The sequence below is a fragment of the Gymnogyps californianus genome, chromosome 2 (assembly GCF_018139145.2).
Source record: "Gymnogyps californianus isolate 813 chromosome 2, ASM1813914v2, whole genome shotgun sequence".
Lineage (NCBI taxonomy): Eukaryota > Metazoa > Chordata > Aves > Accipitriformes > Cathartidae > Gymnogyps > Gymnogyps californianus.
The window spans coordinates 7,258,639-7,402,817 of NC_059472.1; the positions used below are offsets into that span (position 1 = coordinate 7,258,639).

At 37.8% G+C, this 144,179-nt stretch overlaps 1 protein-coding gene across 3 annotated transcripts; it reads right to left on the minus strand.

Moving 5' to 3' along the window:
- Nucleotides 1-15,033: 15,033 nt before the first annotated feature.
- On the minus strand, nucleotides 15,034-112,002 carry KHDRBS3 (KH RNA binding domain containing, signal transduction associated 3). 3 transcript variants are annotated; one of them, XR_007766051.1, is made up of 12 exons: nucleotides 111,801-112,002; nucleotides 85,082-85,200; nucleotides 72,588-72,704; nucleotides 65,258-65,404; nucleotides 59,145-59,284; nucleotides 50,005-50,115; nucleotides 48,428-48,620; nucleotides 37,103-37,185; nucleotides 22,494-22,552; nucleotides 18,986-19,135; nucleotides 17,565-17,621; nucleotides 15,034-15,161 (listed from the first exon to the last, which is right to left on the minus strand). XR_007766051.1 is itself a non-coding variant. In XM_050891814.1 (10 exons), exons 1-10 carry the CDS (start codon nucleotides 111,886-111,888, stop codon nucleotides 19,044-19,046), a joined length of 1,149 nt encoding a protein of 382 aa, XP_050747771.1. In that variant the 5' UTR covers nucleotides 111,889-112,002; the 3' UTR covers nucleotides 18,581-19,043. The 3 variants fall into 3 exon arrangements, 2 of the variants coding, with proteins under 2 accessions (XP_050747771.1, XP_050747772.1); XM_050891814.1 differs by lacking the exons at nucleotides 15,034-15,161; nucleotides 17,565-17,621 and having other exon boundaries at nucleotides 18,581-19,135; XM_050891815.1 differs by lacking the exons at nucleotides 15,034-15,161; nucleotides 17,565-17,621; nucleotides 50,005-50,115 and having other exon boundaries at nucleotides 18,581-19,135.
- Between the last annotated feature and the right edge of the window lie 32,177 nt (nucleotides 112,003-144,179).

Below are 144,179 nucleotides of genomic sequence, written 5' to 3' on the forward strand. Positions count from 1 at the left end.
GGAGTGACACGCTACACAATTTTAGGAAAGATATCACTGTGCCACCTTCCAGATTTGTATCTACTAGTCAAACAGAACGCAATATTCTCATTACCTATGCTTTTCTAGTGCAAAATGAAAAAACTTGGTAACAGATCTGGGCTAATTCATTTCATAGGTTTGCATGCAAACACCCTAAACTTTATTTTGGCATTGTTAACACGGGCATAATAAGAGCTGAAAGTTGGAGACTGCAAAATTCAACCTCAAAATCAGTGACGATTTCCTAGAAATAGTACTGCTAAGAGCTAACACAATGCTTACACAAGGAAAGGGACGGGCAGGCACTGTCTCCTGTGGCCTTTTAAACAAGGTTTCAGATCCCTTTATCCAGCTTTGGAAAGAATTGTTGGATTTGTATTTTTTGAGGGGGAAAGGACATATGAACCTCCTCTGCTGAACAGCTATGGGCACTAGTAGCAGGAATGGGATTTCTTGTGCTGCGCTCAAGGCATTCATAACACAGTAGTTTAGCTAGGGCTTAATAATTTCTTGCACTAGAACTTAACATGTCAAATTAACACCTATAAAGGTCAGAAGGACTCTTTTTTCTCAACTACATACATAAAAAAAGGAAGGAAAAAAGCATCAGATGTAGATCTTCTACTGTGCTCCACTGGTTTGTGTCCACAGAACCACTCTGCTTGGTGTGACCCTTGCCTCCAGTGTTTGCTTTTACAGTTAGTAATGAGCAAACTGCAATTAGAGTTGGTTCAAATGAGAGTTAGAATGATCATTTAAACTTTTCAGAAAAAAGAAAATAAACTCAGGACATGCCTCTCTACACATAGGTGAATACACTGCAGAACTACACATTAAATAGCAAGTCCCATAGCAACATACTTAATATGGCAGGTGGGAAATAGAAGTGAGCTGAGGGTTAAAAGCAATTGGCTTTGGTTGTCACTGGAAAATCTGTTAAGTATTCCTAGCTAAAATACTCTCACACTCAGTTCAGCTCAGTGTCCAAACCAGGCACCATATGATGGTGAAAACTCACTGAGTTTTCGTAGCCAATTTCCAGATATGAAACTGAGGTTTGTGGAATCAACCATTGCAAACCAGAACCAAAAGAAACTTTGACAGACACCTGCATGTGAGAAACTCATGCCTCCTTTCACCACTTCTTGTGGCCTGTTCGACTCTGAATCAGAGGATCTCATATAAAATTGAATGACTTTTAGTTAACCTATTTAAATTTATGTCTTTTCTTCATTTGGATTCATTATTTGATGTCCACCATTTAGGGAAGCACTCCACCTCATCCTCCAAGGCAGTGATGACCATCTCTTGTCCTGTTTGTGAGACACAACCCTTCTCTCTTATCAGATACCTATTCCACATTGTGGAGATACTTCCAACGCCTGTTTGCAGCAGTCCTTACTTCAAAAAAGTAAGGCTGCTGAGATGAAAGAGGCTATGGAGATTACAGAGCAGGAAAGAGAATCTTGTATGCACAGAGAGCTTTTTTTTAGGTGAGCTGCAAGTACACAAAGACCAATCCTGAGGGTCTGGGAAATTAGCATCCTTGAAGGTTGGAGGAGAATTTTCTAAGTTGCCTTGGTTAATACTGAAAACCAGAAACAGCTCATGACTGGATTTTTCTCTGCGACAGGAAGGAGCAACCTTGCATACCACACATGGCTAATCTGGAATGAGCTATCTGCATCAAGGTCACTTCTTCATTGTCCTCATTCTGTGTTATGTGAAATTGCCAAGATGGCACATCTTCCTTCTTGAAAAAATAGATAGTTGGTGTATGGTTGTGTTTTGTGATGGTTTTTTTTAACATCTCATTTGCATCATAGTTTGCTTATTATCTAATTTTACCAAAACGCTTAGGTCAGATCTTCTTCTGGTACAAACTGTGGAAGTCAGCTGAAAAACTACAGTAGGAAGAAACACAAACTCAAATTAAATATAACTCATCCCAAGAACAGACAAAAGTAGCATATCTGATAGACTCTTAAGGCTATTTTTTTTCAATTTCAAATAGAAATGACCTCCAATACACTGAAATTTAATTGCAAACATTTAGTCTGACTTAGTAAGCCTGAAAGTCTGTCTCTTCTCGAAGAGATCACTAAATTATTTTTCTGGGTGGGGGGAGGTGAAAAGAACTAGTCCTTTGCAGGGATATAATAATTTAAGGACGCATCCCTACCAATATCCAAACCATGGCTCTTAAATCTGCAGATGTCTGGAAAAGATTTTAAAGTCAAATAAAGCAGAAGATCAGGAGCTCTTTACTCGCAGGGAATTTCACATGCTTGAAGAACAGCAATTGCTCTGTCTTCTGCTGAAATGCAGCTATCTCTGGGGTAAAGAGAAGCAGCTGTGTAACACCACATAGCTACGCCACACAGGAACTTGACAGGAAAGGAAAAATCGCACGTGAAAGCACAGCGGCATCAGGAACTTTGCTAGACAAACTGTGCAGTCATTACCCTTTCAGATTACTGGGACGGAGATGGGAATTAGGCTGCTTGTACCACAGGGCCTTTAAACACCCCTATGTGGCAAAGCTTTAAGTTTGATATCTTATTTGAAGCCTGGTAACCACCACCTCATAGGGCCCTTTGCTCTGATACCGCTGCTGCGAGTGCTGTTTGAGTCTCATAACGGCAGATACATTTTCATTCAGCAGCAACATTTGGTTACAGACTGAGTTTGCTGGTACTAATAACTTGGCCTCCTGCCAAAAAGGGTAAAAAAAAAAGGAAAAAAAAAGAAACTAAGAAAACAGAAAACAGGAAAGGCAGCAATCCAAATATGAATCAAAAGCTATGCAACCCACGGAGTCAACGGGGACCTGAGCTGAGATAATAAATACCTGGCTCTGGATGAACGTTAGAAGACTTAGCAATGTGGTTCACTTGCTTCTCAAAGGGGGAAGTGCACGGTGAAAAATTAATGCAGTTGCTGGAAATCTAAGAGACAAATAACCAGCTTCGCCAGAGACTTAGGAGGTGGTGATGGGTTTGCCCATAAAGGAATTTTGCTACACCTGATTAAAGCATTGGTAAATGTAAAAGGCATCCAAAGAAGGAATACCTAAGCAGTTCTTGTGAAGCTCACAAATTGCTGCTATAAACAGGAGGCTGGTGATCTGTTACTACCTTCCATAGGTTTTAAGTCATCAAAGAGATGCCTGTTTTGCACAGACTAGCCTTTGCATGACCTGCTTGGATGGTAGGAGTATGCCACCCTGCTACTAACCTATGGCCTCTTCAGGAGAGCAAGAGGTGGCCTTCATATGCAAAATTCAGGATTAAGTGAAGGATTTAGACACAGTTAAACAGAAGCTTTTAAGTCCCACTGGAGGCCTGATCTGTACCAACAACAAAACCACCATCTGTAACAACGCAGGAGTCAGACCTGCTCCTCTCATCCACTGTATATGGACCCAAGGTCTGGCAGCCCTAAGTACTGAGGCATTCAAACTACCCATCTCTAGCTTTGCGTGATAAGTAATGCTTAGATATCTTAATCAGACATCGGTACATGAGATGGGAGCAGGGGACTTATCCAAACAAACCTCATCTAGAGAGGTCAATACCCCTTACATTTTTTTTCAGTTTATTTAATCCCCAGGATATTATTGCAGCATAGCGTTATGCATGACCATAGCAGTACCGTAACAATACAGTATTGATCCTGGAGCACAGCATGCTGGTAAGTAAAAAGAACTCGTGATCAGAAATAATTTCAGAGAGTTATTGCAGAGGACTGAGAAATAATACATGGCCCCTCAGGCAGGGCATTCGTAGGGCCAGCAGGAGACAGTTACACCGAAGGCCGCGGGACTCCTGCTCCTGACTTTTTCTGCCATGTTGGAAATGGACAGATCTTATCTACTGTAGGTTACAAAATGAAAATCATTCAAAAACTGATAATGAAAGACTGAGACTACCATAAATATGTTTAAGGTGATCTACAGGGTGACCATGCCTATGTGCTGGCAGGGGAGCTGCAGGGCAGCCTCTGTGAGGAGAGGCCAGGGCTGCCCATGCCGGACACAGCCGGTTCCAGCCGGTCCCAGCCGGCTCCAACGACCCCACCGCAGGACACAGCCCAGCCCCTCAGCCAAGCTGGGGGCGCCTGGGGGAAACCAGGTTTCAGCAAGGGCCAAAGGCGGCACAGGCAGAGGAGGAGGAAGGCAAGGAGGGAGCAGCAGCAGAGGGAGCCCGAGGGCGGAGGAGGAGGAGGAGGAGGAGGGCAGGAGGTGCTGCAGGCCCGGAGCAGGGATCCCCTGCAGCCCTGGAGAGAGCCCGCTGGAGCAGAGACCCACCCTGCAGCCCGGGGAGGGCCCCACGCCGCAGCAGGGGGATCTTTCCTGCAGGAGCTGCGGCCGTGGAGAGCCCAGGCGGGAGCAGGTTGTCCCTGAAGGACTGCAGCCCGGGGCAGGGCCCGCGCTGGAGCAGGGAGACGTGTGAGGAGGGAGGAGCGGCCGAGAGGGGCTGGGATGGACGGAGCGCAACCCCCATCCCCACCCCCTGCGCCCCTCGGGGGAGAGGAGTCGGGAGTGAAGGGGTGAAGCTGGGACTGGGGGAAAGAGGGTGGAGAGAAGGTGTTGTTTTCATTTGTCTTTTTTCTCACCCCTGGATCTATTTTAATTGACTATAAATTAAATTCATTTTCCTCAAGTCAAGTTTGTTCTGCCTGTGATGATAATTGATGAATGCTCGTATTGTGTTTATGTGGCAAGGTTTGGGTAGTGGGGAGGCTACAGGAGTGGCTTCTGTGAGAAGCTGCTAGAAGCTTCCCCCATGTCCAATAGAGCCAATGCCAGCCAGATCCAAGACGGACCCGCTGCTGGCCAAAGCTGAGCCCATCAGCGACGGTGGTAGTGCCTCTGTGATAACATATTTAAGGGGAAAAAACTGTTGCGCAACAGCAGCCAGAAGAGAGGAGTGAGAAGACGTGAGAGAAACAACTCTGCAGACACCAAGGTCAGTGAAGAAGGAGGGGGAGGAGGTGCTCCAGGTGCCGGAGCAGAGATTCCCCTGCAGCCTGTGGGGAAGACCACGGTGAGGCAGGCTGTCCCCCTGCAGCCCGTGGAGGTTAACAGTGGAGCAGATATCCACCTGCAGCCCGTGGAGGACCCCACGCCGGAGCAGGTGGATGTTCACGGGGTCACTGCTTCCTTCACAGAAGGACTGTCTCCTGTGGGTGGCACCCCGTGCCGGAGCAGGGGAAGAGAGTGAGGAGGAAGGAGCAGCAAAGACAATGTGTGATGAACCAACCACAACCCCCATTCCCCATCCCCCTGCGCTGCTCGGGGGAGGAGGTAGAGAAGTTGGGAGTGAAGTTGAGCCCGGGAGGAAGGGAGGGATGGGGGGAAGGTGTTTTTAGATTTGTTCTTGTTTCTCATTATCCTACTCTGATTTTGATTGGCAAGACATTAAATTAATTTCCCCAAGTCGAGTCTGTTTTGCCTGTGATGGTAATTGCTGAGTGAATCTCCCTGTCCTCATCTCGACCCACGAGCGTTTTGTTGTACTTTCTCCCCCTGTCCAGTTGAAGAGGTGGAGTGATAGAGCGGCTTGGTGGGCACCTGGTGGCCAGCCAAGGTCAACCCATCACAGTGAACTCCCCATCTTTATCTCCACCCATGAGCTTAAGAGATTTCCTTTTTTTGGATAAATACAGAAGCCCTGATTTGCAAATATGACCCTAATGGCAAAATTCTGAACTCTATTTGCTTCAAGACTGGTGGCTTGTACTTGGGCGAGTAGCTGCCTAAATCAAAGCTGTAAATCTTTTAAGGCTTGCTCCATCCTAATCAAACTATAATATATTAAGGCCAGGTACTTAAAATTCTGACTATTGTTCTTTTGAAAGATACAGATGGATCAGGAGGCCTGTCCTAAAATAGAGCTGAGGCTTTTTAAATTTTAAAGCCTGTTACACAGAGCTAGTAGGAACAATACATTCACAGAACTAATGCAGTGTTGTGTTCTGCCCACTAAATGTGAAATGCTGCAGGTACTCAAAAGAAAGTAAATAATAAATTGTGGTTCGCTAGTTTTTTGTGGTGGTGGTTTTTTTAATACCGAGAAAGTCTTTGAAAAACAAATGCCTGCATATAATTGAAAATGTTGCCTGCTCTCTACATGTACCTGTAGTAGAACAAAAGATCTGCAGGGATGATTAATAAGGAGCACTGTTTCTCAAGCACTATCTATCTGATTAACAGCATTCCCATTTACACAATCCTCCACTTGAATTAGCAGAACAGGGTATCGTCAGTGAATGACAATAACGGGTCTGGTGGGGTAGCATAAGGAAGTCAACTCTTTCCTGCTAACATACGCTGATCGTCGGGAACTTATTCATAATCAGCTCACTTACAGTCTGTGTTTGCACAAGAGAGAAGACAGAGGAGGAAGAAAAGACTTCATCTTTAGTGTGTTTATTTATTACTAAATTAATTCTATTACTATATTAACAACTGCAATTATTTCAAAAGCAGTTCATGTGGGTCAGCAAGGAGGTGTCAGCTAACCTCAGGCAACCAAATGAGGCTTCTAGCATAGGAGAAGAGTGCTCTCATGTTCCTCAGGCTAGCCCAATCATACCTGGCACACCTGTCTCTCCCTTTCTTCCATGGCTTTCTATCACAGCTCTCTATAAAGGAACCTAGAACAACTACAGTCCAGGCTTAAGATCACATTATGTGGGTCCAAAATACCTGAAACACGTAAGCCTCAATATACAGTGGAGGGATTTACACTCCCTGACACTGCAAGTACCTTGGAAAAGCCCGCAGATGGTTACAGCATCCTTCAAGACTGCACTAAACAAAACTGTTGTAATGGTCCCAAGGCCTGTTGGCTGAGGGAGAAAAAAGGATGCACAAACACCTTTCTTTTACCATGACCGACATAAGAAGAAAAAGTAACAACAAGAAAGCGTGTAGCATACTTTTAACTTCCTTTTCATGCATTTTTACATAAGGGAAAGGAAGAAGGACCTCTGTAGTTTTAGGTTCCTCTCAACTACTTTCAGTTGGGTAAAAGCTGAGTCCAGCGTACTAGGTAATGAAGAACACAGGAAGATTTGGGGGAAGATTCATCCCACTTCCCCCTACCCCCCCGTGACATATATAAAAACAAATATAAAGCAAAAAAATCATGTTCTTGATGCCTGGATGTCATGTCCATCATCAAGAATGAGGATCTGGGGAACTACAGGCTGGTTGGCCTAATCTTGGTCTCTGAGAAGGTTATGGAGCAAATCCACTCAGAAGCACATTTCCATGCATGTGAAGGACAAGAAGGTAACTAGGAACAGCCAACATGAATTTACCAAGGGCAGGTCACGCCTGATCAACGTGGTTGCCTTCTGTGGTGACTGGCATGGTAGACCTGGAGAGAGCGGTCAATGTCACGTACTTTGACAAGCGTGGCAAACTTATAGTCAATCTGGATATACAAGGAGTGGCTGGATGGACTCCAGGGTGACTGGAAAACTAGGCTGTATTAAAAAAAAGAGCTGGACAACTGGACTCCAAGGGTAGTGGTCACTGGTTTGAAGATTTGGTGGCAGCCAGTTCCTCACAGCATGCCTCAGGGATCTATACAGGAGCCAATACTGGACAACAGGATGGAGTGCACCATATGTACACCTGCAGAGACCAGTGGGGGTGGGGGGGGAGGGGGGGAGAGGAAGGGGGATGGAAACACAGTTAACGTTGCAGGACAAGGCTTCTATTCAGGTAGACCTCTGTCACAGTGGCATTACTAAGTTACAGAATCACAGAATGGTTGAGGTTGGAAGGGACCTCTTGAGGTCACCTTATCCACCCCCCCTGCTCAAGCAGGGCCACCTAGAGCAGGTTGCCCAGGACTATATTAATACAGAGAACTACAGTTTGAAAGTTCTGTGTCAGTGTTCCGCTATTCTTGTTTCTACTTTTTTTTGGTGTTTTCCTTCCCAGCCGATTTTCTCATGTCTTTTGAGTGGCCTAACAACACTAGGCATGTCCCGAGAGAAAGTCATCCTTTAAAAATATACATCTTTTAAAAAAAGTTTTGAAAGAATTTATTTTAAAATGAAATAGTAACTCTGTTCCCAATACATGTTTTCCTGCAAACCAATGTGTTTTTTTTTTTTTCTGGGAAAATTTGAGTTTCTGAAGAATATTGCACCAATGATAAATTTCAGGCTTGTTTTGGCTCTTCTTCTGTATAGTGCAAAATGATCTACCTGTATCACCTCTTCCTTAACAGTGTTTGAAAGTTAGTGAATTCCTTAAATGTTAAGAACCACAGAAGTATGAAGTCTTAGATTTCCATTAGCAGAAGCATTGCATATTTTATGCTTCCCAGTTAAAAGATTTCCTGCAGATATTCCAAAGGAGAGATAATCTTATTTATACAGCTCCGGATAACTGGATAAGTACACTGGAGGTTTTTATTTTCCTTCTGTGTAGCATCTAATGGTTATTAGTGGGGGCTGGATACTAATATTTTAGACACTAGACTGAAATAGGAAATCTTTTACTTCCTATTGTTCTAAGTATTTATGCATAGAAATTCAACTGCTTTTTTTAGTCTCTAGACTTTCCTTCAGCCAATCCCATGTAAAACTTTCCTTTAAGCAGCAACTAACATTTATAGCATAACCGTAAAATCCCTCTTGTACAAGTCCTCTCAGCCAATATTCTAGCTAATCCTTAGATTTAAGATGCTTACGAACAAACAAAAACATGTAGCCATGTTTAATAGAAGGCTCTGGAAACAAACATTGAGTGTGAAAACATCCTGATAAACACATAAGCTAAGAAGGCTATGTCACAGAAACGTTTGGAGCAGAAGCCATCAAAAGAGTGTCTGCCTTTCTTTTCTGCTTACAAGCAGCAGAGCATAGAACTTTTGCAGAAGGAAGGACAGAGAGAAGGACAGACAGACAGCAGGTAACAAACATGGTTACATACACATCCTCTCACCTACTCCTACCTATTTGGAATAGTCCCCTCTATACTGTGTAGCAAACCACATCATCTACACACATTGCTATGAGAGTTGTCTTCAGTGATTTTCTCCAAGTATCTATTTATTTCCAGACCCCATCAATTGCTGCTGTTTTCAAGGTAACAAAGCTGGATTTGGAACAGAAATCTGAGCGGGATTCATCATGCTTCGCTTCAGACATCTAAGGTTTAAACATCCAAATAAGTTCAATCACCCACGTGAGTCAAGGGGGAAGAGCCTGGTGCTTTCAGAGGGTGAGTCACCTGATCTCAATGTACTGCTCTCTCAAAAAGATGAGTTATCCTTTAAGCTTGTTTCTCTTGGTTGCCTACAAGGGGACCCTGGGCAACCAGTGAAGAGTTTGTCATCTGAGTTGTAGACACATAAATCAGAACTGAAAAATCCAGCCTCTTTCTTTAACAAAATTTAGAGACTTCTGTTAACTTAATAAGTAGATGCTGTTTTTCAAAAAGCAGAATTTGCAAATTAACCACAGCAATATACAAGATTTCTAAATGTTGCTTGCATGAGGAACAAGAGTTGTGTTAGTATGTTAGCACCAGCAAATATCGACTTACCATTGCTTTCACTGTTTGTAAAGGCACTAAGACATGCATTATATATAATATAGACACAGAAATGGAGAACTCATCCTTGTTAATAAAAGGTATTTTGATCATCTTAATCCTCACAGATTACTGACCTGCAAATCAGGAAAAAAAGTGCTTTCTTGTGATGGTTAGAATTATTATACAACAATCATGGATCCATGACTTTCAAGTTCAGACACGGTTATTAGATCATTCAATCTAGTCTGGTATGTAGGAAAACCAGCAGAAGCCCATTCTTCTGTATGTAGCTTGCTACTGTGGTTAATCACTCATTTGAGCCTAATTTCTCATTTAAAACTGCAGGGCTTTTACACTCAGCATTAGTTCTTATTTTTTTTCACTACTAGATGAGAGTCATTTAGTACTTGTTATTTTCTCCCTGTGCAAGCAATTATAAACCATAATCAAGCTTTTTAAGTCTCTCACAGTAAGATATCATCTTCTGTCCTTTGAATTATTCTTCTGAAGAGCCCTTACCAAATATGCTAAATTATGTACACATGCATATAAATATTATTCAGGAGTACAGAAAGTGACCTTTGAAAGGGGTATTGATTGTGGCATTTACAAAAGTTATCTGCTTATACCTTTGAAGGATATCACCAAAAATTAATGAAGTTATTCCTACTATGTGAGGGATTCCAATACCAGACTAGCTAGATACAGATAGAAAAAAAAATAGTAGTTATCATAGACCATGCCTATGACCTATGTATCTCTTACCCCTCTGACCTAGGATGCATCACTTCAACTTCCTAACATCAAGTATGTCTAAATCAAGAGTGAACTCCAGGGAATAACTGTTGGAATAGTCTATGCCAAAAAATTGCATTTTAAAGATTAGTAGCTATTGCATGGCTTCCCAAGCTAGCTCAGGGAAGATATGCTCCAGAATATAGAGGCTTTCTGCTTCCATTCCAGAATGTGAAATCCAAAATGGCTTTTAGTATTTAGATTGCTTTTTAGCAACCTATCTTCCCCACCCCCCATCCAGTTTCCCATTGTGTAATATGCTTACATTATTTTTTCCATTTTCGTTTCCTCAAATCTGTAACAAGTGTAATAAAAGTAAATGCAACTCATGATCACCACTATAATACATACCACAAAACTGTACCACAATCCCTTACGTATTTATCCCGCAGTTCTTTCAAGAGGAGTAACTGCCTGAGGATCATCTCTATTTTCTTGACTTACACTTCCTTAATTCTGTCAGTCTTAGAGGGACTATTTCTGATGTAACAATAATACACTCTTCAAGTGAATAATGAAAAAAAAACACACACACTTTTCTTATTAATATGCTGTATGAGAAAATCATCACTGGAATATTCTAAATATCTAAGGGTATTTTCTATTCAAACCATTTCAAGTTAGAGCCTCAAGTGCTATAAAAAAGTGAAACTGAACAGAATAAGGTTCATTTTCACATGTGGATATTCTGATCATCATTAGTCAGATGATTTCCAATATGCATATAGGCAGCATTCACCATAGTTTATACTTGGTCTTCTCATTTGCTTTCAAGCCTGTAATTAACTATCTTGAAAGGTCTACTGAATTTTTAAAACAGTATGTATTTATATTGATATCAACATTGCAAAATGATTTAGTAAAAGCCCAAAGTCCGTGAATGTATGTTTAGCAGTGTAATACTGTAGCAGTCTTACTATCTGAAGCAAGAGCATCTTCATCCATGGATTTTTGAACTGGTAATTGCAGTATCAGAAGAATGATCTTAGAGACAAATGTATTTTCCTTGTTTTTTAATATACCCTTAAGAGTAGTGAATTCTGAGAGATGGAGTCTGCCTATTTTCTCTCAGTAAGAAACACACAAGAAACAGCTACCTCCACATTAAGAAAACCCAACTCTTGATAGAAGAATGAAGAAACAAGGCAATTTATCAAACGAATAAGGTGTTTCATCTTCATGAGATGTTTAGGGCATTAGGATCTTTCACAAACAGATCAACAGCAATAGCACAAGTTACCACTTACTCTTTTGCCATAGAAGACAATGAACTATTGAGTTCATAGGTTGCTGCTTGAGTAAGCATTTGGAGCAGTTCACCATGTTTTGCATAAGAGGGAGGAAAAAAAAAAGACATCAGTCTATGGAGGTCAGTAAAAAAAAAAAACCACACCACTTCCCTTTATTTTCACAAAGGGGCCAGCATTTCACTTCAGGTGAAAATATTCTTTCTTGATTCTAAATTTCAGTAAGAATATAAAGATCATTTAGGCTATGTTCTATCAAATGGTTCTAGGCATGACGAGCTGGATAAGTGTTTAGCTTTGCAAAAGCAGAAACTCAACTCTAAGGACTGACTTACATTTGATTTCTCTCAGGGTAATAAGAGCAGAACCTTGTTTAGTCAGGAATTCTAGCTCAGTAGCTTTCTATCTTGAAAGAGCACGAGTTATTTTGATTACTAGATATAAAGATTCCTGAGAAATTTTGTCATAAAACTTTATTAAATTTAAATTATTTTAATTTCATAATTTTCAAGTACATCTTGGACTGAAAAGTGGAAGTTTCCATTAAGCCTGTTCCCTAATTTGCTATTTTTAGGAATGTCGACACTTCATGCTTTCTTAATACTTTCCCACTGAGGAACCTAAAAAAGAACTACACAGCAAAGCAGCTTTATTTCTGCCCTCGGCTAGAGTTTCTAAGCATTAAAATCCAAGTTTGGCAGAGATGTTCTCTTGACTTGCAATCATAGAGAAAGCCTGCCTGAAGACAAGGGTCAATGCACTGCAAACTCATTGAAGTATCTGAGGCTGCACAAACATTTATCATCTTAGCAATATGTGCTTTAACACTAAATACCTTCAATAATTCCCATTACTAAAGGAGTTTTTCTCCCCATTAAACAAATGTAGCTGTCTTGGAGAAAATTGCTGAGCACGTGAAAATAATTCTCAGCCTCTTCATCCAATTAATCTTTTTCATAAACTTAGTCAAAGATATTCTGATTCTTGGTGTGCATTTACTCAGCTGCAACAGTACTGAGGTTCTTGGACATTGGTAGCCTGGAAGTTCTAGTAGAAGTTGGGCCTTTTAGCACACAATTGTGAACCTATTACAAAAATCCAATGATAATGCTAAAATAGCTGAAAAAGACTGCAAAGTTCTGTGTGGAGACATGGCAGCAGAACCACTCAAGAGCAGATTTGATCCTATTTATCACCAATCATTAAATATATTTAAGTTTAACTTTGCATTTTGATCTTTAAATTTTCAGTTCCTTTGCCCAGAAGGATGAAGTTCCAACTTGAAAAGTATGCTCTGCAACATCATTTAGAAAGACGTACGACCTCAAGGTTTGTTCTAATTCATACAGTCATAGAATATTATTTCATATGTTTATTATGTACGTAAATGTGGGGACATCCCCACCACAGGATAAACACTATTGGAAAGACTCTAATGCAGACTGGGCAATTCATTTGAAGCAGCAGGCTCATGTTCTTGCTCAAAACCTTTAGGTAACACAATGTCATGTAGAACCGGTATCACAGAACAGAGCATCAGGACTGTCCCACAGTGTAGGTTAAAGTCATCAGTGACAGCACAGGCAGGATGCACATGTATATGTGGTTTCTTGAAGTGAATGACAAAACTATTCCCATGAGACCCAGATTTCACTCAAACCACAATCACAAGAAATACATAAATCTCTACTTAGTGATAATAAAAACCAGCAGAAATGAAGTCCAGGCTTCAAAGCACAGAAACAGCCAGTCCTTAAGTTTTCAGTGAAATCAAGCAAAGTACTTCCAAGAGAAACAGCTGGATAGTCTGCAGTCAACACACTTTGACTGGACCCTAACAGTTCCTGTGTTAGGCCACTCAGGACAAGATCTCTGAAAAATTACTGGATTTGCTAGATAGCTTTGATAGTCACATATTAAAATAAGTCATACTAGCAAAATATTTTAGCATTGACATTAAGAAGCTCTGTTGTTCATGACTCTGGAGTGGAAGGTTTGATATTTCACTCCTCAAATAGTTCATAGCACTCCTCAAATGAGATTGTGTTGGCAATCCTGGTGTCCGGTCCAAATTACAGCAACTGAAATTGCATTCTGCTTATCTAAATTCCCCCCACAGTATCTATATACAATTTTTATACCTGGCTAGCATTCAAAATGTTAGGTGCTGTTCCACACCAGAGGTTCCTGCCAGTCAGTCTGAAGGAAATCATTATTATGCATGTCTTGCACTTATTCAAAGGTTTTTTGAGTTTGCTTTTACTTATTTAAATAATTACTATTGCTTGCTGTGGAAAGCGTTGCAGAAATGCAGTTGTAGTACAGTGAGAAATGATGGCAGGGAAAATCTTTCCAGATTGTGAGATTAACTGATAAAAATCACTTTAAATATTTGAAGATTAAAAATACAGACTTTTTTTTAACACTGTCAAAGTTTTTTTTCATCTATTAAAAACAATATCTTACTCAAGACACTTTGATCAGTGCCAGGTTTAATAAGAAATCTTAATTTTCTCCAGATCCCCATAAATTTCAAAGCCATTCTTCAATAGTCAGTATATGGTATTAGAAGTTATGAATACATGTTGAAGAGGAGGCATTTGGTGTGAAGCTATTAAGTGATATTGCTTATTTTCAAAATAAAATAAACAAGACAGACCCAAATTATGCTTTTCTTTGGATGAATTTGAGATTAATTGAAGAAAAATGCATCTGATGGAAACATAACTGAGGAATGGGACACTCATACTTTGCAAGCAGTATTTAGAAAAAAGAACACACAACTAAATTATCAGAATTTTATTTCTGTTACAAATTATCACAATCACAATTAATATAAAACAGAAAGCACTGAGGAAACATGACTGTTCGATACAAGATTTATCAAGGCGTAAAAGCCTCATCCAAGACTACTACTAGAAAACCTGTGACTGTGTATTAGAGAAAACATTTCTATGCATCAAACACCAAGTGAAAGAGAATAAGCAGCATAGTATAATTGACAGGGATTAAAACACCTTCATGTTATACAAGTTTCTGAAGGAAATGGAAGTTGGAGTATCATTTCTACCCAAGAGTCTTGTTTTGAGTAGACCTGTTTACAGTTAGCTATTAAGAAAAGCTTCAGCATAGAACACCAATCTTCATTTTAACTTATCCATGTTGTTCATACATTAGACAAGCTATTTCCAAAAGCATTTAAATTCTAGTCATGAGACTTCACACACTCTCTTACACTTGCTGCGTAAGGCTAAAAAGAGTCACTAAAGGAACATGAGGTTGCATTATTGCTTTGTAACAGGAACTTAGATGAAAATTCTTTATTGAGCTCCAGATAAAACATTGTTGCATCACTAAACAATTAAGAGTTTAAATATACAATTATTTTAAAAAGTGTATGCGGTTATACACTTTAAGGCTTTAATACAAGAAATACTGAACAGAATTTTCATACTCCATAGCCTGTCTCGTTGTCTAGGCACACGGATAAGTACAATGCTCTAAGCAGTCCGGAATTAACATGGCAGAAGTTCCTGAAAAAGAGTAAAATATAATTTATTTGTATACATCCTGAGACCAGCGACTATGAATTCTCTGAAGACTGTCCGATTATAAGCAGTGGGATCAGGCAGTTATGCATATAATAAATGTATGTAGATTTATGGAAACCATTGCAGAAACTGCTATCATTGAAATTCAGTGCAAAGGTGATAAAAAGGTTCAATGAAGGCAAATTAATTATATGATTAATTATAATCATTAACATTACTTGTTTGACCAGTCAGATACAGCAATCGCCCAGTATCAGAATACAAAACCCTACTAGAACAGATAAACACTTCCAGGTTAGTTTGTCACAACAAAAGAAAGGCTGCCTTCTACATGGATTTTTTTTTTTTAAATTTAGAGACCTTTTTAGATTATTTTTCCCTCTGTTCAAAATCTAATGGATTTCATTTCAGAGATTACTCCAAAGGAAAAAAAACCACAAAACAGAAATGCAGTAGCAGAACACAATGCTAGTGCATGTTATTTCAGGAACTGTCGAGAAGTTTTGTACTGCAAATACATAGTTTCTAAGAATATCTAATACCAGCTGTTTGAACTGATGTAGTTTATTGTACACATGTATAGGACATGAGAATTGATATAACCTTTTTTTTAAGACGCATGAAAACACATTTTCTTAGGAGAAATAAGATGTATCAATGTAGAGCAGTGGAAGAAGGAAGACTTAATGGATTTAAAATTCATACCACTATTATGCTCAATATATGCAGACTTTCTTAGATGTATCAAATTTAGATCTTGCAACTTATTAAAAAAACAAATAAAATTGGACTCAAATGGTTAACTTTTCCATCAAGGTGGGCCACAGCTACTCAACAGGAGCACCATATGGCCACAGAATACTCCATCTTGTCAGATGTACATCTGGTACATGACCAAAGCAATCACTTCTGACCATAGGATGGGTACGCTTAGTCAGGAGCGGAATTTTAATTTACTCATGTGACCTGCAACATCCAGTCATGTGACACCTTGTCACACAATGGTGCACCCAAACAGCCTCTGCGTCATTTGACAGGGACACACTTTCCCCCCCCGCCAAAGGGAACCTGAAACAATTTAAGGGTTTATAGGACTTCAAGGCAGAGTAGCAGAGAAGTGGCACAAATGCATGCTGATACCTTCATCCTCCATATAGGAGACACTAAGGAAAGATGGCATAAAAAAGAGAGTTGGATAAATATTACAGAAGGTTGAATTCAGTTATGATTCACTTATTTGTCTACTAGCCATCCTTGCTACTAGATATTTTAGTTTCAACCCATGAAGTTTCACCGTATACGGTTAATACAAAACTTCCTATTTGCAAATGAAAACTTGTTATGACTTATGTAACTCATATGATTTAAGATGTGAACAGAAATACAGATTTGGCCAATTCCATCATAAATATTTTTAAAAGATACTTATATACTCAGTTTTGCCATAGCAGTTCTAGCAGCTGGTATTGAATCTTCACCCTTTGAGCCCCAGAGGGCAGAAATCTTCTCCAAGCTCTCTTAACCTTAAAAAGGTTCTTTGCTTTAAATCTTTAAAATACTCAAAATTGTTCTAATGCCATTTTGTATGTACAAAAAGTTCCTTTAGCCTGTGACAGCAGTCTCTTAAATTTACTGTGGTACACAGAGGCAGTGCAACATATGCAATATTTCAAAGTATAGAGCTCTATTCATCTAAGTCATGTCAACTAAAGGCACTGAGATCATGAGGTTAGCAGGAAGAATTACCATTCCAAGTAGGAAATAAAGAAAAAAATCTGTTCTATTTAAAATATACACAATCTGAGCACAAATACAGTTAAATTATTTCTTACTTTATATATTGAATTCACCAGAAACAGTAGAGCTAGCTATTCTTCAGCTAATGTTTCTCAATGGACTTGTTCTTCATTTGTGCCAAAAATCAGTCCGCTCCTTGTGCAGAAACGCTTGACACAGAAAATTATTCTACAAAATGCTTTCTTCAGTCTTAGAAAGCCATATTAGACATGTTTGCTGACCAGATTAGAGTTTTAATTCCCATTTGAACACTACTAGCATAACATTACATTCATTTTCTTTTACCTTCCTCCATCCAATGAAATACTTAATTGGTTGAAATGTTGTCAAAGCTATTGTATAACTTTCAATAAACAAACAGCCAGAGGACAGTGTCCACACACTGGGACAGTTTAATATCCTGTTTAATGATAGTTTAAAACTATGACTTTTCCCACCAGGATTGAATATAGCCAGTGATTTTTGAGGCCTCCAGCTCAGTACCTGTAATCGTTACGTAAATTAAAACCTCGTGTATAAAGAATTAAGGACCTGATCAACAGCTCCATTATTTATGTAATAATTTCACAGATGAGTAAAGATACCTACCAAAGCATCAGAAGATTAAGGTTTTTGTTCTCTTGGCTGTCCAAGGAGGTGGGTTTCCTGACAAGAGAAAAAGGTATTTTTACTAAATTTCAAAGACTTTCAAATAAAAACTAAAGAAAACAATGTAAATCAAACTATAATTAATAGAAGCTTAATGATTAACAAAAAGCTTTAGATAACATTTGTAATGTTTAAGTTACTAGAATTTATGGAAAAATAATATATTACAAACTATTGGTTATGAGGTTTTACAGTTGTTTAATAGGGAATAGTTTGTCCAAATTTACTCTAGCTAAGCTAAGGCTTTTTAGATTACTAATACAAATTAAACGTTTTAAAATGAGAATTTAGGTGTCCTCAAAGTCTTTCCTACATTCTAAAATGAAACTTTCTAAGTTGTAGTCTCCCTGTTTTTATTGGTTATATTAAGATAAATTAAGTGAGATTAAAATCTTATTTGATTTATTTACCTTTGCAAATGAAGACCGTTTTAAGGGTTACACATCCTCTGCCTCTGACGAAAGCGACCTCAATTAGTCAAGTCAGAAAGTCTTTAAAAGCTTTGTGTTTATTGCTTCCAGCACGGAGCGAGGTGGTCATTAACGTACCAAAATTCTCATAAAAATTCCAAAGTTGCACTAGTGAAAAAATGCTCAACAAGATGAAAACTAGTCACATCTTTTTCAGAAAATTCATTAGCTATTTTAAACCATTTTTAACAAAAATATTTTGATTTAATGTGGCACTCAAGCAGATCCATACCATTTGGATACTTTAAACAGCATTTATATCTACTGTGAGTATATATATACATATTTAGGTTTATACCATTTTTTTAAAGAAGTTGCGCAATGTTTAATATGAGCCTTTTATGCTGATCACTGTTAAACATTTCTCCCTGTTTACTACTATTTATGAAGTTTTATTATAAGATAAAGCATAAAATTAATCTCACACACACTGATTTTCTTTCAAAAGTTTATTTAGTATCAAGCAAGGGTAAAACTTTGCTTAACACTACAGAACATTTCAAGACTTGAGTTACAAAATACCACATTATTTGCATTTGTAATTTGCTTCCCTTTTTACGCATGTTTGCAAAGAGAAAATCTAGCAAATGGCTGAAAATAAGAACTAAAAACTAAATTGTTGAAAACCTTTAAAATAAAAGGTTACGCTTATGTTAAAAGAATGGACTAACATATTTAGTAAACCTATTTTTTGTTTAACACTAGTTAATCAAAGGTTATTTTTTTGATCACCTATTTTTTCAAATACAGTTTGGAAATAACAAAGTTCTTGTTTTACATATCCTTCTGTCCAGGTTGTTCTTTCAACAAAATATTTTAAGTTCAGTCCATCCATTCAGATTTTTATGCGCTTTGATTTAATAAAAAGGGATTGTTCATAGAAAAAATTACTTTGAACAGTATACAGGACTGGTGGAGATTGGATATTTCACAACATCAGACAGTACAATCAGTATCTGGCATATGGCTGGTCTCTGTAGACTCCTTTTGTTGTCCTTGCAGAAGGTGCCTTGTGTCGTGAGTTGGTCCATTCTTCTTGCCCTACAAGAAGAGAAAATACAGTTAGACCCCTTCCAATGTTCTCGGATGCTGTCCTTATTTTTTCCTTATTTAATTGTGAATTAGTGACATTTTATTTACTGAAACCAAGGTGTACAAAGTGAAGTCTAACACTTGAACCAAAAAATCTGGGTACAACACATCTATACAAGCTATCCCACAATGCTTTTTCAGCACATAACAGCAGGGAGTGTGACAGGCTAATGGCAAAAATATTTAGGGCTCTGGCATTCAGCTGGACCTGCCTGTTGCAAATACATAGAAATGGCAGCTATAGTAGCAGACCTACAAATAATTATGCCAGGATGAAATGAACGGAGGATATGAATTATGTATAAGCAAATAAGCTACCCTCAGAAATAAGTTTCTTTGCATCAATATCAATCTAGGCTTAATTCAAATATGCAATCCAATAGCCAAAAGCCTCAAGTATCACTACAAACACCTGTGGCTTCTTACAATCTAGAGGCAATATTCGACTTGACTGTAAACATACACTTCCTCGAAAATGCAAGAAACAGGAAGGCAGATTACAAAAAAGTTAAAAGGCAAGGGAAATTGCTTGTTTGAATTTTGACAACAAAGTAAGTTTGTGAAAAACTTGTGCTATATTTAATACTTTATAATCCTACCACCTTTTAGTGGTAATAAATATTAACAAAAAGTAGCAAAGTATTGTCTTAAATGACAATCAGACCTCCTGTGCCAGGCATTTACAACAAGAGGGAAAACACAGGACCAAATGCAGAGTATAATGAAACAGTACTTAGGTACACTTTAATCAAGTAAACACAAATCAGAGTACTGTATCACCTGAGAGAAAACCACCCAAAAAGCAAACACACCTGAAAACAGTGTATGTGCTTCCATATCTACTTCTGGAGAACTGCCCTGCCCTAAGCAGACAGGTGTCCAAGTGAACCCAATGCAATCCAGAAACTAAGGCTGGAATCCAAATTATGGTAACCTCAAATGTAGGCATCACTTTGTCTTTCTAGTCCATTAAAAAAATAAATCAAAGTCAACAGTCAAAGAACTTCCGTACTTTGAAAAGGTAACTTGCTCAGAGAACAGATTTCTGAAATTAGGTGACCAGAATCCCATAAGTCAAGGGTCCAATTTCACAATCTCTTCATAGAAGTCTCATCCTAGCTACTTTATTTTTAAAAATATAGGTGGTTGCCTGCAGAGCCTAGGTTATACATCATATCTAGGTGGTCAGAACATTTGCCTAGGAGGTAAAAGGAACAAGTTCAAATTTGGTGTAAGGCTGACAGAATTAAACTTGTACCTCAGCAAGTTCCACAGGAATTTGATAACAGAATAACATACATGAGAAGCAACCTCTTGTGCTTCTTCATCACACAGAAAGCAAGGTTTATATTAAGCAAGGAAGAACCCTAGCCTAGCAGTAAAGGCTGCAGGGTAAGAATTAAAAATAAAAAAAGTAAAAGCTGAGGGGTAAGAATTAAAAATATCCTAGCTTTTAAGCACCACTGCAAGGAACTGTTTAAATGTAAAAAGCGGTCTTGGTTACAGTTTAAGGGGAATACTTGCTCCTTTTCAAGCAATTGGTCAAACCAGTAAAGAGTCATCTTACTTTTTATCAGTTTTCATTTTGGTGCTATTCAGGGCTCTGAATCCTAAAAATACTGATATTCTTCCTACATCCTCTGGACTGGCACCTGAGCTTCTCAGAGGAGGAAAACTTCAGGTACTACTTGACAATCTGTGTTTCCTCCTGGCCAGCACTAGGCAACTATCTGCTCACTATGCAGTCTTATAAATTTTAGTTTGAGGTACCTAATGTTCTTTACATACTGTAAGGGTGATTATTAGTATGTAACTCTGCATTTAAGGATGTACTTGAGGGTCAGCTAGTTAAGAAATAAAATGTATAACTATTTATTTGTATGTGCAAAAACTTCAGTGGCTGTAACCCATAATCATTCTTCAAGGTATTTATAGTCTTCCTCTTGAGTAAATACATTACTTAATATTCTGAGTGGCTGTGCTTTGATAAATAGAAAACCAATTTTAAATGCAAAAGCAATGAAAAATCCATATTTTCAACCTTAAATATTGCAATCCACATTTTTCCCCAGTCAACTCTATCTACATTAAGCAGTTTCATATATTTTTTTCCCCCCATCAATTTTGCATTCATGAAATAGTCTTAGACATATAAGGCTTATAATGGCAAACAGTTTATTTTAATGCTGAAATAAAGATTTAAGCTATATATCTATCAACACCAACTGAAAGTGCTGGGGGACAGAGGAATTTCAAGTGACCTCCTCTTTTGATGAGCTGACTTTCCCCTTAAGCAAAATAATTAGTTTAAGCAGACAACATTGACCAAACTTCTGTATTACGTGCATTTATCACAACAACTTAGTTGAGGTCACTTTAGTTTTCAGCAGGAAGCACTTCCAAGTGGAGTTCAAGAAATACACCATGGAAAATTTTAAGTAGAGCTCTAAAAACCACTGAAGCATCCATTACCCAGAGTCACAACTCTTTTTACACTAGTTACTAACAATCCTCAAATGTTTGAGATCTGAGTGATCTAGATTATATTTCTCTGATCTTTAGCCAGAGATTTAACATTTATCCCTTGAGCAAAGGTGCCTTTTAACATGCTTTATGCTTCTAATCCGTAACAGATTTCTTTAATTATACCTGTCACTACCACACTTCTAGCTTAAACAAAATGTGATCTTTACCACTGGCATATGTTTTTTGCTTCATTACGCATTGTTTTGTCTCCATATGAGTAACCCACTGCCCTCACGTCTATTAGCTACCTAAAGTACTTTCATAACCTTTACATAATGACTCCCTGCTTGATTTCACAAGACTGACGCATGAAAATGAACCCATACAAAAAGACCATACAAGTCTAAAATGCACTCAATTAGGCCCTGATTCAGCTGAGAACTTCAGCATATTCTTACCTTGTATCAAGTTTCAATGCCAGCTGTGCCACACTAGAAGCATTTGCTTTCAGCTGCAAACAGCTCCTGAAAACAGGTCCTACAGCCCCATTTTTTTCCTTAGATCTTATCGAACATGACATGACAAGGGTACTTGCAGCATGATTTAATTTTACTTTTTTATTTCTTTGATTTTAATTTCACATGACTATGTTAGCTAACAGACCACAGAAACCTCCTTCAGTATTTTTCTCAATAACCACATGAGGAGCCCTGTGACAGTGCAGAAATCCCTGAACAGCTGTTATCCACTGCAGAACTGAAGCTTGCCTTATGGAAATTCTTCTTTGATTATATTTTTTCAGGAGTCTACTACTATAGTCATTCAGCTCAAAGCTACTCACCATAAGAGTCGTACGTTTCTTCACTCAGTCCGTGGCCATAGTCATAGTAATCTGCTCCACTGTATGGGAGGAGAGAAGTAGGAAGGACAAGAACAAGAAATAAAGCAGTTACATTTTAAGAAGCAATGCTTATCATTACACATTCTACCTTTGAAAAGAAGAAAGCTTGAAGGATATAGACATGCCCTAAGGTAAGAAAGATAAGCATCCATGTGACAATGACAACTTAGGTCCTGTTTGTTCATTAATTAGAAGACAAAAGAAACCATATTTACTTCCATTTAGGATTTTTTTTCATCACTGAGCCCCTGGTCCACAGTGTAAACGTGGATGTGGTAATTTTATATTTAAAATTATACTTATAGTTGGGAAGGTTAAAGAACTTACAAGTGCCAGTGAAAGAACAGTAGTAGGTAAAGGTACTGAACCAATTCATTTGTCCTATAAACTTCTTCTCATTACGTACTGTTGCCTAGTATTTTGCCTTTGCATCTTTGAATTCACTGATAAAAATGCAATAAAGGACAAGCAACTTGCTGATCAGAGGGTTATATAGTTGCTATACATGTACAAGTTCCAGTGTCTTCAAAACAAGACAAATGTGCACATATGTAAATGCTATAATTTTAATAGGCAGACAAGAAATTACAATAGGAACAAAGTTAAAAGCAGAAATCTGCAGTCGTTAGAATTCAAAAGTATGTATGAATTCCATAACCATACCCTAAAACAGCCTTCCATTTCATAATGGCATTTCTATTTGTATTAAGACCACTGAATGGAAACTGAAGAACAAGCCTTATTACATACTACTTTTCCATTACGCTTTCATATTTCATATAAGTATAGCTACGTATAGTCTTTTACATAGTTGACAGAACAGAAGTCTATTAGACATGTTTGTAGGGCATCAAAAGCAAGTCTCTTAATTGTTTCTTTTCTTTCTAACCACAGCCAGACCCAGGGCTGACGATATTTGGAAAATACTCTACAAACTGATGTTACTAAGTCATTACCTTCTGAGCGAGAAGGAAATCACTAATATATGATCACTAGCAAGTAATTACTAATATTGACAAAATGTTTCTAACATTAGATTGATTGCTAACAAAATAAAAACCAGAGAGAAAAAGCAGTTTATAGACTTAACATGAATCAGCAGGTAAAGCATTTATACAAAACAAATAACACATCACAATCACTTCTAAACTAACAAGACAAAGATCATGTGTTGCGTTTGGGTTGTTTGTGTTTTAGTTTGTTGGTTTTTTAACTAAAAAGTTTTAAATCCCACAAAATAATCCAGGCCAGAAATAATACAGTTCTGGTGTGTGCAAATGTATATCTAAAAAGTGTGGATGAGTATTTGTTATAGCTAGTATAAGGTTTGCTAAACAAAAACTTAACCAGAATGCACTATGAAGACCCACAAAAAAGTATCTGTATACAGCCTAAATGTTATCTATGGTTTGTCAGGCCATGTGATGAGGACCCCAGAATAAGAAGGGCAAAGTTTGAAGCATAAGAAATAACATAATTTTGCCCTGCAGCAGCCAGTGATAAAACAGTCTTTATTCCGACAACCAACTTCAAACTGACATTCACTATCCTTCCACACAGTACTTGATTATTTTAAGGCTGTCATCAAGTTTAGAAGCCCATAGCAGCTGAGCCCTACCTCCATATCTGTCAATCTTGTCAGAATGACTTTTGCAGGGTTTCATTCCATAGATCTAATATATCTATTAAAAAATGACTCATTTTACAGTATGTAAACCACAAAATGAATAAACATCAGAAAGGAAAAAATCTTTTACTTATACTGAAAGTATATCATGACCCATCTTTATTAAGAGACAAACCCTTCAAAATTAATAAACTGTCCAAAAAGTACAAGTTATAATAGGAAGTAAAGTTGCCTGGTGCAATTCAATACTCTCTACTCTGACTGCTTTCATTTGTGCTCTATGAACAATGCCAACGCTCTCTCAATTGTACGTTAAACAAATGCAAAATTTCAGATAAGACAGCTTAAAGACTCTGACCCAAAAGGGTACATACAGATGGCTGTAAGGAATTCTGGGTAAAAAAGAAAACATTAAAAAGGTTATTTTTGTTTCGGCTATTACAAAGTCTAAATAGCCCATGGAGTTCACAACCAAGACCAAAGGTAACTGAGGTTTTTTTTTAGAGGAATTGCAGAAAAATCTAGTACTGTACATGAAGTTACAGCTTACAGAACTGTATTTTTTTCAAAGCAATCACCTGCTAAAAGGAAACCTAGTCAAAGAAACCTGCAATACCAAACTTTTCTAAATTGGATATTTGAACTCATTAACTGAGATAGTTGAGGTCTATTCTGTTGTGAGGAATTAAGTAGCTATATTAAATAATTCTTCCTCTGGACAGAAAGTATGATGTCAATTTTTGTTTTAAAAGCATCCTTGACATTTATACTTCTTTATATTGGTTTTCTGGCATCTTAGCATTCTGACTGAAGACTATTCAAACTCTGTATTTCCCTTTAATGGATTTTTTTCTGCAAGGGAAGCCCTTTTCTTCCCATTCCTTTCATTTTGTCTCATAGAAAGGAGAGCAAAGCCACAAAACAGGTTCATTTTCTTCTTTACCTCATGTGCCTCCCACTTTTCAGAACAAGGAAAAAACATGTCATGGATCCTTTCCTTTTTAACCCAGCAAGACTAAACCTGGAGTCTGCTTTGAGTTCCTATGTTTTCAGATGTGAAATGTCTTCTTGAGGCCACTTCTCAATTTTTTTTCTTAATTTTTCCTTACTTCTCCAGGTGTCTACTTTGTAGACAGATAATCACATTATATGGTATAGTCAGCTGAGTCTTCAAGCATCTTCCTAACCATCAAATAAACAGTACAAGTGCAAACAACACTGGAGTATCAGCTGTGATTCAGATCTTTTCTGTATATAGAGCCCTCCTTATATCTCCTCATATTTAACTTCTTTCGTATTCCCATTCCAGCACAATGTCTTTGGCTGACAGAGAGAAGACAGGTGGCAAAGAAAAAAATGCTTTGATTTTCCATGTCAACATAAAAACTTGGAACCACCTAACAGTATGAAAGGATTAGCAAATGACAAACCTAAGAAGTATGTTGCTTCTAATTGCTGAGGGCTGGGCATTAATCCTACAACACTTAGAGGAAGTGTGAAGTGAGGCTTAGTAGTTTAAATAAGGCCAAGGGGAAGTGCCTGTTCTCTGTCCAAGAAACAGCCTGAGATAGAGAAGAGCAACCTCAGATTTTAGCACTGCATCACTGATGAAGTAAAGCCTTAGAGGAGCTTTTTTTATCTAGTAAAACAGAGGACTGGGAAGCTTCCTGCCATTTTTCTAGAACCACTGTGCTGTGAGAAGTGTCTTAAAATACTTTAATTTAGAGGTATTCAACATAAGCCTTCAAAGGTCTTGTGGAATATGACCTAAATTTCTCAGGCTTTTCTGCTAAGCTGATTGTTTCTGAAAATATCTTGATGAACCATAACAGAAGAACAAATCTTTATGGAAAAACCAAATTGCAGTAACTGCTCTTGACATGATGGTTAAGTCTTAAGGAACTCTTAGCTTTTATATTATATTAACTAGTAGCTTATTGTGTCTAGAGATGTTGGAATATTCTCTTAGGACAGATAGCAACAGAGTGGTAGAGTTTCAACTAAACACTCATCAAGATATCAGAATAGGTCATTAGGCTATTTTTGGGACAATCCTAGAACAGGCATGTCAACCACAGTGCAAGTGTTCTGTAGTATTTCCAAAAAAATCATAAAGGTACTCAATATATATTGTGATTAATGAATACTATTGCCACAGCTCTTTAGATTTGATACAGGCATCTTTTAGAATCAGCATTATGCCATTTCTGTGTTTGAAAAAAAAGTAGTATGGCAGGGAGCCTCATTGCTAAGGGCAGAGTAAAAGGTGTCTGATGGAAAGCTTCCAGTTCACTGGAAAAGCCCAGACTTAAGCACTGACAAGGCTGGTTACCAGGTTTAAGCACTGAGTGACCTGAAACTTTCTTCATCTTCAGTGATGAAAAGCAGCCTTTGCAACCAGTTCAGCTTCTTGTAATGCTTATTAGGGAAAAATGGAAAAAAAAATCTGATTTTTCTTTTGCACATTGGTATCAAGTAACTTTGGGACTGATCCCTTTAGCCAGAAGCCAGGGCAGTTTCAGAAAGTGACAAAAACCCCCTTCCAAACACGAAGGTTTCCTTTTGTGCTAAGAGTAGTTCCACAAGCATCACCTTTGTCCTTCTACACAGAGGTCGCACAGAACAGCAGCGAAGTAGAAAGAACAAATGAGGATCTCTCTACAAGAGGTCTTATATGATAGACCCTGACTGATATGATCACATCTGAACAGAACTCTTCCACAAGGACAAGCCTCTTTCTTTCACTCCTATCAGATCTTCATGCTCAGCTGTTTCTGATATCAAAAAGAATCCATCAACAGTAAACAGGAAGAGTGTCCCAAATGTTATTGTCAAGACAATCACTGTTGTGAAGCTTCTCATAACTCCATAACCGTCTTGAACATTGAGTATCTGTTCTTAATGCTTCTGTAGATCACTAGAACACCGTATTCTGTAACCCAGCTTACAGCAGGATAGCATAAAACCAGGATATCAAGAGGAGATCCACATCTTTTCTTGCATCTTGCAGAGATATTTTTATTTAATGCTCAGTTCTGCCACTTCTTAGCAGAATTTTCTTTGGTACATACTCTCATCCTTGCATCTCAGTTTATGTCTGTAAAACAGATAATGATCTCAAAGCAACTGAGACCTATATCTGAAAGCTTTATAAAATACAGAAAAATGATGCAATCTTCCTTAAATTATATCCCATTGTACTCTCTTATGGATAATACAAATAGCAAATCTATGACCTATAATCCTAAAAGATGACCAGAGAGCCCCCTCAAGGATTCCTTTAGCTATCACTATTTAGAAATCACTTTTTATGGCAGAAATTGTAATAAATTTCACTTCTGAATAGTGAAATGCCCTCAGAGACATCTGCATTCTGGTGCTACCTGCCAGGCACAGCTATCTACATATTTCTAGCAGAACTCTACACAGTTCCCTAAAGCTAACAGTTTTACCACCTGAATGTCCAGTTATTGCTGTCTGTGAACTCATTCAGTCTTTTCCCCCTCCCCACTCCACTCATGTCCCATCTCAAAACAGGAAACGTAAGTGGCAAGTAGCAGTGGTGACGGAAGCACACAGTACAAACAAGGCTTCTTCTCAGGAAGAGCAGCAGCAGATAGCTATAGCTTTACCTTGAAACTATGAATAGAATACAGCAACAATCCATTCCTAAACACGAGAAATGCTAAATAAAATGTCAAAAATTCGCTACATCAAACAAGGAAGCACCAGCAGAAAAACTAAAAATTCAGGCCGCATAAACATCAGCATTTTGGTTTGGCCTGTGAATTAGAACCAAGCCCCAGCCACCCCACACCACATTTGTCTGGTTTGCAAAGCAGCTTGGGGGAAGTGAACTAGACTGCTATCAGAGGAAACTAAACTAGAAGTCTTAAACTATCCAGGTGTGTACCAAATGTGTTCCAACTGCTAAATGGAGAACAGAGAACCAACATGAACGTTAACATTGGCAAAGGATGCGTTTTCTTCCCTTTCCCTCCAAACAGACAAGACTACTTAGGATGGTGGAAGCAGCAGAGAATAATGAAGATCTCACAGGTATCTGTCAAATTCTTTATCCATTGCAATACTGGAAAGAGCTGTGGGTATCATTCTATCTAATTCTTGGTTATCCCTCTTGAGTCCTGCATAAGATGTTGTTAGAGATCCGAGATATTACTTGTCAGACTGGAGTACAAGACAGCACTGCCTCAAATGCATCATCATCCACAAAAAAATGCACAGACAGTATGTCACCATTCTGCCATTAGAAACACTACTCAGTAAGATATACATCATACCTTCTTGTCTTTCTAATTCACTGAAGGAACAGTACAACTTTCATCAGTTTCCTATAAATTTGATATCTTTACTCATCAGTTGACATTGAAGAGCATTTGAGAGAAAAGATATCATTCTGTCCCAGTTTTATAAGATTATAATTCAAAAATAAAAGTGCTATCAAGGAATGTATTTGGTTAAAGAGATTATATAACTGTTTTCAGGGCTGCATAATCATAAGCATTGCACAGATCTTAAAAGCAATGTATTACCATGTTTGAGATCTTTCCACTGCTTCTCTAATGCCCCGTACATGGGCAGGGTTTGAGCCTTGCCTCTCCAAGTACAATAAGGCAGACCTCTTCCTCTTGTGTTAAAGATAATTCAATCCACTTAACTGCTAAGACTTCTTTGCTGGGCTTATGTGGGCTCCACTACTTTTATCAACATATCTGTTCCAAGCACATTGCACCTGACAATTACACCATGATAAACCTCAAATTCAGATAGTTACTAAACTGTATTTTTCATCTTCTGTCAACTGAATGATGCCAAAATTGTGCTTAAAAGTACAATTTACAGCTCCCAGTATTTCTTCTGAAATAAAATACAAGCAGGAGAAACAAATAAGACCAATTTAAAGTTTTCCTGCAACCATCTCCCTTTTCTAAAGTTGCCCAATTAAATAGATATTTCCTTACCAATGGAAAGAAGCAAGATTTTTCCTCCCTTGAAAGCAAACCAAATACTACAGGATAGTGTAAGAGAAAACTGCAATTATCACTTACTGCTAGTAAGCAGACATAGTATGTTGACTGTCAACCAGCAAAATAGTGTCAAATCTTCATCTACAAAAATGTGTTCTGTGACAAAAATATGTTCTGAACCGATGAAGCCTGATTCCTCATGTCTCTCATTCAACTAATAGACATTGGCTTCCAAGTGTGAGTTTCCAGTGAAGTTCCATCTCTACCCTACACCGGCGAAAATAAATCTTCCCTATATATATTCTTCACTGTCTATTGCGAGTGTGAATTTATGATACTGTCCTTTCTCTAGTCATAGAGAGACTACGTAGTCTCTCTTCTTTATCTTGGTATCTCTTAATGAAACTGGTAGAAAATTATTATGTAAGACATATGAAAAATTATTTCTAAATGAATAACTTTAATCTGTAAGATTTGGAAGCCTGATTATCCAAGTTCTGTCTCCAAAGATCATACATCTAGCAGCATTGCTGCAGCATCCTGCCGAGGCCTAGCAACTGGATATTCTCCCTCCTCTGTTGCCTCCATCATCCAAGCTTAAAGTACATTTTTTTTAAAAACATACTGTAATTAAATTTAAGCCCTCACATAATTAAGATTTTTTAAACTATGACTAATTCCACAAGTTACCATTAATACCGACAATCTAGCATTTAATAGTTAAAAAATATTCACCATTAATGAGTTTTTGTTCCTATTAAGGACTGCTTAAAAGATCCTATTTGACCTATCCTTTTCTCATGTTTTCACCTGTGTAATCAGTCAAGGAAAAAATTCCTAACTCCTACCAAATACTAATCCTCTTTAATTATATTGCGGTAATTCAACCACTCAGTTTAAGATGCTGTACAATCACCTAAGTAAAATTAAACCAATCATGCAAAATGAATACTAATTTTATGAAATAATTCCTTTTTTGGATTCCTCAAATATTTAAAATGTCATGTTATTACTTTTTGTACTACTATAACACCTCTATATAAGTTCTCCAACAGGTCTCTAAATTTATTAAATGCATTTTTACTTGTTTTCTAAACAATGAGGCTAGTCATAGTTAAGTTTAATAGCAAAGCCATGAAGAAAACCAAAATAATTTTTTGTATCTAAAAAGCATTTTACTAAGTTACATTTCTAAGCATTTTACTAAGTTACATGTAACATAAGTTACATGTACAGTTTTCATTAGTACAAATGAAAAGTAATCCTAACATTTCTTAGTGAAGTAGTCTACTAATGTCAACATGATGAGGATTCTAAAAACTTTTTCCAATTTTATGAGTGCACCATGTGATATACTTGTGTTTTTTCCATCATTACACTTGAATTGCCTTAGTCTTATTCCTGTTTACTGAGGTTTCAGACCAGATTTCTGTAAATGAATTTAAAAGAAAATCAAACGTGTATGCTAGACTCACAAACTATTAAATTAAAACTATCTGTGCTATTGAGGCACTTCTGAATATTTTATCTTGTCATATCTTAACAAGTAACAAAAAAGAAACATCTGTCTAAACCTGAAGAACTAGATGTGAAAAACCACAGAAAATAATCTCTTCCAATAATACGAGCGTAAAAATTAAGCAGGAAACCACATAGCAGGGATTTTCAGTTAAAAGATACATTAGCTTGTTTATGCTAATGCTTTTTAGGCTTTATTTGTGCAGAACTATAACCTCCAATAAGCTCATACATACCAGGTGTTCATAAGCAACAACAATTGCAAAATACTAGACATTTGCACTATCCCCAGAAATCAAACTGCTGTGCATTAATTTGATTTATAAGTCAGAGCATGAAATACAAACAGCTACAAGCATTAAAATCGAGAGAATTACATCTTGAAAAACTACAGTAACAGACACTGTTTTGCATATAATGCATATTTATACATCCTGGAAATGCATGATTGCTGACAAACTTAACAATGTAAATTTAAAACACTGAGCATCACAAACAAAATGTTAGCAATTAACTTTCAAATACCAATAACAACATCTCCATAAGCCAATTTCAAATCCATACACTCAGCTCTTTATGAAAATCCTCCTCTTATAATAAACAGCAATGTTGTCATCTTTTGTATGACTACTAAGCACAGTTTCAGAACAAACCTGAAAATTTGAGTTCCTAGTGGAAAATGGGGAGGGTCTTGCCAAGAAGTACATACTGGAATCAGCTTCTCTCAAAACTAAGGTGCCTATGGAATGGCACAAAATCAGGGATTTAGAGATCTGAAGGATTTTAGCAAGTCAATTTAGTTGTATTATTTAGGCATCAGTTGAACAATAGCCACTACCAGATTTCAAGGTGGTTTATTTTTTAGTCCTCTTTTCAACCTGATATCCAGTTACTTAGTTCTTAAGTAACTACCACAAGCTACAAAACACAAGCTTCCTCAAACCTTTCAAACCACGGGGTCTTTGTGCATAGTGTTCCCTACGTTGAAGAAATTTAGTATCTTGAATCAGTCACTGTTGAAACGAATGGTAAAGAATAAGGCCTCACCGCAGGGCATTCATAACGCTGCAGTTTTAACATGCATAGGAATTACTACGTGGGCAGTTATCTTTAAATCATTTATCTAAAAGCATAAAGTTGCAGCATGTACTTCTCACTTCCCAACACATTAACCAATACACACAGAATGAATTAGAGGCACTGAATAAACATAGGTATACTAAAGAGAATTTGCCCGTTCCCTCAACTCAGACCAGCTTGACCGGATGGCTCTAACGCTTACAGGCAACTTGCAGTTATTTGAATGTATCACATTTTGGTATGATTTGAAATGGTAGCAATTATTGTTAGATATGCAAGAAGAGCAACTGAGAAACACTATGTTTAAGCCAATGGCACAATGGTTGTTGTCGAGAGAAATCTATAGCATTAATAGGCAAGTGTGGAAACCAGAAAACATCGCAGAAAACTGCAGACAAAGCCAGCAATTACCCTAATTCCTCGTCTTTCTCCTTTTATATCAGTGTTTAGATTAAATCCTGCAATGGAGTGAAGGTGAGATCACCCTGACTGAAGATCTAAAACAGTTAAATTATACATAAGTTATAATTGAACACAAAATGACTACATTACTACATGAATGACTTATTCTTGCCCCTAAACAGACAGAGGCATATAGTTATACAAACTATTCCTTTTATAGTTGAGATTGCTGATCTCTGTTGTAGGTAAAAAACAATGAAGCTAGACAAAAGCATTTTTTTTCTAGGAAAAGAAATACCCAGTTTTAAATGCTAGCAGACAAGCCTAAAGTTATTTGAAACTTCTGAGTGCCATGAAGCAGACAGATGGAGTTCTCCACATTTTTTTGTACCACAGTAACTGTGTTAGCCATTCTCTCTTGACAGTAAACTTAAAAGCACACAGTAAACCTTTAATGCTGCTAGAGAGGTAACAAACTCAGCCCCCTTTCTCTGCAACCTTGTCACATAATCTGAATTTTAGTAACAAACCTCGTTCTCTGGCATGTTAACTCTCTGCAGCATCTGTCACTGCTATGAATGGTTGATCATAAGTACCTCTGTAGTCATGTCAATGCTATTAAGCAGATGGCAGCGCTAAATCCGAATGATGTAGTACATCTCCCTGGTGGACTTTGTTTCCATACACTACCATTATTCTACAATTCCTCAGTGATAAATCTTACGTATTGTAGAGAACATTAAACAGTGAACTGACAGTGCCAATTGATTTATTAGCATCCATTTCCCTTTGCCCTATTATTGTCTTTGCAAACACTTGTGCGGATCACGTATGGAGCCACTAAGGGACAACAGCACTTTTGCTCAATTTGAAACATATTTCAGAGATTTAAAATAAACAGAATTTTTCTTCATGCTGAAAATATTTAAACTGATCTACAAATTCAAATGAAGACCAAACTAAATGCTCCTCCTTCCTCCACAATATTCTTCTCTGAATTTTCATAATAAAATTGGTCTAGCATTAACATCAGGCCATTAAAACATCCAATACTTTCTGCAACAAATCCAAGTAAAGGATTACAGTTCTAGACAGATTTGGAGAAGTCCTTTAAGAGTCAGCTAGGTTGTGTAAGTAAGCATGCACATGCGCTAGTAAGGGGAGCTGACAAATCTACATGCATCTGACATAAGAAAATATGAGCACCAGCAGTCACAAGCATGGCGTTTCACACTTAACTCACATTCTACCATAAGATCCCAAAGAGGTTTTTAGCATACAGCTGCACGTGTTAAATTACTACATACATATATAGAAGAAATTTTATAAAGGAATTACTGACTGCGTAACATGAAATCTGCCCTGTTATGACAGTAACATTCAGTCTAGTCTTGCTGCTCTCCTTAGCTAGGCATTGAGTATCGATCATAAATGATCATAGCTTTTGACTGTGTTCATTATGCTCTAGTAAGGTAAAACTGTCTCAGCTGCTTTAAGTATTTACTAGCCTTTGATTTTCAGAAATTGAGAAATATTTTGTTAAATTAATTTTAGATCGCTTTGGGTTTTTAACAATACTGAACAGCCCAGTTGATTAACCATCCCAGTTTATACTGGTAAAAATATCATCTAACAATCCTCTGCAAAAAACTATATGTATAATTTAGTCACATCTCTTCTAAAAATCAGTTAAGATATCTAGTCAAGCTCAGTACAGCTCCAAGGGATATTTTTTAAGTCTTTTTGACCGTAAAAAATAATTCTGTTAAAAGACATCCTGAAGCACTATTTGGGGCTTTGTTGCACGAACAAACAACTGTGGATAAGAAAATATTTTAAAGGAAAACTATTTTTTATAGGATTACAGGGCATTAAGATAGATGAAAACTTGGAGAGAACTCTGATGTTTCTCTCCCTATTAGTGCTGTGACAGGTTTTAACTAAAGCTTCAGATTGCCAAGCACAAGCGAGGATGCAGTCTCACACAGTGTCAAATAAGATACCATTAAACTTTTAATCAGAATTGTTTGCAGAGACATGCAAAGTCTCAACTACCTTAACGCACACAGAAATATACAGTATGCTATTCTTCATATCTGAACATATCACCCATCCTTGTCCATCTCAGATTTGGCCATTTCTGGGAAATACACTAGAAACATCAAAATTAAAAACAATAAAGGAGAGTCATGCTGTGTTGTACTGAATGGTTAAACTTGGAGAACTTCCATCTTTAACAGAGGAGTCACTAAAATAAGCAAAAACTTTCAAAACAAGTATTTCAACTGTCTCCACTGTATCACACGCATACATTGCACACACAATGTATGCTTGTGAACATTAACCAAGTTTGATGAGGTGCCGGAAGAGGGTTCATATACTGAAAAACTACTGCAAATAATTTAATAAGCAAACCCATCTTTTCCATTTACTAGCTATTTCGCAAATTTCCTCTTTAATACACAATATCATTAATATCACAAACTTCTAGAGAAATTAGTATCAGAAGACATACTAGAAATACTATTACTTTTTAAGATTACTACTTTCAACTTACAACAGGAAAGAGGAAAAGTTATTTACACATGCTAGTCACTACATGTTTAAAATGCATTTGAATGCCCTCTATGCACAAATGTATTTTCTTTCCATGCTTTATGAGGGCAAAATATCAAGAATGATATAAGGCTAAACTATGAAAACAACACACTTTTCCCTAATTTCCTTCACAGTAAGGACATTGTAGTGCACCTAAATATGATAGGCATCTCTTAGTGGTTACAAAATGACATTTCACAATATGGGCTACTATTTGATATTCAGATTAAAGATAGGAAAGCTGTTCTAGGTAGCTCAGATGGCTGTTTATAGTTAATACTTTTTGCCTGCCAATACAATCCTAAAAATCTTTTTACCAAGCCAGAAAATATGCTAGAAAATGAGTGTCGATACCCTGTGAAAAACATACAAGTGAATCATTTCTTGTTTTCTTTTACCATGCAGCGCTTAATAAAATTAGGGGGAAAAAAAGAGGTAATCATTCAAATCTAACAGTATATGTATTGTGAAACTGCAGGTAAAATACAAAGCAGAGCAATCATTTTATGAAGTATCTCCTTCCAGACTGGGCTAAGCATGTGCACATATTATATCTAAGAATATTATATATATTCTTATGTATTAGTCCTTCACAAGAGCAATTTCATTTCTTGGGATATTTGCTTTTTGGTAATTTTAGTTTAAAGGAAAAAATCTTAGTGAAAACGTTCTTAACATGGAAAAAATATCAAATCCAAGTAATGTTTCATTTTGGCTCAGGCAAATGACTTTGTAATGAAGTCCAAATGTTTGTGTGCAATAAACCCATTTACCAACACTAGAAGCAGTAAAACAGAACAGAATTACCAACATAAAAGTTGAGGACTATTTTAGTAATTTTCTTTTTGGAAAAAAATCCATTATCAGCAGCTGCTCTCTAAATGTAACATCCTGCAGAGCCTCATATTTTGAAGGTCCTACACTGCTGGTTTCTTAGGTCTTATTATTTTTATCAATTTTCAGTAGCTTACAAGATTCTGTAGCAGTCAAGTATCAGACACAAAAGTATTTTCATTCTGTTAGTTCTCAACAATAATGACACTTGAACTTTCCACTAAGCTTTTTCACATTGACTAAGTTGATGGGCACAGGAAAATATTTATTTATACGACAAAATTTAAGTTGTGCATGTCAACGCTACAGCAAAGCAGATGTCAGGTGTAAACAGCTTTGTTCTCAGCTTTGCTGTGAACAGTTCCGTACTATTTCACATAAGGCTACATTGTAAAAAAGCCTTAAATATTTAGCAGAAGGTAAAACAGTCTAATCAGTATTTATCAACATCACAATATCCACCAATATCCCCCTTTCCTACTGTCATCTTCTTCCCAGTAGGCAAGGTTTGAAGCTCTAATCACCCCAAATAACCAAAGCAGTAATGCAGAACTATAGCATTTTATTTTATTTTACCATTTGCTCAACATTGTTTCAACCATTTGAAGTTCATTTCCATAAAAGTCTCAAGAAATTCTCAATGACATTACAAAGTCTACTACTGATCAAACTATGAATGCTTGGTCTAAGAAAAGGAGTGAGAATTACAACTCAGTAAGAGATGCACAGAAGGTCCCTTTCCAGATGTGCACATTAGTAGTACCTAATAGTGGGGACGATCAGCCAAGCTGCTAATCAACGCATCATGTGGTATTTGCCATTAAGTTTAAACTACCACCTAATACAAGTAGTTTGTACTTCATAGCATTTTTCCCATCATTGGGATACATTAGTATTCCTTGTAATTCATGGAGTTTCCAAATAGCAACTCCTTCGAAGAAAGCAAAATTAAGAAAATAAATTAGAAGTGCTAAAAAATACTGCTGAGAATGAAGCGGAGGAAGGAACACAAAAGGCAAGAGATTCAGATTTGTCAAAGACAATTCCACAAAGGAGTAAAACAAACTAAAGGGTGTACTTTGTTTACAGTCAAATAAAGGTAAAATACATAACCCATTTAAGTAGTAAGAAAATACAATCAGCTCTGTGTTTCAGATGATTTAATACCTTTTATGAAGGTTTTTTTCCCCTCTTCTTCCCTCCCAAAATAAATCTGAATTAAATTTTCCCCAATTTCCTGAACTTTTGAAAACTTTCTGATTTATGATTTGGCATCACTAAACCTTCGTTTCAAGTTCTCATTTCTGTTTCTTCTCAACCACTCAGTAACTTGACTTTTATACTTGTGTGATACGAGAGACAAATAACACTGGGGGTTATTTCTAATAAGCCTCTTATAAGATTTTTGCTGTTTAAGATGAAATTGAAAAAATCTTTAAGTAAAACTAACTTTCCAACTGTAGAATATTTCAAATGTAGTTACAGCAGATTTGGAGACTTACCTTTGTGCTTGAGTGCTATAGCTGTTATCATAGGAATCATAGCTTTGTTCATCATAAGCAGTTCCATAACCATCATCATACTCCTGAAATGATATAAAAGAAAGCTAATATTAACCGTCAGCACACTCCAGAAACAAAGTAGTAACCTAGTTCTAAACATGAAAGACAGTACTCTCCTGAAATGCATATATGACATACGTACACCATGAAACGGCAAAATCTTAATGATATTAATAGAGACTACTTCCATTTAGGAGGCCACACACATCTAATACTACAGTTACTTTAAAGATATTTTGAACTATTGGCAATATGCTTCAAAAAGACTTTTTTTAGTTAACACTGGCTTGTGCGGAGACAGTACAGATGCTTCATGTCTCCATGTATTGAATTTGAGATGAGTGAGCTACTGATCTTCAAGAAAGCTCTGGGAAGCATCTCAGGAATCAAAAAATCTGAATAAATATTGTGTACCTGACTTAGGTAGCTGATTTATTTCTGGACAACAAATTCAACATTCCATGTAGACTATGGATGGGAAAGAAGTTCCCTAGAGATAAGATTAGTAAGAATGATGGTTTTACTTCTTTGAATGCCCTCTGTATTCACTTCAACTTGTGGGAGTTTAGCATCCATTAAGAAACTAAAAGGATTTCTTACTCCTCCCATATTATCCACACTATTTAAGTACACACTGTAGTAACACTCTTCCCAAAATAGCACTGGATATAAATACCAAGTTGAATGAACCACTAACTCCAGCTACAAGCCATAGAGAAGTTTAAGATAAAGTGACAATGATGCTGTGTTTTCCCAGAGAAGGATGAACTATAGAAATCCAAAGAAATGTCACCAATTTACTGTTTCATCCAATAATAAACCTGAGCTAAACACATGAAAAGTAGAAGTGGCACTTTGTACTGACTCCTAGGAAATCTTATCCAAATCCTATCCAAACATGCCAAAGACCTCAATGGATATTTAGGGATATCTTGTCCAGTTTTGCCAGATGAGAATGACCTGATGACATGATGTTTTGAAGATAGAGACCCACAGAAATGAAAATCAGGCATCATCTTACATATGGTGTTTTCTCAGTAAGAGTATATCAAACCCTTGCAACATAAGGATAAAGTCTCATGAAAGGACAAACTCTTTCCCAGGAAAAGGAACCTTTAAGAATCTTTCAGCAATGACAGAAAACAAAACCAACTAGCAGTATCAATTAGGTAGGGATGACAAATGATGGGTTGTCCAACTCTAGTAGAAAACATCTCCAATGATTGGAATCTGGAAGCTTTCTGGACACTGTAAGGAAAGCTTTCTATAGCAGAAGCCAATGACATCCTCAAAACAACTGACAGGAAACTGAATTTGCTAAGAGAGTTTTTAGCATGTTTTCCAGTCATTTGAAATTGCTTATATGGAAAACCAGGCAATCTGCCCATCAATACTGCTTCACCACCACTAGATCAGTGAACATGATTGTTTCCCAGCAGTGATTAGTAGAAGGGTGTCTATGAATATTTGCCAGCGCAAGTGAGTGACAGCCTATTCATAGGTCTGGAAGAAGAAACGAGGATTTTTCCAATTGTCTGTTGTGAAGAGATTCATGGATAAATAGTCCCACTTGAAAAGGAAATGTATTGTTTTCTCTTTCAGTAATTCACTGTCCTGAAACTAAAAATTAAAATACAGTCTTAGCATCTTCTTTGCCCATCTGATATGGATATGGATTTTTCTTGATAAGCCACACACTAAACCCACAAAACCATTGCCTCCTGGCAGTTATTACGAACAAGCACTTTATTACTTATTGATGCAATACACAGACATCTGTTAACAATACAGACATTGATCAACAGCAGAAGCTGTCTGAGCCAACTTATTTGCTCTGTTCCAGAACGTTTACATGACATTTCATCTCCTCTCATAGAATCTCCCAACTGTGAACCAGCCATCCCTAAGTGGGACTTCCCAAACTTCAAACTGTGCACACCCAGCAGTGACAACAAATGAAAGCAGAGGACTGAAATTAACCTTTTAACATGTTAGGAAAGCTTTGCCACTAAGGAATCATTAGAGAATTCTTAAGCAATCAGTCCTATTCTTCACATTTATGTTAAATATTTTCCCAAAAAATTGATTATGAAAGAAGAGGGGAAAACAGACTACTCTGAATTTATGGTGTAACTATGACTTCTTGAAGACAAAGGAACAAAGCAAATTTAAAATAGGAAGATGCTTAACAAGATGTCCAGCAGAACAAAAGGAAAATTTGAGGGAGCTCCACGCTGTATCGGACTTAAGTGTTTCTAGTATTAGCATTTCTCTTCCAGAGAAGTTTTGCCCAGAACTCATTACTGTTCACCATTTTGTGTGTTAAAAAATTGACTACTGCAGAAATTAAGCCCTGCATTATTATATTGTTGAAGGTGGCTCTTATAAGCTTTGAAAGATATCTGGTTCGTAGTTTATATGTGGGACTCCTGTCACTTAGCATTACAGAGATCAACCTGTGCTGTTGCAATTACTATAATCTGCTTAAATAGATCAATTCTTTTTTTATGGCTGTATTTACATTTATAAAACCAAAAATTTACATTAAACCCAAGATAAACTTCATGTGCTACATGCTGCAAAAATAGAATAGGTTTAAAGAGCTGCTCTCAATGGCTTGTTCTGTTATCAGGCAAGAGATTCAAATTCCAAAACATTTGTTTACTGTGCACTATTCTCTTGAAGTAGCAATTAGGCAGGGGCAGCTGAAGTCTGTTTCAGAGCTTTTCCTGAATTAGGTCTGACAGTATTTTCTCTTAGTCATACAGTATTTGAAGTCTTTCTCTTTCAGGAGGTTACAAATAAGGTTGGCCAAAGCAGAATGTTTTACATTTTAGATTAAATCCACACTACTTGAGTATTTTCTTTCTGAAACACAGACCTCTTGTGGCTTTAGTAAATGTTTTCTTTAACTTTATTTAGTATCTAGGTGAAATATCCTTGGCCATCTGGCATGTTTCAGTACTATAAAATATCACGCTAACTTAAATGAAAATAACTATCATTTTTACACACATACAATGAAAATGGACAGGACAGAACTTAAATATGCATAGATATCCTGTACTAAAGTACATCACAGATTCACTGACAAGCATTACTATACAGATTTCTTTCTGTATAATACAGGAAGAATGACACCTTCATAAGAATACTTTAATTGCATTTTTCCTGCTGATTTTTCAGCATGTTTCAGGTATTTATAAAAGCATTCATTTTTCTATTTAAAGCCATTATTCTTCTTCATGTGGATGACATCATTTGCATTCCTACTACCTACCAAATGCAATACAATGGACTTCCTCTACTCCAATTACATAAGTCTATAAATAGCTCTTCTTAAAGATACTTGGTAATCAGAAATCATTTACTGGTGAAGCCGTATTTCCTCTCCCACTCCAAAAAAAAGCCCAAAGATCACATATTCATCCCATGAATGGAAGCATTTTGTTTCTGTTATTCATTATTCTACTTTTCAGGATAACCTAGAAAACTAACTCTAATCACATTTAGTCTGATCAAAAGAAGGCAAGTGTGCTGTACAGTTTGTGCTTACAACAATGTAGAAAAAAAGTGAGCAAAAATGCTAAGTACTCTTAAACTACAGGTATTTTCCACACAACATTTGAAATACCAACCAGGAAGGTATCAAGAGCAATTGTCCTGACTTCTGTTAATTTCAGTCTCAAGAATCTTCTCCCAAAGTAACAAACCAGCTAGAATTACAAGACAGATCTTCTGAAAAGAATATGAATTTTTTCTCCAAAATCTCAAACCTTATTAATAACTCCTTAAGCCAGCCTATAAACCAGAATCACATTATATTTCCTCTTAAAGAGAGCTTCTGCGTGCAGTTGTCTCAATGATAGCGCCCACAGTTGATAAATCCAAAGAGCAGCACTGGTAACAGTAATTGTTCAGTGCAAAGTGCAGAAATTTTTCATTCGCAGAACCAAAGGCAAAGTGTAAATATGCACCCTTCAAATGTATCAAATAGTAAGTTACTATCACAGGTCAAAAGATAATAAAAGCAATGAAAGCAATCTTTGCCAAAACCTCTGCACTACCCAAAACATTATAAATCATGCTAAGCCTTGCTCAGTGTTTCTTTCTAATAATTAAGTACTCTAAACATACCCACATTCACAGGGAATAGCAAATGGTGGCTTTAAATTATAATCTGCTGGCAGTGACAATGACAGACTAGTGTTTGGGCCCTCTTTAGGAGAAATTAACAGTGTTTCAAAGAGAACAAGACAGAAACAGGAAGAAAAAAGAGGGTAAAAAGTTCATTTTAACAAAAAGGCCATTTGCAGTGCTGGAAAAAAATCATCAAATCAATAAGAAATCAATTTTCCAGCTCTCCCCAACTAAGGAAATCCATCCAAGGGAAAAATTAAGGCTGTTATCACTACAACTAAAAGGTTGTTGTTTCTTTTCCCCGTCATTCTCTGAAATTAATACTTACACAAGTACTTTATCACAGAATATTGGAGGAATGTCTTTTAGATAGAGACTATCACATTGAAAAAAATTGTTTGTGCAGAGATTTACTTGAAGGAGAAAGAACATGAGACAACTTCAGTGCAGTGCAATGAAGAATTTTTTTTGGCAAATTAGAATTGTAAAGGGAAGGAACAGCCATTTTGTTATGTGGAAATAACATCTCCCCATCATTTAGTCAACAGGCAATATGGGGCAATCAAAACAAATATGGTAGCTACTACCATCTAAAGTCTGAGTGATAACATTAAGGACATTAGCAGCAAACATGCACAGACTGTAAGATTTTCATCTGTTTTCATCTAGAAGGAGCCTAGTGCATATTCAACCAGAACAAATAAGGTATTCCTGGAATGAGAGATGTACTAGTGGATTGTCTCATGCATCTCAAAAAAAAAGTCACTGCTAATGAATAGAGGCAGTAACATTTAAAGTTAACTATCAGACCAAAAAAATTCTATTTTTCTATGTACAACAGTAGGGAGCAGTGTCAGAATCAGGAGGATGACTCATGCTCATTCAATAATATCAAGTCAGAAAATGGTCAACTTAGATCAGCAGCTTAAACTCTAAAATAAATTGAGAAGAAAATATTTTATATGCACATTCAAGGTGAACTTTCAACTTTGAGATAGGCAGGTGGAAAAGCTTTTCAGCCATTCCCCGAAAAAACATTCCACTGTTTCCACAGCCAAAGTTGCCCGAGTTCCTGAGAAAACTGAAAGATTTTCCATTCTCTCCACCTCCTCCTGAAAACCCTAGGGAAGGTAAATGAAACAAAACAATTGAGGGACTTAACTTTAAAACTTTTTTTTTTTACATTTATTTCTTCTTGCTTGTCCTATTTAGCATGAAAAAGAACGTTGTAATTGGCAAAAAAGGCAAGAAATAATGGTTTGCTGTTATGAACTTGCTTTCCAAAAGTCTTACCTGAATTCACCCTGACTTTAAGAATAGTCTTAGCACTTCTGAAAAGCCACAACTCACTAAATACACCTTTTTAAGCATGGTAAGACCTAAGTGGAAACCACAACATTATCCACAGAGAGTAACAAAGACAGAATGGACAAAAGACCATTTCTCTAGTTCCTAGAGAATGAAGCTGCCTCAACCCCTTTTCCAGGAACCCAAACAAAAAACTTCACACTCAAAACAACTAAGCAAACAAAAACATTTGAAATTAATTTGGTTAAATTGTTGCATGTTATTAGGAAACAATCAATATTCAGAAGACCACAGTAAACTGCAAAGTGACATTAAAGTTATACTTGAACTCTAATCAAGGAGAATTTAAATTCTTTTCAAAGTCTTACAACATCTGAATGAGCCTTTACTTTGCCATCTCAACTCCAAGAAGCATTTATTTGTAAATAAAAAGCTTGGGGTTTTTCATACTGTATACAAAGTTTTTGCTCTTTTTTCCTACAGATCTTTCCTTTTTCAACCACAAACAGTAAATGAGCAAATGAATGTTAATGAGGAAAAAAGTCTACTTTAAAAACAGTTTACCATGCAAAATCAACATTGTATTAACAGCTCCAAGAAATTGCTTCCACAGTATCCTTTTTAATCCTAATTTTCAGTGTTTCAAAATCTAAACTATGTATGATCTCAATGAAGAGATGGAGAATTCAAGCTTAATGCTGGAGACCAAAACAGAATTTGTACCAGCTTTCTAGGAAGGTGCAGTAAACAATAAGCTATAGGTTATTCAGCTGAATGGGCTCCCACACTTTGTGTTCATTCCTTTCGCTAATGGACACATACATGCATATTTCATAATAATCACTGGGTCATGAAATGGATTTCTGTTCTTAGCCATCCAGCCAAATGTCACTTGAGAACAAACTTCCCTTAAATCTTCCCGCAAATTTGTAAGGATTTCTTGCAAAGTCAAAAGGACAGAAACCACTGCTCCTGACACTCTGTATGCCATCCTGATGGTCAGCACACCATCTCTGGAGAGAACCAAGGGAATATGAATCCCTGCGACAGGAATTTGAACCAAGGGCCTTCCACTACTGGAGAAACACTGAGCTTTAAATTAAGAAGAGACATATAGCATCACATCTTCTGCTCATTGTTTGGGCGGGATCTTGTTAGCCAGCATGTTATGTAATGTCTTTTGGGTCTTCCTCATTTCTCATAGGAAACAGTATGAGCATAGTCTCATACTACTTTAGGATCTATAATATATATTTATCTTATAGTATTATCTTATAGTATACATAGTGTGAGTATAGTCTTATAGTACAGACTTAGTATGAGCATTACAAGCTTAAGTCTGAATTCAGTCTGAAGCATTGCTTTGTCCACCAGGAAAAGTAACATATTTCTGGAAATATCCAGAAATGTATGCTTCAGGAACTACAATTTTTTAAAACTTGGCAATCCCTAAAGCTTTAGGATCTTTCAGAATCAGGTGATAACCAAACATAGATTTTAAAGAGTAGATTTTGAAGTCTGTTATCAGCATCTCTTTTGTATCCAAGTGTTCTGTGCACCCTTCTAAGTAGTCTGTATCTGTATCTTTAAGATAAAAAAAAACTTTGCATGTAATTGGAAATAGTTCATAATGTTCTTTTTCAAGTGACAATTTACTTAACATTAGAAAGGCTCCCTAGGTCTCTTACTGGTAGACATTCCATCTTAATTCAATTTCTTATTACAGAAAGCAATCTCATTGAAGCATTCTAATTGAAGCATTAACTGCTAGAAATTACACATGTGGTCACCGCATTAGAAAAATCTGCCACTGAGGTAACCCTTGTCTGAACACAAGAAAACATCAATACAAATGCCAGAAACAGAACTAAAGCTCTGTCACAACTTTTCCCCACACACACTAGGGAAGAACATTTAGATCTGATTGCTTTCCAAAGTAGCATTGAAGCAAGTCTGGGCTATAACTTGCTAGACTGACAAGTTTTGTTTTTCAGTGCAGACATGCCATACTGGCACAGCAATGGTTTTCAAATCCATGTTTAAAGTCCAATTCTCAACGCCTAAAAATCTGATTACAAACTCATAAATCTCACTTTGCATTTAACACATTTAAGCAGCCAAAACGGGACTTGACATGGCATGATCAAATACATTCATACAAAGTACAGAATTGAAATACAGAATATTTGCAAAATATTTACCTTTGTAAAATGGAAATAGCAGCAAATAAAAATCTAACCTTAAAAAAGCTTCAGCCACATTACTGTGTTACTAATTTGGAAAAAGCCTCAAAGGTTTGAAGCTGGTAAGAAGAGGGCAACCAGAAGAGGCAGAGAGCAGCAACTGTTACTAGGCAGTAACTCAGACTGAACAGTTATGGTCTAACCTATGTTTGACCAAACACTGGCTAAGGAATTGACACTATTAAGAAGTAGTGAATTGCCAGCATACTGTTACTAATTTCCTGCTTATTGAAAGTTATGGAAAAGCTTAAAATCTCCAGCTAGTAGTTAAATACAGTTTCTATTTCTTATCTTAACAGAATAAATTGTCAACTTAAAATACATGAAAATATTTTTATCTATTACACAGTTTTGTTCAATGACTAGAGAAAAATTCTCATGTAATTATGAGAACGATGTCTCTGAATCTATCTGTAAGTGCTTCAACAAATCTAGCAACCATCTAGCATGATTTCCCTTATTCAAGTACTATAAAAATAATCCTGGCCATGCTTCACACGTCATACTAGGTTTTCTCCTGACCTGAGTGGTTGAGGACATAAAAATGGGAGGCGTGTTAGCCTTCAGAGAAAGTTTATCACACCGAACAGAGCAGTGAGGTTAAAGCAGTGATAGTAAAGCTGGCTGGCTGTAGAGGCTTGAATTTTTGCTATCGTCTAAGCTGATGCTACAGCTATTAAAAAGACAATGTTCACAGAAAATGATAAGGAACTGTCATTTCAGTGGCTTCAAAAACTTCATCATGGTACTAACAATATGGTGAGGTCCCAGGAGGAATGGGTCCTGGGGCTGAGAGATACATAAGTGAGACTGGCAACACTGGAGTGGGAAAACTAGTTATATTGAACTGGAAAAATACACAGATACTGCTGCTAGCCGATACGTTGTGTGACTTCAGCAGAGAAGGCCACATCAAGCATCCGGAGTCAGCATTACAAACATCCCAGAAAGCTGACGACAGAGGTAGTCTACCTCTGTGAAGAGCTTTCTGTAACGGGTAAGTTCTGGACAACTTGCCTGTGGGCTCCAAGCACAGGACAGCAATGATCACCTAGTTCTGTTTATCTTGAGCCCACATCTAAATTCAAATGAACGACTTTTTTGCCTGTGGCATGATTGTCCCTGTGTGAGATACTGCCTCCAGAATTAACCCTTCCAATTTTTCAGAATGAAATAGGTATTCCCCTTCCCATTTTGATGATATCTTTTAGAAAACAACTTCTTAAACTATCAAGAAGAGGAAGGAGAGAGATTAGGATAGGCAGGAGACAGAACTGAGTAAGATCCTCATAGATGTTGAAGATTCACTGGTCTCAAGGACTACAGAAAAAAGTAAGCAAAGGGAGTGAAGGAAAAGGGAGGCTGTTCATGACTCAATGATGGCCTCATTTCTGTCACAAGGTATACTTAATAGTACTCCACAGAGGAAATTGGCAAGGACTTTATGTACTGAAAGCCCTGTATTATCTTTGAGATATTTACAGTTACAGAAGCAAGTGGTTGAAGGCTTCCATCCAGAATATAGTTTGCTTTTCTCAACTTGCATAGTTTCACATCATTTTAATGAGTACAAAGCAGAGGCTTGTAAGCCTAAGGGAATGAAAGCTTCCTGAATCCTTGCAGACATTCCAATGCTCAATGGAAAAGTTCTAAAGACTGCTCTGTAACCTCTCTGGATATCCGAGTCTCCAAGGATTTGAAACCATATGCTGCTTAAAATGACTTATGACACCCACAGTCTCACTGATGTGCTTGTTCTACACACACTTCTCAGCAAACAGTGACACCTTACCCTGCTCAGATATTCAGGTTGGCAAACCAGCACTTAATACTAGATGTGGCTAAACAGTAATTAGTAATGAAAGGACAGAAATACTACTACTGACTCCTACCATGTTACCTTAACCTGTGAAAGACACAGTTAAGGCACTTTGATAATGTACTACAAATGGGCAGGTAAAATATCATGCGTTAAATTTAACGTACAATACACTAATGGTTCATGTCCTAGCAAAACTTTGTTAAAATGGAGATTCATTAGAATAAAGACGACACAGAAAATATAGTAATTTTAAAATGGACCAGCTAGCATTGCTTTATCAATTACAGCTTTAAATATATCTATCCCAGTTAAGATATCTTGTTTGGAAGATAAGTGATCCAGTTCTAGAGAACATTCTTTTTAGAAGTTATTTAGCACAGCACTATTTTTCTTTATAGTGCTGTTTAACTACTCTCTCTCAGAAGTAAAGCATACATCAGGATACTGATTCAAACAGCTGTTATTTCCATGCTACTTCTATATATATCTGCTGTTTATAGCATGTGTATAACATGAAGTTACTCAAAGAGGTTTATTTTCTACCACATCACCGTGCATTCTACAGTGTATGCCCTGGAAACAGGCTGTTTAACGAGGACTAATTCCTTTGAAAGCATTGTGAAATAACCACTTATTTGCAAGTACCCACCTTGACTAGTCAAGTCAGGTATAGCCGGGGACATTAGATGCATTGTTCAAGTATAGTTCTCAATAAGCTACATTAATTTCTTCTGAAGTGTTCAGGTATGTGTATAAATGTTGGTACTAACAACATTAAACTTCTTTGTGTATAAAGCTATAAGTGTTATATAGAAAATTAAGTTTCTGATCAAAAGGACAATGGTTGTGATTTGATTTAGAGGGTTTGGGGGGGGTGAAAAGAGAGGGAGAAGGCAGGTAGAAGAAAGGTTGAGAGAAAAGCAAAAAATGTCTAAATAGCAAAACCATTTCCTGGAGCTCAGGAATTCCTTTTTCACTAGTCTGAACAGAGATAAAGTCCAGACAGACTTGGCTGTAAAGAAGGCACACTAAAAGCTTTAAGATATATAAAACATTAAAAGCATTGTCCTTGAAAATGTTATTTTTCTATAAGACTAAATCCATTTTTATGACAATAGTTTTGATTTAATAAGCTTTTTTCCTTTATCTCACTGCTCTAAGTTCAGTTTAAATTAAATTTACCCTAACAATTCGTAACTGTCTATAATTTTCAGTCATGTACAATACATTTTGCTATGTTTTTTAATTTTTAATACAATAAAACCAAGATAAATATGTATGGCTTATTGAGATACACTGTACATTGTTAAAATTTTAGGATCAATTCTGAAGCTTTCATAAAAATATTTTAATTGTCTAACCGTCGAACAGTTATATGACCACAAAGATAGGTTTAGGAAGAGTAGAATTTTATTCTCAGTTTTAGCTGAGAATTAAAAATCTACTGACAATGTGATTTTTCAGATTTTTGTAAAACAGAAACCTAATATAATACATTTAAGAGATACATAACTGTTTTGCCAAATACACTGTAAATGTCTTTATGGTAGTACATATAACCTGAAGTTTTATTAATATAAAACAGTTCAAGTCTGAAAAGGTGACAAGAGACAGCCACATTTGCCATAGATTCTGGGTGCAAGACTTAATTAGTATTAATTAAAGAGATTTTACTGGGTTCTAAAGTGATAGTTAGGATCATCCCTCCGAAATTATACACTCTATGCACGATATGTCAACAGCTTGACTTACATATTCACCATACGTCTCCTGTGCTGGAGGTGGTGGAAGAGGCCGGTAGCCTGCAGGTGGAGGTACTCCTCTTGCTCTGGGTGCTAGAAGTCCACGGCTACGACTGACTGGTCCTCTACTAGGAGGCACTCCTCTGGGTGCTGGTGCCCCTCTCGGTACTCCCGCTGGTGGTGGAGGCACTCCTCCACGGCCCCTGTGAATATACGGATCACTTACCATTAAATACTACACCCTTGGCCTCCCTTTCAACAGCTCCCTCCCCCACATCATCACAATTTTGCTTTGCTACTGCCAGAAAAAGTCTAAAAGAGGTTTATAGTCTGTCATTTTTCTGTATGCTTTAATCCAATTACACACATATGCAAAAAATGCTGAAAGATACAAACTAGACATGTGATTCAGTGATGAACTTCTCACTAGCTTGAGCCACTCTCATACACAGAGACACCCAAACCAATTTGCTGGAATCAGTCAACTTCACTAGAATTTGACTTATAGTATGTGAAATCACAATCATAGAGTAACAGGTTAATTTGAAGCTGTCAGGCTATATCATACTCAAACCCTGCACAGAGGAATCAGTTGCAACTCCCTTCTGATCTGTGTAAGTTTCTAAATGCAATCCAAAGATCACACTGCATGTAAGAGACTGAGTGGGTCACAAAAATTACATTTTCTTCTGGTTCTAAAGATGAGATTTCCAGCTGTTGCAGGAAACATTCAAACATGTAATAAATGTGCAGGGTGATTATAGGATGTAACCTGATGTTCTATATGTATTTAAGAACAAGAAATAACAGTATGTTTGTTTTTAAAGTTCTGAAAGAATGATAAGCATTAACTTCCATTCCATTACTTTGGACACTTCACATACAGATGAAAAATCTGAGACCTAAATCAGAACAATTTTCAAAAATATTTGATCCATTTAGAGGTGGCGTTCCCCCCTGCCTCCCTATAGTAAAGGGAGAGACTTAGAGGTACAACCTGTGAGAAATTTGCATCATTTATCCTCTTTTAAACAGGATGTCTAAAACATTGCTAATAGACATCTCCTTTTTAAAGGAGATCATTTCACCCCATGGACTATAATTAAGTTTAAATGACTGCTCTGTAGGCATATAGACTTGTTCTGAGGAAGTTACACCCTTATTGTATATTGTAACAGATACATAGAAGAAAAACAAGCACAAGCTCCACACTACCTTTCTACCTATCAAGCCATCATCTAATTAATCTCAAGAGTAGTAATTGAGTGAAAATACTCTGTCCTGATTTCATTAGAAATTTCCAACTTAAGCAATATTATAAAGTTCCAGATCTGGCCTTAAAATTTCCTATCCCATTTCAAATAAGTCATATAATTTCTCATTGGTAAGCTTATCAGAAAAAATATAATCATTTTAGCACAAATAATTAGTATTTGAAAAACTGCATCACTAAGTGAAGAATGCAAAAATGTAAATACTTGATACAATCAGGATATATTTTATTAATTCTCATTACTGATCAAAACACAGTCACAAAGTATTTTAAACAAGCCTAGAGAGTAAGTGATTGAAAACTGTGCTTATTACTTGGTTTTGGCTAATCTGTAGAATGCCTCCTCAGGACAGGGTACCAGCTGCTTATTTGACTTCATTGTAGTGGGGGCAGGGGTGAGCAGTGAAGTTCCCAGACACAGCCTGCTGAAGTAATATAAAGAAATAGCAAATGTGATACTTTCCAAGTGAAGCCAAAGAAAGGGAAATGAACCTATTGGCATAGACAATAGTCAATACCAAGTTAAAAAAAAGTCAGTAAAAGGACTCAAGAATCACTAGCCATAATCTTCACGGCATCCTTCAGACAGGGTGCAAGTGAAAGCAGCAGGAAATGGGACATGCTGAAAAACATGGAAAAAACATTTGAGGGAGGGGAAAAAAAAAGTACAGTTTTTAGAGCCAGCATAGATTTATTCTTGAAGAGTAATTAAAACACCAGATCCACATGATGAGAAGGTCTTTTCTGCATTTCAAAAAAACAGTTAATAGGATTGGAGTGGTGATGGCTGGGAAATCATTTCTCCTATATTAGGAGACCATTTACATGCTTTGAAGAGTTACTATAGGAAGAATAAACAATCTGAGATGTATAGTTCTGTCACACCACTCAGATGGTTACTGCACCAGGCTGGAGGAGACTAGAAAGGTGCAGAGATAGGAAACCCAGTAACAGGAGAGTTCAATTACCACCATGCAGATTTGAGTCATATGAGGGTATGATGCTAAGAGCAAATTTTTAGAAACTGTAAATTGTTATTTCATTAAGAAGTTATCAGGGAACCAAAGAAGTTTGATTGACATGAGCAATGAACAGAAACTGACTGAAAATACTGAGGAACCACTTTGAATGGGAAGCTTTGCATACCTTTGCAAAAACAACAGATCAGTTCTGGTATTGCTTAATTTGAAAAAGGGCACTATATAAATTATGTTTAAAAAGATTTAAAAGAGTAAAATGTATATACACAATATGGGAAGACATTTAGAGAAATCCCATGGGAAGTCAGAGCAAATACACAACAATTGTCAAAAAAGAAAAAGCTTGAGAAAGGGCAAAAGGAGCTCAGTAAGGCTGGAACAGCAGGGTAAGGAGAGGTATTAAAAGAGGTATCACTTGAAAAGCTGAACCCATCTCTAATGTCAAAGGACAAATGCTAATAAAACAAATATAAAATACTCAGAAAAGCAGGTCAGAGAATTTAAAGAATTTGTAAAAAGCCTAAAAGTCTTTCAAACATCCTGGAATTTGGAAACCTGCCAGAGTCTGAGGCCAAATCACCAGTGAAGAACAGTAAGAAGATATGTATATATGTATGTATACATCCATTAAGTTTTTTGCTACACAATCAAGAAAGATCAGACAAGGTTCTCATGCTAGAGTCTTTCCTTATGGGGAATGCATTGGATGGTGCTGCCAACTGACTTCAAAAGAAATTACTGAACAAAAGGAGCAATTAAAAGTAATTGTACTATCTTTCTATAAACTACAACAGGAGTTCAGATGTCTGTTTCTTTAGATCTTTAGAGATGCTCCAGACCCTTGATCATCTTTGTGGCCCTTCACCAAACTCTACGTAGTATGTCCTTGTCCCTCTCATACCTAGGAACCCAGAACTGGACACAGCACTCCAGGTGGGGCCTCACCAGCACTAAATAAAGGGGAAGGATCACCTCCCTTACCATGAAATCAAATTCATCATGGCTCCTAGTCCCTCCAAGTCTTTCACTGCTTGCTTCTTTGACCAAGGACGTCATTCTGCAGGCCAAATTTCAGCTGCCATCACCAACTCTCCTTGTCTTTACACACAGCCTACAGACTATTTTTTTTTTTTTTATAAAGACACCTAAAATAGCCTTTCTTTTCAAATTACATGAAAAATTATTTGGCATGGAGATTTCAGGTGACATCAAAACCTTAATACAATCAAGGGCTCCTCTCCCAATATCAGATATTCTTTCATGTTAATTGAGGGTTTAGAAACATAGATTTTGAAACTTTCTGGAGCATCAGTGATTAAATACCAAATTCCCATTTATTTTAATTAAAATTATGGCACATTTGTTCAAATAACTACGAAACAGTCTTGATCCACAAGTTTGGTACAAGTACACAATTCATGGTTTCACAAGCAGCACAACTACTGGAAATAACTTTTCCTTTTGATAAAGAAAACCGTGCTATATTAACCCTCAATCAGAATGCTTCTGAATCTGAAATTTGTTCAGTCTCCCAATACATTTCCTTGCCTGTTAGCCCTCTTAATCCTTCCACTATTTCTTTGTTACAGAAGAAAAAGATCTTTGTTTCCACTTTGATAGGCCACAAAGCATTTTCCCCAAACCTTGAAAGTTGTACGTTATCAAAGCTCATTTGTCAGCCCATGTCAGCCTTGACTACCTGCTCATATTCTGAAATACAAGGGTCTTTTTGCCTTTATTTTCCCTGCTCACTACCACGCTGTCATCTCATTCCCTTTCAGAAGTCTTTTGAATGTCCTCTTTACCCCAGTGCCCATAAGAACATCTTTCACAGTATTGAGACTGCCAATATATCCAGGCTAATGGTGTACACAAATGGGCACTGAACCCCCCACATATCTGTCTTCAAACTTTTTGTATACTTTGATTGTGTAAGTACTTTGAAACAGAGTTAACGTGTCTTATTTTCAGGACACCTGAAAGAAAAAGGTCCTTGCCTGTGATCCCTCAGCTTTATGATACTGCAAATACACAAGTACTGAAGCATGACAGGAGACACTAGTGTTTGCTTTTTTTTTGCTACGTTTGTAAGAAAAACTCTACTCTTCTGAATCTTATGTCAGTATACTATCCAGAATCTCACAGATTTCTTTGGATGAGGGAAACCCTACTCCTTAAGTACCTATTAACAGTATTTTATACTAAACAGCCTGTAGTAGTTAAATAGACATTACTTAAACATACTCAGTAAATCCTAGCTTCTAGTCAGATGCTATTATCACCTCCAGACATGCTTTAACAAAGTGATCATCTATGGATTTGAGAACATTGAATCCTACTCTCAAAGAAACTTTTTACTGCCCTAAAACAGATTACTACAGCTATGTGAGAAAATTTGAAATACTTCTGTTTCACCTTTATTGGTTTTGGTTTTCCTGAATTTATTAATCTGGCAGGGGTGAATCCAGTGAAGGAAGTTAACCGTTTCCCATTAAATGCACAGGTAATTTAGGTGGTTAAATTAAGAATAATTTTACTCTCATAGCTATATAATTAACTTACAGGCTCTGCAGTGAAAAGGTCTTTTTCAATCTGGGTACCATGGACTAGACCAAATAAAGCAAATCCCAGTAACTCATTTAATAACTTTTGTTTTAAAGTTACCAGTGTACCAGAATAGTGGGGGGAAATAATGTAATTTAACTCATATGTCACAGCATCCCTTGAAGATAATATCATGAAAACTGTTTCTGTTGGAACCTGGATCTTCCCCCATAACGTTATCTCATTATTTATACTTGCAATTTAGTATGAGAGGAAAAACAGAATAATAAGTGAAGCACTAAATTTCTATAAAACTATCATAAATACATTAGAGAATGGGAGAACTGGTCTTTCACAAAAGTGTTAGAATGTGCTAGTGTGATTTGTAAATACAGTAATTATAGCAGATAATTTTAATGTATAAATACCTGAAGTGTACCTTACTGTGTACAGTTAAAATATTACTTAAGAACTGCATTTTGTAGCTGATTAATCTCTCGCTGTTTGAATAAAGAGTTTAATGTGTGGAAAAACATTCTAAAGAAAATCCAGTACCACTCAGAGCCACATTATACTATGGTAGACTCAGAACATTTATAAGTAATTCACAGGTATTAATCTAATCGTTGATTGCCACTAAAATAGTATTTTACTAACTCATACAACTTAAATACACTCACAGAAAACTACTTAAATACTTCTTCTTTGGCCTTTATCAGCAATAATTTGACATACCTACTTTATAGTAGTCCCATAGTGTTTCTAGGATTTGTTTCTAGCAAACTAAGTTATTGCCCTTGACCATAGCAGGCATAGCATCTAGACAATACTCCCTTCCAGCTTCCCTCAGCAATAGCTCTACTCTATCTTTTCATTTATCACTTTCTTCTCTATAGTATTATACTGATTTTTATTTCAAGCTTCTCCTTTCACTGGATGACTGAGTTAATAAAATTACTCTAATTATGAAGTCACAGCTAGAGTTAGTTCACAGCTTTCTTTCACTTTGCTTTTGCAAAAGAACAACAATTAAATGAGTTTATGCAGTATGAAGCTCCTTTTCAATATCTCCCCTTCTGGAGGGGAAGTAAATGTAAGAATAGCTTTAAAACAAAAATAATTGTGAAATTTAGGACCAGTTCTCTAACACTATTATTCAATGAGGAAACACTTGGAATTCTTTAATTTTAGCATTCATAGTTCCATACATCTGCAAGGATTTAAACTGTTCAATAAATGGATCTAATTTGTTACCAAATGTTGATATATTTTCTTTCTTTGAGCACAGCCAACTACTGTCCATGTTCCTCAAACAGTAAATATTTTTGTTCAGGTTTTATATTAGACATCTGAAAAATAACAGACCTGTTATTTTAAAATGTCAGCACCAAAAATACTGAACACTGATATCCAGATACCACTCACAGAGCTAGGACTCCTGCCTTTTCATCTCTTTTTTAAATGAGAGTCACCATTCAAGTTAACACTCTTAAGCAAGTTTTATTTCACATTTTTATTTAAAAACAGTAATATGTATGTTCATGTTCCAGTTCTGTGAAAAATGGGAAATTTATCACAAGACTAAAGAAACAAAACACACTGAACATAATACCTGCCTTCATCCTGGATCCTGAACTGGCTTTGCCAAATATTTTTTTTGTGCTACAGAATCTTTTGCAGTACACTACCTACATGTTCAACAAAAAGTTATTCTTCAAAGAAGAAACCAGTTGATTCCAGACATATGACAGGAGAACAACTGGAAGTTGTGAACACATTGCAGCAGTGATCCACATCACCTCATACTACTTCTGACATATAAGACAGCAAATTCTAACCTACAACCTCTGTAATAGTTTTATTTTTCCCCAGATAGAGTGACAGTCATTCAACCATTATGATCCCAGCCATGCATACACTGAAATATGAATAAAAAGAATAAATGGGAAAGTAAAAAACCCCACAATCTCATGCAAGCATAAACCCGAATTTTGCTATTTCTTTAATTAGACTATTCCTACATGTTGGCTTTATGAGAAATTACATTTTCCTCCCCTCATCTTAGTGAAACCAAAACATCTGCTTTCAAATACAATTCCTCTCAATCTGGGGAGTGAACCCAACCTTACTGTGGCCTTTCAATACTTAAGGGGGACTGCTTACAAGAAAGATGGAGAGATACTTTTTACCAGGGCCTGTAGTCACAGGACAAAGGGCAACAGTTTTAAACTAAAAGAGGGTAGATTTAGATGGGACATATGGAAAAAATTCTTTATGATGAGGGTGGTGAGATACTGGAACAGGTTGCCCAAAGAAGCTGTGGATGCCCCATCACTGGAAGCGTTCACGGCCAGGTTGGATGGGGCTTTGAGCAACCTGATCTAGGGGAATACGTCCTTTCCCATAGCAGGGGGGTTGGAACTAGATGATCTTTAAAGATCCCTTCCAACCCAAACCATTCTATGATTCTAACAGTGATTTCTAGCTATAAGTGACATGAATTGGTTCCCCCTACCCCACCTCAAGGTAGCAAAGATGATCTATCCATATTCTTAGACTTACTATTATCATCCTCTAGAATTTCACTTTTCCAATATATCTTAGTTCGAGTCAGAATTGAGGGATCCTTATATCTTGTTTTTACTTATTCTTGAAATAGGAATGTGAAGTTTTAGAGAGGAAATGCTACTGTATTTGCAAAATGTCCTTAGAGGTGTACATTAGCATGTATGTTAACACGTTTATTTGCAGTCTTTAGTTAATCAGAAGTCCCAATTCAGATTTCAGCAGTATTATCATTTATATTGCACTGATTCAGGATAGGAATTCAAATGCATTAAAGAAACACTGAAAGTTACATCTTCTAGCTACTCACTGTAACAGCATCACATTAAACATCATGGATCCTCTAAGCTTGCTAGCACAATAAATTAAGTAACTGGTATGATCCTTCATTTTATATAGTCGCCTCCAAAAAAACATTTAAAAACAATGTCAGTTTACGATAAAAACAAAAGGAATGAAAGCCAGACTTTCACCAGGGAAAGGTTCTCATGTCCCTTCTCTTGTGGCACAGAAGACGCAGGTACCGACTAAATAGGTTGAATGCTTAGCATTAACATCACAGAAAATAGCAGCGTTGTGATTATATCTAAAGGTCATCTTTAACAGTATCAGGATGAAGGAAAAAAATAAAAATGGGGGGAAGGGGGGAGAAGGAAGCATTTATATGCCCAAGATCAATGACAAGGAAAACACATTCCTAAAGGTAAAGCTCAACACACACACAACCTTTCTGCAGCGAATTCCATCCACTCACCCCCAAACTCTTACTTGGCTCTAGAGTCATAAAAATTTTAGTCAAGAAAATCTGGTACAAGCCAAAAATAGCAGAATAAAAAGTTACCAAACCACAACCATTAGGAAATTACTTACCATATACAGGAATACTTGTGCACAAGCTAGAATTTTGTATGCAAGCACAACAAATATATTGTTTTCTACAAAGTAAAATTTTGGTATGGAGCTAAACACACACGTAACAAAGTCTTCTTAAAAGAAGGCACTTGATAAGATGCATTATCTCCAGTTTCAACATGTCTGATAAGGAGTAAAAAAAGGCATAAATTAGTACTTTGGGTTTTTTTTCCCCAAGTGAAACTATTCAGGAATAATAAAGGCTTAAAAAAATTAGGAACTTAAATACACTCAGATATTGCAGATATTGCATCCTCAACAGGATGTTTCATGTATCAAGGTTGATATCTTAAAAATATTCTATAGATTACAAAGAGAGGTTAGGATCAAGGTTTTAGACTTCATTTTACAAGTCTTCTCAGACTTTGCTTCAACCTCTCCTGGATATCTCAGGGATGCTTGCTATTAAAACTGTTTTATTTAATACTAAGACAAAGCCTTTAACAAAGCTTTCCTTCAACGAAAGTATTACTCACTGAAATCAATTTGTGCTAAAAAAGAATCAGAGCATTACAACTGAGTTTGAGATCTTTAACTCAATGGCTGTAGTATCTCAGTAGCAATAGCATTGAATTTCACTTAAGGAATATGCTAACAGAGCACTTCAATTTCTGAGGGGAAAAAGTCTTGGAGTTTAAGACAAGCCTTAAAGTAAGGACAAGTCAAACAAAAACCCAACCTTTCAGTTTTCTTTAGAACACATAAAAAAGGAGATTACAAATACAATTTTTAGCTGTCATCTCCAAATCAAATGCTAATGACATTTAAATTTACCTTGAAGACACTTCAACAGTTGTAGGTCAACAGGATGAACTACAAAGGATTTTGTGAGCTACCTAACAGCATGTATGTCTTAGATAAAATGCAGGTTTGAAAAAACAATTTACCAAAATCCAGAGGATGGAACTAGTGATGTCAGAAATTCAGTACTATGAAAAGTTAGTTATGCATGCATGTGCTAGATACTAATAGTGAAAGTTAGGTATGAAACTTTAGTGGTAAGATCAGACCAAACAGTAACTTCTGTATCAAACGCTAGCTTAAGGACATATAAAAATGAAGAAAACATGAAATAGAACTGTGAGTGTCTCTGTACTGAGCATCTGTAGCAGAGCTGTTACAGGCATCCATGAGAAAGTTAAAAACAGACATTTAAGAACTGAAGTAAAATCAACAAAAAACTCATCTCCAAAATCAAATGAGAACCCTAATTTGCAAGCACTTTTGTATGGCTGATTACAGTGCTAAAGAAGTGAACCTTGGTATATAATTACAACTACTCTGAACATTAAAATCAAGAAAAGAAGTGGAATAGATATATTACACAATATTACTTAAGAATATAAGAACAAAAATTTGTTTAGAGAAAATAATTATATTCTTACAGGGTACAACCAACAGTAAGTGTAAATTCTCTAAATTAAGATTAATTCTGCATTGCGTTTGCAATCGTTATTACAGGATACATGTAACTAAACAGATCTGTATAAAGGGAATAATTCCTCAGTGCTTTTTCTTCTAACGTGCTTAATCTGAGTTAAAACGCTTCAGAATATTATTTTGAAATTATTTTAAAAGCTGAAATGTAAGTTTCAAGCTTGCATTAATAAGCACCATAGCCACAAGTGAAGGAAAATAGTTCACTGTAGAAAACTGTTACACTTAGCTGCTGCAGCCACAATCTCTCTGCACTGTAACAAAAACAGTTATGCACTTTATTTAGTTTTTGTTTTCACACTTCGGGACTCAAAGGAGTTGAAGCTGTTATCCCAGTACTGCAAGGAAGATAGGGGATGCTAGACTAAAAATAAAACAAAACATCTCCTGTGTCAAAGAAAAATAAAGCAAAAGAAGCAGTAGATTTGCCTATTCCTGAATCAAACAAAAGCCACTTTTTAATGAAATAAGCACAATGCAGATGAGACTAAATCAAAATTCTACCTCCAAAACACTTCCATAACATTATTTCATCAGGACTATAAAAACTTGGTAATACAGTAAAAGAAATATGTATATTCCATAAGTTAGAGACATTCACCTGAAATTCATGTCAATCAAGGCAAGATTTACCAGGTTTTTCAAAGCCGTGAGCTCCATAGGGCCAATACACAGACCCTACATGCACCTAAGGAGCAACTGAAAGTTAGAAGTCAAGCAGCACAGAAGTCCTACTGTGCTGCTCACAGTAAGACTGAACATCTTTATGATGTACATTGTTTCCTAACTTAGGTACCATTCAAGTTTCATAAGACAAATTTCAGCACCTTTGTTAATTCAGTCTAAGCTGCTTAGACTACCTTCAGCAAATCAAGATTTGTTTCCCTTATCTTTTGCTCTTATTTTGGGGGTCCTTCACATATTTCACTACTGTACTCTGGGGGCTTTTTTTGGTGAAGGGAGAAGCTTAAAATACACACATCCACATTAAATTCCACTGCAGCTGAGATACTTACCTGGACAAAGCAGGAACTGGTACTCCTCTTGCTCGAATAGATGGTTTTCCACGAACTACTGGAACTTCTGCGTTTTCTGAACCACCATTTAAATATGTTAGTTCTTGAAGTTGTGCCTGTCTGATTTCATCATTGTAGTCCTAAAACAGGGGGCAGAGTGAGAAAAAACCAAACTGTTCAACCACCACACCAAGTTAGTATCAGCAAACACTGCTCCTGAAAGTCTCCTCTTAAGGTTGAACATCCCATTTAAAAAGTTTAATATGCAGAATGTTATAGGCATACTATTCAGTCAAAAATTTCTAAAAGAATTCTACATATTAACTGCAATTTTTTCTCGGGCATGTTTTTCTTTTCCACTGCATATTACCTCCATGTAGCTTTACCAATTAAAATGCCAATGTTAAAATGCTGTAGATAAGGGGAAACAACAAAAACAAAATCAAGGTCCCATTTCTGAGCTGAGATCTGGTTTGTAGTTCCAGCTGGAGAATGATAGTGTGTTAAAAGCAGCAAAAGTTGCATTGCCTGGTGTTGCAAAGCAATACAGAATACACTGTAGAGAACAGCCCCTGACAACTAAGGAGTAGATTAGACATCTACACTTTTAAAATCAGGAGTTAAAGAATAAACAATGAAATTCATTCAATACAAACATGCACAATTATCTAATAAGAGCTCCAAAAATTTCAATTCTAGAACATGCAAGGATAAACAATTTGAAGCCACATGGCTTGTTACTTATTCTGCACAAATCCTCTCAAGGTTTACCAAAAGAAAGCTGAAGTTATTTACATGGAATTAATACGGTACTTCTCAAATACACAAGAGTCTTTTCAGGGACCTTGAGTCAACCTCCAAAATTAGCACATCACACAGGAATAAAATAGATACAGCAATGAACTCTTGAGCTGTACATATTTTTCTACCATTTTTCTTCCACTTAAAGTGAGCCAAAGAATGCATCTGTAAAGGTGAATCAGAAAAAGAAATACTTTACTCCATGTGTGTACATACACACTAAGTATCAAAATATTAATAGGTCCTCTAATAAGAATGAAGTGATACTTCTGATGTTACAGTTCTTATCTTCTGCAAATCCTCCCATTTCAAAGAAGGCAGGTTTGTCCAAATACCATCTATTTTTACATTTCAATTACAAAACAAAGGATCTGCACCTCTTATTGGAAATCTGATTTTATTACATTTATGCACTAGGCAGGTACCAAAAGACTGTCAGGCAGTCTTGCATCAGACAACTCACTGAAACATAACTCCGCACTGAAAAGAGGTTAAAACATCTATGAACTCAAAGATCTCAATTATCCTTGAAACATTCTGTTTCCCCTAGCTTCCACAAACAGAACAAAGTTTTCCTTTACATGCCATTGCTGAAGATAGTTACTAGTGTTAAAAAAGTGGCACTACAAAGGCATTTTGTCCAAACTGTCTTAAATAGGCTCTGAAATTTAACTCACAACTGTCCATCTGAGATCATCCTCTATTTAGCAGTAGAAACCAACCAGCAAACAAGATGAAGAAAAAAGTCTGGAAGACTGAATCAACTGTTTCAAACTGCATAATTGAAGCTTTTGAGACAGATTCCATTATAAAAAAAACTTGGAACCAATACACAGCCAAACTGTCACAGGGAGTAGAATAGAAATGGGCAATTGAACACTATTCTGGCCAACTACTGTGCAAAAACTCACTTTATATTTGTACTTTGTTGCTGGACCAGAACTGGCTACAAATGCCAAATTCTACACAACGTATGGAACAAAACTTCAATCTTGAAACAAAATGCTAATGAATTGTTAAATCTGTACCACAAACACAATACTTGGGTCTCAAAGTTCTGCCATAGCATATATGAGAGATGCCCTTTATAACTTCTCCACAAGACATCCTCCTCAGAATTGGGCTCCTGGAAAAATACCTTTGATCATTTAATATTAATTTCATTTAATTTCTTAACAAAGACATGCTTAGGTTGCCACTGTGCATTGGTCCTTTTTCTTTTCTCCCTGATGCTTTCTCATTTTCCTGTAGCATACTACTAGACATACCAGCAGCCTTAGTCACAGACAAGGACTCCACTGTGCAAAGGCACAGGACAGAAAATACGGTCTTTACCACATAAGCCAGAGACAGTAGGAGGATACAGAATGAAGGAGCAGTACAAAGAAGCCATGATAATCAGCAGTGTTAATCCATTAGACTCTGAAATGGATTCTCCAATTAAAAGTAACAGATTGTCAATTTATGAATACCCACTGCTGGAAAACAGCACACTTCAAGTCAAATTGAGGAGACAACAATCTCTTCCTCACCTAGGACACAAGATGGACATGGAAACCCTTTAGACTGCACTCCTCCCCTGTACAGTTTAGGCAGAGGCGACACTCAAATTTCAGTCAAATGCTGCTGCTGAATTTCAAGTGAACAGATGTACTCTCATTTTATGAATATTGCCCATCCTGACTGACTGCAGTCTTCTCTGAAGATGGAGGATGTTTTCCCCTGTAGGAACGACTATGTCAAGATACATACAAGGTATTTTCTCCCTACACGGAATTACTTACATGACCCAACTAAGCAACATTCTTTTAGCTTTTATCTGCAATTTTCACCCAGTCCTGATCAACACACTGGCAGCAGCTCTCCTTGGGATCATCTGTAACTTAAGACTTTATTCCAATTTATCATTCAAACTATTAGTAAAAACATTTTTTATTGAACATTAGGACAGATCTCTGCAAAACCCTATGCAGTTTTGCAAAACACCCAAGCAGATCTTTATCCTGGCAGTGAGCAATAAATAGTTATCAGGTTTCCAGCAACGTTTATACACACACCTTACAGTTATTCGCCAGCTTGCTTCAAGAAAAAAGTGAGAGTTTCCAAAGCCCACCAAGCTCTTCCAAATGCCATTGAACACTATTTCATCACCACACCTTACAAACTGAACGTGCAGGAGGCAAAGTAGACTACAGGAAAAACTTGTAAATTCTGCTCACATTGTAAATTGACTGCTACAGATTGTTCTCTCGAAGATATTTCCATACTTTGCTTTAAAGATGAGGAAAACAGCTCACTCAGATAACCAACAGCAAAGCATAATTAATGTTGTAGCTGTCAAAAGAATGACTGCCACTACTCAAAAATTAAGCAAAATAGACTAAGTCCTATTGGCCAAAAATGCAGTAATCGTGGTACAATACAGGACCCAGGGGGAGGTGAGGGTGGAAGTACCTGGCTTTTTGTCCTGACAGAAGTAATTCTGGGATAATTAATATCAAGCACAACATCCACCAATCTAACAGTCGAACAGACTGCAGACCAGAGGGTCTGGCCAGAACAAAGGGATTGGCTAATTTAAAGGAGGACAAAAGAATACACTTGAAGTCAGAAGCCACAATTCTACCTACAGAAGACAGGTGAGAGTCAAGGCAACATGATAAGCACAGCCAAAAAAACTCAAGTCAAGGTTTTGTAACTTGGTTTGAGTTATACCAGTAAAGGAAAGTACATCACTGCAGCTGCTTCAGGCTGAACTTCAATGCAAAGGTGTTTGTTCGTGGATCTAAAAAGATCTGAGAAGAGAGGCTAAGGCATTTTTGCTATAGTCAGCTACTACAAGGATATTTTGTATCCTACATTCTAGCACCAATTGTGATGGTATATTCAGGCCTGATCTGCAGACTGAACAACGACCATGTTTATAAATTAGGTTCAGCATCTAAAGTTGTTGGAAGGCATAGTTAGCTTACATTGTAAGGAGAACACAAATTAAGATCATAATCATATATACTGATAGCAGGACTTTTCTTGAAATAAAACTGATAATTTGCTAAGAAAACCACAACAGACCTTATAGAAAATAGAAATGAAGTTGCATTTAGCAGCAGTTAACCAAATGGTAGTTCTAGAGAGGACAAAGCTGCTCCTTATTGCTTCCTGGAGTGGCTGCTGCAAGGGGGCCGGGGGGAGGGGGGGCAGAAGAGATTAAGGCATTTAGAATCATTCTGATAAGATTACATTTGCAAAGCCAAAGGGAAATTAAGACAGTGTTGGCTTGATCCCATAGTTCAGAAAAGATTATGTAGCATCAGTTCAGCTCAGTACAATAAAGATGCAATGATCAAAAATTGAGATGGAAAAGTGTACAACCAATGAATGGAATTGCTTATTATCAGTCTGTAATTCTACTGGCTTAACAGCAGCAGAGTAATGGCTAGGTTTTGATAAGGTTACTTCATTTATTATGACATTAGGTGAATCAAGCTCAATGCAGAAAAAATAAGATCTCTGATGAAGGGGGCAAGGGGATCAGATATAGCCTTACTTCCAGTGCATGCAAATGCAAAAAGCACTTATCAAATTGAGCATGTTTCCGTCTAAAAAGAAAGCAGCTGTTTGCTCCCTAGACTAGCCAAGAACTTAATTCTCCCTTATCTCTTCACACAATCAAATCATGAATTATGTAAATACAGTAACCTTCAACATTATGACAGCCCAGCATTCCTACAAATATTCTGTTGAGTATCCCCTACCTAATCAATTAGGATGTTTGAACAGTAGTATGCTTATTTATCTCTTTTCATATACATCAAAAGCCATTTGGAACCTGCAGACAAAGTTATAATGTGGTGCTTGCTTCTTTATAACGAGAACATAATGCTCAGGACATTTAAAAACCAAAGAACTGTCTTAAGCTGCATCTACATTAGTGTGTTATTTCACATCAGGATGTATTCCTAAATGAACCTCCTGATGATGATTACTTATCATGCTTTGGTTCATGTAATGGAGTAGTATTGGGGCATATGAACTAACTTTCATTCAGACAAAAACATGCCAGAACAAACACTCAAGGAGCACACAATCAACTCCAGTCACTTGGGGACTTAGTGTGTACTAAACCTAGTCTAGATCCATGAAACTAAAATCCCCAAAATGCATACGGTAGCACTGTCAGGTCATCAGCACCAACTGCTTCACCCTACAGTACAGCTGGCAGTTCTACCCCCAACAGGCTGTAGGGGCCATACAACAGGCATCCCCAAATGGTCCGGAATACAGCTACACTGTCTATACTCTCAAACATTTATGTGCTGCTGTCAGACACACACCTTAGTGAAGTTTCCTTAGCTAGGTCTCCCACATTTCCAAGATCTGACACTAATCAGTAACAACACTTGGATAACATTTTCAGCAGTAAAAATAAACAGAAGTCAATGCACCTTGAGGATGCTTTGCTTTCTATACCCATTCATTTGATAACCAATACAAATAGAAGAACGTTCACTGAAGAGCTAATACAGTTAGGAACTTCACACACAGTAACACCACCTCAAATGCCCCAGCTGCTTAAGAGAGCTTGGATTGTTCCAAGAAGTTTAATGTCACAAAGCAATCAAGGACGGTCCTTACATGAGAAGCAAATAAAGGAATCTTCTGTAGAAAGACACTGGAAACCCTGCAACACCATTGTCTATACATATCCCAAACCTGGAGTACAAACTTATACTGGAAATCACATCTCATTTTATACATCCATACACAAGTTGAAGTGTACACCAGAGGATAAGTATAACCCATGTATCACTAGCTTTGTGAAAAAAATGAAGGTACAAGATAAAATTGTATTGATTCTCAGCACTGAACACTAAACCAGGATTACGGGTGGGAGCAATACTACAACTTCAAATTTATTTATTCTTAGTGAAACAGAAACCTATGCTGATGCTTCAGGTGTATCAAGAACACAGAAGAGGCCTACCTTAAGCAAAGAAAGTTATTTTTCCATATTGTACAGATTTTTTACAATTATTTGTAAACTTAATACTTTGCACATGACCAGTTAAGCAAGAATAAGTTGTCTTTTACTATAAGTCATATCATGAAATGAGAATGTATGTGGACAGTTATGCATTCACCCAATAACTGCCTACATCAAAATGAAGAGTATTTGTAAACATCACCACTTTTCACAGATGAAGGAAATAAAGCAACATGACCTGACCAATATCATACAGTAAGTTAGTTTTAGAGACCAAATTTCTCACTCAAGACTACCAGAATTCTTATGAAAAAATTAAAATACTAACAGGGATGAGGAACTTCTTGATTTCTTCCAATGCATGTCCCATTCTGGCATACGCTTCTGCTGGTGGAGCAAATACTTCAATTAAAACATGCAGGTCATCATTTAGGTGGAAGTACTTTGCCTCTCCACTTTTTCTCAATTCTTCCTCCTAGGAGATAAGAAAAGAGTTGGGTTTTTTCCACCTTCTTATTTTAAAGATATTATAATGCAAGCTTTAAAGTTGCTTCAGAGGCATTTGCACATATTGTTTACTCATGTTCAGATGTCAACAACTAATAAGATATAGAATTACATACTTTTCTGATACACATGAAAGCAATCATGTTGCTAAAATATTAAAATAGTATCAGTTGGCTTATCAATAGTAAGTGACTAGTAACACACAATATAGGACCCATCAGCTGCTCACATACAAAAACTGTAGCACAAGGGAGAATGTTCCCAGGAGTTTTCCAAAGTACACCAGTTTCATGTAGAAGATGCTGAGAAACATAAGTGAACTTGAAGCCTCTTTTCTCAAAAGTCTTTAGAAACAGGTTTGATCTAACATTCCACAAGAGCAAGATTCTTTTACCAATGTTATTTCAATCTTAGCATTATTGCACTGCTCAGATACTTATTTATTTTCTGTTCTCACTGAGATTTCTACCCCATCAGTACATCCTTCACAGAACTGTGCTACTTGGACATGAAATTAACAGCATCTGAGATGAGGGAGGAGGACATTAGAGAAAAAAAGAGTTCACTAGCTATTTCAGAAGAGAGTTTACTTGTTTTATTCTGCTTCACCCAATCCACTTCAATAAGACTGAGAAACTATGATTTCAATGCAGTGGAGCACAGCTCAGTTGTCAAATACTTGCATTCACATGCAAAATGTTCACAGACCTAATGGACATAATTTGTTAGTCTCAGATAGGCTCCCCCCCACGTGTATCTGACAGGTGCATCCCAAGAGACTAATCCACCATTAAAAATAATTTCATTGCATTACCAGACAACATTATATCAAATACTTAGCAGTTCTGCTATCTAAAAAAAGCTCTAAGAATTCTCCCCTGCTGCTTATTGTATTTAGCAAGCCCCAGGTAAGTACTTCATCCTTTAGATCACTAAAATTATAGTTTCAATGATAGTTGAAATCTCCTCCCACGCACACCCCTTAATTGTGGGTTGAGGTTTATATGTGACAATCCATTTCTGCTTCTCATAAATAACATTCTTGTCATCATACTTCATGTTTGACTATGGGGATGTTTAAAAAAAATCAGCAGAATCTAGTTAGCTGTTAGAGCATCCACAGCAAGAATATTAAGAGGCCAGAGTCAGCAGGCTAGACTTTGTCAGCAAAACCATTATCTTGTCAATACAAATAAGATCTTAGAAATAGGAACTAATATAAACATTACAGCTGTTAAACATTTAGTTTTAATAGGAACTGTTTCCCACTTTAAGGACAGTTATTCAAGACATGAACTGTCATCTAGCACTGGAAGCTAGATGTTTTAATCAGTGGAGTTCCCATTTTGTGTTTTAGTATATACATGCTATCAGTCATTCCCCGTCCCTTTTTTTAAAGAGGAAAAAAATCATTGTGCAGTTAGATATACAGATAATTGAGAATTAAGAAAATTCATTTCTGTGGTTATCAATCAACTTGCCTGGTAATAGTAATAAGCAATAGAAGTCACACTTTCATGCGCAGTGCCCGGTGAAAAAGGATTTCAATCAGCAATTTTAAAAAAACATATGAGAAATTTCAGTGCAGGTTGTTCTAAAATCATTCCCATAAGCAAGCTTTTAAAGTAACTTTATCCTTTTTTCCTTGTTTCACTTGCAAAGTTCACTTTGATTAAAATATTTTTTTTTTTCAATTCTGTAACATGACTTGGCAACACACTACTCTCCACAGCTCTTCACAGCACACAGATGAGAATGAGCTCACTCACTGGCCTACATCTCCCAACCCTGGGCACACATTAAGCATTTCAGTTTTTTTTTATTTCCCATGATGACCAACACAAAAGCCACAGTTTGTTCCCATTCCAGTATTCCTCACTGACAGTATTTTTAGCTCCCACAAAATCTTCTGCCTTCCATTACTTGACAGTACATACATTGGCTAGGCTTGTCCAGTGCATGTGGATGCTGCTTGGCTGGCCAAAACAGAGAACATTTTTTCCCTCTAATGAAATGGAGATTTGAGAGCTGCTGAGAGGATGAAAGCAAACCAGATGTGGAACAACGGAGCTAAGACAGCTAGGTCCCCGCTTCCTTTTTTTAAGAAGGAATCTATCCTTTAAATCTCCATCTTCTTGCACAAAATTTATCACACCAAAAAGGTCATGGTTTGGACAATCAGATTTAACTTCCTGTTTTCCGTACAGACACATCCCTGCAGGACTGCACTCTGGGAGCCTTACGAGAGAGGTTACCCTGTTTGCTTTGTACCTTGTGCTCTTGTATTTCATCCCTTCATGGTCCAGAACAAAGGAGAGTACTAACACAGCTTATGATGTATAGCAGCACAAGGCATCTGGCAATATGCCTACTAAAGACAGTTAATATGCTTTGCCCGGTATTCTATTGTACCTATAGAGCCTTTTGCTTTTCATCCTACTTGTCAAGCTATCAAGAACCAGATACCTGCCCTAGAAGTCTACTGCTTTAAATCAGAAGTTGAGTAGCAGTATTTATCAAAATATGCTCGTAGTACTGTCCATTTTCATCTTCACTACATCCTTTGATTTAGGTTTTAAATTTCTTTAGGTACTACCTGATATCTATTTTTAATGTTACCTTAAATTTGGCCTCTGGTCAAATTTTATAAACCATTCAGAATACTCAAGTTGTTGAAAGGCCTGTACCAGTCTCAAACTATTGGTAACACCTGAATAACTAATTGGGGTGGAAGGCTTTAAGTTATTTCTTCAGATTTACAATATAAAAGCAATCTTGTCATGGAATAAAGAAATTCTGAAATGGGTTCTTTTACTTTTTCACTCTCCTACAGACACATGAAAGCCCAAGTAGTCTAGCAGAAGGTATCTCAGCACTGACTAGTGAAAAGTCAGTGATGAAGTGACAGCACAGCTTCAAAAAACATGTTAATTGAAGAGGAGAATTGCTGAATTTAGATATTGTATATCACAAGTAGATACATGAAATGGTCCGACAGATGTTGACAGATGGAAATAGAAGCCTAGACTGATTCTAGAACTCAGTTTAAGGAGTAAGGAACAAAGATATAGAAAAAAAGACTTTCCTGAACATGCTCTTAAACCCAAATCTCTTATTAGGAAGCATATTGGACATTCTAAAAAGGCAATTACAAGTCAGAGCTAGAGAAACACTGTTGCCCAAAATGAATTTAAAGTCAGACTGGTTTATCTATTACCCTGGTTTATCTAAATCTTTCCCTAGAGAACTTGCAAAAGGTAATGTTGATCTTTGCTATATTTTCTCAACCTTTCACATCACTTAGCTTTTTTCCACAAGTCTTTGAAGTTGTTAAAGTTCAAAAAGTTAAGAAAAAAATAAGTACTTAGAAATTTAGCTTAGAGAAGTCTATGAAGCTTACTGCCACTTCCTCAGGAAAGAGGTAATAATCATTATTTGTTTAAAACTGGTCATGTAGCAGGTATACTAGCATTTAAGTATTTAGAAATAACTGACGATCTGATCCAGAGCCTCCAACAACTGGTTCATCCCAGAATCTGTGACCACCATCACTAAGTAGCCACACAGCATATGCTGTCTCACTTCTAGTGACAGCAGTCAAAGATGCTGCAATGAACTTGTTAGAGACAATAGATCAGCTCCTCAGCTGTTTTGTGGTGCATATTTGGGTTCAGTGTAAGAGTATTAATTTACATCAGCTGAAGCTTTTTAATCTGTGATAATGTAATTCCAAAGATTTTGCTACCTATAACAAGAATTCTAACCACACTAGTGCTTCAAAACTGAAAATAGGGGGGTTTTCCCAGAAAATTTTTTAATTTTTTTTTAAATTACCGTTCATGCCATTGAACATTGTCTTATATCACCCATGCACTTCTGAAAACAAGGTTTGCTCCAATTTCCTGTTCACCAGGAGAATACAATATTGTTCAGAAGATTTCACTTTCATCTGACCCTTACATAAATCAAAAAGTCAGTGAGAATTGGAAGAAAATCCTACATAATTATACTTTTTAATCAATTCCTCCTGTCCTACAAGATGCAAAATAGCAAGCTAGAAACTTGTGGATTTTGTTTGGTCAGATAGCCCATTAGAAAACAGGGAGAAGCAACTATGCTGGAGAGACTATGTGGTAGACAAGTAACATTTGGAGTCACACGTGCAATGGAAAGGCAGTCTATCTCCCACGTGTGTCTCTAGGCTGGCTCATCACCTTGGTTCACCATGTATCTTCTCTAGACCAGTGCTTTGAGCATTGCCAAGGCAGCAATGAAATTGCTTGTTCTGGCACCTGGATTACCTGCAAGTACAAAAAGTAATGTACACTATTTACCTATCATTCTCCTATAGGAGCAACTCTGGTTTTTCTCCATATTTGAAATATATCAAACAGGGCAAGGGTAGGGCCTGTAGCAACAGAACAAGGGGTTTTAAACTAAAAGAGGGTAGACTCAGACTAGATATAAGGAAGAAATTTTTTACAATGAGGGTGGTGAAACACTGGAACAGGTTGCCCAGACAGGTGATAGATGCCCCGTTGTTGGAAACATTCAAGGTCAGGCTGGACAGGGCTTTGAACAACCTGATCAAGTTGAAGATGTCCCTGCTCATTGCAAGGGGGTTGGACTACATGACCTTTAAAGGTCCCTTCCAACCGAAACTATTCTATGATTCTAAGAGTGATATACTTCATTATTTGTCAATACCACACTAAAGTCTCAACTAGATTTTCCAAATAATGCAAAAACTGGTCACATGCAAGAATTTGCCAGCCATTCTCAGCAGCAACTTGTTGACACTGAGTAATTCAACCCTGGGCTTCTCTTCAGCAACGACCACTTCTTTCTCATACAGAAAAAAAGTATAATTAAGGTTTCTTATTTGCTAGTTCTCTGGACAAGTTTAATACAGTAGTTCCAAAATGCTAACCAAGAATGTATGAAGATCAAGGCAAAAAGTAAATTACTTGCTAGTGAAAGATACAGTTGAAACAATTAGTACATAGATAATCTACATGAAACCAGAAAAAATGTCTGAAGTTCTCTTGTTTGGTTAAGTTCTCCACGTACAGAGTCTCTGCCTTGCTGAGCCGTGTCCCCAAAGAACTAGGGATGAGTGCAACCTGGTTTAGTTTATTAGCTGATACAATCCCTTTGTAGCACCGGTACTTTCTTGCACATATCCTGCAGGTTCAATTGAGTACTGGAAACAGCGTCATTATTTTAGTCTGCTTTAGTTCTGAACGACACTTGCTGAAGGACTATTCCAAATAGGTACATACAAGCTATTCCAGCTGTATTATTCCAAAGTATCCAACTGGCTCGTCTCTATTGTCCCTTTTAAAAACACAACCAGACCCACAATGACAGGAATCTTACTGTTTCTTAACTCAGAGATTAATTGTATTGAAGTTTTCTGCAAACAATAGCTCAAACAACTTCATTAGCCACTTAATCTAAAAAAAATTACTTAAGCAGTTTTGGCTAGCATCTCAATTAAGAAAAAGTCAAATAAAAATTTGAACAATTACTTCATTACCAAAGGAAACAAGAGAAATTCAAATGATTCAAATAGAAACCTTTAAGACTCTTCCCCAGGATTCTGAGACTCCAGTTAGGATCTGAACTTTTCAGCGTGAGCTTCTGCTTTTATTAAAACAAACTTTTTTATACTGCAGAGCCATTAGAAAAAAGTCAGGGGCCTTCCTACTCCATGACACATCATATTTTGATATAGAAACATGTAATGCAGCAACAGAAGAATGTCAGTTTGACACATTCCACAAGAGCTGAGAAAGTTCACCAAGTGACATTTAAAAATGGAGACTTACTTTGTCATCCTGGCCTAGAGCAAATTTAGTTTATATTCTTTTTCTGGTTGAACTGTCATATTTCCTCTTAAAGTTACTAGTAATGTAGTTTTTAATAACTAATTGTGAAACACTTAAATCTTAAAGTTGCATTATCTGTATTATGTAACAGCTCCCATTCAAAAAAATCCCTCTCATCTTCAAGCCTTTATTATAGGAGAATATATTTGTATAAAAATAAGTTATATTTATGTAATTTATATTTAATAAAAATATTTTCAAGAAGTAATTAAAGGAAGAGCTAGCTCTAAGTTGCACAGAAGAAAGTAATTTATGGGCTCTGATCAAGTTCTTGATAAATACTTTATAAGTCACATAACGCTTATATTTTGCTGATAGAGAAATGTGCTAAAAATATGTAGTTTCGGAAATTCAGTGGTCAGCCCTCTAAGTCACTCTTCCATATGCATGTCATTATCCGTCTTTATAGCACACGGTATTTTTAAGTATCAGATTACATAACCACAGAAAGATTTCACTGGAGGCCTATAAAACGTGGTATGCTATAGGCAAGAAATGTTCAGTGTCTTAATTTGTATCATTAGGAATGCTCCAATTAAAAAATGCAGCTTACCAGACAGGTGACATATCTCCTCACTGAATGTACACTTACCCGCTACAAATTTAGCCAGAGATTTATTTCAGTAAAGAGTAAAACTGATTAGTACAAACACCTATCAAGCTAAAAGTTTCTCTCCTGCTACTTTGGTTATTGTAATGGATACATCCACTACAACCAAATACTTCCCACAGAAACAATCACAATTTGTCAATTGCTTAAGCTGCATAAGTCATCCTCAGAGCTGTGAAATTTTTTCTGGTTGTATTTTATCTCCTTTCATCAGCTGTTTTGTCTAGAAGTGTTACTAAATGTTATTAAATTTAAATGTTAAGTGGTATTTCATGTGAAAATGTTTGTTTGGATCTATCTAGAAGTCAGGTTCCTTCAAAAGTGAGAACACTGCTGTGTTCACTTGGGCATTGCTCATTATAAGCTGTACAAGACCAATCTAGAATATGTCACTGGTAATGCCCCACTTACATGCCCAAGGACTGTAGTTTGGGGGGGGCCTATGTACAGCTCATGGTAGCCTCAAAATACGCAGTGAGAACAGACTCTTTAGAGAAAACAGACTCCATCTGAATCTAACCAATATGAGGATATCCTATGCTTTTTATTTGCTCCAATTTTTGTCATGGGGTTTGTTCACCTCCCCAAAAATTTTAGGTATGTTACAAAATTCAGGTATCAAACACTCCACTAACATACTCAGGTCTTACCTTTGTCTTGTCCCTCATAGAACCTTTTCCCAAAATAGACATTTTTGTCAGTGTTTCTTCCTGTAAACGCTTTAGAGAATTGCCACGTGGACCCAAAAGTTTTCCCACAAAGTTGAACTGTAAGAGAACAAAAAAAACATTAAGCTCATTGGATTTTTAAGCATAAATGAACAAGATGGAATATTTTTCTGAAACAACTTTTTGTTCTAGGTACAAACAAGTATTAGATCATAAATTACACAGCCGTTAAGTACAACTGTGTAGGACAGTTAACAGCATGTCAGTGGCTCCACCAGGTGTCAACAGAAACACAGAAGTATCTGAACTCAAAGAAATCAAATAGTATAAAGAGAGCTTTGTGTTTATCCCATTCAACACTGAGAACTGATGTGCCCAAACCGCAATTCAGTTTTTCAACAATTGTTACCAGGTATATAACCATAAAAACAAAGCTGGCAGCAATCTCACCCCTACAATACCAACCAAAGCTCTAAACAACAACAACAAAAAATCTTAATTGCCTTATCCTCCCTTGAAGATTTACAAAGTAACCCATTGTCAGGGTTTAACCACAGCCAGCAACTAGCACCACACAGCCATTCACTCACTCCTCCCTGCCTGCCCCCACCCCGGTGGGATGGGGAGGAGAATCAAAACCAAGTAAGACTCATGAGTTGAAATAAGAACAGTTTAATAATTGAAATAAATATAGTAATAATAATAGTAATGAAAAGGAAGATAACAAAAAGAGTGAAATAAAACCCAAGAAAAGACAAGCCACGCACAATGCAATTGCTCACCACCCGCTGACTGATGCCTGAGCAGCGATCCGCCCCTCCCAGCCAACTCCCCCCTGTTTATATACTGGGCATGACGTTCTATGGTATGGAATACCCCTTTGGCTAGTTCGGGTCAGCTGTCCTGGCCATGCTCCCTCCCAGCTTCTTGTGCATCTACTTGCTGGCAGAGCATGGGAAACTGAAAAGTCCTTGGCTTAAGTGCTACTTAGCAACAACTAAAAACATCAGTGCTATCAACATTGTTCTCATACGAAATCCAAACCACAGCACTACACCAGCTACTAGGAAGAAAATTGACTATCCCAGCCAAAACCAGGACACCCATACAATATACCCTACACTAAGACACAGAAACAAGCAAGGAATTAAATCCAGAGAACATAAGCATATAAACCCAGTCCCAAACCAGAATCAACACTTAAGATCTTCTCAACTGCCACTCTATCCCCATTATCACTGAAGTTTACCAAAGCCAGCTGGGGTTCACAACCAGGGCATTACACCATTAAGGTAACTAGGGAGAAGAAAATGGTGAGCCACAAAAATAAAGGAAGACAAGGAAAACCCAACCATTTCCGTTCACAGAAAACACCAAAACATACAGCTGGTGCTCTTACAGCCCAGAATGTGCTTTAGAGGGAAAGTAGGCTAAAGAAAACAGGTATCAAAAAAATTCATTCATAACAAAGGAAAATAAAAAGGGAACATCTGCCTATTGCCATTTCAAGGACACAAAACTGGACTTAGAGCCAGGAGGTGTGAAAGTTCTCCTGAGCACTGCTCCATAGGGCATATATTCCCAGTCACACATACCAGAAGAAAAGCTGTGTACATTCAGCAGTCCACTTCCGTATATCACTGTACTGTATTTTGGAAGGTTTATAAAAATTGAAGGACAGTTAGAGAAGACTTGAGGATTCACTTAAAGTATGCAGACAACTATTTTATTTGGGAAAAAAGATGACAAGAAAGAGTTGATAAACATAAGCTACACTTGGAAGTTAGTATTGAATGCTATAAACACTTGCTGAAAGTAGTAATTTATTCCTGTATTGAATTTACATGGCAAGGTTTTGGTAGCAGGAGGCTGCAGGGGTGACTTCTGTGAGAAGATGCCAGAAGCTGCCCCCATGTTGGATAGAGCCAGCTCCAAGACAGACTCCCCACTGCCCAAAGCTTAGCCCATCAGCAACATAGCACTCAAGTGATAACATTTAAGAAAGGGTAAAAACACTGCGAAGTTGAGACAAGTGAGAATGTGAGAGGAACAACTCTGCAGACACCAAGGTCAGGGAAGAAGGAGGGGGAGGAGGTGCTCCAGGCGCCGGAGCAGAGATTCCCCTGCAGCCTGTGAAGACCACGGTGGTGCAGGTTGTCCACCTGCAGCCCATGGAGGACTACAGTGGAGCAGATATCCACCCTGCCACCCATGGAGGACCCCACACCAGAGCAGGTAGATGTGCCCTGAAGGAAACTGCAGCCCATGGCAAGCCCATGCTGGAGAAGGCTCCTGGCAGGAGCTGTGGCCTGTGGACAGGAGCCCATGCAGGAGCAGATTTTCTGGCAGGACCTGTGACCCTGTGGGGGACCCACACTGGAGCACTCTGTTCCACAGGATACACTCCTTCAGGAAGGGACCCACAGCAGAACAGTTCTTGAACTGCAGCCCATGGGAAGGACCCACATTGGAGCATTTTGTGAACAACTATATCCTGAGGGAGGAACCCCAGGCTGGAGCAGGGGAAGAGCATGAGGAGGAAGGAGCAGCAGAGACAGAGTGTTATGAGCAGACCACAACCCCCATTCCCTATCCTCCTGTGCCACTTGGGGGAAGGAGGTAGAAGAATCCAGAGTCAAGTTGAGCCCAAAAGAAAGCAGGGTGTAGGAAAGGTGGTTTTAGTTTATTTCTCACTATCCTTCTGTTACAACTAATTGGCAATAAATTAATCTTCCCCAAGTCGAGTATATTTTGCCCATGACTAACTGGTGAACAACCTCCCTGTCCTTATCTCAAGCCACAAGCTTTTCATCTTACTTTCTGCCCTCATCCTGTTGAGGAGGGGGAGTGATAGAGCAGCTTGGGAGACACCTGGCAGCCAGCAAAGGTCAACCCACCACAATTCCTGTCAAAATAATACTGCAATAGAGATTATTTATCAACAAACTACTGTTCGGAATACTTGCTATCCCCAGTGAAACTTTGTAAAACCAAGATATTCACACTGTTGGAATCTAAAGTGACACAATCATGTTAACAAAAAGATAGTTTTCGGCACAAGTAAAACATAGTGATGCTAAAGAGCAAACAGGCTTAAACTACTTTGTGGCCTCAAATTTATGAAACAGTTTGTAAGTTCTTTGACTGTTCCTCTACTACTGTGTCACTAAAGGACCAAGATGGGCTTCTTTGATCTCCCTATTGCTCTGGAGGAATTTGAAAACACTTGACAATGGGGTAGTAGAAGCTCAGAATCCTTTGTTGCTACATTGGAAGTGCTGATGGAAAAAAGGCCCAGCTGCAGTCACCCTACAATGCAGAAAGTCTACAGCTCCAGTTCACCTACTTCAGCTTTAGACAAAAAGAAATGCAAGTATTGAAAGCCTAAGTATGACAATATAATTTTATTCCCCTTAGTACTTGCAAGTTCAATTCCCAATGTAGACCTGAATTAGAACTAAGATACAATTGAGCAAATTTCTTATGGATGACTGTAGTCCACAGAAGCTATTAAATTTAAGGCCTTGCATGAACTAGTGTTTTCTGAAATTATCAGGCCAAATCAAAGAACCCTTGGGCAATTTCTTTAAGTTTTAGGTATATTCCTTTTTTTTCTTATAGGTCCTAAGATACAGTGAAGGAAAACATTTATCAGAAATAGGTTGCCCAGGAAAACGGTAGAAATCTCCCTTGCTGAGAATATTCACAACTCAGGGTGACTGATGAGCCCTGTGTAATCTAATTTATAGTCATGATTTCAACAGAAGGTTGGACCAGATGTTCTCTAGAGGTCCCTTCCAACTTGGACTTCTGATTTTATTATTTCTGGAGGTATAACTGCAAGGAAAGCAAACAAATTGAAACAATTCATAACAAGTCTAAACTTCCAGAAGTCAGTAAGTCCTTGTCAACACTTTCCTTAAAGGATCATTACTTATGAACAGGGAGGTCATAATTAAGCTCAAATGAAAGCTTTCATATAGTGGAATACCACATCAATTTTTCAAGCATTACTTATGTTTACTTTAAAATAGCCTAAGTTATTAGGAACAAAAATAAACACTGCACACATTTAAAATGAGAGATTTCCCATTTACAGTAAAGTATGCTGAATTTATTTCAGAATGTTGAGTACCTGCAGTCTGATACAGTCCAAATTTCTAGCAGTAATCTTAGTTAAAATATTCAGATGAAATTTTACTCAATTTTTGACTGCAATTTAGGAGTAAGCAAGCAGGTATTTAACTATGCAATGCATAGCTCTGAATATCGTTTCCTAACTGGAACAAACAACTACCTCACAATTAAAATACAAACTACAGCTCATAACAAATGGAAGTGCATACCTGCAACAAAAGTGAAATCCACTTTGTATGTAATCAAAGTAACTAAAGGTCTTCAGTGCTCAGAAGACTTGAGTGTTCCAAAGCACATTTGTTTACTCCAGCTGTATTGTTTATTTTAATTAAAGCTGAATAGTCTTATGTTGTGTATATCTAAAACAGTCTACGAAACTTTAATACCACCAAAAGTTATCATCTTCTCAAAACCAAAAAATCTCTAGTGTTGCAGCTAGACTTTATGGTAGCTATACAGGTAGCTGCACAGATGACGTGTTCTAGACAACACATTTAATGAACATGAAAATGTATTAGCTGAATCCTGAAATCCACTGAACTATTCTTTCCTGGGCACCGAGGCTCCAAATATTAGATTTGACAAGTCTGAAGCATGAGAAACCTGTGCTGCAAGTCTGAAATTCTGCTGATTTGAAAGCACAGTACCTCTAGATGTAGCTTAAAAACAAAACAAACATTAAAGGTTACTAAAAAATGGCTTACAATGCAGTCCCAAAGCCTTTTTGCTCCCACGTAACAAAGCTAAAAAGCTTTGGAACATTTCAGTTGATTAGTCCATAAATAAAATCCATTTATGATATTGAATGAATCCTTTCAGTAGAAAACAGATGATTTACTTTCAACAGGTACTGGATTTCGTTCGAACTATTGGTTTATCTCCCTTTTACATCAAATTGGAAACATCTGATCAGCAAAGATTTATTTTGAAATATTTCATAGAGATATGGAAACACTCAAAAGATATCAGCCACTAAGTTACTATCATTATTTATACACTTTATCCCCAGCAATCAAGGAGTAGGACTCAGACCTAAAGGTACAAAACCTCTACAGAGTAAGACAAGTTTTCATTACAAAATTAACAAATCCAGCCTATCCGCTGGTGAAACAGAAGCAAATAAGTCTGGCAGATCCAAGTTAGCTCTTAAACAAGATAGCTCATGTACAGGTTTCATGGGTGCTTCACATGGGTGCTTCCCATGCTTCACATTTAGAGTTTATTTGCCCAAGAGCACAAGAACAAAAAACAAATTCAGGTCTAGTATTGAACTCAAGCTTATAAACTATCTCTGAATTAGAGGCACTGGATAGTAAAAGACATCTGAGCAGCTCCGTACAAGTCAGATCAGTCACATTCACTAGCTCTGGCTCAGAATCAGACATGCCAGACACCCCTCTTCACTCACTCTCTCACCCTTCTCCCTAGTACAGCACAATCATATCCAAACTGCTATAAACACCCAAAATTGTCCTCAAGTTCACTAGCTTCAGCTTAACATTGTATTAAAGCAGTCACGCTGCTTTCCAGCACAAGCTGGTCTGGAAGCCATTGCCATATTCACAGTTCTACAGGATAGCTGAACTCTGAAGAGCCAGCCACGAATGTTATTCTACACTGGATGAATCACCTATGCTAAATCAAGGATTGACTCTACATTAAGACTGCTTCTGATGTCTTCGGTAGAATCAGGATATTATGGATGATGGCATATAAAACAGAAGATAAAGTCCCCAACTCAAAGTTGCTTCTAGACCAGCTCTGAAGGATATGCCAAATACAGTTCCTCAAACAAAATTACAGCGAAACATTTAAGGCATCTTCGCAAAAACAGTATCAAGATTCAGATTAACAGACCTAGGAGTAGACAGTTGGAGAAGATGGGAAAAATTGTTACCTCGGCTACGGTTCAAGCCAAATAACACTCCAGTAGTGATAAATCATACCCTCTGTAGTCTTACCTCATTACAAAGTATCACCAGATATACATTAGTTTGAGCAAAAGGATGCAAGATTTAAGTGGTGTTCTTATTTCCTAAAGCCTCTGATCACTGAAAGCACATCCTCCTGTACTACACCTCTGGTTTACTTTGTGGATAAAGATATACCATGAAGTGCAACAGCTTCTTCTGAAATTCCTCAGATACAGGATTCTATCCCTTGGCCATGGTGTCCACTAGCCCACAAACATTGGTTAACTATACTGAAAGCATGTATCTATTTCCTTTTTTACAGACTACCTTAAAGTGCTGTATAACTAAAAAATCTCCAATTTAAAATACATTTAATAGAAAAAATCCATCCCAATAAAAACAGAAAAAAATAATCAATAATCAGGTTTTTGCTTGAAAATTGTTTCCTCTCTAGATATTCAGAAATCCTCATTTTAAGAAGCATTTTTGCAGATATAGTACAATGGAGATTATGGACATCACTGCTTAACACCTATTTCTTCAGAATACCCAAATCAAAATATGCCTTTAACAGTTATCTAGAGATTTATTTCCTCACCTGCTCACTGTTTGAAACTATTCCCTGAAAAGTTCTGGAGAAAACACAGCTACAAAGAGTATACAAGTGAGACATTCTCTTCATAAGCATTTGATCTACTATTTTCAGCAAAAAAGGAATTAATGCCAATGCTACAGCATTTTTAAATGTATATAGTACAGAAGGGGGGATATAATAGAAAAAGTAATCCTTGTTTATCCCCACCAAGACAAGTCTGCTGAGAATGGTTCATCCAGCTTAAAATACTTAGTGAAAGTATAAACGCTTGACCAAATGCTTTCCTGTAAAGCTCTAAGCAAGCCATTGCCATTAAAGCCATAGACAGCTTTCTTGGCATATTAGTTTTCTGCAATGGCTTCTCTGTGATAGGGTCACTAGAAAAAATAAAAATAGTTAAATTAAGACTCAGAGCACTTCACCTTACAATGACCTGAAACCAGGAAAACGTCAAGATTTTTCTTACTCATTTCAAGAAAGTAAGGTTTCCATAGAAAGGTAAATACTTCAAGCATCTATGTTGTACCACAAACTACTCTCTCCTTCACACAACACAGGAATAGATCTTAAAACATTTATTCACAACAGAAGCTTGGCCAATTATTATAAAGTTGCTCAAAAGTTATCCCTGGTATTACATTTGATGCTTGTTCCTCCATGTTACTTATGGTTATACAACCACATTTTCTCATTTCTGCTCTAACAAACCCTTAGAACTAAGCTATTATGAAAAATTGTTTTCTAACTAGTCATGTGATTAAAATACTAATCTCTTCATGACTTTACATAACTGCAGATATATTGTATTGACAATGACATTTTGAAATAGATATTTTCACTTTAAAGGTTGAGCTAAAAGGCTTAAATGGATACCAGTTCCATAAGTCAGTAACTTTCGAGAATATATATTTAAAGTATCACTTCAGGGAACACAACACAGACCATTTCTTACCGACTTCTGAGATTTACCCAGTATTTAAGTGTAGATCTATGAGCAATTTTTAAAATGGTAGCCTGTCACAAAACAGAAATAATTGTTCCCATAGTTTTGATCCATCTCATGGAAAACCATCATCATTCCATTTATCATCCATGGAAGCTATTTTTTTCCTCCAAATTCAGTACACTTGAGTTCACTAAACTGTCAAAGCAAAATTGGATTTCTGAGACTAAACTACTTCACAATGCATATTCATTAAATGTGTGGGAGGGGGATAACACCCTCCTGCCTCACTTGCACATATCTAAGCTCTGAAACAACTTTCACACATGCTAGCATTTCATAGCAGTGTTAGGATAGATCCAGAGAGTCCCTTCACCAAGACAACCACATCATGACTTTCCACAGCCAGCTCATTTTTTCTGCCTTTATCTTTAAGTCTGTGCAAGTTTGAAGATTATTTTCAAGCATGAAATACAACAGAAGTACAGGTTTAAGGGTCACATTTTCACACTTGACCTAGTGTCAGTTGAGGTATTCAGCTAATCAAATAGCGAGGTGTATTAAATAACCCTGAACTCCATTGCCTAAGCTGGCATGATCTCATTCCACTAACTGCAGTTCAGACATCCAGCATCCCTGTGGACTGCTACCTATAGGTAACTTGATTTAGAACTGAATCCTACCTCAAAAAGTTGGCCCTTTTCCTATAAGGTTGCATAAAAGCCCTGACCTCTCTAATCCTTGCTTGTAGCACATGTCCCAGTTACAATAGGATTGCAGACAGCATTACCAAAGCATATTCAAGCCTCACCTAAATACCTCAGATTAATTTCCTTATCGCAGCAATTCAGACTTCTCAGAGGAATCTGTAGAGCTGGACCAACCTGAAAAATTCATAACAAGATTGTATGCAATCAGATTTTGAAAAGACTTGACTGGACCTGCAATCTATAGAAGAGTTTCCACAAGGTTTTGTCTTACCAAGACTATCTGTCACCATATGAAGACATATTAATTCAGGTTTTTTTAAATGTGTACAGGAGTCTGTAAAGAACACAAATGAAGAAATTTATTCAAATGCACAACCAGCCTCAAGCAGAAACTGAACTAACTCCTGGAACAAACTATCTAAATTATTTCATAAAGCGGACAAAATTCAGGCTGTCTTGGTTATTCTATCACCTTCTATCAAGGTCCAGACGTGAAAAAAACATTTAGGTCAACTAGCTCTAGCATGAGATATTAGGCCTGTTAACACTGCCAAGGTCTGAGGAAGACAAAAGGTCCCAGCTAAAGCATATAAATATATAGCACCACAGAAGCAACCAAGAGCTGTTAGGTAGGAGGCAACTTAAGCACATCAGAGTCTCAACTGTTTGCACACTAAAGCAGAAGACCAGAAACTCATAAGGTTTCTTCAGGGAGAGTAAAGATGCTCCAAAAAGTGAAATACCTACTTTTGAATCTGAGATCTACCAGATTCTTTTCCAACAGAAATCCAGCTGCTCTGAACTTCAGTTGAATAGCTTTCTGCTGCAGTTAACCTGTCACCTTCCAGGGCTGTCAGAGGTAATAAGGCTGAATTTGCACAGGACCCAGCTATAAAGCCCGTGAGAGTATATGACAGGACAGGTAATGTGAGCAGGCATTACAATGCCAGGCTGATCAGATCAGAGCTAGGACTGCCTGACCCGTGTTAGGGCTATTATGATTTATCCAAGGAGTCAGAGTTAGAGAGAAGTTTAAGAGAGAAAGGGCAATGAAATACTTAAAGGAAACTTAACCTCGTGTCAGGTCTAGTAAGCTGTCTGAATGGGGTAGTGCACTAGTGGGCTGTTTTGGTCCAGATACCTCATTTATCACAAAAATATTATGGTTGATAATCATATCTATATACCTAAATAGCAGAGGCATCTTTGCTTGCCAGTCACCACTGGCAAATATAAACAAAGGAATAGTTTCTGCTAGCAAAGTCACTTATATTTGTGGTTAGTTTCATTTTCAGATATTAAACCCTGTTAAGGATTTAATAACTTTAATAACTTGCTTTTTTGATCCTGTTTAAAAGCAGGATCATTTATTTGGGGAAGCACTATTCTACTCACAAAGTTGAAACAAATCTAGTTTTTCCTTACCACTTTCTGGAAGTTTGCCAGATTCAACCCAAACTGGCACCAATGCTAGTTTGGCAGATTTATCAATTTAGTGACTTGGTCAGCTTCAAACAGCAGATTGTCAGTTCACTAACACCAAAAAGACTACACCTCCTGAAAGACTGGAGATATCTTTTTGTTCGGAGTCTTGCACAATAGCTAACAGTATTAGTGTGGACCACAGGCATACAGAAACAGATGCCAGCTTGCTAGAACTGCTCTAAATTCAATATACACATGCAGAAGAGCTTTTTGCACAGATTTCATCCATATTTAAGTCTTAAGTTTCACTCTTCTGAAGCACTTGTCACCAATCTTGATCAGTAGGAAGGAGAAAATCGCTCATAAATCAGAACCAAATCTTTTAACCATTTTTCTGAGGAACTATCACTTGGCACCTTCTACAAATGACACATTGCACTAATACTAACACCTCTTGTAGGCAAAATGGTCTAGGGATCTGCACACACGCACAGAAAAGAACATCGAGGCATAACGCATTTATGAGAAGCACCATTTCAGGTTTTGTAAGCACCATGTAATACTTTCTGCTTAAGTTCTGCAGAATATGAATATACAATGCATGCACTCTAAATCAACTCAGTGAAACCAAGATGACTGGAATAATTCCATATCTACCCCAAAAGACTTGACAAAGTATCCCTCATTTCTAAGCCCTCCTCTGAACACACCTAATAGGAAGAGGATTAGCCTTTAGAGCAAACATTAGGATGCAAAAAGGCTTCGTTCCCCTGTGTACAGGCATTCAAACCTCATGTCACTCACTGCAGACTACAGTATGCCAGGATAAGGCTCTCAGTTTGCCATGTTGAAGCTACGTCACTTCATACAATGTATTTAAATTTATTAGATCTCAGAAATAAAATCACAAGCCTGGTTCTAGTAAATAAGTGACACTAAACTGCAGTGACTGGTTTAGGGTGGGTGTTTTTCAGAGAAGATCAAGAGTACCTGTCATAAGTCTGACTTCATACTCACCTCCCAGACTACTCCTATACAGTGAGAAATTTTAATTCCTTTTGACTATATGGAATCTTTAATGAGTAAGCTTTAACATAAATATCCATCTATATGTAATAAAACAGAAATTTCTAAGAAAAGTTGAGCTCCCCTATATTGGGGTAAAAATATTCTTAAATAGAAAATACCTAGGATTTTATTCACTCTGACAGAAGTGAGATTTGTGTGAGTAGAGATACCAGTATTCTGCTTTCTGTGGAGAAAGTCCTAGTGGAGACACAGGAACTCACATGGCATGTCTATCCTGCACAGCAGTTGTACTCTGTGCCCCCTGGATTCTGGTGGTCTAAACAGAGACATACAGGATTACATCAAAGCCCTATCTGGATATAGATTCAGGTTTCTTTCCATAGCACATACCAGGCTTTATTCCAGCTCAGACAGTCAAAGACTGTCTCCATGGACCAGAACTACTGAGCACACAGCAGAGCATACCTGCCTATTCAAAAGATGGCAAGGGCTTTCCTACTAGCTATCCTAAACAAGAATTTCAGTGTTTAGTCCTTTAAAGAAAGTTGACACTATGTAAAGCAGAAGCATCTTTCAAAAGGCACTGTTTCCCTTTTCAATATCCATTTTGCCTTTCTTCCCCTTGAGCTCAAGTATCTACATCTCAACATCTATAAGAAAAACATCCTGATTACAAACACTGACCATGTAAGCTTCCCCTATCTTTTACCTTCCCATCTTTATGTTTCTGCATGTTTGTATATAGCTCTTCCCAGTCATAAAGATGACTTAAGTCAGAGTTCCAAAGAGGTGCCCACATATAAATGGTATGCACTCTTGAATTCACTGAAGCAGTATCTAATGAAACTTTGAACAGCAGTAAAGCAGTCCCTGCAAGTTACCCAGCACAGTCTTGTGAGAAAAACACTGATAGTGTGGGGAAAAAATACTTAGAAAAAGTCTTCCTGAAGAAATGGAGGAAGGAATGAAGGAATGAAGGAATTCCTTTCCTCCATGAGCAGAAACAGAAGCAGTCTTGAAATTTCTAGCAGGAAGAAAAAGCCATTTCAAACGAGTGAAAAAATGCTAATCTGATTTTCACAACATTAACCTTAAAATTTAAGAAGGGACCAAAAGAATAAAGTTCCACAACCTATTGCATGTTGAATAAATGCTTCCAGGTAGCAACATTTAGTGCAGGATAATACTTGGCAGTAAAGAAGTGTTAAGAATTCATAGCAGTCAGAGATATTAACAAAAGAGTCCCTACCCCTCCAGAATAGACTGCATAACTTAGCAGTGTAGATATAACTAATTCAAGACTAACAATGGCTGAAATGTAAGAGGATGAGAAGAAAAAATTTACAGTGAGTTCCTTAATGGTGCAATTTAAGCTGCATTTCTACCTACAATAACAAAGTTTCAAATCCTGGCATCAGAGTCAACTTAAATATATTTAATTCCTTTTGATATTCTGAAGAGGAAGATCTTACTATCCTGAAAATATGATTCATTTATCATTTGTTCTCAACATACTATTATTTTGTGTGACAGGCACCACTTTCCTGCACATTTATTCCAACAAGAGCCATTCCTACCTTAGAATTTCTATAGAACAGACTGCAGAACAGCAACAGTAGAGACTGTTAACAGTTTTAAATGTAACAGTTAAAAAACTAGTTAAGATATCAGTGGAATCTCTTTTATAAGCACTTAGATTTATCAAGTATGAAAATTGGGCTTACCTTAGGGAATTGTTTTACTGGAATCAAAACTTTTTGTCCCAACTTCATATTTTTATTGATGACTACATCAATATACTTTTCTTCTTCTTTTCCTTCCCCTTTTTGGAATTTTTCAATTTCTGTTAAAGGAAAGAAGTTAGTTATTTTCTCAGTTTAATACAACAATCTACAAGCTGAGAATCTTCAAAGTCAGTATAAATTAAAAACTTTAAAACTAATACTGTATGGCATAATACATATGGCATATTGTGTAATTACTACATAATTGGTTATATAGTTCAACGGGGTAAACCATGTTTTGCTTTTTCAAGCTTTTTTAATATTCATGTTCATATCAGCACCTTGAATTAGCATTGCAAGCACTTTAAATGCTAACTTTTAAGTTAATACTTAGGATACATTACCATTTTATATGGCTCAAGCAGTAAAAACTATTCTTAGATACATTTATTCAAACTATGCCTAAGTTTTTGAATTTAATACTTGACTATTTTATTCCTCTATACTATAAACAAAGTATACAGTTTTAATAGTGGTTGTCTCCAGTGCACTTATGAGCAACTGTCAAATCAGTCTTTCAAAATTTCAAAAATGTAACTGAAGCACATAGATCATATAAAAAAACCTGAGATAGTGTTATACCAATGACAACATCATTAGGAATGAGATTTAGAACTTCAAACCCAGGCTGCATGACTCTACTCATTCCATAGATACATACAAAACTGATTCTTGATTATAATTCTCTCCAAATATTGACTCTCCAGTGTGCTAATGAAAAAGAGCAGATTTCATTTCATTGGCGGGGAAACACGAGGAGCATACAAGGAGACTAAAAATGAAGCACTGCTTGAAGTCTTTGCTGGATTGGGTCCAGCATGCTGCAGGTTGCAGTGTTAAACATGTTAGCACAGGACATACCAAAAGCCAATCAATTTCAGAAGTGCAACAAAATTTCTTCTATGGACATCTAGCATTTGTCCTCCACAATCATCTTCAAATATCTTGTTAGTTTTTCACAAGAAACACCCATCTACTCTACTTAACCAGTAGAAGTTAATGACATTTATCAAGATCTTGAAGTTTCTTCAGTGGAAATGTGATCTTATCCAACAGGAGACAGTAACAAACACTTTTGAGTGCAAAGAAACTGACCAAAGATATAGGAGAAAGCATCCTCTAGGTACACTTTAAAAGACAATTTCATTTGAAATGACTTCCAGTGAAAACCAGAAAAAGCCGTAAACTAACCCATTTCTTACTACTGAAAAAAATCCATGCATCATTAGCAGCTTTGTTTAATGAATACCAGTCCATTCCCATTTACCACAACAGAGATGAAGATGCTAACATCTTTCCCAACAACTGAAACTCCAGTCTTCCGTGCAAGTGTTCACCTCACTAGCACAGAACGGGAAATAAACACAATTGCATTTATTCAAGTTAGTTCAGTGACTGAAGAACTAAGAAAGCCAAACTAGCCTCAGACTACCTGAAAGCTTCTTTCAAGAAAAGCCTTCCTCAGCTATGCTTTCAAATCTTCTTGGCAAGTCCCTAGGAAATTTGATTCATATGGATTCTAGTAACGTAAACATTCTGGAGAAGCCCTATCAAAGCAACCTTCCTCTGAAGTGTCCTTTATGTTGCAGCATGCTCAGAAAAAACTCCAAACCCCTCAGCCAACAGGCTGACAACAACTACTGACGAACATATTTTAACAGCTGAATCCAGATAAAAATGGAATTCACATGTTCTTTGTAGATGCCGCTTTACAGACTACAGAATTACGGGCAATTAAATAGATAAAGTTACACTGAAATTCATTTCCAGATGAAATTAAAACTGAAATTTTATAGGGCATGAGGGTCCCACTTAGAAAGCAGATGACTGGTATTTTTTAGAAGTCAAAGCTTCTGAATATCACATTCAGACTTAAGTGTAGTACTATCACAGCACTTAAATACAAATAAACTACTTTTAACACCCCTGCTTCCTGTTATAACAAGGGCAGTTAAGCTCTTTGATTTCTCTTGGAAAACAAGACTAGATACTTAGAGGTCTGTATGTTTTACAAGTGGAAAAATAGAAACATGACACTCATTTTTTTTAATGCTGCTATTGGTATACACTATTAACGGTATAAATACTCAAAGCTCAAAAGTGATCAGAAGTATGCTGTTCTTTAGCAATATTTTACACCAAGAAACACCAAATATTAGAATTGTAATAAAAATACATCCATTTTGCTACAACTGAAGCAAATTCAGTTACAACAAAATTTAATATGACTTCATTTAGCATTGACTTTAAATATTAGGACTAGAATTTGTTCAGAAAAAATCAGAAAAGCACAGTTCAACTCCATTCAAGATTAAAAATTAAATTAATGCACTGTGCTGTAGTATTTTGGCATAGATCAGTGCACCGAAGGCTCCTGGTAGTTAGATTGATACTAGATCAATACAAGATCTTTAGAAGATTTCAGTAGCTATAACTACTGTTACAGTGAAGGACTTTTTCCTGAAGCAATCTAAACTTACAAAATAAAAGTACCTTTAACATCAAAGCCCACCATGTTTTTATGAACGGGTAAAGTTACAAATTTGTTTTTTCCTGTTGAGTCACATACTATTGTACACAACTGCACAGTATGGCATATACTGCAATCCCCCTGTCCACCTGAAAATTTAATTTCATAAAAATTTGTATTTCCAGAAGTAGTAAGGAATTTTAAATTAGAACCACAAATTTATGAATGAGCAGTGGCTTAAGGACCTTAGAAATTGCCAAGAATATTACACCTAAAAGTGAGTTTTGTTTCAGGAACATTCAGATGTCTCAAACGGACTTGTCAAGGTTAAAATGTATTTGAAGAGTTAAGAGCAGAGTTCTAACAATCTCAGTAACATTCCTCAGATGAGCCAGCTGCATAAATTCCTTAAGAGATAACTACACTGTTATTTGTATTTCCTAAATATTTTAGCTTACATAAGTTACTTGAATTCAGTATTTGAAAGATTTGACTGCAACAACTTGATTAATGCCAGATACACTCATAATTCTACAGTATTTTGATTTAGTTAATACAAAAAATTAAAGGTCATAGAAAGAACATTCCCTTCTTGCTCTAGTAATCACTCGAAGTAGCCAAAGAAATCCATTCATTACTCTGAAGATCAGTTTTCCTACCCCAAATAGCTCCGTACTTTTATTAGCCATTTTAAGAACATTTCTTTATTCTTTAACTTTTACTGTTTAATCAACTTTCCATTTGCTTGAAGCTACTGAAACCCATAAGAGGCTGCCAATCAACTCTCCGAAAATGGATCACAATTTTCCCCATTTGTTTTAAAGTCAAATGACTTGTTTTTCTCCTAATAAACAGCCATAGCACTACAAAATAAAAGACTTTTTTCCTATTACGGTCCAAAGTTAATCAAACTGACTTAAGACTTTATGCATATTCACTGCTATCATAAGACTTTCATTCTGAATGAACAAAGTCAAGGCCACTGAATTACTGAAAATTTATCTTACATTGAGACCACATTTTATCTCATTTTTCTCATTTTTCTTGTCATTTCTTTGCACTCAAATCTAAGATGAATATGAAATAAAGTTAAGCATTAGAATTTTATCCATATCTGCACAGCTCATTCAATATCTATCATTCACATACATCAAGCTTTAGATAATTAGGGAAAAATCATGCCAGATCACACAGGAAATCCAATCAGATTTTCAAGGTCAAATCGATAGGAAGACTTGCCTTTTCCTAATCCTTAGATTACATTCTGTGCTGCTTACCTATATGAAGCAATGACATTTCCTAGATCACAAATAATAAACATGAGAGTAAAGCTTCCCATAATGCTAGAGATTAAAATCCCGTGTTCTCAGACCAAGGATGCAGCTAATGCAACAGTCCAAGAATTTAACTGGATGAAGTAGTAACTGCATGGATTTTTTTCTTCACATTTAATCCTAGCAGAGAGATCTAAGCAATGATTACTCCTCAGTTAATTCACCAAATAATGTTGCTAGATACATCAGATAATGACAAAGTAGAATAGTTTCACATTAATCTTTAGGTAGAATTAATCTTCCTGTGGCAGAACTACAAGCCAGGATTCCAGCTCCCTCTGCTAAGCCAATACAAATACTTGCATTTAATGTAGAAGAAAGTGATGCTCTGTATTTGTCTGTAGTAAATCAATATAATCAATGTAAGATCAAATGTCAAACTCAAAGTAAACAGAAATGTTTATTGCATTTCTCCTTAACACAATGTTTCCAAAACACAAGATCAAGAGAAACAGGAACCAGGTAAATTTGTCTGCAAATCCTTAAGAAACATTATTTCTCCTTAGATTCAGAAGTCTTATCAGACAGCCTATTAAATCCAAATCATTTCATACTAATTTTTTCTACTTCAGATGGAAGAACAAGTGAAGAATGCAAGGCTCAAATTCTAGGACATCCAAAGGATCATGGCTTCAGAAAACAGGAGGTTGATGGAACAGCACTGCAATTTCACTAGAAATAGTTTCCACATTAATTTTGAAAATAAAAATATTGTAAGAATAACATTATCTTTTATAAATACTCTTAAATAATGCCTGACTGAAATACACTGAAGTGGTTTTGGAAATTACTAACACTATACAACAGCAGCAATATATTTTGCTTTATCTGGAGAATTCCAATTTTTAGCTTGTAGCTAAGAGAAAGAAACATCAAAATTTAGACCAAGTCAACCAAACAAGTTTGTTATACAACTACTGAAGCATGCCCCAATAACAATACTATTTCTCACTAAATTCTCAAGACTTCATAGTTGACTTAGAAAAAACACACCATCTTCAATTCAGAAAGCTCTTAAGTCAAATTGAAGGCTGTGCAAGTATCTTTATATACTTTCCCTGTCCTGTTACTTCTTGGAAAAAATCACTGCTATTGACCATTGCTGGAGATATAACACTGAGACAAATGGGTATCTGGTCTGACAGTATGATTCCTTATGGCTTCACATTAGAAAAAATCAAAATGATGGTACTACAAAAAACAGACTTGGGCTTATTAGTTTGCATTTCATAAAGATCTCCTTTAAGGAACACACCCAAGCTTTGATAAGAGACAAGCTTCCAGAGAAGGAGAGGGACTCCAAGTTAGTTGTAGCAGAATTTCAGAACAAAAATAGTTTTTTCCTTAATGGAGGAAAAAACATGGACAATATCGGTTCAGTTTCCTCAAACTTTCTACAATCCTTCCAGTTCAGAGTATCAGTAAGTACACTTCTGAAATAGTCTTTGGGATGAAAACATTACTTTTATACCGTGGGTAAAATTCTCCAGCATTCTATACTGTTTCTTATTTGAAAGTTGTCATTGCAGCAAAATCCATACTTTATCTCAGAAGGCACATTTTAAGCACACCTATTCTGAAAATACTGATAGTTAGAACTTTTGCAATGAAGCCAAGTCATAGAAAGTTTGCTATGCTGGATGCTGATTTAATGCTCACAGTCCTTCCATGACTTGTTCTGGTAAATCCAGAGTGCAGTAACATAGGATGATGAACCCAACAATAGTTCTAATTTTGATGACATTGATGAGAGCTTAATCTCGTTATTGTCATAGTAAAATGGTTTCAAACTGTGCTTCAGATTATACATCTCTTACACTGGACTATTTCCTGCCCCGCTAATGGGGTGATTAAAAGTTATCTGAAACAGTAACTCTCCAACAAATATTTCTTGTCTTTTCAGCTGAAAATAGTACTGCACAACAAACTTGAACTAGCATCACCACACTAAGGCTTTAATACATTTCAAAAGGCTTTCTGAAATAAACCCCACAGATTTCCTGAAAGCAGCCTCCAAGAGACCTACTACTCACTCTCCCTGTCCTCTTGATCAGCACGAAGCTGGACAACCCTCCCAATTTTTGCACTAAACAGAAGAGGTAAACTTAGCCTCCTGCTTTTGAGTATCTTAAAACATAACTAGCATAGTCTAGTTAGCTTTAAAGCAGTTTCTCTGTGTATATATTCACAAAAGATGCAGAATTCCTTAGTTTGAATTGTATGTAGCATCCCAATTCCCCAGAAAAAACACAGTTAAGAGAGCAGCAACTAAACATTTTGTGATGTAAGTAAATGCTTGGACAAATATCCATTTTTCCACCCACAAGATATTTCCAAAGCAAATACTAATTAGTGTATCTTCATGAAAAAGACAAATTAAAGAACTAAAGTAATCAAGCAAACAAATAGCCTCACAATTTTAAAATAAGGGAGTTAAATATATGTGGAATGGCTACATCTAGATCCATCCCGAATGGGTCTAAAAGGCTCGAATCAAAAATACAATAAAATCTTCAATTTTTAATGCAGCAGCTCTGTTACCGCACCCATCCCCATTCCTCCATGAACTTCAGAAAACTCCACCTATCCTCCTCAGCCATCATTTTGATACTTTAAAAAAGCCTTTTTAAATCACAAGTTTAGCCTCCACAGTAGGTCCTAATTCTGAACTGGCATAAGTAATACATTAAAAGCAAGAACTGTGCATAAGAAACACAGGAATTTGCTTCAACAAATGCACATTATTACAATAGTTGAATTCAGAATAACTGTCTTTCATACGGCACCTTAATTTTGTAGAAGCAACTGACAATGAATCTAATTTGAATTTACAATTAAATGAGTGGTTCATGCTAGAATGATGTCTACAACATTCAGCATACTCAAATTAATAATAATATCCCTATTGAAGGACTCAAACCAATCTTTATTTAAATTGCATTCACAGGCATTGTAAGTTCTATTTTACAGTCTAAGTACTACCGTCTGCACTGATCTGAAAATACATTTCAGTCACCAATATGAGAAATATTTTGAATAGGCCTTTTTATTTAAGCAATTCAAAACTAATCGAACACCTATTACCTTCACATCAAAAATGACTCCACTAAAATCTGTTTAGACTGATTAATATTAGCAATAAAGTAGAAAGTACCACAGTAGAAACTGTCAAAAGTAACATACAAGATATTAGCAGATGTTCATTCAGTCTTGCTCAGGAAAAAACAAGATGTAAACATAGGCTTCAGTCCCATAGACCCACCCCACTCCACTGAAAATTACTATTTATATCATGAAGAGAGTTTCTGAACTTATAATAAAGTGCTAAAATTTCCTATATGATTTACCCACAATTGACAGCTTTCTTTAAACAGGAATGTTTTTACATTAGCAAGGTCAGGAATCCACTAACTGCAAAAATGTCAACTCATTTGTTCCATAACTTAAAAATAAAGAAATTCCAAAGGCAACCTATACACATGAAAAACAGTACCCAGCGTCCTACACCCAAGTACTTCAAACTTGGATGCTACAACCTATCAGGACAAAAATACTTGACTGCCATGTTCCTCCCTGCTTCAGGAACACCTAATCTTGCTGCCTAGATTTTGGCAAGAGCATTGGCTTTTGTCGTGCTTTGAGCAGGAGACTGGACCTTCAGATGTTTCTTAAAGCCTCAGGCACCTTATGATCCTTCCTGTAAGTAGGTGTCTGAAAAGGGACCCTTTGTCTTGTTTTCACCTACAGTATCTATTGTGCAATAGCCTGTAGATAATACGATTCCCTTTCTGCAAGTACTTTTTTGTGCTTCCATATGACAGCACAAGCAGCTCACAAGCCCCAGAGGCAAAGCTCTGGAAACTCTCTAAACTACTTAGATGGTATGGCAGGAACAAAATGGAGGAGTTATCTTTACGTTTAGAAGAGATTTCTTATGGAGTTTTAAACATGAGCCTAAAGTAGTTCCCTCAAAAAAGCAGCGTGTGCAAACACGACAATTGGCAGTACAGATATAAAGCTACTTCGGATGCAGATTTCAACTGTAAAGCCATGACTTTATTTCAGAAGGGGATCCAACATACAGATCATCTTATACTACTAGGGTCATAGGGCTTAGACAGAATGAAGTTAATATTTTGTATCAAGAGCCCTTACAAAAAGCTGTTCCATCTTTTTCATTTATATGTATGAACACGATCAGCTAGCCCTTACACAAGATTTAACTTGTCATCTTGGTGAGTCATCAAGAAGGGCCTATAGCCTTTATTCCTTATTATGTACATAGTACTACGCAAACTTTCTGTGATTCCTTTGACAACTTTCACAAGGAAAAGCATAATTCAGATCTCATTTGGAAAATGGATACAACCTGCAACTCTTAATATGCATATATCACATTTTAAACTATTGCCAAGTTGAAACACTAGCCATAGCACATCCGGTTATTGAACCCTATAGCAGCAGACTTGAGCACTGTTAAAGACCACACTTAAAGCTTTAGGGCAATGGCAAAGACAGTGTAGTCTAAAAATCTGCCAACAGATTCAAACAAACCACATTTAATACTGAAGACACCTACACTACCAAAACACATCTTCGTAGGGTATCTTCCATCCCCATATTTTGTATAACTGATAGTTACACAAATAAGTGTACAACTGTTTACCTAGCATTATGCAGGATTTATGTAGCCATCAGCAAGACAAAGTAGTGTTATCTTCCCCCACTTCTCAAAATCATTTTCAGCAACTCTAGAGCTTTGCCAGCACCCTCCATCACAACTGACAGAAAGTCAGGGTACAGCCTCACACTCTGGCAATCCTTAATTCAGTAATGTGTCATATTCTATTGATAAATCCTAATAAAACATAATTCGTACCTCCTGTAAGTCAGAATTTACTTGAAATCATCACTAAACCAGAAATTTCAGGAAACTTCCACAAGTGCTGAGGGAGCTGGCTGGTGTCATTGACAGGCCACTTTTTTGAAAGGTCATGGTCATCAGGGAACATTCTTGATGACTGAAGCAAAGCAAGTATCAGTCCTATCTTCAAGAGCAAGGAGGATCTGGGGAACACAGGATGGTAAGACTCACCTTGATCCCTTGGAAGGTGATGCAATAAACAGCCCTGGAAAACCATTTCCAAGCATATGAAGGACAAGGTGATTGTGAGTAGTCTGCGTGGATTTATGACAGGGAAGTCACGCCATACCAAACAGAGCCTTCAACAATATGAGTACCTCCACAGACGAGACAAAAGCAGCTGATGTTGTCCTTCTCATCTGTAGTAGGGCTTTTGATATTGTCTCCCATACCATCCTCATGCAAACTGACAAGGTACAGGCTAGAGAAATAGACAGTGAGGTGGACTGAGAACTGACCTGTCTGGCTCAAAGGGTTGTGATTAGTGGTACCACAACCAGTCCAGCTGTAGGCCAGACACTAGTGGTATGCTCCAAGGGTCAATACTGTTTAACATCTTCATTAATGACCTGGATGATGAGACAGAGTGCAGGTTCAGCAAGTTTACAGATAATAGAAAACTGGGAGAAGTGATTCAAATACCAGAGGGTTGCAATGACACTCAGTACCACCTTGAAGAGCTGGAGAACTGGGCAGACAGCAATCTCGTGAAGTTCAAAGGGAAGTGCAAAGTCCTGTACTTGTGGAGGAATAACCCTATGCACGAGAACAGACTGGCAACTAAACAGCTAGAAAGCAGCTTTGCAGCAAAGGACCTGGGAGTCCTAACAAGCTGAACACTAGCCAGGAACATATGCTTGCAAAGGCCACCATCATCCTGGCCTGCACTAGAACAGCATCGCCAGCAGTTTGAAAGTTGTGATCCTTCCTCTCTACTCATGGATGCAAGTTTTAGCAAGCTGTTTGATTTCTACTGTTTTGCAGAAGAGTTTAAAGGCTTTTGAATGAAAGATTTCTTCCATCTTTGGTATTTTTAAAAAAATATTAGTTCTAGTGAATTCTGCCCCCACCCCCAGATTTATTTCTCATTAAATACTGCAGCCCAGAAAGCCATGATTTGTTACCTGAAAGCATGCTAGAAATTCATGTTGCATCATAGGATTATATATGCTCAAGTAGTCCAGAGAAACATTTGGACAGATCCAGTGTACAGCAGTCCACTGTTTCCCCCTCCATATCCCCATCATTACTCCACTCTGCACGGCTGAAAGTGTACACATTCTTCCAAAGTTAGACATCTCTTCCCACTGCGTCCCAAAACACCATGCTGTCTAAAATACATTTTCCATCCAATAAAAACTTGTCATCATTCATATTTCACACAGTGTTAGGGAAAGGAACAAAGATGAAGCTATCACAAATACCTGTAATATGTTTAAATTCTTATATTGAATTCAGTGAAACTCAATTAGCACCAGACACTTAGAAAACTCATACCCACTGGATCCAACGTAACCATTACCAACAAGCGTAATCTCACTGTTACTACAGAAATTGAGAAAAACACCTATACATTCTGTGACACTGCACTGGTCAAGTGAACTAGGAAAGTGAATGCTACCAATGCTTTGGAGCCTGTAAAAGATTAACTATTGAAAACAGTATATGCTGGAGTAACCTTCATTCATATCCATGTTGATTCAATCTATTGTTCATAATTTTCTCAGCTTGATTCTAACACAAATTTCCTGGTCCTTTGACGTCAATTGCTCAGATTCCTGAGACTTCATGTCTGCAACTTTGTTTACTAAAGCACAAGCTATTGATGTGCAAGGAAGCTGTGTGAAAAGGTAAACTTGTACAAAAAGAACATGAAACCACAGGTGAATGTGAAGGGACATAACATTGTGGATGGGTTGTATTTTAATCCATAAAAGAAAAATATAGCTCAAGAATTTGAAAAATACTTTCAGAATACTTATGAAAAAGGTAACAACCCAAAGATCCTAAAGCATTTGTGTATTCTGGTCCACAGATGTATGAAACAAAACTATGGAAGTTAGTTGGTGCATATAGAAGAAAGGGGACTGATTCCAGCACACCATTCTAGATTACTTCAACACACACCTAATCCTTCAGAAGGCCATTACTCCCACTGCCAGCAGATAAGAGGCAAAACACTACTTTTGATACAATTATTGTAGGCAGTACTTTTATTATTTGTCATCCATTACAGTCCTTGGCTGCAGTAACACAGCTTGGCAGGAAAAACATACAAAGGCAGCTTGTACATCTACTGCCCTATGGGAAAGTGCAGCTTAAAAAAATTCATGTGGAAGTTTTATGTATGAGCTTCAACATAAATTGAATGTTAAAACCTCTTAGCATCCAAGTTAAAAATTAACTAGCAGAGGAACAACATTAATTACTATCCCTTCCACATGCTCAATAGCAGGTGAATCCAAATACCTTTTCTGTGTACAAAGATAGATATTACACAGAATTAAACAGATTGCTAACACATTCAATTGTTTCCAAATATTATTCTATTAAACTTACTCTCATAAAATCAGTTGAACCACTTTATAGAATTTTAGACCAAGATCACACTTCCCTAGAAGTGCGATAAACCTTGAAAGTCCAGCTTATGGACTCATTCCAGCTGCAACTTGTAAGAGAAGGAACTAACATCTCTGCCAACAGATCAGTTTCTCCAGGAAAGAAGTGAGATCTAAGTCTGCAACAAGCCTGTTCTCTGTAGGACCATGTGCTTATCCATGAAGCACCTTCACTGAGGAAAGCAATCTTCCAACTTTTATGGCATCTGTCCGAGAAAGTTTCTCTCAAACTAGTATTTCTAGCACTCACCTAATAGAACAGCACTCAATTTCCCAGATTTAAGAAAAAATGAAACAGACCTTCATGATTTATACCTGCATAAATATCTGAAGTAACTACCAACTTATGCCAGTAAGCTTTTGCTGAAACACACCTTGTAAAGAAAGTTAAAATATACTACAATTTTAGTAGCATTTATGGTATGGTTTTACTTGCCATAGGAAACAGCTCTGAATTATAATTTTTTATCTAAAGTGTCTTCATGTTTAGCTTAAGTAAAACTAAGCAGTTCCTTCTGAGTAAGTCATATTTCAGGTTAGTAAATTTGTTTATAAAAAAGTATCTTTCTTCAGTAAAAAATATTTTTAAAAGCCTAAGGTCAACTTTCTTTCCAATAGAGACAGTTATGTTATAGCTGTAAGAAGCAGAATACCTGCATGATGTTCTGTGCAACTACTCAGCAGTAAAGATATTGCAAATTCTTTTGTCTTACAAATTTGTTTTGAAGACAGTTTAAAATCAAGTGCTTACATGGAAGTGGAAACTGTGATACCTCAGTTTTACTGCAGTTTCAGAAGCCATATTATCTCATGTAGTTATGAGATGAATTAATTTTAGAAATGTTACTGTTTTAGTTTTAATCCAGCTAATTTCAAAATCCCAGCTTTCGCTGAACACTACAACTTTTCCCCAGTGATGACTGTTATGAATTTTCTTATGGGAGTAATTCCTATATTTAGTAGTTTACATAGCAGATTTCAGTACATTTCTACAGATTTTACACAAAATAATCAACTACTAGAAAGTGGCACATGCACAAGGCAGCTGACATCTTTAAGTGCAGTGGAACAATTCACAGCCAGGGAAGTACACCTACATTCAAGGTGAGACAGCAAAACCAAAACTGAACTGGTCATATTGATATCAGTAGTACTGGGAAAATGCAGAAGCTGCTACTAACCACAGACACCTGCCCTGCCTGTCCCCCACTTGCCTTCATAATCCCATATATTTAAGTTTCTGCTCCTATATCACTTCTGTCTGCCAAGAAACAATAACAAAAAGTGACAACGCCAAGAACCTGAGGTGCCATTACTTCTTGGTTCAGTGACATTTGAATTGCTTCTATATGGGAAAGGAAATTTTGATGCTCCACTTTCCAAAAGTATAGAATCAAGTTACATTCTAGATGTGGCAGAGGACAAAGGGGATGCATTTAAAAAAATGCAGCTGCCTAAGAAATTCAGGGTCTGGGTGCCCAAAGGATGAAGGACAGCTGAGACAGCAATAACCACTTAATATTGTGGATTGTTCTATCACTGCTTGCTACTAGATAGAAGCAAAGCATAAAGTGCATTTGGGAAGAACAAAAGACCAAAACAGTCATAATGGGTACTTATGGTCCCATAAGTCTTCCTAAAGAATGGTTCATGTGTATATTAAGTTTCAAATCGCACTTCCTCTTCTTGATTCATTGATTTTAGAGCAAGTGCAGGAATGACTTACCTAGTTACAAACAGAATAATCACCTAAAATGCTGGAATGTGCTACTTTGCATAAACCCAAGAAATATAGGTGCTTAACTGAACTTAAAAGGATCTGAGTGTCCACTAATAATAAATCAGGAAAGAAAATTTAACAAGAGAGAAGTTAAACTCTTCCTCAAGCCATCAGGAGAAATACAGGCACAAATACCTCTACCAGAATTGAGATGAGGGTTTAAAGACTCAATCAGTGTTTTACAGAGCAAGAAAATACCAGAAATGCTAGAATGAATCTTCATGGAATATAAATGGAACTACATTCCCAGGATTGCTCTTTTTTGTAGTATCCCTTTCTGAAGCAACACACAACTAATTTAACAGGTTACTATTCCAATTTACTATAGCTGTATCTTAAAAATATGAACATAACACTAAATTACCAGAAAGAGCTGGGAATGAGGAAAAGCATTTTTCCCCTAAATTCATATAGTTTTTATTTTACCCTTGCATAATAACTATCTATTGGCAATACCTCTTGACAAGAAGCAAGGGATTAACTATGTAGCTGGCCAGGAGCATCTATTCTCTTTAATCTATTTTTCTGAAGGGGCCATCTGCTCTTACTTCTTCATTTCATGGTCTAGGTTGAAACTGCATTCACTATTCTGTTAGGATTTCAATTAGTTACATGTAAAAATTTCTCCCATGTCAGGATAGCTGCCTTGAGGATGAAATACTGCAAGGTGAAGAGGGAAAAGGGGTTATTACCAAAAGCTGATTGACTATAATTGATACAGCTGAAATAGCTAATTAGTCATCAATAAAATGAAGGGAAAATAATGCTGTAACATTTGTTTTATTACAACACAGCTTGACATCCATTACTGACAAGCATGCACAGCCATGTTTTAAGGTGCCGAATCTGAATAAAGGGACTATATTTGCTTTCTGTATTCTCTGTACTCAGCTCTTTTCAGATGACTCTGCAGAAAAGCTTCAAATCTCAGCTTTGATAACAGCACCAAAACCTTCCAAATGAGGTGCCCAAAAATACCTCACACAAATGCTGACAAGACATACCTACATGATTAGCATCATTTGCACAGACTTAGAAATAATGAGTACATAGTTCTAAAATTTACTCACTGAAGCTACAGGTTTGAGCTCTAGCAAGGTATTATGCCAATACAATAATAAGTTAAGCAAAGGATTCTGAAAGGACTGTACAGAATGAAACTTACAGTTTTACATCCTACTTCATCCAAGTGGGAAAGAAAACTACTTCTGACTCAATTTTTTCTATCCATTGCAATGTTTTCCTCAACAGAAAGACCAAGCAGAAAGCTACCCAGCAAGCCAAGTACTTTAGTTAGTGCCTAGGGTAGCTAACTTCTCAGCCTCATCTTCATGCAAGTCATCATAACAGGTAGCCTTCTAGCCTAGACAACCAGTCATTGAAAGCTTTCGTCATTGCTTTGGGCACATTGACAAAAATAAGAGATCAGTGCCTTGAGGACCTACAAGCTACTCAGAGGCAGAAAATACATTATGTTAGCATAATGCTCAGCATACCACTGAAGTCTAAAGAAACTATGATCTACTGGTTAAGAAAGCAAGTCACATCCTTTTTCCTCTATCAGGGCATTAATCTAAAAAGGATAATTTGTCTAGAGTTCTTCATAGAGCTGATCTCACAGCCAGCTGCTTGCCACTTATGTGATAATGAAATACACATCAGCACTTTTAATTAACCTTATATTGAACTATGTGAACTATTACTTAGTGTTCCAAACAAGGCCTATTATTTCAGGAGATTTGTAAATTCTGTAAGTGCATCTATAAACAAATGATTTAGAAATAACATTATGGTAGTTTCCCTGCACTCTCCATTAAATAAGCTGATAATAACATGATATTCTAAGAGCTTAAAGTTTAAAAGTCTGGCAAAGTATTTCTTTTAAAACTTCATTCAACACTTATCAAATTGGAATGACTGACAGCAGTCTTACTAGGTAAAGCATACATCAAGAGAACAGCACAGGCCAAAGCTATTTCAGGTCCCATCCATATCTCAATTGTATTTGGAAACCCTGTGTCCGAAGATAAGGTAGTTCTATTACAGCCGCAGCATTCAGTCTATATTTGAGCCTAAGCTTGTGATCAAGGTGTGAGCAGCAAAGACAAATAACTATGAGATGGTCGAGCAGAAAGATGCAACCAATGCTAACTTCAAACATGCCAGTTACCAATTAAAGCCTTTATACCTTCAGCATCAATTTTTTTATATTCACATAGTGAAGCGACATCAGTAATACTGACAAAATGATTCTCGAAGCACTGAAGTCTCAGTTAACCGAACACCGGCTTTCAGGAGGGACCTGTGTTTTAAGATGCAGACAGAACGCATCCAGCTGCAAGAGTTATTGTGACAAGCGAACACCCATGGCACCCCGGCACCCATGCGCAGCTCCCACAAAAGCAGCTCCCGCCTTTCCTGAGGGGGGCTGACACCCCTTCCCGACCGCCCCGTTTCCCCGGGGAGCCGCGGCAGGGCCGGAGCGGCTGCGCGCCGGCTCCCCCTGCTGACACGGCGCCGGCACGGCACTTACGGGACGGTGCCGTCCGGCCGAAAACGCCGGCCGCATCGTGTTGCAAAAAATGCCCAAAAATGGTCTACAAAGCCCTTCAGAAAAAGCTCCACGCAAAATTAAAATCTGCATGATGATTTCTCTAATGCTTAGTGACCTACTGCTAACACCATAGGGTTTCCTGACACAGAGTGTCGTGGTTTAACCCCAGCCGGCAGCTAAGCACCACGCAGCCGCTCGCTCGCTCCCCCCCCACCCCTGGGATGGGGGAGAGAATCAGGAAAAAACCTCGTGAGTTGAGATAAAAACAGTTTAATAGGACAGAAAGGAATGAAAAACAATTATAATAATAATATGACAATAGTAATACTAAAAGAATTCAACTATACAAAGCAAGTGGTGCACAATGCAATTACTCACCACTCGTTGACCAATGCCCAGTTAGTTCCCGAGCTGCGATCCGCCCCTCCCGGCCAACTCCCCCCAGTTTATATACTGGGCATGATGTCATATGGTATGGAATAGCTCTTTGGCCAGTTTGGGTCAGCTGTCCTGGCGGTGTCCCCTCCCAGCTTCTTGTGCCCCTCCAGCCTTCTTGCTGGCTGGGCATGAGAAGCTGAAAAATCCTTGACTTAGTATAAACACTACTTAGCAACAACTAAAACCATCAGTGTGTTATCAACATTATTCTCCTACTAAATCCAAAACACAGCACTATCCCAGCTGCTAGGAAGAAAATTAACTCTGTCCTAGCTGAAACCAGGACACAGAGATAGCATCCAAAAACCTTTCTGGGTAAGTTACATCTTCAAAATTTCAGCATCACTACATTTAAGATGCTCTATAGGTATCCTACAGGAAAACCCATTGTGGAACACTTCTGCTCTTTCCAAAGTGCGCTCATATTAATACTTCGTAATTGCCCAAGATCCCAAAATTCACAGAAAAGAATAAGGCTGGAAGAAATCTTAAAAGGTCATTAATTCCTTCACAAGCATTTTATATGACTACACTTATGTCATTCCTGACATTTGTTTCACATGGCATTAACAGGCTTCTGTGAAGACTACAAGTGTCTGCAGAAAAAAGTCTGAAGAACAGATACAGTAAGCTTTAAAAACATGATAAATCTTCTGTTGTATGCTTTTATACAGTAGGCCAATAAAAACTTAATCATTTTTCCAGACCATGGATGCATGCTGTAATAAAAAGGTCAAGGGTATATGATAAGTGAAAAGAATCTTTAAGACCAATTTGTGTTACACAAGACAAATTGGACCACAGTAGTCCTTTCCAGTCTTAAGATCTAGTACTAAGGTGCCACATTTCACCTTGCAGCCTAGTCAGCCTAGGATATCATTAGGATATCTCTAGAAAAGCACCAAGTGTTAACTAGAGCTAAAGGTGTCACTGCAACCTACCTGCTGTGAAGCAGATTAGCTCTTCCACACACATCAGGATTTAAATGGAGAAACTGAATCAAATCATTAGTAAAAAACTGTTTCACTTTGAGAAGCTCCTCCACCTACCACAAAAGTTTTGGGGAACCCCTGTAAGGAAGGCAGAACACTCAGCTGTGACACTACCTTCTTCCTTGAAATTAGGATTTCTTGATCCTAAAAAAAGCAGGCTGGAAGTGGTCATGAAACAGTCAGATAATTAGTAAAGTGAAAAACTGCTCTAGGTTTCTGAACTTCCATGATGTCATGGTTTAAGCCCAGCCAGCAACAAAGCACCATGCAGCAGCTCGCTCACTCCTCCCCCCCAGCAGGATGGGGAGGAGAAAATACAACAAAAAGCTCGCAGGTCAAGACAAGGACAGGGAGGGATCACTCACCAATTATGGTCCCAGGCAAAACAGACTTGATTTTGGGGAAAAATAAACCAATTTAATTTGTTAACAACCAAATCAGAGTAGGGTAATGAGAAATAGAACCATATCTTAAAAACACACCTTCTCCCCACCCCTCCCTTCTTCCCAGGCTCAGCTTTGCTCCCAATTCCTCTACCTCTGCCTCCCACCAGTGGCACAGGGGGACGGGGAATGGGGGTTGCGGTCAGTTCATCCCACATTGTCTCTGCCACTCCTTCCTCCTTGGGGGGAGGACTCCTCACACTCTCCCCTGCTCCAGCATGGGGTCCCTCCCATGGGGCCAGCCCTCCATGAGTTTCTCCAACTCAAGTCCTTTCCACAGGCTGCAGTCCTCCGCAAACTGCCCCAATGTGGGCTTTACCAGAATCATGGCCTTTTCCGGGCCCAGCCACCTGCTCCGGCATGGGGTCCTCCACAGGCTGCAGGGGAATCTCTGCTCCACCGTGGACCTCCATGGGCTGCAGGGGGACAGCCTGCCCTCTCACCACGGGCTGCAGGGGAATCTCTGCTCCCCCGCACCTCCTCCCTCTCCTTCCTCACTGATCTCGGTGTCTGCAGGGTGTTCTCTCTCTCACATCCGACTCCTCACTGTAGCTCCTCTTCTATCTTCTTCCTCTCCTCTTTCTACCGTAGCTGCTCTTCTTCTTCCTCCACCCTTTTACTCTTCCCCCCAACAATCTTTTCCCCTTCTTAAATACGTTATCCCAGAGGCACTACCACCATTGCTGATGGGCTCGGCCTTGGCCAGTGGTGGGTCCGAGTTTGGAGCCGGGGAAGCTTCTAGCAGCTTCTCACAGGAGCCACCCCTGTAGCACCTCCCCGGCTACACAAACCCAACACACATTACTACAAATGGACCAAGAACACTGTACTCAAACTGTGTGAAGGCAAGTCTAGAAGAGAAAAATCTGTTTTCCTTAAAACTCAGGAAGTGGTATAGGACATAGTTAAGCATAACAAAAAGCCATGAGATAACCAGACATGATGGACCTTAGTGCTTTTCACTCTTGCAAAAGTGAAATTTATCATTTAACATTAGTTTGGAGGTGGGCAGAAGAGAAAAGGGTGATTTTTTTTTTTTTACTTTACTGGTTTACCTCAGAGCAGTATCGCTCAAGTCTGCATACAGCAGGGCACATCATTTCTGCCTGGTAGCAGGAGAAAGACAACCAAAAGATCAGATGCTCAGTATCCGAGGGTTAAGGAGCTCAAGGAGCAGAAACTGGGCTGCTAACCAGAGACATATCAGGATTGGTGCTTCACCACCACCTCTAGTTAATGAGGACACACATCAAGAGGAACCAGTACTGAAAACTTTTGTCCATTATCAGTAACCGGAAAAGGAGACACATGAAAGGAAGAATGACTGTGTTAAAAGCAGTCCTTCCATTTCTGAGTCTTAAAAACATCATTATTACCCCAAAGCAGCAGGAAAAAATGGCTGAAAATATCTGAAACTTTTTGCTTTCAAATACATCTGCTTTCCAGAGTACTGTTACTGGATAATCAGAGGCAGTAAGAGACTACAGATGCATTTACTCTCCAAGCATTCAGTAAATGCAGCAGCATCAGAGCAACAGAAACAATCTTGACTTCTTCCTAGATTCATCTTGTCCATGAAAAGGCATCTTCCTCTACTGACTATTCCTCTTGTATAATCCAAATGGATTAATAAAGTTGAAGAAAATCAGTAAATCCTCAAAGGATTTGCAACTTCATATTTTCACTGTTACTACATTATACCAAGATCAGCACAGCAGCAGTCGTTACAACAAATTTTCTTTTGGATTAAGTGCAAGAACAATAGGTTTACTGAAATGATTTCTAATCTTTTAGGTTTCCAATTTTGTCAACAAATTCTTCCTAGAAAAGACCTATAAAAGAACACCGATGTAGGCCAAAAAAGTGAAAGATTTACCAGCGACAAGAATTAAACTGACACTTGTTTGCTGCCTTGCAACTTTGTTGCTGTTGAGCTGCTAGCTGAAGCCAAAAGCCTGATAAACACATCAAAATAAGAAAAGGAAGGCAGCCAGCAAAACAGCAACTGGAAATGGAGAATAGGAAGGAAATTCATTTAACTTTCTAGTTTCTTACTAATTTTACCTTGACAATAAGTAAAATGATTAAAAATGACAACACAAAAGAACAATAAGTGATAAATATGACAAAGTTGAGTTGAAGCAAAAGAATATTTTAAGACAGGATAAACACAAAGAATAAAACATGCATTGCTCAGCTGTTGAAACACTCAAACATACAGCTTTCTCAGCTTAACAAAAATGTTTCTTCATTCCACCTCTCCAGTCACTACTCTAATTTGCTCCTTATCATAGCCAGCCTACATCTACCGTATATCCCAAGTCATTGACAGTTCAGTAAGGAGCCTAACAATTTACTCAAGATAAAATGTCCAGAAATGCATCTCATTTTGAATCAAATATGTCACGAGATGCAAAATCTACCAGTTCTTATATTTGATTTAAGAGTTAACCATCCATTGCTAAAGCACTGTGCTTTATTTTTGCATTTGCACCTTTTTGGCCAGACATTTCATCACCAGTTTAAAGGGCCTCTTAGCACCTTTATTTACCTCTGGGAAGGTAGTAAGGCACTCAAACCACCCGTTCATGATCACTTTCACCAACCAACCAGACTAGCAAGAGGCCTACAGACCTTCTCAGGCTTGCAAAGCATTGTGTTTTTTCCACAATCTTCTCAAAGATTAAGATACGTGGACTTCTGTACCTAGAATGTCACAAGAAAATGAAATTCCCTAGTCCGTATGCCCTTATGGCCTTAGCTTAAGGCCATGAAGATATTAATTTTCTAGCTAGTGTTGTACTTGGAAGTCACACTCAGCTAGCAATATATGGCTCTTAAGCCATTCCCAGAACTACTACCACCCCTACCATGCAGCTCCCGTTGTACAGGTGAGACTTGCCTTCCCAGGTCTCAGGTAGGTAATCCCACTTCATCAAGATACTCCACTTGCCCAGTATAAACATCCTGTCCTTTACCATTTTCTATTTGAAAAACAGTATTAATAATGTAAACATTAAGCTTGCAAGATTCCTGCAGAGCTCAGCTAAGAACAGTCAGTTAATTCACCATAAAATATTAGGTGTGTCAGTTACCAGTTAATCCATTTAAACATGCTTTACACTGAAACTGCTAAATACTAATTAAAAAGTCATGCAGTACCACACTGAATCCTTTACAGAGGCTACTGAACTCTGAACTTTGATAGCTGATTCTTTCAAATCAAAGCACATCCTAAATTATTTTGTTTCTTAATTATACTTGAAGTCAGAGGGGGAAAAACTCAGAGGGCAGAAAGATCACATACATAGATTTCAAGTACACGCAAGTTAAGTCAAACAAGCCACAGGCCAGAAGAGCAGCCATTCAGTGCTGTGACCTTCTTTCTGATTTCTCCCGTAAATAAGTACTCAGAAGGTTACACTTTTAATTTGCATGGCTGGTGTCGAAAAGGATTGAAAGTGACAAACCATGTCAGTCTAAATTTGAAACCTTTAAATTCGATCTCTCTCATTGACTGCCAAAGTAAGTGTGCAAGTGAATTAGAAGTCAGCTTTAGACTAAATGTGATCATCGGTGAGTGGCTGGAGGCTAGAGTCATGCTTCAGGCTAGAGTCATGCTTCAGAGCAGACGAGCCTAGGGTGAAGTATGTATGATTATCTTCAGCTGCATTTTGCAGCAGCCCTGTTAACATGACTGGAATACCTGATAAATCACTTCCCCAGCCTTTTAAGAGACCAAGACTGGAATCTAATTGTTAGTAAGTCCTATGACTTTCCCAATACAGTTTCACTGCAGTAAAAGCAAAGAGCCAAGCATGACAAAAACGTGAACTTCTGAAGTGTTACTGAACAAGGAAGGCTGAGACATGAGGAACAATCTCTGAAATATCCCTTCCTTACTCCAAATCTTACTACTTTTCATGCTGTTTTAAGAATATAGAAATAGAACCAAAGTCAGCCTTCCCTGGTTTTATGGTGCTACCATCACACCATATCCATTCCTACTACTGTCACTGAATTTCTCATCACACTGAGCCTGCCAAATAACCAATTCCCCCTGCACATTTTCATAGACACTTGTTTTGAAGTCTGATTACTAGAAGACAACATTAGAGTTTCTTCTTTCTAGTTAACCTCTAGGAAAGACAACTGAAAGTGACCTGCTGTCTGGAAAAAAATCTTTGTCTGAAGGGCATATTACAAAATTTACTATTTTATTCAAATTAATAGGATGCTCCGAGTAATCTTAAAACCTCACCAGCTTTCTTCAGCTATATTTGCTTTACAAAACACCTATGACCTTCACAAAGTGTTTTGCCAGCCTGTAAGAGCAGGATCCTTGAAATAAGCATTGCTCATGTGATTGAGACTACAATGAGAAATAAAAGAGAGTTTGAGGTTACACAACAACGGAGTACATGTAACACCATTAGAGCCTGGGAACAAGCAGCACCACGCATGTCTGTTCCATGTCATGAAACACCTGTCCTCAGAGGAAAGTGGATGATTCAGTAGCAAACTGATTATTTATATCACAACATATGTATGTCACATCACTACAAATAATCAAGTACATCTTTTAGAATTGTGAAAGATTAGAATTCTATTTGTGAAAATTACATAAAATCCTTGCTAAGTGCCCAGAAGCCTTTGCATACCAAGACAGATTTATTCAAAATCAATAACATCTATGAAACCTTAATTTATTAAGTTCCTACTTCAACCATTTTTACAAAGCTATCCCTTACCTGCTAAAAAAATCAGACAGTTAATATCTTCCACAATGCAGAAAGTCAGTACACTTTTCCTCACACTCCATTCTCCCTGATATTTAGGGAGGTATTTTAGGGAGGTATTGGTCTATTTAATTATTGAACTCCTACTCAAAATTTGATGCAAGAAACAGCAAGCCTCTACTGAGCACTACTAGACACATGGATCAGTAAAGCCATTTGATACACAGCTAGCACATACAGCCATCTACTGATAGGAAGGCTTGTTATTCCTGTACGTCATCTTGTTGACAATTTAAAGGAAGCCTCACCAATTTAAGATATTACCTCAAATCTCAAAGTAGCTAAAATGAGCTTGTAAGGAAGAATTCCATAGGTACAGTCTACAGAGAAGTAAAAGTTGTCTTTCAGCAATGACATCAGGACTCATAAGGATTTCAGCTGCCCTGACTTTGATTACAGCATCCTCTCCACCTACACACTTAACATTACACAAATCAAACAAGTGCCACACATCCATTTTAATGTCTCCCCTGTGACAAAACATGTCTGGTATCAACATGTTTTATTTAGTTAGCTTCTTCCATCTGCAATTTCACATACTTTACCCAACATCCACAAAATACTTGTCATAAATCAATACTATGCATAGATGTGAAAAATGACAATGAAGATAAAGTAACTCTTCTCTTACAGATCTTTCAATATTTTTACAGCATCACTCCTGAACTAAGTTATGACAATCAGCATTACACTTGCACATTTACCAACATTTACATACAACCCCAAATGCAAACAAAGTCAGCCTTCAAAATAAAGGTCTCAAAAAAGGTTAAAAAGTAAAGCTACTCAGTACCTTCCAATGATAAACACAAAGAACTAGCCTGATTTCAGAACAAGCATCACTTTCACATACAAAAATATTTTTCAGATTTTGCATAAAGATGAGCACCTGAGAGTTGTAAATAGGAAAAATACAAACATACATGTACTAAACTCCTGCTTCTTCACAGAACCTCATCTTTCCCAAGCTTCTTCAATTACAAAACTTATAATAAGATAATAATTGGACATAACATTCCAGTTCCCATTGTCTGGTATCAGCTGCAAATTAATCCTATTAGCACAGTCACCTTACTACACATGCAAAATAAGTCTACTTCCAACCTATAACATGTTTAAAGGTTTACAGGTAAAAATATCCCCTTCTTAGGATGGCTTAATGTTCATGTATACAAGTAAATCATCTTAATTAGAGCAAAGGATATAGTCTAGTCTTCTGCAAAAGATTCCTACTGTTCTAAAGTTTAAGCAGCAGCTGAATGTTTCAATGACTGTTTAAAGTAAAATTTAAGCAATACGTCTTATATTTGTGTCCCAAAGAGACAAGTCATCAAATACTTGAGCAGTTTTCAACAGGAAAAATCAGCACTTCCATGTACTATGCAGGAGCAATAAAGGATACTGATCTTTGATTTTAATGTTTTCAAAATGCTTAAAACAAGGTTTTGTTAGGGCAAAAGGAGATGCTGCCATGTCTTAATTCTGAAACACAGATTAATAATACTGCCCAGGAAAGTATTCTTGCAGCATCCTAGTTATCTCCACATTGATCTTTTTCAACTGAAAGGCTACCCTGGAACTCCGAAAGCACGTCAAGCTCCACTTTTTTCCTGTATCATTTAAAATTACGTAATTTGTGTGTACCCAAGTTATAATTTGTAATTATAAGCATAATATGCAAGTGTGTCCACTTCCATTTGAGAACTATAATTAACAGATTTTGAAAGTCTAGACACAGGACTTTTCCCTCGAAATCAAATTTCAACATGGTTAGAAATTTGTTAGCCATTTGGCTCTTGTCTACGCAGCACACACTTCAATTCCTTCAGCATCTTGGAAGGATTTACTAATTCAACCACACAATTCTTACAAATCAATCTTGAGTTTCTGAAGAAAGTTGGTTGATCTACAGTATTTCAGTTCAAGTAAATACAGACAGTAAATGTCACACTATTAAGACATCAAAATGCTATTACATAATTAAGCTGGTTATTTTAAGCACTTAAAACCTTTGCTAAGACATTCTTACACATACCTGGAAGAAGCCAAACTTAGAAACATGTTTCATTCTAAACTGAAAAGCTAAACAAACCCAGTTTAAAAAGTTAGACAAGCCATTTCATTTGCCTGCTCACTGAAGTATCATAGAAAGAACTCAGTGGACCTGACATATGAAGTACACGCCAGAACTGTTACATACACTTTTCCACTAATAATTGCCTTTATTTAACTGCATAGAATTATAACAACTGAGAAGAAAAAACAGTCACTGGTAGAAGTTAGTGTCATGACAGGATGGGTTTGTAAAACATCTCCTCTTACATTTCCCACTTGTATTACACAGTCACTGCACCTTATTTGGTTCTTTGGTGACTCTACAACTGCCTAAAATACCTATTTTACATAGATATTATACAAATCTGCATTTTAAATGCAGCTGTGACCAGTTGATAGTCAGACTCATAATCTTTTTTTACCCATCTCTAACATGTGAAATACTTCAGATTTAATGCAAGACTTCACTTTCAAAGTAAGCAAAAAATCTAGAGACATACTGGAATAAAGACGACATATCCACATCCATCTACATTCATTTTTTCACTGACAATATAATTTATTTTTGGAGCTGAAAGTATGCATGCAGATACCAAGTATTACACAATAAAAGCAGGCAGAAGTTTGTCTGTCCTCTAGTTTCTCATTTCAATGAGAAGCTCAAAAAACTATCCTAGTCCCAAAAAGTCAGAATTTTGATAACAGCCATACAGTCTTATCTACTTCCATAAAGGCTGTTTGTAAAATAATAAATCACATACTTCTGTAGCTTCCGAAAATAATTTACATATGCAAAAAAGATTCTTCCTTCACTAGCTGGAGAGGAACTGCAGTAATTTGCAGCCTTAAATTCTCAGCCATCAAGCTAAATTTTAACAAGTTTTTTATTTACAGCAAACAATACAAATCTGTATTTATTAACATAAACCTCCTTCTCCCACTATCAACAGTGGCATTTTTACAAATTCAAAGTTAGGAAAAATATGCAAAATACCAACCATCCAAGGACATGCAGCTACAAATCACATGGCATATGCATTCCACAGCTGAAACTGCGACAGCTACTCCTAACTCCAGAATATTTCAGACAATAGTTGATTCTCCTCCTGATTTAGAGATGGGCATTCGTAGTCCATTACACATCAAAAACTACAACAATGCATTAAAAGAAGCTACATTGATTTAGACCCATTCCTGTTACAGGAAGTAAAGTACACTAGCACAGCTTTGTAATCACTTCAATTGAAGCCAAAATCATTTCGGCTGTCATTCAGCTATATTAGATCAGCTTATAACTTATTTCACTTGACCATCCCAAGCACTGAATCAAGTGTTTGTCTCTACAGAGCTGTACTTCAAAGTTGCCTGCCAATTATACAATATTTCCAAATTTACATTAAATCATATTGTAAATCACATAGAATTACTTCTCTATTCATTATAGTATCATTGAAACAAAGAGCTAGCACTTTAAAGCATATCTGACATGTTGGACGCAGAAGGGGTAGGAATCAATTATTTGCAGTTATGTCATTGCAAAAGAACATATACTTTTGGGTTTTTAAAAGATTCACCAAAATGTATTGTTGGTTCCTTAATATTTTAGTTACAGAGCCAAAAGTTCCTAGGAAAGGACATAGGTTGTAGGCTCCTTTTTAAAAAGGCTCACACAAATACAAACAATAAGCTATTTATTGTTCAGAAACACGTTAGCATGGTAAAACAGGAAAATCTTTTGGGGTTTTAATCGACTTGAAGCTCAAGCAGAGCACAGAAGACCCAAGCTGCTCTACACAGCGATTCAACTTGGAATAATACGTAATCCAAGCAGTGAGCGATCATGCCTTCGCTATTGTTAAAAACACCTATGAAAGAGGGGAATTTCTGGAAACCAGCCCAGCGTTTGCTATTGTTTGGGGGAGATGCTCTGCCTGCTAGAGGAGCAGCCCAGGAAGCCTCGCTGAGCGCCACGGGCAGCGCCGGGGGTGGCAGGCAGAGCACTGTCCGGGCAGCGGCCGCCGGTGCCGGGCAGACCCCCTCGACTCCTGCCGGCAGCCCAGCAAGGGGAAGGAGGCAGGAGCCGGGAAACGCCAGCTGCCTGAACACAAGAAAAAAACCCACCGAGCGCTGCAAAACGAAGAGTAAACCCCTCACGGAGCATCCTCGGCGGCCGTCACTAACTCCGGCTCGTCCCCACCGTTCGTCCCCGCGGCGGGACGAAGCGGCCCCGCTCCGACCCCGCCGGCCCTCACCTTGGTTGACCAGCCGCAAGGCGTGGGTGAAGGACGGGTCCAGCGAGTCCTTCTCCGCCATCAGCTCGGGCAGGTACTTCTCGTCCATGGCGGCGGCCTGGAGCGGCAGCGGAGCCGGGGCGCCCGGTGTCCCCGCGGGGAAGGGGGCGGCGGCGGCACAGGTCCGAGTCCCAGACGGCGGTAAATCCCCGGAGGCAGCGCTTCCCCCTGGCCGCCTCCCGCCCGGGGCTGCGGGGACGCATCCAGAGGGAAGCGCCGCAAGCCTCCGGCCGGGAGCGGGGAGGGAAGGGGCGCGGGCCGGAGGGACGCCCCCCCACACCGGACAAGGGACGCGGAGAAATCCCTCTGCGGAGGCGCACGGGGCGGGGGGGGAAAACAAGGAGGCAGAGACGCGCCCCGGGAGCCGCCGACCCAGGCGGGACGGGCCCCGGGCCCCCCGCACACACGCGCGTCGAAGAACAGGGAGTACGTGAGGCGGCGGGCGCAGACCACAGACCCGCACCGACAGCCGCCCGGCGCCGACTGAGCGGGCGAGCCCCTCCGCGCCAGGTTTAAATACCCCTGCCGAGGCCACGCCCCCTAACCACCCAGGAGCCTCGCCCCCTGCCCACCGAGCCACGCCCCGGGCCGGTGCCCCGCTCCCCGGCTCCTCCCAATGGGCGGTGATAGTAGAGCCCCCTTCACTGTCGTCCCGCCTGCTGGAGTGACGGCTCCTATTGGGTGGTGCGGCTTGTCAGTCAGGGACCAGCTGCAGCTTCTGATTGGTGGTTACTCTTGCCCTCCCCCGCCCCGCTACCGGTGGCGGGGGTGGTGCTGGCGCCGGGCAGGTGCGGCGCTGAGGTAACGTTCGCACCGCGGCTCCTCACGGGCAGCGGGCCGGGAGCCGGGGCGGGTCCGAGGGGCTGCGAGGAGCCGAGGAGCGGGGTCACCCGTCACGACCCACAGCGGGGTTTTAATGACGCTGTTCCCCTCCGGGAGGTCGCAGGCGCCTCGACGCCCGAGCCGTCGGCGCCGGCGGATCTGCGGGCTGCTCGGCCTGCGGGAGTGCCCTGAACGGAGGCGAGGCGAGGGGAGAAGGGAGCCGCCCGAGGCGTCCCGCCTCCGGCCGCCCGCGCTCCTCTGCTCGGGACCCGCTCCCCGAGGCAGCAGGCTGTGTGAGAGGGGCTCGGGGGAGCCAGGACAGCGTCCTGACGCTCCCTTTCAGATCTCAAGGGGAGGGGGAACGAAGAAAGGCAAGATTTGTTTTTAAAGGAGTAAAACCGCGATTTTAACTTTTTTTTTTCTTCCCCTAAACAGCAGTACTCTTTATCTATCCCGCATTTTGTACTTACGCTTCTAGTAATACAAAGCACTTCATAAATACTAGCCAGAAAATCTTATTTCCGATGAATTACACTGATGGGCCATTGCAAGTGGGTTTGTGACTCAGTAGCAGCCTGTTCTACAGAAAAGAGAAGCAAAGTTTAAAAAAACCTTGCTCAAGCCTATTTTCCTATTTTTTCAGTGGATATTAGATCATTATTCACTTTGATCTTTAGCTTTGAGGCTTTACGTAGCTTCCTTATTAGACCTTAGGTGTTTCATCAATGAATCTTTGGTGACAAAAGCCCAAAGGAAGCAAGACTATTCTCTGTAACAGAGCACAAGGGCAAAACAGAGGAAAATTACTAAATGACTGAAGCCAAAATCGTAATGCTGAAGTTACATTTTTAACCAACATTTACTGGAAAAGCCGATAAGAAACTTCAAGTGATAAGCTACAGTTAAAAGACCACTGAAAATATTCTTACCTCTGTGAATCGAATAATCACACATTTACTTTTGTATTTCATGCAAAAAAAAAAAGGTTTGCAATGTATCTTAGTCATATCCTTGCAAGATGGGGAGAAAAAAGCTCTGAAAAAAAGGCTAGCATGAGAAATCACTCATTCGAAGCTTGGAAGCAGAGGTTAAGGCTCCCTTCTCAGAATTACATGTGCTCTTTCACCCTTAAAACAGAAGGACCATATATTAAGGTATCTCATTTCTTGTTGTATTTTACAGACTGGAATATCTCATAAAACAATGTCTGATATGTTACAATATGAGATATACTTGATTTACGTTCTCTCTACAACTGTTCCGAATAAATCTTGACCCAGGATGAACAGAAAAAAATTTACAAAGTTATATTTTAAAAATTCTCCTGCATGACATCAAGCTTGACGGATACAACTAAAACATACGAGCAACTGGAAGAAGTTGGAATACAATGAATATTTTATTTCAACCTTCCATATACATCTTCTGTATAAAAGTACTGAAATGCAGCCATCTGTTGTGAAACGGGCAGACACATACAACTTTGACACAGAACAATATGTAGGAGTGTAATCATTATTGAATGACCTGGAGCAAAATAATCCCTATCTTTGCCGGTAAAGCCAAAAATGTATTTAAAGTCCCCCTACAGCATACAAGACCTCAGACAGAAGGGTAGCTATATTATTACAAATGGTGTAAAATAAAATGTACCTTTCTTGGAAAGACTCATGTTCTCCCTGGTAACTGATTAAATAAACATTTGGCGTTTCAAGAAACCACAGTATTTCTTCCCAAATTATACCAACTCCCTCTGGCTTACAATAGAGAAAGACTTCCTGGAAGTCTGAAGACTTGTTTCTCACCAGGGCTATAATAATATAGGAATTATAAAATTATCCACATTTTACCCTATTGTTCAAACTCAAACCTGCACATAACAAGTGCAGTATATTGTTTTCTCCAATGAAATTCACGAGGCTGTAATAAAACAAGAGGAGGACAGAAAGGATGGGAAATTATGAGCCTCAGACCATAGAAAGCAGCCTAGGATATGGTTAGCTGGGAAAAGCCTGCTGAGTGTAGTGCTTACTCTCCAGGAAAGGCAGGAAACACCAACTTCTTAAGGACTGATTGCTTTCTTGCTGCTGAAATCTATACAAAGCTTGAAAAGCAGCTTGATCAAGGAACTGCCCAGTAAGTATTAGCTTTAGTATTCACGAATGTTTAAAAGTCATGAGTCCAAACTTATAAAATTCACTATTTAAATGCGTTTATCGCTACTCTCCGGTAGTAAACTAAACAGGGATTTTTACACACGTCCACTCTGCTGTCTATATGCATGTGGTAGTCTCAGGAAGTTAGTTTGGTAGGTGTACATCAGTCGGGAACTGGTGTCAGACTAACGTCCATTACTTCTCTTAAAGCACTGGTTGTCTGACCTGACAGTGTGCCTGTGTATTTATAAGCAAAAATTTTAGATTCCAAAATTAATATTCATACGTAATAGAAGCATTAGGACGTGAGGGGTGAGATTCACTTTCTTACTTCTTATACCTTTTGACGCAGCCAATGGGACGTCTGGGGACCGTGTGTGAAGAGGCTGAAACTGAGCTGCATCCTCCCTCTGGTATGTAGGTTCTGTACAACTTATTGCAGTTACATTTTCCTTATTTGCTGGATCAACAAAACAAGCAGTATTTTCACCATTAAGTCTTTGTTCCAAATAGTGTAAGTACGCTTAAATATTTGTCATTTTGCCTAAATTACTGTCCACATATTTTTTTTTGTATGACTAGTGTTATTCCATTTATTCAATGACCATATCAAGCTGCCACTGACCATGGTAAACTTTACATAGCTCTAATGTAGTTCTTGCCTCTGATTTACCTCTGGGTTCTTGATTTAAAGCTCAGACCACAACAAGCTGTTACGGAATCATTATTTATTTGAGACTTCAACTCATTAAAATGCACACAGCTCAAGACCTATAGAAGCAAGGTCTATTTTGGGAAATAGTTTGTCACAAATACCACGTCTAGTGAATATGTCCTTGATGTGACTCACCACAGTTCTGATTAGCATGTTGCTAAGTAGGTGGTGGCTTCCTCAGTATTCCAATATATCACTTGCCAGTTTCTATTGGGCACATTGAAATTACGATTGCACTCCTTTCTCCAATATTCCTGTGGCCGTTTCTTTTTTTTTTTAAACTTGCACGTGGGTTAAAGTATGAAAAAGCAGAGAAGAGTGTACTGTCATATCAAGACATCCATCATGAACTATTTTCAAAAGCTCTGGATGCTTTCTTCTAAAAATTCATGGCTTTCTCTTTTATACCTTTTGCCCCATAGTTCAAAGGTTAGGCTATTTTCCTCCTGAATAAAACTTACTGCATTATCAGTCATGTTAAGGTTGTTTCTTTTAAAAGATTTGTTACATTGTTTTCATATTTTATTCACTCTTTCTCTACATTTATGTCTAAGAGAAACAAGGTTTGCAGGAAGAAACTATCTTGTATTAGGAAAAAAAAAGGCTTTCAGGCATGTAGGTTCTTTGCCACCATATTTGTAGTCGCTATAGCATGCCATAGTGTCACATGCACCTGCTCATCCAAGACTTCCATTTGTTTTATACCTTGCTTTATGGTATTAAATATCAGAACTGGCTGTCAGGAGCCTCATGAAGTTCAATAAGGAGAAGTGGAAAGTCCTGCACCTGGGTAAGAATAACCCCAGGCAGCAGTTACATGCTGGGGGCCACCCAGCTGAAAAGCAGGTTGTCAGAGAAGGACCTGGTGGTGTTGGTGGACACCAAGTTGAACATGAGCCAACAATGAGCCCTTGCTGCAAAGAGGGCTAATGGTATCCTGGGCTGCATTAGGAGGAGTGTTGCTCCCAGGCTGAGGGAGGTGATCCTTATCCTCTGCTTCATACTGGTGAGGCCACACCCGGAAAGCTGTATCCACTTCTGGGCTCCCCAGTACAAGACAGACATGGACATACCGGATAGAGTTCAACAAAGGGCCACAAAGATGACAAAGGGTACGATGCATCTCTCCTATGAGGAAAGGCTGAGACTGTTGAAAGGCTGAGAAAAGCTGGGACTGTTAAGCCAGGAGAAGAGAAGGATTAGGGGGGGATCTCGTTAATATACAGAAACCCCTGCAGGGAGGGTGCAAAGAAGATGGAGCCAGGCTCTTTCCAGTGATGCCCAGTGACAGGACAAGAGGCAACAGGCACAAACTGAAACACAGGAGGTTCCCTCTGAATATCAGGAAACACTTTTTTACTGTGAGGGTGGCTGAGCACTGGCACAGGTTGCCCAGGGAGGTTGTGGAGTTTCACTCCTTGGAGATATACAAAAGCTGTCTGGAAGAGGTCCTGGGCAACTGGCTCTAGGTGGCCCTGCTTCAGCAGGGGGGGTTGGACCAGATGACCTCCAGAGATCCTGTCCAACCTCAAAGATTCTGTGTTGTACAAAAGATACACAAAAAAGATTTTTTTAAGGATTATATGCTCCATTCAAGTTGTACATTTGTATTTTTTATATTGTGTCATAGAGTCAGTACTGGAAGAGCCAAAGGTTTATCAAGATTTTTGTTGAATCTGAACTGATTATGTTTAGTTTCTACTTATTCTGTGTACCCATATCTGTGATGAAAAAAAAAAAATGTATAGTATCCACAAGTAACTAGTATTCTGATAACTGTAATTTTACATTAATGAAGGGCTACTCTTAACTTCTCCTTGTTATGTATCAGCCTACAGTGTGTTTCCTTGAATGAGCTAAGATACTACAGTAGAACAAGTAAATGACTAAATCTTTCATGTTATGGAAAACATCATCTGTGAAATCAGACTGTGGTCCCAATACCATTTGCATCCTTCCCTCCCCAATTGCTCTAGATTTCTGCCAGTCTTAGTCATCATCTTCATTATGTTCTTCAGCTCTTGTAAGAAGAAAATACTTTTACTTGCTTTAAACACTAACTCTGGAGAGTTAGATACATCTCTATTCCTAGACATAATCAAAATGATTAACACCAGTTTTCCATCAAGTGTAATTGAATTTTAGATTGCAACTCCTTGTATCTTTTGCCTGTGACGTTAGGATTTTGCCATAATCTTTTGTTGTTGTTGTTGTTGTTGTTGTTGTTGTTGTTGTTGTTTCAGTATTGTGTCGATAATGGCTAATTCCAAACAGTCTTTCTAGTATATCATTGCACCTTCCTTAAAAATCTCATGTGGAACAGTCATGGTAAAAAGCATTTTCTTGAACTGCCATCTTCCAGAGAGCTGAAAAGTGGGTTGCTACACTCTGCCTGGCCTGAACTCCTGGTATCCAGGTAGAACACAGAGTATGTAGAATGTATGAGACCTGCAGAGCAAAAAGATTACATCATCTGTAACAGGTAGATTTTAGCGTTCCACCTTAATTGTTCTTTTTAGGTCTTAAAAGCTAACGTACTGTATCAGAACAGTCTGTCCAGTTTCTAGTGCAGTAATTGAGGCAATACATTGCAGTGAGTTCACCACCTTTTTCATTATATTCATGTATGCCACAATCTAAAGGGCTTTTCTCTTTCCTTTAGGAATGGCAGTTGTAACAGTGCACATGGTCCTGGAGCTGCATGCACGTATACCTTGATCATATGATGTGCCTGTAGGCATCATGATGAACTTTATTTTCTCTGCTCTGAAGTATTTTGTGAGATTAAAAGAGTCTTTTCTAATTTTGTTTTAGATAAGGTGCAATGATTTTACAGCTCTCTGTCCCAGTATTGGCTTTGTACATGTATTTATTAAAAATCTAGATTTTGACATTTTCCTTTATATGCTTGTTAATACTCACTTCATATAGTTCTAATGATGCAAAAGATACCAATGTTATCATGGTGAAAAGACTTCTTTTGTATATTCTTTTTCTCTTGTGTCATATTTGGATATAAGTACTTCTTTACTACTCCTTTCTTGATCCTGTACTGTAGCTATAAAGGAATGTTGTACTATTGCTAAATTTTTCTGCTAGGAGCTTTTGCAAAATTGTATGCCCTTTACTTTCCCCTTTTCCTGTGTAGGATGCTTATAAAAGTGGCTTGCTTTGTGCACTTTGTGACTGTCTTCTCTAGTGCTGGACAATCAACGTGTTACAAACCTTGATGCATCTGGTCTTCCCACATACCTCTTATTGCTCTGAACGTGGGTGATGCCAAATCCAGTACACCCTTATACACCCTATACCTGTCTTCTTCCTGGTTGCACCTCTTTTCACACATTGTGTTGTGTGCTAATGAATATTCTCTTTTGTTCTTAGGACAGCTTTTTCCAGTGTGAAATTAATTGTTACTAATTTTTTCTCTTATATTCAATCCCATTAAAAGCCTGTCTTTCACTGACTGTCTTTCCTAACTACCAAGGCCTCATCAGCCATAATTTATCCGTTGTCTTAGTAAGACCTTGATGTGTCTCACAACATTTATCTTTGTATGGTGATGTTTTCTTTAAAAAGAAACAGAACTCAATTCAGAATGATAATCTGTGTTTTCCTGTCTGCTTGTATGAGTTTACTGGATACCTGAGCTTTGAAAATAGCCCTGCATTTTCCTTGTTACTTAGTAGAATGAGTGGCTATTCAGGGTGAAAAATATTATCTGCTCCAACCCTGAAAGAAATCTGCTGCATTAATATCTTCTATATACCACTATTTTCTGCAATACTTCTTTTCTGATCTACCCGTGGCCCATTTCTTTCATTATTCTGCATGAAAACTGTAGATAGTTTCTTTTGTTCTGATAATATATCAGAAAATATCATTGTTCAGACTGCTCAGATCCTCAGAGAGCTAGGGTAAACTGAAGTTATTATATAATAGGGGCCATTTGTTGATGGTAGTTTATTGCATTTGCTTTTAAACAGAGTTAACTCAGACACAGTAATCATGAAGCAGTCTTATGAAAAGCGTTTCTTAAGCTTCTCTTAAGGGGGAGGAGGGATAACAGTAAAAAGTCCATTTTTCTTCTGGAAAAAAAATCCTGTTTAAAATGCTGGAAGATGGGGGTTTTTAGTCTGGTGCTCACCTGCATCAGCTACTTCTACGAGAATAAGCCAGAACATACTTAATGAAAACTTTGCAGACTATGATGAGACCAAAGTACACACAAAAATAAGGATGCTTTTAAGTGACCTTCAAGAGTCTGCGTATCTGAAGTGAGATTATGAAGCAAAGCAGCAACTGTAGCAGAGCCCCAAAGGAACCGTTGGAAAAAAAAGCGGAAAGCACTCTAACCTGTTACTCTTCTGTTTAGGAATGGGAGCACGCTTCTTCTGCACCTCTACAGGCAACAGATGAAGGAGGGTGAACTTGCCATGAAAGACAGCAAGACTCAGCTCCTGCTCAAAGTATACAGGCAAATCACTATGTGAAACATTGATTTTATAAGTGCTCCCACTCTGCCAGGCATATGTCCTACAACGGCAGGATCAAGCAGTGCAAAATCTTCTCAGTGTCCTATGTTCTTGGTATCTTTTGTGATGCAGAGAGTTAAGGGACAGAAACAGAATCATCAAACAGTTGCCATCAGAGATTTGTTCAGCTCACTAGCAATTGCTGAAAAGGCTAGCATGTTTTTATGTCTAGCTCCAAATAATGTCATTTGCACTTTTAACAGAAAGTAGTTCTGTTTTCTAAGGCCCAATGCTTTCAAGCCACCTATCAATACCAGCTCCACACTGAAATGTTGATGTGAGTGTTACATATGTATCTCATTGCTTAATTTTGTAATATCACAAAGCAGGTAGCCAATATAAGCAAAACAATTGTTTTGGAAAAGATTTCAGCTGTGTATATATTGATAATTATTAGTAATAGAAAAAGAGAGTACCTACAATGGCAAGGCAGAGTTGTGTCAGATACTATATTTACAAATTTTATCTCACAAGAAAATCTCTCTGTAAATCTGTCACATGATAAGTTTAAATTCAGTTCTAAAGGAACTTCTAATCATTGTGTTTTGGTCTTATATTTTGAAATAAAATGTTTCCTTACTTAAACTTAGCTTTCTCTAAATTTTTGCAATAAGTAAACTAAGTATTATATCTTTAAGTTTAGCATTTCTTGCTTTAGACAATAAATAGACTAGGTAATTTCCATTTCAGTAACAGTCTGATTTCATTTTTAGGTTTTCTTTTATATCAGACATGAACTGAAATTTAAAGTGCCTGCTCTGCAATGTGGTACTGTGTTGAACAGTAATCTTGAGTTCTTTGTAATAATTATATGGTTTATAATAATTACATGAAATATGTAGCCATATATTTATTTCTCTATTTGAGATAAAGTAGTCTGGATGGAAGTATCAATTAAAATTGTTTATCAAGATTCATCCTCCCATTAATTGTCTCACTGTAGGAAGAAAACAATATTTGTATCATGCATTGTTTAACTGCTGAGTGGTCACGGCATCAGGTAGCATGGCATGGAGATAAGGGGAGAGAGAGTTATTACAACAGTTGTCACAACCCCTCATGTTAGTTTTACAGTTATAAGGTAGTATCTTATTAGCTGTCTTGCAGCCTCCTTTACTGCATGCAGTTTTAGGAGTGTTTAAAGACGTTAGGTAATTTCAAAATTTCACCTTAAGAGATGAAAATCAGTTTTACCTGCCCTGTTAAAAAAAAAATCCAGAAGGACAGGTTGTAATTGCAAAGAGTGTATTGGAATTTTTATGGTGTAGCAAGAAACAAAAAAGCTACAAAAGTATCAAATCTAGTTATGTTTTAAAAAAATATCTGAGCACTAATAAATCCCACGGGAGGGTGCTCTGGGAATACAGTCTGGCCGTTGTATATTAGGAGATTGGCTTTTGAGACTTAAAGAGCAGTTCTAGAGGTTGTCTCAGATTTGTGAGTCCTAAATGTGTTGTGGAAACAAGGCAGAACACACAGAAAACAGCAATATAAGAAGAGTTGAGAGAGCTGTAGCTTTGGGGGACGGTAAAAGGAAGTGTGGCTGTGAGGAGAGAAAGAGAAGTCACTGGGAAAAAAAGAATAACCTGTTTCTACAAAGTATGCCTGAGAATTCAGTGGGTGAGAATGACCTGATTTCAGATTTTTAATCTAGAACTCAGTTGGGAAACAATAGTCCTGACCATATGTTCGCAAATATCACAGCACTTCTGTCCACATATTAAGTTTTAGCAAAAGGAGGGAAAGTAAAAAGCAGGACTATTTCCTTACAGATCAGTCTACAAAGTGAAATGTTAAGACAAAAATATGCCTTTGCTTTCCTGCTAAAAGATTTTGATTAAATGTAGTTTCCCTCCCTCACCCAATCATTTTCCTTAATAATTTGGGATATTGACTTCATGCAGTTCTGTGACTTAAAGTGAGAAATATATTTTTGTCAAAAACAAGTTACTAAAGATCAATAGTTTGAATTTTATTGATGCACGGTCTTATTTTGGCAGTGAACAGCCATGAATGTAAGCTTGGGTAAGAAATGCTTAGTAAGGCTTAAAATGTGTCCAAGCACACATTTCCTTAAAAATAATACATCAATGGGCTAATACCTCAATTCTGGGTCTTATTCACAGGCCTCTAGATAGTTTGGGGTTTTTTTTTAGATTAGTAGAGAATTAGAGCATAATACTTCCCAAGGAAACCACTTCTGTTTTCTTAAGGAAACTGTTAAGTTTTATTGACTTTTGAAGAGTTTACCTCTTACACAGTTCAAGTAAAAGTGCAATGCTTGAAAAGCAGGGTATGAATGGGTCTTTTAAATTACCTTGAGAAGCTAAGGATATCTTTATAGCATTAGTAGTTAGTAATTGATGCATTCATCCTAAATCTCAACTTTGCTGCAGCAGCAAGTCCCAAAAATTAGCATAACAATCCTAAAGAACAAATGGGTCCCTAGCTGTAAGTTTCTCAGCTACTGATTTTTTCATTCATTACTGTGATTTTTTTTTCTGGTGTTTTGCCACAAATCTTTTGTTCCCATGATACAATATGCAGTAAAAATCATCTCATTCTGTATTTGTTTTTCAATAAACAGAATGTGTTACACAAATGTGCCATATTCTTGGTTGTATTATAAAACAAATACAATGTTCTAAATGACACAAATAGTTAGATTTTTAATATTCATTTTTCTATCCTTTTTTTTTTGATTCATGATGGCCTATATTATAGCTATAAGGATAATAATGTCATCTTTTATGTTCTATATTGCATTAGATTTCCACAGCAAGATTAGGAAGCAATCCTAAAAATATCCAATCCTAAGTATACCCAGATACATTTCTATTTCATGTTTTTTATATCACATAAATGGAACAGCTATAATTTTATACTAGTAACAGATCTAATTTGAGTAAAAACACTTCAGGTAGGCTGCGACAAATTAAAGCATAAAAGTGGGAACGTGTGAAAGAAACATATGCTTTCATTTCAAGATTTATGGTATTTAGCTATGGCAGTGTTAAAGTCTTGCTGTTTTTTCATATGGAAGAAAATACGAATATTCAAATTTCCTTGACACAACGGGCCAGTGGTCAACTGCAGCTTTGTAAAAGATTGCTTTGGCAGATGCTGTTGTCCTCTACACACAGGAAAAAACTCAACATGAATATTTTCTTGACAGCACAGTCTTGCAGTGAGCTGCATGATACGGAACCGAAGAAAAACAGTGGAACAGACCCCACAAGGTCATCTAATCCAACAGTGTGCCCAAGGAGAGAGTCCAGGGGGCACTAGTATCTGCTGAACTGCCTTGCCAGAAAATTGGATACAGTGCCCCTGATAATGGCCTTTTCTTATACCTACAGACATCTCCTTTGACGTAAGACATTACGGGATGCAAGTGCACCGGGACAGAGCTCACTGCAGGACTTGAGCTTTTGCCCTAAAGCTGTAAGACAACGTATATAATGTTTGTCCCACTTGTTCAGGTTATGCAGGTTGCTTTTGTGCATCCTGCATCTTGTTTGTTAATATTCACCCACCCTAAAGAGTGTGAATAATTATTTTATGCTTTTAGAATCTAAGTCTCTATACCAGTGCCTAGTTACCCTTTTTTATATTAAACTTGAGATAAAAACCTAACTTTACCCCCCACTATACTATTTTCCATGGTATGAATTCTTTTTCAAGTTAATTCAGGGCTCATAGAAGATGCTGAATTGACACCACCGTATCTGTTTACATGTGGAATGAGTAAATTGCACGTGAAAGAATCCACGTGTTTTCCACACTGCTCTTCTAACATGTTTGAGTCTTCAACAGTTATGAAAATAATACTAGCAATACTGTCTTCCAATTAACCCTTTTTTAGCTGAAAAGGTTAATGGTTATTCTATTTTTTATTTAAAACCTAGTGCGATAAAATTACTGCAGACTAATGGTCTTCTGTGTCTCACTAAATGTAAAGGCCAGAGGAAGGCACTTGTGAAAGGTTAACATAAAAGTTATGGGCTTTTGAAGAATAAATTCTGAATAAAATCTTCATAATTAAAATGTTAATGCTTCAGTCATTTTAGTTAGGTTGCTATGCAGTGCAATATGGGATGGGTGAAGTTCAGAAAACAATACTCAATCTCAAAATTGCTCCAAATGGAAAGGACTCAGAAAACAGATGTGGAGAGTATTATTACTACAGTAGTGGTAAGACAAAAGATCTTAATTCGATAAAAAAATGAAAGGAAGTCAAAAGAGATGTGCTTGTCTAATTTTTCTTTTCTATTGTAAACTTACAAAAACTTAAAGGAATTTGATATCAGATGAGAAAAGCAAATACTGTAATTTGAGAAACAAGTACGTTGTTTTCTTCTTAAAGAATGCAATTGAAGTCTGTTGACTGTTTGTGGCCCTGATCTTACAGGATGGTTCATCCATATCAAGGAGCTTAAAAGATCTGGACTTACGGCATTTCATTGCTCTGACTGTCCTGAGATTGAGAGGACTGATATTTGTGTCCTTCAGGAGAAGAAAAATATTCAACTATCTAAGTTATTGTTAATAAAGGTAAGAAAATTTAGTCCACATATTCATTTCAAAGACGTAAAATTGCATTGAGTATGGAATTTCAAAAGCATATGAGACACAGGAAGAAAAAAGAATAAAAGCTAATTTTAGTGTTCATATAACCTTTATTGCAGCTAGCTTTTCTTACACTGAGCTCTCAACTTTTGTTTTCTTTCAGCGTTTTTTGTTTTGGTTTTGTTTTGTTTTGAGTTTTTTATTAAAGAAAAGAAACCCATACATCATTTTATACTGATTACTTTCATCCAGATCTGCTGATACAGCAGGAGTCTTTACTGGAGTAATTTCTAACCCGATTTTAAAAAAGCCATCAACCTCCACCCTTAAAAACCACAAAACCCTAAAGCTTCACACACAACTAGCGATATTTGTAACATGTTTCTTTATCCAAATTGAGAAAGAAGCAGCCCTGGAATTCTTAATCCATTTCTGATCCTCCAGAGCCTTAGAACCAACCCACCAAAAAGGGAATTGGCTCTAATAATAGAAAATTTGAAACAAATAAAAGTTAACATGCATTAAACAACTGAAAAATTGTATTATCTCATATTAACAAATCCTTTGTGGTTTTTAAGATTTTTTAAGGCCCCCAAAATTGAAGCTCTCAATATAGCCCTAGATGTTTCCTCTGCTATATGTCATTTAACGCTTCCTGTGGTGAGGAAATTCTTAGAAAATTTTGTTCCCCCTTCAAATTTTGTTATAAGGAAACAGTGTACAGATGCAACAGTAGAGAAGGATGAGACAAGGTAAGGTCCCTATAAAAAATTAATCTTTTTTCTTTGTTTACAAAGACCTGCAAGCCCTGAGTTGAGAACAACTCTACAATACCAGTTATAGGGGCTGATTGGACTGGGTCTTAAAATCCAGTCCCTGACAAAGGTTCAAGAAGGAGGTTTCCTGTTATATGGGTCTTGAGAGCTGTTGAAAAATAACTGCTTTGCAAAACAGTCGGGGAAATGTAGTTCTACTGCAAGTGATTATTTTGGTAATTAAACCTTATTAACACATTGGGAAAAGGGGATGAAGAGCTGGTAGTGTTTGATAAAACTGTATCTTACAGTTAAAGACAACGCGGCACTAGCAGGAGAATGTTAGGGTGTAATAAGGGTCCCTAACCTTGTCTGTGCTACATTTGGTCTAGGTTATCTGGTGGTTTTAGAGCCTGTGTTTTGATTTCTTTCAGTAAAGAAGCCAGATGCTTTTTATGAACATAATGTAGGACAGTTTGGTTTGGGTTTCATTATTTGCTTCATAGTAGGATCTGTGACCAACACGCAATAAATCATCTGTTGAAATCTATTACGATAGGTTCTTTTGTAGTAGGAGTAGTTGAAATCCTGAGGTTTATTACATTATTTCAATATTCAGACAAAGGGGTAATATAGCTTTTGCTTAGTTTTTCTTTTTTTTTTTTTCCTGTAGGAATTGAAGTTCTTCACCAAGCTTTTCATGTCCTGACAATATTTAATGACATTATGGTGCTTTGGTAACCTCTTTAAAATACAGAAAACAAGCTAGCATGAGAGCAGATGAAAATAAGTACCAACGTAACTGGTAATAGCTACAACCCCATTGTGCCAAAGGTTGTGCAGGTGTTTAACATCAAACATATATGCAGACCTCTTATGATGGCCTCTAATGAGTACATTTATAATGGGGACAGGGGGCCACAGAAACCTTAGTGAAAATGAGCCTTCTGCATCTTCTTACTTTTTCAAGATTGTATAAATCTGTGGAGTACCACAGTCTGCTTCAGTGAGCAAAGATATCCTCCAAGAACAGCTTCTCTGCCTAGCTATTTTCAGTGGCAATACTTCAGTGAAGTAGGACTCCTTCAGCACTAGCAACTCAGAGTAAAATTGTCTCCCACCACCGCTAAAGACAGATGGATAAAGAACTGCAGTGGTTTTTTGCAATGGTTATTTTTTAGGTGGCTGGTCCCAAGAAATGGAAGCCAAAGCCCACCATGTGCTCTCTCTGCAATGCTGTGGGGAGAACTAGTTCCCTTGGGGAGACAATCCAAAGACCCTCAGATTCATTAGGGAATTGCTAGTACCTCAGCAGTTACCAGTGGAAAATTCTGAGCATGGGAGAAGTCCAATTTTTGCGTCCTCGCTGCAATTTAGGCACCACAGTCCGTTCTGCAAGGAAGATGCTACACAGCCTCCTCAGAGTCCCGGGTCAAAACTGGTTCATGAGGGAAGATGCCTAATCTGAAAGAATGGAAAAAAATCTTGTGCTAGAAGTATTGTGATGCGCTCCTTGTTGTTGTGGTTTAACCCCAGTCAGAAACCAAGCACCACTCAGCAGCTCCCTCACTCCCCGTCCCCCTCCCCCTGTTCCCAGTGGGATGGGGAGGAGAATCGGGAAAGAAGGCAGAACTCGTGGGTTGAGATAGGAACAGTTTAATAACTAAAGTAAAATATAAAATTAACAATAATAATAATGAAATATAATAATACTAATACTAATAATAGTAATGAAAAAGAATATAACAAAAAAAAAGAAAAGGGGAAAAAAATGAAAAAAACCAAACACCAAAAACCCCAGTGATGCACAATGCAATTGCTCACCACCCGCTGACCGATGCCAGAGCTGCGATCCGCCCCTCCTGGCCAGCTCCCCCCTGTATATATACTGGGCATGACATTCCATGGTATGGAATACCCCTTTGGCTAGTTCAGGTCAGCTGCCCCGGCTCTGCTCCCTCCCAGCTCCTTGCACACCTGCTTGCTGGCAGAGCATGGGAAACTGAAAAGTCCTTGGCTTAAGATAAGCGCTACTTAGCAACAACTAAAACATCGGAGTGTTATCAACAGTATTCTCACACTAAATCCAAAACACAGCACTGTACCAGCTACTAAGAAGAGAGTTAACTCTGTCCCAGCTGAAACCAGGACACTTGTACAAAATAACCTACTGGTTTTAACGCTTAATCAGAAATGTTTTTACACTAGTGCCTAATGCCTTGACTTAAGAGTGTGGAGTCCTGGAGTCTTGACTTGCCCTCAAGATTATTTCTTTTTTAAATCCATTGACTGCTGAATGCAAAACATAACAGCCTGTAGGTACATTCAAAGTGTTCCCCTGTGTTGAAGAGGAGGAAAGATTCATATGGCAGGAGGAGAAAGGATGTGACAGAGTGAACTGCTAACTGACTGGAGTAGCTTTCTGAGTGGGGAGAATCTTCCCAAAGCGTACAAGTTAGTTCTCAACAGTTTCTGGGTCAATATTGCAACTACTGGGTGATAATAATGATAGATACTGCTGCAGCTGGGTTTTTATAAAGAAAGAAGCTCCAAGTGCATTTTGGCAGCATTTGTCCTTTTGAATATGTGTCCCCACTGTTCTCAGAAGACATCTTCCAGACCGGGTGTCTTGAGTGTTAGGCATTGGTCTACGTATTTTCTGGATCCTGACAGAGCTCGTGCTTCGGGCTATTGGGGGAAGAAGGTAGAACAGCACCTGCTTGAAAAAAAAATTGTCATATTTGTGTACAGAATGGAGTTACCGCAAAAATATCCTCAGGTTGTTTTTTTATATGCAGTTTTCTTTTTAATTGTGCATGACTATTCCTAAATCCTACAGCTAATTTAGTTATAAAATTAACTTAAACACCTAGCGAATCCATTTGCTAAGTATATAAGGAATGCAAAAAATCTCACACTCGATTCTGCAGGAATGTAAACTTTCCTATTCCATTTGCTCTGCAGATGGAAAGATGCAGAGAGATCGCAACTTACAACATATCTCAGCATCTCCAAATTAATAATGTTTCTTTTTTTTGGGGGGGGGGGGGAGGGGATAAAATGTTGGGGTTGAGATAAGCATTTGTATTTATAAAAACCATCAATAAACAGGATAAGCACTTACAGAGAAGTCCTCAGAGCCCTGTTTATTACAACAGAAATTCCACAGCATGCAAACTGACAATAAACAATCTGTGTGCATAATTCATTTTATTTGAGGGAAGACGTGAGGAAAAAGCAATGTACTGAAAAGTACTTTTGTTTTTGTTAAACTGAGGGAACCCCATGGGATGCCTTCCCCCATTTATCAATTCCCTTTGAGAAGTAAGCAAAGCTCTATAAGCCTCTGTGTATATGTGCGGTTCTGGTGTCCCTAGAACAACATAATATCATCACATTAGGGTTTAGAAACAGCTACATTTTTTCATTGTTCTTGTGTTGCCTTTCCCCGGTTAAAAATACTCATCTGCATGATTTATAGTACATAACTAGGTACATCTTCTATTTATGCATTCTAGTTTTCACCATTGTTTTTGTTTTGCCCTTTTCCATAAAAAAGCATGTAAATCCAATAACTCTCCAAAGAGTAAATTTTAAAACAAATGTCCTCCGAGCCTATCTTTTAGCTCTACAGCTACTGCATTATGAAAATGGTAGAAATGGACAGCAACTTCCAGACAGTAAAGGTAAATAAATGCATATTTTCTCATCTTATTTTTGTATGGGAAAAATTCTATTTCTGTACGTTGGTAAAAGCAAGCAAAGCTTTAGTTAGTTTTAAGGTAATTTTCAGGAATTATGCATCTGATTTTGTTTTCATTGGTGCAAATCAGAAACAAAATTTCACTGTGAATGAAATTAGACTGATGTCAGCAGTTAAATAGATCAGGACAAACACTGTCATTCCTATTTCTAAAAAAATATCTATCCAAAATGAGGAGTGTAATTAATTACAGATGAAAGACCTTCTACCACGTCATGACATTGTACAGAATATTACTACAGTTATTAATTGTGATTATTACTCTGTACAGCTGCAAGAGGATTGTAATTCACAACCAATCAACAGTTGTTGATAGGTTTCCACTCCCACCAACTTGTAGAAACAATATTGTACTTCAGAGTGAAAAAAAAAAAGAACCAAGAATACTCAGTCCTGTACAAATTCATGTTCCTAATAATGAAGGTAGGTGAGTTTCATTTGGTCAAATTCCAGATTTCTCTGGAACTGTCTCCCCTGGATGGCTTAATTTGTAGGAACGACATTGGAAATAATATCTGCTATATGCTCTCTGATGAGCTACTGGGTGCACATGGTTCAAGAAACCTGTTCCGATTGCCCGTAACCCCAGAAGTCTGAGGCTCAGTGAACAACTAAGTTGTTCAATAACATCAATGAAACTATTTCCTACCTGCAGGTTACCTCTGACATCAACGTTGGAAAGGGCAACTTTAAAAAATGAACTTTCTCTGTAATATTGTTAACTCTCATTAATACAGGAATGAAAGCACACCCCCATGTCATCGCAGGTTCCTGAGTGGAGTCCTTGGGACTCTCAGCACTTCTTCTCTTCTAGACAGCAAGCAGTGTGGAGGCAGAGCTGCTTTGTAACCACTGACTGTGTGAGTCACAAGTCAGTCTGAATCCCACATTTAACTTGACTTTATAATTTCACAAGTTGTTTTTACTAAAGGTAGAAGCAAACAGCCAGCATATTGGTTGAACTTTGCATTTTTTCTCTCTTTCTCTGGAGCAGAACTAAATGATTGCTCTTTGTTCCCTTTGTCCAGCAAGAAATAAATAAATACCTCAAATGAACAGATTTTTTTCCTCTTCCTGAAACTGCTGGGTGTCTCATGCCTGAGGCGTGTAAACTCTGCCTGTCCAGCTTACTGCACTTTTGTGGAAGATAGCTCTAAGGACCTCTCTGAAGTATTTTATATGAGCCTCATTACAACAGTATCAAAGTGCATGACAGTCATAAATTGATTTATCTCTACAACACTGTGTTAATTAGAGAATTAATCTTTTGTAGATGAAGATCCAAAGCACAGAAAATTGTCCAAAGATAAGCTATGACAGAGCAGCGGATTAGATTTCAGCTAGCACCCCATACAGCAAACCGGCTTTCTCTGGTGCCCTGGTCTATCTTCCTGATCTGACCTGGGCTAACTCTGCCTACGTCGGAGCACGGCAAAGTGCAAGCCGGGTGTAAAAGCAGAACTATTTCGTGTCATTGGCTCAGGTTTCTGCTTCGTATCCATCATCTCGGGTGACACGCTCTCGCAGGAGCACAGCTATCAAACCTGGAGCTGATCTGCATTTTGCTAGCTTTGGGTGGAAGCAAAATGAAAGCCAGATGTTTCCACCTGCCTGAGCACACGCTCTTGGCACAGACAGGTATGCCAGGCAACATCTGATATTCCCACGGATTAACCTACTAGACTGACTTTAACATTAAAACTTCTGCACTAAAGAGAAGTTTCAATTGAGATGGGTATTGTGTTTCTCTCAATGTATTCTGTGTAGTGAGCTAAATAATTCAAAGCATGGTGTACCTTAAAATTGTTCACTTTGGGTTCTTTACATTATAAGCATTTCTATGCTCCATGCTATCAGCAGATCTTTCTGGGTTAATTGTTGTTGGGCAGTCAAGGGAGATGATATCACTTTTATCAATAATTAGAGGTGTGTGTGTTTCTATCCTCAGGTGAAAAAGGGCAAATATCCTGCATATGAAATATTGTGGGTAACAGCAGAAAAGGAAAATGTTATGTGCATGATCAGCTTCGGGAATTGAACTCTCATACGTATGGACCAATAGAGATCATAAAGCATTATTTGAAATAGCATTTTTCATATGATATTTTCATTCTAAAATAACAAAAATCCTAAATAATGCTGTATTTTTCCGAGTTTATGGCAGCTTTTAAAAATATAATAAATGCATAAGACAATATTAAGTAAAGCCTTGTCTGACTGTGATACTACATAAGTGAGAGTCAGATTTTTTTATGAAGTTCCTTCAGAATCATGGAATGCAGGGGTGAAAAAGACCTACGATATTCTTCAAGTTGCAGAAGAATTGTTAATTACATGAAAAAAAAGATTTTACTTAGATGTATCTGGAGGAAGAAAAAAGGTTGGATTTTGTGGACTTTTACTCTGATGAGAGACTGTACAAGAACAGGATGTCTCTTAGGCTTCTGTGGTTTCTGATTTTCATCTGTGCCGCACATAGCTTTGTTTCTTCTTGTGAGGTTATAATCAAGGGGGTTGATACAGTGGAAAATTAATAAAACACAAATTTAAGGGGTTTTTGTCAACTGAGAGGAGAGTCAAATCACCACTTTCAGTTTCTTCTTTTACATAGCAATTTGCAGTTTTGAAAGTATTCATTCTGTAGACATTCCTTAATTTCTTATTTACAAAGAAGCTCTTTCATAAGCACATAAAATTTTGGTTTGTTCATTATAGCCCTCTTTTTTGTTATACCACGGTTGTTCAGGGTAAAGGTAGATGATGCTACACCAAAAAAAAAAAAAACCCAAAACCAAATCACTTTTGTCTTGGGTAACTAGCAAAACTCGCACATCACTTTTATTGCAAATACTTTCAATACTATTCAAGATAGGTACAAATGCGTCAGCCTCTAAATATCTATACGTGCTATATTTTCTGTACTTTGATGTTCTTGTTTGGAAGTTGACCTGCACACAGGGCAGTTACCCTGTGCTTCCCAGTGTTTTGGTCGAGGGCCCGGGGCAGCAGGAAAGACTTTGATCACGAACTTGCTAAGTGACGCTAGTGCCTCCCGGTGGCTTCCTCTGACATGCGTTCTTGATGCCTTTAAATTTTAAAGCTGGTTTTTGGCTGAAAGAAATCACGTTGTTTCTTTTGTATTTTGAATGCTAAATGCACACAAGTAAGTACACTCCTTTTTTGTATACAATGAGACATAGCTACATCCATATGTGCAGTTGCAGGATGTTTTGTCTGACTTTTTCATATGATTATTCTACTACAGTTGCAGTAATCGAGACTCAGACTGAAAACCCCAACACGCTGTTTTCTTCTTACTCTGGCTTGGCAAGATTATTTAGGGAGATGGACAAAGCGTTATATTCCTTAAGTCAAATTTGGGTCCAGAGCAATTTCTTTTGCAGCATACTGAGCAATCTAATTGGTAGCAACTTCTCATCATTTTGCAGAAATGATTTAATGAGTCTGTATCCTTCAACTTAATTATATGCATTAGCTATTTTGTGTTGCTTATGACTTTCCAAGAACGCCCAGGTCCACTTGACCTGTCTGCACAAAGACTGCAGAATCACTGCTCAGACCTCAGGGAGATGACTAGCTTTTCAAAAGCTGAAAGTCACTGCTAGCAGAAGGGTCAGCCTTTCTAAAGTTTTGGGCACTCACTCCGGCAGCTCCCACTGTCACGTTCATAGCCGGCTTCTTTTTTAACATTTCATGTACTGAGTAGCTGAAAATCTTAAAACGTGATCAAATTACAGACATATGTGCCATAAATACGTGTATCTAATGAGATAAGACATGTAGCTGTGAATATGCACAGGACACAATTACTGTGTAGGGGAACTTTCTTTGTAACCCCCGGAGAGTGAGATCTTGAAGTTTAAAACCAACGCTGGTGTTTCAGCTCGTTTCCAGAAGCTTGTCTCCGAGGCTGTCAGCTTTACCTGGCACACGTTGGATGAGAAACGTAACACTTCACAGAGGGTGACACAGAAGGCTCTGCTAGCCATTTCCCTTCATACTGAATGTGGGAAGGAGGAGGAAAGGAGCTTAAATGATTGAATGTGCAACAATTTGCAAATGTCCTTGGTTTTAATGTTTCATTTAAAAACAATAGACTTCCATGTTGTCAGGCTATAGCCACTGTTTATGGAGGCATGCTGTATTTATTCAAACAATGGTATAAAATGAGTTGAGATGGATATGCCCCTTTCCATGTATTTTATTCAGTTATACGTGAATTACAAAGACTAATTAAATGTCTGTTTTGCTGAATGTAAAACAATTCCCCTTTTTTTAAAGGTGAAATAAACAAGAAAACTAAATTAACTGTGTGTATTTAATATTATGGCTGTAGAGTTAATTTTGAATTTTTATGTTAATATTTTAGTTTTCTGTTGAAATCACAATGTATTTCAGTTTGGGTGTGTAGTTTGGGGGGTTGCTTTGTGGGTTTTTTTTCTTTTTCACCTTAGGACTGTGCTTAGGATCTCATCTGGCCACGTGAGAGCAGCTGCACTGGATGCTCCAGGCCCTGTAAAAGTTACAGCCTACATTTTTAAAAATAGTTACTTATTTTAGGTAACCATTTTAAGCATGGAAGCCTAAAACTCAAGGCTGCCATGCATCCATACATTCTTGGCTGCATCTTCTTTTTCTGGGTGGAATTCTGTCCAAAAGAAAAAAAAGAGAAATATGACCAAGCCCTTGTGTCCTCCAATTAGTAGGGATTTGCAGAGGCAAGTAGAGATGTTGTAGGTTGGTCGGCGTGTCTCACGTTGGGTTTCAGAAACTGAAGAGCCCAGAAGTGCTGGTGACTTTTATATATATGACTCATGACTATACATCAACTGGTAATTATGGATTTAGATATAGCATTAAAGACAGGAAACAGATGTGAGCTACCGTGAATCTGTAGCAGCAGCAGTCTCAGTGGAAGATGAGAGTTACCGGCATGGAAATGTAGGAGTCCTGACCTGTTTGCACTGTTTTGTCTCCACAGATGGTGCAGGTGTCGATATGCTGAAGCCGTGGAGTAGTAAAGCTGGATACAGGCTCATTCTGATCTCCCTATGTCAGCACATATGCATGCATCTATACTGTGCAATAAAGATGCGTTAATATCGCCATGGGAGAAGTATTTGTTGCATTTTCTTTCGCTGGAGCAATCCCCAATGACAGCTTTCCTGCAGTGTTAAATATCCATAGTTATATAATGATATTTCTTTCATGTTCTTAAGCATACGAGTGCCTGCCACAAGGCCTGATGCTCAGCTACTTTCTGTACACGGCTTGCTGCGTGCCGTGTTTGTGCAGTGGTGGTGTAAGACATGACAGCGAGAGTTGGTTTTTCCAACTCCACTTTGTAGAAAAAGAGGAAGGGAGAGACAGGTCCATCATGAGCCAGAGAATCAAAGCAATTAGGTCGCAAGTTTTCATTTATTATTGAAGCAATATTGACAAAAAAAAGTTACAAATTTCATGGCCACCAGTCTCTTTCTACATCTTTATTTGTGTGATTTCCTATTGCCTCATTTGCTGTCGTAGCATTGCTTTGTTTTGTGCTCCACGAGGAGGTTTCCTTGCTAGTCGAGTTCCTTGGGAGAGGAGAAGCAATCCTTGTCATGCAGCAACTTTTTCTTTGTTAGAAACTTTGTCTCTTTTGCACATTCAATTCACTAGTGCCCTGCAGAGAAGAACATATTGCTTGACAAGATAGCACTGTTTAATAAGTGGTTAAATCTTTCTATGTTCCTGATAACTTGGCTTTGAGGGAGATAGAAGGAGGATATTAAAAGCTTTCAGTTACAGACGTGTGCTGGAAGGACAATCTTGACACTGTACTTTGGTAGCACGTAAAGGTTAAGTGTAAGAGGGATGTTGTGCATTAGTGATTACACAATTCTGTTTGTGCAGGAAAGCATTCTGTATCTGCTAATAATCTTTCTCAGGCATGCCTGCCTGACTTTTCATTTTTGGCAAGCTCTTAGTTTAGAGCAAATTACTTTTTTTTTGCAAGAGTGGTCAGTCCAGGTAAATTATGACTTTTCCCCCTTTTTGCTTTAGAACATCTGAGCCTCCAAGGCAGTATTTGGTTGCAGTCCTCTTCTTCTCCTGGCTCAAAAGCTTTGTAGAATTGCTGTTATCAGTTTTCTGTCCTGTGCCAGTATATTTGAACAGCAGGGATGCTGCAGCCCAGAATCCGGGACCTATAATGGCTCTGCACGTTCACGATGTTTATGACATATTGTCTGGAGCCCAGCAGAATTCTGGTAAGCATCTTGGGCTAAGAAAGATACATGCTGTAACTAAAGCAATATTCTGTTGAAGAGACTGCTGTAAGTAAGAATCTTGAGGGCTAAAAGTTTTCCTTTCTAAGCAGTTCCAAATTAATTTATGACACTGAGATGGTCTGTGAGTGCTTGCTATGGCTTTCAGGGAGCTGGTTGCTCACATGATTTAGTCTAGATTTTTTTTCTTCATCTGCTGCTCCATGTGTCTCTATTCTTTTTGCAATTGACAGCTCCGAGATGTGTAAAAGTGCCTGAATGGCAAGAAGAGAATCTAGCTGCTGATGGCAAGAACAGACACTATATGGGAGCAAGAAAGAACTACTCTCAAGGTGCTGCTCCCAGAGCTGTCATTTTCCAGAGAAAAAAGATGTCCCATACAGGCAGGCGGGAGGCAGACAGGCAGTGTATGCAGAGGATGATGGTGAAGAGGGATTCAGGGGAATGGGCAGTATTTCCAGTGAGAAAGGAATGGTTTAACGTGGCAACCTAGCTTAGACGAGACGAGTAGGTAACAAGAAAGCACAAGAGTAGAAAAAGAGACAAGGACCAGGTTGTGAAGAAGCATATTCAGAGGAGCAGAGAAAGAGGGATGAACAGATGGATGCAGTATTATTTTTTACACAAAAAAGGGAAACGAATTGTAGTATTACATTTAAGACATATCTAATGAATGCATATATATGTGTAAATATTTACTTATACGTACATACACACATACTTATATATGAAATGCACACATTTTCTTAATACTGTCTATATGAACAACTGTTGCTGGTATAAAATGATTCTTATGGTCTTAGTGCATAGTTTGAAAAAGCTTATGAACCCCTTCGCTGTGAGAGATAAGACAGCTTCTGTACTTCTCAGCAGAGGGAATATTCCATAGCGTTTTGATACCATTACCTTATTCTAGTTCCTCTGTAATTCTGTGAAGTGGATGTAGAGACTCGGATAATTCAAGTGTATGAGTTAATAAATTACAGTTAGAGTGTATCCAGTTACCATAATGGCTTTTAAATAATTAAACAAAGCAATCTTAAATAGGATACTGCTACACCACACTAACTAGAAAGGTGTCATCAGAGTTACTAAAACCTATCCCTTAAGGTCCCATTCCAGTCTGTACGTAGAGTACAATTAGTGGCTGCTTTGTGGGTTTAGAGGAATTGAGTATAAATCAAAGGCACAGAGTGCTTGTAGGGAATCGAGTGGAATTTAATGACAAGAATTGTGTCGGTTATGGAAAATGTGGCTTGGTCGCTGACGATGATGTGTCGGATGAACCACCTAGCCTTGCTGCGACTCAATTGACCTGCCTGTAGGATGGCTGTAGCCCCCTTCCAGGTCACTGCAGGAAGTAATGCTTATAAAGTTCTTTCACACTCTTCAAAGAGGACACTACTTTTTAAATCAACATCTGGAATAAAGATGTTATTGGAAGACAGTGGTGTATATTGACCATGCTTCAATCAGGCCTTGAAGTCCTGATGAAAGCAGAAAGCAATGCTCTTGTAATTAGTTCCACTAACATCTGACAATTTCCTTACGTAAGTGAAGGATACAAGATTAGTCCTTTGTTAGGAGTCTTGCAGGAGCTGAATTTGTACTTGCTAGCAATGAGGTCATAATGGGCAGATTGATCCTTTGTGCAAAACTAAATGAAAATTTTAAAAAACCAGAAGCCTAAAACAAAAGGAAAAAGAACATTTTTTAAAAAAAATTCTCGTCAAATTCTCATGCACATAAAAAAATGAACAGTGATATAAGCATAGTTCTTTTCCATGGAAAACTGGAGATACTGTCTGAAAACGGAGTGAGGGCTGTAGAGCATATCCACAAAAGACTCTGGAAGAACTTTACTCAAAGGCTTTTTACTGTCTGTGGTATTTCAGATGTTCTCACAGCAGGTGGGCCATATATTGTGTTACTTTCTTTGAGAAATTGCAGGAAAGCAGCTGGTGAAATACAAGGTGTCATCCAACACTTGTTTCATATACAGTAAAGCAGACCAGTAATGCAGGTTTCTATGATTTATCAGTAAAGAGCCAAACCACATACTGTAGTTGCCTCTAGACAACTCACTCAGTGCTCTTTTAATAGTAATAACTGAGATTTATATAGTGTCTTTCATCCCCCAAAGATCCCAAAGCATTTTACGAACTCCTTTAAACACCCTTTTTGAGAGGAAATATAAGGCCCATGAAGAAAATGTGACCACTGCTTGGGCAAGAAACAATTGTCTGGCAAAATACGCAATACCGTTATACAACAGTTTGGGACAGGAAGAGAAGGACAAAGGTGGCAAAACAGAATGGCAGATAGCATATAATTAGACACATTATAAATAAATGCAATTTATCTAAGTACCCTGGTACTGGAATCTAGCCATTATACTGCAGGACTTCCCTTAGGAGAGACGTTCGTATTTTTTTAACCTATAATGTGAAATCAATCCAACACTGAGTGTTGAAATACTTTCCTATGTGTGCAGCTGCAACGAGAATGTATTTTTGTCCCTGGTAGTTACACTATCATAGTATCCAAAATATATCAGGTGCTGTTCAGTTGCTGTAGATATAGTTCTGGTACTAAAAAAAAATCACAGGACAAGAAAAAAAGAAAGCGAGGGATGTGCAAGAAATTGCAAGAGATGATACTGCAGCTTGTTCTACTCCTTCTTTCACACTTTGGATTTGTCTTGAACATCAAGCCTGATTTGGCATTCCCATTTTCAAAAAAAACAGCTTTTCTGCTTCATGTCAACTGGGAGGTTGTTTTCACCTTTATCTCAATCAATGGGAGTACAAGGTGTGTATTCCTACAGTCAGATTGGGTCCAAATCTCATTTAACTTGCATACTGTGTAAATCAGTGAGGCTCCATACCATATAAAGCAGGACAGCCTTTGACATGCTGGTTTGTTTGTTTGTTTGTTTTTAATAAATACTATGACTGTGTCAGAGCAGGCTGTGATATTTTTTAATTCCTTTCCTTGCCCTTTTGAGTTTTCAGAAGCCCTGGAGGGGATGCCTCTGGGAACCATTTATTTACAGACAAGGGAAGAGAGGTTTATTGAGTAGTGAAAATATCATCTTGTTTTGTTGCTGTGTTTTCCACTTTTATTCTGAGAGATTAACCCATACAAGAAAAGCACTTTAATGGAATGTAACTGCTCTATGAAGAGGGCCTGAAGAGATATCTATGCAGTATTTATATGCTGTCTCAATTACCACTGCAAAACAGTTTGATGATTCAGCAAGGGGCCCTAACAGTATCTTCAATAATTCTTTCCCGTTTAGATCTCTGAAGAAGAACCAAATCCATACTATTGCTTGGTCTTTTATTCCCTTTAGGTTACATTCCAGTACAGAAAGTACGTATGTAGTCTTCTGTGAGCTGGAAATGCAGATGAACCAGGAAACAAGGCTGAGGTGAATGGAAAGCCAAGAGTTTGTGACAATGCAAGCTGCTCTCCACAAGATACTTTTAGGTAAACATGCCTGGTTTCCAGTTACATTAAAAAAAAAAGTGTTGGGGATATACCCCTTACAAGAACCCACACAGCACTCTCAACAGAAATGCGATGCAGCAAAGGAAATATTTTACTTCAGATTGTTTGTGTAGTTACTGTGCAAAGCAAATGTATAAATTTTCATTGTCTCCAAAGGCAAACACCCAAGAGTTAAGACAAGTGAAGAAACCAAGAGCAGAAGTTGGAAAGAACTGGTGCACGGCACTGTGTTGGAGATGCTGTAAAGAATATTTTTTAACAGTGTCAGAAAGCACATCAGGGGAGTTGGTAGCAAGCGTCAGTCGCTCAGGAATACGCGACGAGCTGTTGTTAAGAATATTGTGACAAGTTATATGGAGCACCAAGGGATACTCCAGACTTTATCAAGAGTGAGGCAATCATTCCCACCACCATAAAAGTATCTTGGCAGGCAAAGACTATAAAAGTAATAAAAGAGGAGGGTGGGGGGAAGTGTTGTCTGTGCCCATAAAAGAGGACAGTGATTGTGTAGTTATAGTGCTTCATAAAATCCTTCAAGTTAGCAGGAAGGGAAGAAATTGGGTGAAAAGATGAGTACAAAGCAACCCATTATATTTTTGCTGGAAGCTGGTAGGGTGGATGAGGGAAAATACCACTGGATCCTTAGTGTGATTTTATACCTTTCTATAAACAGCAGCTGTTGGCCACTGTTGCAGACAGGACTCAGCAAGATGGACCTTTTCTCTAACTCAGTATGGATACGCTTTACATTTCTAGCTAAAATAAAGGGTAGTATTAAAACCGAGAGAAGCAAAATTATTTCATTAATTAAGTACATACAGTGTTTTTACACAGTCTTAGACAAAGAACCATACAAAGGGCAGGGTGGAAGCTGTGAATCAGGTGACAACTCATTTCTGGATTGATTTTTTTTCTTCTGGAAAGCTGTGGCAAAAAAGAACAAACAACACAGCTGCTTTTCTTGATAGGATTCAATAATTGTCCAAACTGGTTTTGCATAAAAACCTTCTTATTACAGGTTTCTTTTCTGACCTAAATGATCACATTCATAGCTAGCAAATGAATGATATAAATTAGATCACCAACAATTGGTGGGAAAAAAACAGTTCTGCCAGTTCAGAAGACATATTTTGTGACAGTCCTTTACTTTCTCCTCTTTTTCTTGAAGAAGTCTTTGAAACTGAACTATTAAGTTCAATATATCTTGTATGCATCTTAAACTGAGGCAGTGCTGAAAGATCTGTGGTTTACCCTAATTTATTCAGGCTTTATTGTGCTTCTGTAAGACAGGACGTGGTAACAGGTAAGGATTAGGACTTGAAAATACATGCGTTGGAACAGGAGATTTCAGTTATTTAGCTATAGCGGTTAATGAGAACTGTGATGGCTCTCTGCAGATACATAAAAGACTACTAATGACTGGTTCATGTATAAGTGATGAAGATCTCTCAAGATCAAAATCCTTCAAAAACTACAATAAATAGAGAGTTGTGAACTTGTGGAGATCTTGACAGTGGTACACTGTCATTGTCACCCCACTGGTGAGATTTCTTTAATGCTCAACTTCTAATGGAATTATTTTTCATTTGCAACATCTTGCAAGACATTTAATTTACCTTTCTTGTTCTGCTTCGCATCTCCGCTTTGCAGAGCCCAGTGGTTTATGGCTACCATATGTCGACATTTTCTCAGTCACATCTTTTTTCTGCCTGAAACTTTAGTTTGAGTGGAGTTAGAAGATTTTGTGCTATTCTGTGCAACTGCAATGTGTTCAATGTCCCTTCAGACACAGGAGGACTCACAGCCTCCACTCCTTGGATGGTCAGCCCATTTGGGAAATGGCAGAATTGTTGTGCAAACATAGATCAGCTGGACAACATCTGTGCAGCAGGTCTTACCCTTGATGAAATGTCAGTACAACTCTGCATTTCTGTCTAGAAAATACTTATCAAAAATACCATAGACCCTAGAGGTCAATATCTGAAATGCACGTGACCCTCTCCAAAACACCATCTAATCTCTAGGCACAGAAATACATGGCCATATATGAACATTGGAATAATATCTTTATGTATTTATCTCTTTTCAGATTTTTCTCTTATTCGTTTGCCAATACTTATTGAAATTTGATCACTTAAGTAGAAAATATAAAACCCAAACTTGATATTTTTATGGCTAGTTTTACTGGATAAATAAACTAAATAATTATTTCCAGAAGTGTTTTCTTCTGTTTTGTTGATAAACAAATACTTTGTTGATTACCTGGAGCCTTGAACTTGGAGCAAAGGCTAACCAAATCTTACCACAAGGGTTTATCATCTGAATCGCTGGGAGAGTTGGACATGAAGCGTAGGCCTATGCTATTTGTAAAGTACTTTTATGACTTGTGTATAAAATCTGTTCTATAAATACAGCTTTATTATTACTTAGTTCCCTCACAGAATACACAATGCAATCATGAGAAATAAATCTCTATTATTCTTTGCGTGTAGCTCTCTCTTGCCCATGTGGGATGAATGGCAAGTCTGCCATTAACTCCAGCAATTGACAATCAAATCCCTGATTTGAAAGTGAACTCAAATTACAGTGGACAGCATCAGTGTTTCAATAGCTAGAGAAGCAGACGTTGGTTCACGACCTGAGAAGTATCAAGCATCTGTAACTTTCACTGAAGTCAAATTATAAGTGCTTGACACCTCCCAGCGCTTGTCCTGCTATTCTGAAATGTAGATTGTGACTAGAGGAGAGAAAATGGCAGTTTAGCAGGAATATTTCTTCAGGGTTAAGTAATCGGAAAATTCAGCAGCAGCTGAACTGTGCTAAGATGGATGGAGCAGATCTCCTTCTACCAACACTAAAATTCTAATATGCCACACATGGATGAAAGGGATTTTGACCATTATGTCACTATAAAAATTAATATAGCTGTAAATAATAATGGTAATCTACTCCAATAACATGAATATTTATATAATATTGCCATCTGATAATGGTTAGGTCAGTAAGGAGTTGTAATTACCACTATTGATTAACTCTAAATTATGCATATTGATGACTAATGCTGAAATATGTTGTTTTCAAAATCTCCTCTTCCACTTTTACTTACTGCTCCTTTATCTCATTCAGCTCTCCAATCTTTTCCATTATTTGTGTACTTGTGAGGGCACAGACACTCACCTCTTCTGGCTTGTCCATTAGGAATTACCTTCATGAGAGCAACAACTACCATTTAATATATATTAAAAAAAATGGAATTCCAGTCTGACTTAATCCTAATGACACAAAAGTAAATAAGATCCTGGATTAAGAATGGTGCAAACATTATTAATAACAAGAATAAAAATGGTAAATAACTGAGTTACTAAAGTGTTAAATTATCCATTGTAATATCTGTTTTCACGAGGTCAGGCACCAATTTGTTTATTGCAGATTTACACAAGGGCCTATTTTTAAAATGACGGTGCAAATAGTTTTCACTTATACAACAAAATACCCATTTCTGGGGGGATTCCCGAAGTGTTTTGCACATGCCAGGATATATCACTCTCTCCATATTACTCACTGTCTTTGCGCAATAAAGAAGAAGAAAATTTAACTCAGCCAGAGGGTCATTAGAAAAGTGCAACAGAGCTCAGATCTGTTGACTGCGGTTTGACCTGTGGTTACCAGGCCTTGAGATTTTTTGAACGGTAGCCTATTGACTCTTGTTGAATTAACTCAATATAAGACTTAACTACCTACAAGTGGAGTTCCCTGATGCCTAGGGTTGCATCCAGATCTCAGAGGTCTGACTTTCTATCATCTGGTGTACAGGAAGATTTAGGCAGAGAAAGCGTTATGGTTTAACCCCAGCCGACAACTAAGCACCACACAGCCGCTCGCTCACTCCTCTCTGGTGGGATGGGGGAGAGAATCAGAAGGGTAAAAGTGAGAAAACTCATGGGTTGAGATAAAGACAGTTTAATAGGTAAAGCAAAAGCCGTGCAGGCAAGCAAAGCAAAACAAAGAATTCTTTCACCACTTCCCATCGACAGGCAGGTGTTCAGCCATCTCCAGGAAAGCAGGGCTCCATCACACGTAACGGTTACTTGGGAAGACAAATGCCATCACTCCAAATGTCCCCCCTTCCTTCTTCCCCCAGCTGTATATGCTGAGCATGACATCATAAGGTATGAATGTCCCTTTGGTCAGTTGGGGTCAGCTGTCCCGCCTGTGTCTCCTCCCAACTTCTTGTGCACCCCCAGCCTCCTCGCTGGTGGGGTGGGGTGAGAAGCAGCAAAGGCCTTGACTCTGTGTAAGCACTGCTCAGCAATAATGAAAACATCCCTGTGTTACCAACACTGTTTTCATGACAAATCCAAAACATAGCCCCATACTAGCTCCTATGAAGAAAATTAACTCTATCCCAGCCAAAACCAGCACAGAAAGCAAATTAAGAATGTGCACTCTGAGGGTGAGATTTCATGAAAAAGGATAAATTCAGCCAGAGGTATAGTTTTCTTCCCCCTCCTCTCTCTTTTTTCCCTCCCTTATGGTAGAAGAAAACTGCCCTAAGAAGAACGAGTGAATAGTTTTCTCCTGGATTAGTGAGGTGCAAGGTCTCTCATGAATGTAAGATGCAATGAGAGCATATAATCATAAGTAGGCCACTCCTCTGATTATTGTGAGCTATCAACTCAACCATTTCAGAGCTCAGGTTGACCTCTCTCCATGTAGTCTGTTGAATCTGCTAAGCATGTGGATGCATTTTCCACCCTGACTATCTTTGAGAGATGAGAAGTCTCAACAAAGGTCTTTCAGAGACATTTACCTAGCTATTTGGAAGCTAGAGCCCAAAGTCCTCTCTTTAGCCTAAGCCCCTACAATTGTTCTCTCAAAGAGCTCATGTGATGATGATTTACTCTTGTCTTTTTAAAGAGGAAGGAGAAGCAGTGGTAGTGTCACTCCTTTACCTTCAAGACAAGTGGTTAGAAGCTCTTACCCGCAAAGTGACACCCTGGTCCAAGGCCTTTCTCAGCCGTGGTGGTTTCAAAGAAGCTACACCGATCTGTTCAAACATCATCCTAGCCAGCAATAGGGACAGAAATCCTCTTCCCCAGCTAGCGTGACTACTGCTGCCTGGGAGGAATGTACTAAGTGATACGACGTATAGAAAATGTTGGTAGTGCCATCAGGTATCACTGGAAATATACACATAATCTGCAGCTTCCACATAGCTGTTT

Bases quoted from the DNA above. Each gene is read 5' to 3' on its own strand.
- KHDRBS3 (XM_050891814.1), bottom strand. From the start codon at position 111,888: ATGGACGAGAAGTACCTGCCCGAGCTGATGGCGGAGAAGGACTCGCTG. The intron at 65,405-72,587 runs GTAAGACCTGAG...CTTATCTCCTAG, and splicing joins CTATGAGGGACAAGACAAAG to GAGGAAGAATTGAGAAAAAG. The intron at 37,186-48,427 runs GTAAGTCAAGCT...ATATCATTTCAG, and splicing joins AGGAGACGTATGGTGAATAT to GAGTATGATGATGGTTATGG.